Here is a 144,179-nt window from a genome sequence, read left to right as displayed (position 1 = left end):
GAAGTCCAAAACTGCTGAATTTAATCCCTTTCACTTACGCTAGTTTGTCAACACTTCAGCCAAGGTCACTCACTCAGTACCTCACTGTTAGTCGTTAAGTATTTGTCTGCTTTAGAAATTTATGACACCTGGGCTTATAGAAGATTTTATGACAGGAAATATTCCATTATGCTTTCATTGCAATATGTTTATTGTAATCATACTGTTTGCGTAGTTGGCGTAGTGTTTGCAGTTGGTGCTCATCAGATTAAAATTTTCCAAAAGAGGGTTAAAGGCTTAAGAAGTTTTAAATTTAACATCTCAGTTAGGTGAAAGCATGTATGTGTTGAATAAACAGACTTTACTAGTTATAAGAAAAACCACAGCTGCAGGTTTTCAGGACGGCCCCTTTAACTGTGTTACCTTTAAGACATTTCATATATTAATTTTGATTTATGTGGCTGCAAGGTAGCTGTTGAAGCATTTTGCAGCATACTATAAAAAAAAAAAGAGATCAATGCACATCTTAAACACAGTAAGCTGAGATATTACGAATGAAAATTACTTGCTACTTATAGAATTGTTAAAGATCAGCTTACATGTACCTTCTTACTGACAAACAACTTTGAAATGTCATCAGCAGCTTAAGTTTGTTTTCCTTCTTCCATAGCGATTCCCTTTTTCTGAGAAAAGGAAAGTCACAAGAATTCAAAGCTAGATAATTTCCTTTTCTGTCCCAGCGTGTTTTCCACTGTTATTGTTGTTACTATCTCAAAAGAATGGAAACTTGTCTATTTTTAACAATTGCATTGCTATGGACCACCTACATTTTCTTGCCTGTGCAGAAGACTTGCATGTGCAAATGCCATCTCACTTAAACTGTGCATTGGTGTGCCTCCCCAGCTGCAAGTGAGAGTCAACATTCTTAATATCAAATGGGCATCCTGCTTTTCCAAAGCTGACCAGAGATACGAGAGGGAGGACTTTGGCAGCAAGAGCTGAATGTTCTTGGGGAGTAGACTGAGACTCCCACTCTCACTTCGGGATATATTTTGTTTCGTCGGGACTGTGGCAACTTGCTCTCTCCTGGTTCCTCACAATTGGCAGCAATCTTTTAAATTATCCACTTTTTTTCTTATTTTTTTTTTCCCCAGCTAGATGAGTTCACTGATCCCAGTGCAGGCAGTCACGACTGCTTCAGCCAGCACAGCCCAACACAAAAGGAAAATGTCACAGACGCCTTCACCTTCTACTCATAGTCCACGCCTAAAGCAAGTTAAACTGGCCAAATTATGGATAAGCATAAACTAGGAAATGCTCCTGAGTAAATAGCATCCTCATAGCCCCTTCCAGAATGGAGGACCAGAGGACTGACAAGGAGTGGTGGTTTGCAGGCATTTCTGTTAAAAGCAGCACTCTTCTGCAGCAGCAAAGGGGAAGCCTGCACTACTGTTGCTCACTCTGGGGGTGGGGGGGTTGTAATGTCTTTCCACTTCCCCTAAATCCATTTTCATCTAGGAGTTTACCAGCTTTGGACAAGTCTATCCCTAAGTAAAAAATGAGCCAACTTTGTTATTTCCATCACAGATCAGCTGTAACTGAATCAGAGCTCAAATCTACAGAAAAAGTAAGTGAAGAACAAGTGGTTTTGTAGGTGGTCTTAAGTGGTGCTCTACAATTACTCCAGTCTTCAAAGTACTGCAGCTTTGATTTGAATTTCTCTACATCTAGAGGAGCTTTCTATAATACTAATAACTGAGATCTTAAAAATTACTCAGTAGAGCTTTTCATTCCCTCATTTAAATGCAGTCTACTGTAAAAAGCATTAAGAATGAGTTTTGCTTCCCATAAAAAAATTAATATTTTTTGCTGACAGATCTTTGTTCCCATTCTTACAGACCAAGGTGGTAGTTAAACCCCTTTCAATAATACAGCAAAACCAGGTTCCTGTGCTGCTAATAGCATTTTTTCTTCAGAGTGACAGGATATAGGCAGTCCAGGCAGTACTAAGCAAACACATACAACAGCACTATCAATCCCCTTTTCTTCCCTTAAAAAAAAAAAAAGTAAAGCTCTAAATCTGTTAGCTCTGACTACTAACAGCTGCAGGTATAGTATTGTGAAAGGAAATATTAGTTGCATAACTTTAATGATTTATATTTTATAGATGGAGCACTGAGTAGGAAATTATTAGAGACTTTGGCAGTCTCAGTGTATTGCACAGAAGGGCAGTGAGAGGAATTGACACCAGTGATAATGTTTCCCAGTTGAATCTTGAAATACCTATTATTTGAAAAAAAATTGTTGGGGTCCAGTGCCTCTAAAAGGAAAACTTAACTTGGTGTGACATTTTATTAGGTATGAGAACTATTTTTTTAAAATGCAAAAAGGCTTTTAATACTTTGGATTCACATTTTGGTAAATACTGTTTGGTTGCCTATCAAGAACCAAGCTACTGACAGTCTGAATATCTTGGAGAATTTAGTACTTTTAATTAGGGGCAGCTTCATACCTAGGCAAACTCAAAAGTATGGGTGCCTGAATACCCTCAAATTCTGATGAAAGTAGTAAATCTTATGTAAAAAGGGCTATTAGTACCAAATATTTCCCCCCCCCAAGCTCTCTTCCAGTTGACACTAGGACCAGGAGGAATCCTGTTTTAATCCTAATCTCTTTTCCAAGAGCCAGGGTAAAGCAGGGACAACAAGCACTGAACAGCCAGGAAGTATACTCATCATCTAGCAAAGGGGGACAACATATGTGTAATGTATGTTCCCCTTACTGAGAGAAAAGCAAGAAGTTCCAACCCAGGGCTTGATGATGATGTGCATGCTTTGATCCACACATCTGAATGAACATTTTCTTGTGCACAGTGAAGTAAACTTCTTGTCTGCTTTCCCCTATCAGCTCAGTCTCTCCTTTTTCAGGTTTCAAATTCAAGATGCTTGCTTCCTTGTCAAAGCTTAATTATATCCCCTCAGTTGCTGAGGAGCTCAGAAAGTGTAGCAGATACGAACAAGAAATCCCTGGAATACAAGGTATTCCTTGTGAGAAGTCTGTGAATTTTCAGAACAAAACAAATTTCAAATGAACCCACTTAGGGTTAACACTGGCAGTTTGCACTTTTTTTTTTCCCACTCTCAGCTGTACATTCTTTTAAATAGGGCATCTACTGAAATAGCTCAAGACTAAAGTTACCATTGAAACCATGAGGTACTGAGGGAAGCTGGATACTCATGTGTATTTTGGAACATTATCTGACAAGATGATTGCAATTTGTTCAATTCTTCAAATGCAATTTTACTGATGAAGTAGAGAACAAATGCAGAAAAACAGATTAGCACTTCTCATTTCCCAGCCTTGAACAACAAGCGGATCTATTGAAAACACACACTATACTACTCTCTTATCCTTTGTAAGTCACAGCCACAGTTTCAAGCAGCTCATTTTTAACCTACTCAACACAAACACAAAACTGCAGAAAAGGTGCAAAAAAAACAGGCTTCAATGATGCACTAGTTCACTTATACAAAGGAAAGATTTTTTTGTCTTGCCACCACATTCATGGTAAAAGAGGGTCTGAACCAGGGGAAATTATCCTCAGTGCAAATAATGTAAGCACAATCAAGCAGATATTTTCTTTATATGGAGCAAGGCAGTGGTGAAGACATCAGCTTAATTGAAGTGCTCAAGAAAGTTACTTGATTTTTTGCTTCTGTCTGATACTTCCAGGAAATTTTCCAAAGGCCAGCTATATTAAAACCAAGCGTCAGAACAATGTGAGCACAGTGCCATTTGGTTCTTTGCTGTCACCAGAAATCCCCAATTTTCTATTCCATTCTATTCTATTCTATTCTATTCTATTCTATTCTATTCTATTCTATTCTATTCTATTCTATTCTATTCTATTCTATTCTAGTTTATCTAAATTTAATCTTCAGTGCAACAAACTGTAAATTTTTTCTTCTAATATATAGCTAATCCCAGGAGCATATCTTCAAGTAAATATTGATTACATTTCCCCATTAACAAGGTGGGTAAAGGCTATGCAGAATGCCAATATGATCAATCACTTTTAAGAGTATTTTCTCAGTTTAAAAAATAAAGTTGCTTTGGTAAGTGAAGAAAGGAGATCCAGTTATCTTGTTTAATTTTTATGTCGTGGTTTGAATCTTGTTTTCCCCCAGAGGCTAAGAGAAGTGGTAGACCCCAAGGGGTGGAAACCCCTAGAAGTTTTGAAATTCTACCCAATGGGCGCTCCTGCAGAAATGTAAACATATCACGAACTCACCGGAAGAGAAGAGTTGTAGTTTTGGTCGTTGTAGGAGAGGTGGCCATGTTGTAGGGCCACGAGGAAGGGGCTCTAAGCCCCTTGGGCCCTCTGGGGCCTCCCAGCCCCTGCCTGGGGGCTGCAGGGACCTGGAACAGCATAAAGCTGGGCTAGGTGCCTGTAGTTATGCCGGGAGACGTTTTTCTCCATGGGCACAGACAGCAGCCGGGACTGACCAGAGAAACGGTGGCAGAGAGCCAGAGATAAGACCTGAACTGAAGGAGCAACAGAAGCAACATGCAGCACCGGAGAGAAGACTCCTGGAAAGGGAGGAGAAAGAGAGCCAGCAACTGAGAGACAGAGTTTGGGGTAAGAGTGTACCAGACCCCCCAAACTCCTTTGAGACCTCCTGGAAGGAGGAAGATGATGGACTCTTACTTGAAAGAGCCTTAGAGTACAGCAGTACCAGAGAGAGAGGAGCTGAGAAGCTCAGAGACGTCCCGGAGCTGGACCGGGATGGCCAGACGGAATGCAGGGGGGAGTGACCTTGGTTCTCCCCCCCCTTGCACTGCTGCCACGGTGGCAGCCTGAGAGGCAGTGGCACAAAGGCCCTGCAAGAAGGAGCTTGAGTCTCCTGCAAAAGATACCAGACCATCACGGAGACCCCCCTGTGTCTTCGTGATATGACGTGGTGATACGACCTTGTCTGGGGTTACGAAGCCCACGGAAGACCCCTCGGTTGTGAGGCGATGGGGCTGGGGGAGTTTGATACCTCCCTCGTTGAGTGCTGGCAGAAAGCCAGCTATCAGCTGCTGCATGTGGAGAAGACAGAAAGAAACCTGCTGCCTCAGAAGATGCTGCTGCTGCTTAAGGACTGGAAGGGATCTGTCCTTCTTTCCCTCCTGGACTTTTATTTGGAGGGGAGAAGAGACCTGATCCACTGTAAATACTATATGTCATGGTAGAGATAGTTGCAATCGTGTGTATAATGTGATATGGTATTTGTTTGTACAGTCATTGTAATATATTCCCTTTCCCCCACTTTGAGTCTGGTGTGTTTTGTCTGGAAAAGCCCATCTCACATTGGGTTGAGATGTGGGAGGGGGATGGAGCTAGGGAATTGGATTTTGGGACTATCTCAAACCATGACATTTTATCAAATAAGAGATCTCATTCACTACTGCATTTCATAAAAGAAATATTTTTCTTTTTTTACTGCAACTTAAACTTAAGGGCTTCAAATTATGTTTTTATCTACTATTAGAGAACTTGCATAAATTAGGAATGGTCAAAAATGAATTGATGGCTAAGAATGTATCAACCATTGCAAGGCTTAATGTTTTTTGAAGGCTGACAAAAAAAGATGAATAGGGCAACCAATCAATTAGTCAACCAATCAAAACATTTGTTTGAAGGTACTTATTGATGTTATACCATTTTTTATTACCTGTCCCTAAAAGCATTGTCAGTTTTAAAAAAAAATTAACAAAATTTTCTCACCTTTTGTTGGCTTCTTCAAAGGTAGACTTGCTTCTCTTGTTCATTATCTCTTGTTTAAATAGTTATTTTAATATTTTGATGCTTTTATGCTTGCAAGCAATTCTTACCAGCTACAAAGGCAGTTAGTATTTTAAAGTGCCATATAAATAAGCATGTCAGAGAAAAATGTAGAATCACAGAAGTGTAGACACTTCAAGTAACACAAATAATGGCCTGTGTTACTGAACCCTCAACTCCTTCCTAAAGGCTGCTAGCACTCTTCCGATTTTTACTGCATTACCGTCTAAGTACTGCTGGTTGAATCTAATTTCGCTTTTCATTTTCATTCCTCAATCCTACCATGGCACATCAAATAGAAAAATGAGTTCCTATGTGTCTTTTCTCTCAGACTTGACAGTTCAATATATGTGGTTTGCCTAAAGGTAATGTTATAATCACAAGGAGGTTCCTCCTGCTGCCACCACCCCGCACAGCTCCAAACCCATTTAGCACACCCCACCTGCACACCCTTTCTGTGTCCTGTGTTTGGCAATGCCAGAAGAAATTTTTCTTCTTTTAACAGTCCAGCTTTTTGCAACACAACATGCTTACAACAGAAATCACTTGCAGCTCAGTGCAGTCTGGGCAGGGACAGGACCTGGAATGTGAGCACAGAAGGTACAGATGAAGCCACAGCAGTCGCCTCATTTTCTCTCTCAGTTGAAAGATATCCTTCGCTTCAGCAGGACTGTAGATGGACATGGAATTCAAAAAAGTCTTTCTGAAATTTACTCCTCTTAGAACTTTTCAACCTCCTCTCAAATAAATTTGAATATATGGCCACCTCTTCCCTTCATTTCAGTTAGATTAACCAGTTCCCCTCTCTGTTTCGAGGTGCAGTGGTTCCTCAGGTCTTGATTGCACATAATGTTTTCTTAAACGTGCAAAATTGTTTTTATCCTTTGGCAAAGATATATGTAAAGATATTTTCACTAAGGTAGCATAAAAGTCATTAAGAAATCCCAGGTCTCTATTTAAGTTCTGCCTCTCAACCTCCAAGTCAATATTTAAAAGAAGATGAGGTTCATTTCATTGATATTACAGAAGTTATAAATCCATAGTTCAACTATTAAACCAATTCTAATTTGAAATAGTGGAGGGTAATCACCAGAAGTGGCTGCACTAACTTTCAACAACAAGCTGGTTGTATGACAAGAAAAACTAAGTGCTCTGTCTTATTCAGTCTATCCACCATGAGCATTTATAAACACATTAAGCAGTATGCAAGAAATGTGTCTAATTCAAAATACTTAGAGCCTGCTCTGTGCTGCAGACTAAATCCTGGACAATGTTTTGCAATGCTATTGGAAACTCCCAGGGTGAGGATATTACTTGGGTGTTTAACTGAGTGGTCCTTCCATATAATCTTTAACTGTAATATTCAGTATCACGAAGTTCCAAGGCTGTAGTTCTGCTACAGACCAGTGTTTTGATTGACAAGGCTCCATCCTGCCAGTCAATGCTACCCACTGCTTGAGCTGCAGCTCACCTTCAGAAACCTAGGAAACAATGTGCATCCTTCCAACTTGGCACTCTCAACTGCTGGAAACTACTACTGAATGAACCTGTCACAAAAAGGCCTTCCAAGGCTGAGCTAGACTTCCTATGAAAAATACTATCTGTCTTATGTCTATGATGACTTGATGAAACTTTAGTTTCCACCTGTGTTTTCATCATCTGTATTCAAGAGACATCTAGTGAACACAGAATGTCTCACCCTCAGTTCTTCTGCTAATAAAGATGACAATATATTCAGCTAGTTGGAGTAAGGGGTAGTCTGTCATGTGCAGACATTTGTATATAGGGCATTCTCGTATGGTAAGTGCAATATCCAGTGTTTAAATTTAAGCTTTCAGTATGATTTCAGGCTTTGTCAAATACAAGATAGAACCACAAAAGAATGACTGAGTGCTATCCATGTGGTTTTGAAATGGAAATAATATCACAATTGAAAGTGCCAAGCACTGTTTGTCTACAGCCAGCGATACCTCAGCCACAGCTAAGTAGGTCTTGCCAGGGTCCTTGAAAATAGGCCACTTTGGTTCTAACAATCTGAAAGGGAAATCCAGATTAATATAAACCTTTTTATCACTCTGTCTCTGTTCATAGTCAGTATAAATTCACAGTTTTCAGCTTCTGTATTTATAGCACACAGGACTTTAACCACAAGAAGCAACTTCCACTTCTGCAAAGGTGTCTGAACTGTGATGCTTCTGTTATCTTAGCAAGAGTTCCTAACTTTGATAGCCTTTGAATCCTAAAACACCCTCAATATGCTGATCCATTGATTAAAATATAACAGTTATCAGTCTGACATGACAAAGAAATAAAAGTGATAGAGAACAGACCATTCGGCCTAGAAATTCAGTTTGGGTACCATTTTAATATTTTTGATAGTATTTGCAGGTGCTCTTCTTTTTCACCTAGGGACATGAAGGACTCGGAGTACTAAAACACAAGCAGTTATGACAATGGCATGGCAAGTCATCTCTCAAATCCAGCAACACAGATCATATGTTTAAAATGCCCAACTAAGGTGAGATACTGAGGGATGGTCGAGGGCTACATTTTATCCAGTGCCTAATTGTCTTGCAAGTTTTGAGAGCACCAACCAGAGGTGCTGGGTCTTTTCCACCACATAACACAAAGCACATTTTCACTGGCTCTGTTAGAAGCACAGTTCTGAGTTGAGGTGTGCTTCAAGTGGACCTACAGCTCATCCTGAAATAAACTGGCATCTTTTTATTAGTTAATGGTCTGCTTTTCCTGCAGTACAATTAACACACATGCTACCTTTTAGTGGATTTGTAACAATGTCCCCATCACTTCTCCCACGTTTTTGGGTACCAGATTTTGATACATTCCTGACAACCAGCATGAGTATACATAACAGGACATAACACCATCTGTTCAGAACTGATATTTTCTCTGCAGAATCAGTTTATGTTGTGCAGCTGATTCTTGTCATCTGTTATCTCAAAACTTTTAACAAATCACTTCGGCTTTGGCTATGGACACACTTACGAGATGTGCATTTGTGACTGAAGAAGCAGATCAGCAGTAATGACTGGCTGCAGTTCTACATTCAAGAAAAGACAAGTCACTTCCACCTAGCTCAGCCAGTAGTTCTCTGCATCTTTGTCTGTTAGGAGTACTCCAAATCCTATCAAACCTGATAGAAAAATATAATCTAGAAGGTTCTCCTGCATTTCTCTGTTTCATCTCCCCCAAAAAAGAAGTCTGGAAGATCATGATTTTCACTCTTCATAAGAAAATACATGTCAAATATTTAACTACCAGCAGGTACTTCCTAACCCTTACTATACAGGTTAAATAATTTAAGAGTACATGGCACATATTTATTTTGAACCTCTCCCTTTCCTTATGATTTTTAAACATTTTGTGTTTACAGGGACTATAAAGTCAGAACTGTGACTCAGTGTTGGTCTGAAGTCTTTGGGCAACATAAACTCAATAAAGATTTCCTAGCCAGTGTCAGCAATGCATTGGTGCAAGAAAGAACAGTAACCTGTCTGAGTACTGTTGATTATTCAGATAGGCTAGTATAAAACTTTCCCCATATATAGAATACCTCACCAGGCAAATATCTGTGTCTTAGAAAGAGTAAGATTGAAAAAAAAATATTGTGCAGCAAGATTAAGTTGTTAAGTTAGGATAATCATGCTTAAAACAGAGTGTGACTCCTTGCCATAAATAGACTGACGCCATTGGCAGAGCTAGGAGAAAGAGATCCATATTTCCCTAAACAACAGGGACTCTTAATCCCAAATTCTTGTTATTTAGACCTTTGGCTATGATCCACACTGCTTTATTCTTATAGCATCAATCTTACCTGGCTGGCAGAAGTGCTGCTGCTCTACAGGCCAAATTTCAGGGAATTGATAAAAGCAAACAAGCTGTGCCCCCTGCCAATGAGGATTTTTCCTTGTTAGCTGGGTTCCTGCTACAGTCCTAAGACTGTCCCACAGGCTGTGTGCTATGAGCCTGCCTCCTGCCTTTCCCTAGATTTAGGACAGCACTATTCCAACAATTAGTTTCACTGTCATCATGCCTGGCTGGCATGGTCAAGGAACTTGGAGAATGGATTTCATACATTTCTGGTTTAGGCCGTACTGTCAAGACAGAGCAGACAGACACCTACAGCTTCATCGCCAGCCGTGGACTGCTGGGTTGGCATTTACCGATCAAAGGAAACATCGCCTGAGGAATTTCCTCTGTCCAAAAGATAAAAGGAATACAATACTTTCATGGTAAATTTGTCTGAGCGCATTCAGTTACTACTCCTCAGGCATGAAATAAGAAGCTGTTTGTAGAGATCATATTCCCAAACAAAGTACCCTGTGGGAAGAGCCAGATGCTCAAAGGTAGTTAAGTAACACATCTTTATCGTAACTGTCACAACATTCCCAACCAGAATATATTTTCACAGCTCCCTACATGCTGAACTAGCTTCTGCAGCTATTTATCACATATTGGTCAAACACGTGCAGTCCCTCTCCTCGGGTGTGAATATAAAAAGCACACAAATATACAAAAGTAGAGTTTGTTGCCTGTGCAATGTGTTGTTCAGTGGGTCAGCAAGAGACAACTCTCAAGTACTAAAGCTGCAGCTGCTGTGAGGATTAGGAAATCTTAAGCAGAGAGTCAACTTCTGGAGGCAGTGTGAATTTCTGTTACTATATTCCAAAGGCATTTGAAAGCCTAGGGACTAGTAGGACTCATATTAATGGCTTTTATACCAACATTTCAACAAAGGAGGTTTACTTTTGTGTTGAGTATTTGTAAAAGTTTCAGTACAACTGAGGACCATCTTTTGCTTTTCTAGTGCCAGGTCTCTGCTGGGTACTTCTGGCAGTCCCTCTGAAAATCCCATTGGTGAGAAACACAAGGCTCGGGAAGGATTTGGGGGGGAAAGCACCTGTCACTCTGCCTCACTGTTGTGACTCAGGGCTTTGGTCCTCCAGTATTTTCACATAAAACATTAACTCACTCAGGTTCATAGCTTTTGAATCTCAACGATGAGGCCAAATGCTTGAGTCACTTAAGACCCACTGAAGAAAGCAGAAACACAGCCCACCCACTGCCAGCTGGAGACTTACTTAGTTCATTTACACTTGGTTTTAGCACACTACATTTTCAGGTAAGTCACATACAGCAGAGGTGACCGTGTCATCATTTGGTTTTTTCTTTTAGATCCCTTTCATTTTAAGACCTTTTGGTCCCCCAGTTAAATACCTCAAGAACTTGTAAACGGTCAGGAGTACCTGTATTCCAGCCCTGCGTCTCACTAAGAGTTCTTGTTTGATTGTTTGCTTTGATATATCTATGCATGTCAAACAGAAAAATGACTGGTTGTAGCAAGTGAAACCAAGAATAAAACCCAAATGAGAGGCTCAGCTGTTGAAGTGACTACTGCCTAATGCCATAGCAACCTGACATATGCATTTTAAAGCTTTCATGAAGCTCTAAAGAGGAGCTCTTAAGCTTTGAATAGAGCAATGCTAACTTCATTTAGTCACATTTAAACACTTTCCTTATATGTGATCCCTTGCAATATCTGCTCTTATGTTCTCGCTTGAACTTTTTCATGAGATCCAGGAGCAGCTTGCACTTGTGCAGCAAGATAGACACAGCACAGTTAATTTTATAATCTGCCTTTCCTAATTTCCTTGTTTCCAAACTTTCCTAAGTTTTACTCATGTATTTTTCCTTTCATCTTCCTGTGTTCACCTGGGAGATATATGAAACACAAAGACTAACAAAATAGGGATGCAGTCCAAGCCTCGAGCCTGTAGTTGACTAACAGCAAATACTAAGCCTCTACTAAGCCTATCTGGATCAGATAGGATCCAGCTGAGCTCCAGCCTTCCTCAATCTGTACAGACACACTCCCTAATACTTCTCAACTGATTCAGTTGTGCAGGCAGCAAAATGCTTATAAATACCTTGCTGAGATGCAATTGTTCTAATACATTTGACACATCCTTTGGTATAGTTTGCTCACTGGCTTTGGGAAAACAGGAAAAGTCAAAACCCTTGTCATAATCAGAAAGTTCATCATACTACTGTTTAAAATCTCCCAATCACAAAAGCACGTGGTGAGTCTTACCAAACCCAGACCTTTCCGGTATTTTGACCTCAATTTTAGAAAAACAATTCAAGATCTAGAAAGCCTGTCATATTGATGACACCAAATCTTAGCCCTTCTGTGTATATACAGAAAGCAAGTTGTATTGCATCAAGGGAACTTAATCCATCTCAATTGGTACAAGCTTATTCAAATGGATGTAGTTAATATACATTTATCTCCTTCACCTTATCCTATCCCTCCAGAAACTGTGCTTTGCCTCAAAAAAAACACAATACTATTAAAACAAATCCCAAGAGTATAATTTCTAAAATGTGGCTACTGAAGACAAATGACCTTTTTGCTAGGAAAAATAATTAATAGTCCAACCAAATGTTAATAACATTTAGGTCAAACTGAGTACAACTTTTGGTCCTGTAAGCACTAGAATTCCACAGCTGAAAAATCATATTAAGTTTTGTACTGCAATACACAGTGTCTGTTTCAATATTTCCATGAGCTTTTCTCCAATCTGTAGCAATTGCCCAGACTGCAGGTGTTTGCCACAGACCAGCTTTTTCTGTTATTTCTGTTCTAGTCTTGCCACAATTAATTTAATATAACTTAGATAATTACTCCTCCCTCCTCTCTCCCACATGGTACATTACCACCTTTGAGGTCAAACTTGCAGATTTGCCAGCACAGACAGGACCGAAAAGAGTGGGTCCAATGATTCCCACATCACATTTTCTGCACATGAAGAGTACCAAAAATGTGGACACGAGCTGTAGATCTCCATAATCTACTGCTGAATATGTTACCATAAGCAGGTCCTTTCACAGCTGTCTCTGTTTAAGGTCATCACAACATCTAGACTGGAGAATATCTGTGTGTTCTTTAGCATGGACATGTTACCTAACAGTGTGGTTTTTCAGGGCATTTTTGTATATGTATTTGGTGTAAATTACTGTGTTCTTTCACATAGCAGACAGAAGTTGAGAAACCTAGCATATAAGCCTTTACTTCACTCTTTGTATATGCACCTCCATGCTTTGTAGATACTTGGGTACAGTGTTTTTGCAAAATACCCTCTTAAAAGGGTTTTTTTTCCTATTTATGTTATATTTTTCAGCTGAATATTAAATGATTTTCCATCCATAATATTAATATTTTACAAAAAAAAAAAAAGGCTTAAAGTTTAAGGGCAAAAATCTAGATGTCCCTAGTTGATTGCAATTATTGTATCTTCTTTCTTTTTTAGTAACTCAGAGTAAATTTGCCCCAACTCTCAGTATGGGTGATGAAGAGTGAAGGAAGCAATGGAAACTACCATTGCTACCTATGGAGGCTACCATGCTGCCTTACAGGACTCCCAAAGCATGCTTACAGTTTTCGTTGCACCAGACCTGGATTTTGTCAACTACATAAGCACAAAAATTAATTCCATCCAGCACTGATTAACAATAATATTCATTAACAGTTTCTTTACTCTGACTTGGGGTTTGCTAACCAGGAAACTGTGCCATTTCAATATCTCTCACAAAATTTGTCTCTTAACAGGAAGGACAAAGAATATCTTGGTTAAAGCTGACTGCCCCCTTCACTCTTTAGCATTTTGTAATTAGCAGTTTACAAAAATGCAGTTGTGGAAGCAGAGCACTAGTTTTCACCCTTTTCACCATTTTTCCTAATTGCCATGAAACCTGCACAAGTGCTACTCTAGTTCTCAATCATACTAGAGCTTTCTCTCTCAACTGCCTTTCCTCAGTGAGGCAGATTAATAGACTTTTCCAGTACTTTTTAGGGTTTTCCTGTAGAAGACAGCAATTCTTCTTTGCATCTCTCTTTGTGATCAAAATTAAACCTGTCCAAGTCTTAAGACTCAAAATGACTTAATTTTTTAATTAAGACATTACACACGGGAGAGAAAGCTTTCCCTGGAAACTTGGTTCAGTTTTTTACTAGCCCCACAGGGTGCCTGAGAGCTAATGAAGTGAAGGAGGTACTAATTATATAGCCCAGTGACAAAATACCACCCCATTCAGGGCGAAGCAGAGGATTGAAAAGGTTAGGATGACCTTTTATTCCTTCTGCTCTGCCCTGAATGGACCTTTCCTGCACCAGACTTAGATAACCCACAAAAAGGAGAGTTGAAATCTGTATTGCTTCCAAGAGGGACCAAACTGGAGGAAAAGCAGGAACCTTAAATGACCTTCTGTTGAAAAAGAGAAAGGTTATCAAATCAAAAGGTGAGAGGTTATTTACTTTCAGGCTTGAAGCAAAACATGTGTAATTGGTTCAAATGATATTAAGCATCACCTTGTCTCAGCAGCTTACTTAAGACACTTTTGATCAGCATTTAGCTGATCAAAGTATCAACTCGAATATTTAGCTTTGCATTTACAACATAAAATATCTAATTAGTTAAAGAGTTTCTCGATGTATGCAGCTAACATTTCTTTACAAGTCAAATCATTTTAGCACCTAGGGACAGTGTTTGATATAGAGAATATTTTTCATAACATATTTAATTAACACTGAAGTCCTGCCTGCCTTAAGCTTTGGTTGGGGGTAAGATGCAATACAGGATCCTGCCCATTTGGGATGGGAAGTTAGAGAATTTAAGTACAGCTTGGTAAAGAAATAAAAATCAGAAATGTAAAAGAAATTCTTTTTGGTTCCTTTGATATAGAATAGAAATATTCCCTTCCTGTGTCATCTTTTATAGAGAATACAGTTGCATTGACAGAAATTAGCCCAGAAAGAAAATTATCGAGGAGGTGTACAAAGGCAGACAAAAAAGCTTTATTTTTACTACAGAACTTTCAATATAGTAACTTGTGTGACAGCAAGTGACTTCATGCACTATTTAATTTGTGGAGTTCTTCAAAGAAAATAATTAATCCAAATGAACATTTCTGTAACTTGCCTTTTGCCTTTCTTTTGGTTCGTGTACAATTTCAATATGTTCATTTCCATATCTGTTATTATTCTGACATGAGTACATCATTAATTAATGGCAACATGGTTTTCAAATTGCAGACTGAGGATGAGCAGTTACTCAGAATATGTATAAGACATTCCCCTTCATTGAAATGATGCCTAAGGTGTCACATTCAAGAAAGCAAGTGTTGCTTGCTAATTCAGACTTGAGATATCTGTTCATTAACTGCTGTCTGTGTGAGATACAGCAGAAGCTTTACTGGTTTTCTTGTAGCTTAAATTTTCTAATGAGTGTAATTAGGGAATATTTTTTACTAAGTTCTTCATTTATTACATATACCTATTCCTTAGAAATGCCAGGGAAGCTTGTTACATGGATAATAGTCTTTAAGTAATTAAAGTTGATAGGAGCCTATCAGAATTCTTTCTCTAGTCAGATAGTATTTACTCTGGTCCTAAGGGCTTTCTAGTTCATTTTCTGTCTAAGATTTTTGATCTGTGCTCTTATCATTTGGGAACATGCCTGAGCAGTCAGCTAAGAACACCTCTCATCAAAAGACTCGCCTCATGTGGAAGCAGAACTGATTATTTTTTTGCTGCTCTTCTATTGCTCAGAAGAAAATATGATGGATGATGTAAAAGATCCACTTCGCTAAGGTTTAGCAAACAATCTGTGTCATAAGGCTTATTCGTGGCTAAAATTTCCAGTTACTGGTGTCCACCTCTGTTTCTGGATTTTGTTTCACGAACCTACCACCTAAGAATTTGCAGGAGAAAAAGCTATGTCTGTATATGTATTTCTTGATAGACTCTGCCAGCAGAGAGACTTCCTATGGCAAATATTTCTGGAGACAAATAATTTAAACCCCAGCCCTGGGTATATAGACAGAAAGGAGGAGAAAGGGAAAAAATTGAGCTGTGTAACTAAAGGAATATTTCCCCACACAAGCTGAGAACGTCAGCCTGTGGCAGCAGCTTGCAGTGGGACTGGCTGCAACTACCAGCACAGGGAGTGTGAAACAGCCCCTCAGTAAAGTTGCTGACACCTTCCCACAGGTGGGTGCATCAGCAAGCTGTCCTGGGACAGACCCCCATGGCTGGCAAAGAGGCATCAGCAGCCTTGCCCTCACAGCTGGATGTTGTCCAGGGGATCTGCAACCCTGCAAAAACCCGTCTCCCAGAGAACATACGCCTGGCAAGTGCCCAAGGAATATGTTCTTCTGCCGTGCCTCAGGCTAAAATTATGCCCAGGGCAGCATGAGGACCGGGCTGCTGGATCAACTGTGCCCAAGTTAGCTTTGGGAGCTCTGGCAGACCTGATGAAACAATGCCTTCCTGATCAATGTTTCTGTGATTCCAGTCCTGAGCAAATCTGTTGCACTTGTGGGAAATGGAGACGGCAGTGCACGCTCACAGGCTGGCAGGACTGCAGTGTCACTGTCCCTGCTGCTCTGAAAAAAGGCATTTGACTGCCAAACATAGGAGAAGTGATGTCTGCAGTACATAACTGAGCAGAGCTGGGGCCAAGAATTCCATCTTTGCTTGTGAGGCCCTGAGAGACCTCCTATCCTTGCTCATCTCCAGCACTACCAAGAACCTCCATTATGAGAGACTTCAATTAATTTTGTAGAGGGTTGCCAGTGGATTTCTAGTTACCTGACTGAGAATAGAAACTTCACCCCCCTTCTAGCTTCGCTGTAGCCTACTACACTGCAGGTTTGAAATCTACATTTGAAAAGCCCTGGGTTTTGTGTAAACTTCTTCTATCAGTAATTTCTTGCTGCTGAAAAGAAGAATGAACTCTTAATTCAGGTTTTCTTTGGAAAGGCACATACACGCTAATGGCATTTTTGTTTCTCAGTATTATTCGTGCCCAGTCAGACAAAAGGTCATTTTGCTCTCTTAGTTTATTGCATGGATCTAGGGTTGCCTCCTGCAAGCTTCCTCAAGATAAAAATAGGGCATGCCTGGTCCCCATTAGTTTACATAGTGACAGTATCTCATAGTTACCTAGTTGCCTACCAATCCAGAAATTCTACCACTTAAAGCCCCTCCAGCTTGTACAACAGTCATTACAGAAAAAAAAAAAAAAAACAAATCTGAAGCCATAGTTACACAGAAACCTCACAGGTTTCACACACGGCTGAATCACACTAGTGGGAGTACCTGAGAAAAATCCTGCATCACAGGAAATTTACTGTGGCTTCCACGTCTCACAAACAAAGTCTCTTTAACAGTTATTTCTTCTGACAGGAACCAACAAATTACTGAAATCCACATCTAAACAAGGCTACTCCAGGGCACAATTTAGGATAAGAGCAAACTTGGGAACCCTTATATAGACATATATCCACTTCAGAGTAAACATTGAACGCATCACCTTTTAGTCTGTCAATGACTTATGTGAAACTGAAAAAACATACAGTTTTCATGAGCCTGGCCATGGATTTAAAGTCTGTGCCCAGTGATCTACGGAATCCACTAGACTTGAGTCAACAGAGTTAAGTCAAGAGACATAAGACCACGGTCATGATAGTAGTAATTCAGAGAAAGAGCCTGTTTAAGCCAGCATCCAGTCTCTAACAGTGATCATATGTGGATACTAAGTCAATAAAAATAAAAAAGAAGACCAAGAAAAGGGCAAAACCAAGATCATAACTATTTCATATTTCATTTAGTTTGCTTATCAATGAGCAACAGTTGGAAGGAAGCCACTTGAGCAGTTCCTTGCTTTGAATATTCCTGTAACTTCTACCTAGTCCAAAGCTACTAAAGCTGCTAACTGTATATGCTATACAGTTTTATATATTGTACTGGTTTCACTGGGAGATTATGGGACACAAAGTCTCTGAGACATGTGACTGTGCTGCAAGAGGCGAATATTTGGCTTCCACCTGGTGTAATGTTTTCATCAAACTGAATTTCTTTCCTTACTTTATTTTTTTTATCTGTTGAGAAGCATATAATTGAGACATCATTTATTCATTTCACGTTCATGGCAGTAACATCTCCAACATAATACTGGTTTTAGAGGTGAGTGGCCTTTTGATAAGTCACTTTTGTTTGTTTTTCACTGTTTCAGCCTGGATGCAATACCTGGTTTAATCTGAAGAGTGCAAATTTTTGTTATTCAACTAGTGCATACAAATCCTAGCAATTCTTAGACTTTATAAACTTCATCAAAACAGGTTAGATTTTCCTTCCATCGATGTGATTCTTTTTCCAAGTGTTTGCGATGAGTAGTTTTTAAAAAATTACTTTCAAATACTCCAGTTCAAACTTTACTATATTATGTTGCAATTGACAAAGATTTGTTATTGCCGTTGGGAAATTACCCCTTGAAGAATGGTCTGATGTGTTCACTCTCACTTTGTTTTCCTCTGTGCCCTTGCAAAGGAAATTAAATAAAGAATAGGGACAGCTGATTGAAGCACAATGCATTCAAAAATTAGGCATTGTACATAACATGTTTTATCTCAACCTTTTATGCTTATGCTTTTCCGCCACATTATATTTTTATGTTCTTTATTTTCTGCTAAAAGTAATCTTTGTTTTTTACATATATGTATAATTTAATGTGTTTTGTCCAGTTGTAATTTCTTTGGAACTTGAAGACAACAGTTACAATAGTCTCAAGACTTCTTTAACAAAATATTATATTCTCATTCATAGTCATAATTTCAAAATATCTGAATGTTAGACCGAGTTTTGAAACTGCACTCACCCAAAGCTCTGGAGAGGAAAAAGAGTAGTTAATATATTACAAAAGAGTGTGTGATTACAGATTGCTAAGGCTGACTTGAAAGCAACCAGATCAAAATGTCAGAAATAGGGGTGAACATGCATAAATTATTCCCCAGGCAATCCAGCTATATCTCTTTTTTGTTAGTTTGAATTATTTCCTATTTCTTTAATCTAAAAGTTGTCCTTTCTTGCAGTTGTTAGGGTGTTTTCTTTTGCTAATAAAAAGAACTTTGTCAATTAAAAAAAAGGTTGCTTTTTTAACCGGGTAACATTTTAAAATCAGAATTTTCTATCATCCAATATCTCATTAACACATACACAAAAAGCACAGTAGTATAATAGGACAAAATATGAAGAATTTAATTGATGTTTTTCTTCTGTCATTAGCAACTTTCTTGGGACCTACTTTCTTGTAAAACAGTATTATGTTCTCATCAAGGGGTATGATATACTAAGCTCTATGTTGCTACGAAAATTGTCAGATTAAATTGAGACAAGCATATAACACTTAATGTTGAACTGTAGCAAAATAACAGAATAGCAGAATAATTACTAGCCTAGTTATGAGATGTACAGACAACTGTGCAACCCAGCTTATTAACTGGCATAGGGAATATTTTAAAATGCTTCACATGGACAGTGTTTTTCAGAAATCAGAACAGCAGACAAAACTCATGTAGCTTCTTCATTTTCATCATCTAGAGAGTATACTAGTATACATGTTTTAATGTCAATTGCTGATAGTTGGTTTTTCCACTTAACTACATCAATAAATATTCAAGAGTTAATGAAATCATTATTTTTTACTCATGGACCACTGATACTTGAAGTTCTAGAGGCATGAAGCTTTCAAGTCATCGCAGGATAAGAAGATGTTTCCTTGACTCTTGGAGACCTCATGACTAGTTGCCTTTATCAGAAGTCACAGGACACGTGGGTTCACCTGGAAAAATATCACTCCATATCCAGGCATTCAATGCACCCACTCTCACAGCTGGGTGAAAACACTCCTCTGCCCTGTCATTTTCCTCAAAACTCCTGTTTGTCCAGAGACAGCAAATCTAAATGATATGCACTCTGCTGGCTGGGTTACCCCAGGTAATTTGACACCAGGCAAGTTTAAGGCTAGGTTTATTCTAGGAAACAAGGGGCTGAGTTCTTGGCCACAACTTGGAAACATTACAAAAGTGCCTCAAAGTACTTTTTTGCTTAGGGGAAGCCTAAATATACAGCCAACATTAATCTCCAGCTATCGTTTCCATTTGAGACATCCCTTAGCCATGGAAACAAATGACCAACTGAACTACAGTCTGTCTTCAGAGGGCTACTTTTAGAATGGGACCCCAGCTCCAGTTTTACAGCTCCCATTTGTTTGGGGGCTTAGGTTTTCATTGCTATGGAAGCAAACAAATTTTCATGCACTGCTTGGCATTTGTTAGTATGCCAAGGAAATACTCTTAAAAGTTTGTCAGAGACTGACTCCCCTTTCATAGGGAAAGATGCTTGGCATTCTGCTACGTCTTCCCACATTTACCTACTTTTAGGAAGACAGCTGACACTACTACATTGTGACACTACAACACTGCAGTCAGAATTAACAGTTTGCAAGTCGCATGGTACATTTCTCATCTTGCAGCAGATTCAGTTCTTTTGTCTACTAATTTTTACAGAAACAAAACATAACAGTATAATGATGGATAACCAACACTTAATTTTAAAGATTCTTGCACTGTAGTTCTCATTTTTGTCTTTTCTTTTTCAGCCCTGTCTCGTCTCTGTTTTTCTTAAAATTTTTAACTATGTGTTCTTATGGTCTTGGTAATTTTTCTCATTTACTTCTAAGTTACAGTTCTCTGACACCTAATAACTTATTATCTCTGTGAAACCTCGCCTGCTTAATATATTTCTTATCCACCTGAGAGAAAAGCTCAGAGCTCAGGGAAGTGCTGTTCAATTAGCCTGTGCCTGAGATAACAGGGGCCAAAGGTAGTGTGCTTAACTTGTTTTGCAACAGCTTCCTACATGTCCTCAGCTTAAGCTGACCTACCTTGAACTCTTCTCAGCTTCAATCTGAGTTATAAATCAGTGTAATCATATCTAAGAGGAGGTTTTGATTGAAAACCTTCTTTTTTTTTTTTTTGATGGGCAACTGTATTATGTTAAGCCTCCCTGAATTCTGTTTAAATCTTTCAACTAGTAAAGATGAGTCAATTTTTCACAATAAAATTGAAGTCATGTTTTATTAATGGCACGCTTTGGATTGCTTCACTCTTCTTTCAGTCCATTATATCTGTTATAGCTCTTAGGTTTCCAGGTACTCTATTTTAGGTGATTTTAATATATTAGTAAATGGCATTGAAAATCTTGGTACTCTTGTAACATTTAGTGACAGGTATATCAGTTGCATTTTTAAGCTAGAAAGCAAAAGTTTATTAGTTTGTTTGACTGAATAATAGCATCTTTTATGACACTACAGAAACAGTGAGTTTTTAAGGCATTTGAATTAACAATAAATTTTTTCAGTATTACTTAATATTATTACAGATTTTGAACCAAAAGAGAATCTAGGCCCAGTTTATAAAAGGATGTGGGTTTTACTATCTGAAAGCTTGACACAGTCTCCAGAAAGATTTTCTCTTCCTTTCTGGCAGGCTATTAGCCACATAACAAAATCAGAAGGGTTTGGGTATTTTTTTTCTCTCCTTGCCTAGAACACCTCCTTGGTGCTAAAGCACTGCTATAATCTTTCATTATAGGCTGAATTTAACATAGTACAACAAGGTTTTCCTGAAAGTTTACTGGCTTTCTAAAGGGTCACCTTCCTAAAGTCATTCCATGACTCTCTCAAGCGTGAGAAGTACAGAACATAAAGGCTATAATATGAAGGTGATGCTGTAGAGACAAAAGTACAGAATGGTCTTTTAAAGTAGTATGGTTACACGAGAATCACTGAACTAAAGGAAGGCTTTGATTCAGAAATGGACTGATATGAAGATTCTTAACTAAAATCTTGCTATATATTAGCTCTGAGAGAAATTTTCTGTTGCTTATTCTCTAGGAGTTTGAATATCAGTATTTCATTAACCAGCTTTTGTAAGTGGGCACTGCATTCAGATGTTAGTATAATTAAGCTAGTTTAGGGGGAAGCACAAATATGAAATTCAAATGGACTGTACAGTCCTCACTTATTAAGCCTTCCTAAATGGTGTGCTTTACCTCCTAAATGAAGTAATGCACTTACCTTAATATCAAGAAGATAAGATACATTTAGAAAGATCTACCTATTTGCACCAAAATCCACTTACCTATAATTTCTACTTTCCTGAAAGAAGGCATGTCTATGGAGAACACAATGAAAATTAATGCAATAGCAATCTGGTAATGCATTCAGAAGGAAAGATAAAAGAAGAATAATCCAGTGAAACTCTAGGTCTCTAGAGATGTGAGCTGTTTCTTCAAAGTGGGAGTAATACAGCAGCAAATCTAAAATCTTTTTTAGTTCGGATTGCAAAGATACTGATAGATGATGGCAATAAAATAAGTATTTATATGTGTATAGCACTGAGAATTCCAGTTGGAAAAGAGAAATTAATAGAGTAAAGATTTGGCAAGTTGAAACAGTCTGAAGGGATACCCACTTGAGTAAAGCTGGGTAAACAGTTTTTACTCTGAAATTGAGCCAGAAGTTATAGGGAAGTAGGAAAAAAGTGGAATAAAATAACTATGCTTTCAAGTCTGGGTTAGCAGATGACAAACATTTGCTTACTGAAGAGTAAAGCAGAGCTGACACAGCCATGGAACCAACAGACATGGTCAGTGAGCTCGTCTAGAGGTTCTTTGGGAAGGAATTAGAAAAGCAACACAAGATTCTGAATGGGCACACAGGCTGTCTGATTTTATTGGTCTAATGTTTCAATTTTTTAAGAAGATGAATGCACTGGGCAGCCTTGAGGTGGAATGCTAATGCAAAAGTTCAGAAAAAAAAAGTTAATAAGCACAAGCACTAATTCTTCATAAAGCCCTTGTAATCCCTAAACTGCAGATTCAAAAATTCAGCCGCTGTACACTCTTTTGACAATTTATGTGCATTTATTAGAATCTTCACTGGTGATTGCAATTAAAGGAGAGACAGAGCCCCAGAAGTGTGATTTTCCTTTCAGCTTTTTAAAAATGTTCTTTCTGCTGCATTCTTAAATTGATTCCAGTGTCTCCATTTGGTATCTGTCCTCCAAATCAAAACACGCAGGAGTGAAGATTCAACACCTTCTTTTCAAGTGGCATAAACAGGCTTGCATGATGTCCTCAAATGACTCAAAATTGAATGGAAAAGTAGTGGCCTCCACTTCCTTCTGTGGATTGCTGAGGCATGTAACTCCAAGCCTGTGAAAAAGGCAGTGATACAGCTTGTTCAGAACAAGTAGCAAAGAATTTGATTTCTTAGCAGATGCAGGAAAGGCAAAGAACTGCTTAGTAGAATCTATTAAATTTTCCTAACTGGGACAAAGTATGCTTGTTTCCAGTGTCTAAGCAACAGATTACAATAAAAGTGTCTGAAAAGCATGATGCAAAGAACTCAATTTAATCCAAGTGACTGTGTTTATGTATTAAAGAAAAAGACAAGCTAAAGTAACAGCTGAAATTATGTATCAGGTTACTGAATTGCAAACAGTTACAACTTTTTCCTCTCACATCTTGGAAATCTTAGCCAGGCCTGTTCGGTTCTGCCATCACAAACCTTTACGAGGCCGTTGCTTAGAACTATGGAATTGTAAATTGTTCTGGAATGGAAAATGTGCATTAAATTTTACTTTAAGAAGAAAGAAATTATAAAAGTCTGGAGCAGGATATAGGGAAAATCTAATGCAGAAATGAGGTTAATTCAGGGATTTTGACAGGAGGATAGACATTTTTGGAAATTATTTGAATAAAAATTGATTTTTTTAATGCAATTTTTTTGCATGTGGGATAGGAAGAAAATCCTAGAAATGTAGTGTCTCAGGTCTGTCAATTCTGTCTGCACAATCACACAAATCCTTCCCTGATGGTGATATAGATGGACTCCTGCACAGGATGTACCAATATGGAATTTAAAAAAAAAAAAAAATAACCAACCAAACAAAAATCCCGACAAAACCAACCAAAAAGACCACCACACTAGAAGTTCTAGGATAAAATTACTCTAATGTGATATTCCAATTTAAAACTTCCTTTCTAATGGAAAAATACTCTTTGTGGCTTGGAGGAACTGGGTGTGGGAGGAACTTTCAACCTTTCCCTAGCAAGGGTCTGCTTGTTAAATTGAAGTTATGCATATAACCTTAGAAAGCAAAGTGTGCTTTATCTCCTCACTCTTTTTCTCTTACACATGCTTTCAGCTATGGAGAGGGCTCAGGAAAACTGGCCAAACTGGTTGTTTATTTAATGGAACTAACACACTTCTAATTTGGGCAACAGAGCTGAGTCATGGCTCACATAACTGCTTAGCACTATTTCTCTCTTTCTTATTTACAGCTCAGGAAAAAGAAGCCCACGTGATGTTGTTTCACATGATGCTGATACTGAAGATCAGATACCTGATCAGTGGGGCCCCAGCAGCGGAAATATCTTTAGCTGGAAAATTAAACTAAGAGATTATACTGTCACCAAAGCAGGCTCATAAAAGTATTCTTATTAAATCTCTCCACAGGACTAAGGAACTAATAAATTAGCTAGCTCCTTAAATGAAAACTGCTAAGTATCAAACCCAACAATGAATCTCACCAGTAAATTTTGAATTGCAACAAAAATCAAAGATCCTGAATATTTACTTATCTGTCTATTCCTAATTGTCTGTTGATTACAGAATGAAATTTGAGTGTGAAAATGTTACTCTAAAGCTTGTTCAGCCTCAGGCAAGTTATTTGATGTGCTACTGCTCATGCAGCCACTGGGTATTAAAGACAGGGTAAGGTATGTGGAGCCGGAGGAATGCAATATTGCTGTCAGGTGATGCCCAGAAATACCTCCTAGTGTTTTGTTTCAGAATAGCAATGCAGTTAAATATAAAGAAGTCAGGGTAAACCAGCTTGTTACAGAGTTTACATTAAAAATGTGTCTCAAATAAGTTTCAAAAATATTCTAGGTTTGCAGAGCCGTATAAAAGCTGCTGAGGTAAGCAGACTCTGCTCAAACAGTTGAAGCAGTGTCAACTCATTACTTCTCTCTTTCTCTCTGTTCCTTCCCTGAATTCATAAATTCAGGGACAAATAAAATTAAAAAAAAATAAATTAAAAAAAAGAGACAGCATAATATGAAAGAGTTCTGGAAGGGAAAGATTCCTTTGAGGAAGATGATGGGACAGTCAGGGAAAGATTGCATCTAGCTAGTGAGATAGTCTCCTGAGCTGCTTCATGCAGGGAAAAACACATGGGGCAGTGGATAGGTGTCACACTATCTGCTTTTAAAATCTTTCAGGGTTTTCACTGTTGTTGTAATTTTTAATGAGAGTCTTTTGTACTGTGTAAGGGAAGAGGTCTCATGCTGTTCAGGCTGAGCGACAAATGAATCAGTATTGCAAATAAAGCTATATGGCTTAAAGGTTTTTGGTAGAGGTGCCACGTACATCATAGAGGAGTAGCAGATGGGAAGGGACTCTTGGTTATAGTCAGGCTCCTGACAATATCAAACAAGCCATGGCAAGGCTGCTATTGCTGTACTGCACTGCAGCACATATCTGGCTTCACTCCTGGCTTCTGGGACTGAAGCACTGCGGCTCCTTGCTGATAGAACAACTGCATATGCAGAATAACCTCTGTAGAGAAGAGCAAGAATCCCTTTGTGCTGTTATCTGTTGTTTTGCGACTTATGCTGACATTTACACATCTCTAGCATTTTACAGTACTGCCCAGTGTTAAGAGCATTACTAAAGATCCTGCTGCAATCTCTTGAATGTTAGGAGTAAAAGAAGAGGAAAAGACTGCAAGTGATCTTAAAATGAGAATCTCCTGCTGACACGCCAGAGGTGAGTGACTCGAGTGAGGGACTATTCTTCAGTTTCTCCACAGAAAAGCACCATTGTGGGCACATCACAGAGAGCCCTGATGGATAGCTGGGTGTCATGCTTTTCGTTACAGAGGTTATCAGTCCATTAGTTACCTTCACCCAAAGGATATCATTATCAGCCCCCTACAACTAAATCCAGGCTTGTCAGCAAAATGATCCAAGTACAGTGGAAGTATTGCAGTGCCTAAATCAATCAGTGCAGGTATGCTGCAATGCACTGTGGACTGTTACACAAGGGTTGCCAGGAATGTGTAAGGTAGCCAACCCCAAATTAGCTGACTATTCCTCCACAGACCACTGCACACGGTGGAATGGAGTGCTAAATAAAACAGTGGAGATACAAACTTGTCATGCATGCAAAGCATGTGGCCACAGTGACCAAAAGTCAGTCAGGTGTGCCTAAATCCCAGGACTCTGCTCAGAAATCCTGGATGCTCTTCTGACACATGGATTAGCAAACAAAAGGCATCAGAGAAGTCAAAAGTTCAAGTGTGTTTCCACACAGCTCTATATTGTGCTTGACTGTACTTTTAATTGGTTTCGTTCATTACTCCAGCTTTTTTACCAAGAAATTATAAGTTAGTAGTAAAGGTCATAGAAATTATCTTGATCCAAGTTATCCTTTGATGCACTTGTATTCTACAGTGATTACTAACTCCTTTTTTCTCCTTGCTTATTCTAATATGGATGAAAACACTCATATTTTGTTTTTATTCTGACTGGGCTGGACTATCACATCACTGCTAAAGAGAAAAAATACTTTAAACAACACGCAACTTTCAGTTTCACCACCACTATAACAAAAAAAAAAAAGATAGCAATATATCTAATTTTTAAAACAATTCATCATTAAAAGGCATATATGGAGAATGGCCTTTCCTGCATGCATGGTTTAATTTCTTCCTTAAAGACTCGGTAGTATTTTATGTATGTGATTTCTTAAAACTCCATTATTAAGACAATTAAAACATTTGAATGAAGAACTGTGAGACAATATGCTTCTCCAAGTTGTTTCAAGTTCTCCAAGTTACTCTGCCTCTTTTTTTGCTTTACCCAACTGCAAATGCTGCAGATTGAGAAGACTGGAGGGAGGGACAAAAATTATAACTAGCAGTAGATATTGACAAGCATAAACAGAAGATGATTTTAAGGATATTTTCACTAGAAATTTGAGTCCAGCCCATTTTTACCCTGTAAAAGGATAAATAGAGCTGTTGTCAACTCTTTCTTGGTTTCAGTTCTATGCCTGCTCACTTGATCTGGAGTTTTTATATGCTACATTTCACAGACTGAAGCATTTTTTTTCAAATTTTCACATGTACTTTATTTTCTTGCTTCTAATATGTTAACATTTTTATTAATACATTAAATAGGTACAAAATTTTAAATGAAATGTATCAAAATGTCCATTACAAGCTTTCTCATTTTATCCGATAAACCCAGTATAAGTGCAGTTCATATTTCCACAGGCTTTTGTAAGTGGTCAGGGTCAATTGGAAAATCTGTGTAAGTCTCTTCTGCTCTTCTTCTATATGAACACATTTTACTGCAGAATGTTTCTTGGCAGCTGGTGCTGTCTGTATTAGTAGCACAAGCGAACTTGATCTTGCCCTTGGCTTTCTTATATGAGGGCTATTCAGGCCTTTCTAAATCCAATCTACTTGGCTTTGTATAACAAAAATGTTCCTAAAGCTTCTTTATTTAACAAAAATTTACCTATTTATTCTCATTCAGCAACGTGGACATACAATGAAAACAGATGGAACTTATTTCAAACATGTCCAATATCCAGATTGTTTTCAATTAACAAAGTAAGTTTTGTGAAAGTCCAGAGAGGCTATGAACTATCATGGAAGGCTGCCTAGGCTAAAGGTACAACTGGCCAAGCATCCATGGTTGCAGTCAAAGTCACAGCTTTCGAAGTTTTACTTCTATTAACTATCCCCAATTTATATAACAAGTGCTTCATTTTGTATGACCTGCAGTGCTTTCTACGAAAAGTACAGATTATAGGCCTAGTTTAAGCTTTTAAGCTTTTAATTGCCAATAAACAACTCTTGGCTCATTTGACTTTTTGCCACATTAACAGACTTTGCTTTACTTCCAAGTTTCACTTGAACTTACCACTGATTCACAACTGCTGTCAACAGGGTCGTTTTTGATGCAGTGGCTCCAGAGAAATAGCCTAGGGGCTTTACAGGCAAGACTTCTGAACAGCTGATTTGGGATAATTATCCAAAAGGGTTATACTGTTGCTGAGATCCGAAGACCTGAATGAGCTGAGGAGAGGACTTCTGTCCACGGGAGGCAGGTCATCTTTAGATTTATCACAGGAGGTTACCAGAGAACCCGGTGACATCACTCAAGTTCAGCACAGGCAAAAGTTTTGTGTAAATTTTATATTAGAGAAAAATAGCCATGGAAAAAATACCAGTGTCCATCAGACCAGCAAGCAGGGAAAAGGTCAGAAAATTATTCATTTGCTCACTAGACCCAAGGGTGAGTCTCAGGTGATGATTTTACTCACAATAACAGAAGGAAAATATTTTCTAATCTGTGTAATCACGAATCTAATCCTCTCCCTTCACCTGTATAAAATGTAAGGTTTTTCACTGTAACGTTTTGTAAGTGTATAAAACAGACTAAAATAAAACTGACAGGCAGTAAGCATTCTCTGTTTTTCCAACATGCAAACCCTCAAGGACTGGCAACTCCAAACAAATTAGAGGCTTTCAAAGGTTGGTCTTTCTCTCCAGAAAGTGACAAGAATCATTTTGAAATAAAAGCTCATGGGTAACTCTGATCTCCAGCTCAGCCACTTATTTGTAAGTTGAGCAAAATCTCAAAAAGTGAGTGCTACTGTTCCTTTATAAGAAACATATACTTCTCTCTTATTAAGTTTTGCAATATTATTAAAATTTTAATTGTTAAAATAATAACTCTTAAGTTTTGCAGCTCATTTAGGTACTACATAAAGGGCTGTCCATTGGTACTCACACTGAACATGCTTGCTGTATAACTAAGAGCATGGCTAAAAACTCTTACGGTTCTCCTCCCCTTAGGTATCAAGATCATATTTGCTCACACCATCTGATGAAGTTAAATGCTCAAAACCCATTCAGGAAGGCTGTATTTTAGTATTCAGGTTTCGCCTTTCAGATCTCTCTGGACAGTTGTGTGTCCTATATCTTTCTGTTTGGTTGGCTCTTCACTAAAAGCTTAGCATTCATACTGAATGAGGAGGACAGAAGGGGTTACTGAGGTTTGGTAGCATAGCTGCAGGCAGAAATTTCTTCCAAAGCATGGGAGCAGAGGAGCAGATGTATTGAGGAGGAATATGTTCTTATGAACTGCAATGTATTCATGGATGACTTTTTTTGGTGACTCCACCTTATAGTGTCAGAAGCTAATTCTGGTAACATACCTCCCTTCAGTTCTGTGCTAATAAACTCTCCTAGTCCAAGCATGGTTTTGCTAAGGTTGGTGTATGAGCTCTAGTAACTTCCACCAGCTCAACAGAAGATTGAAGCTAGTGAGACAGTGAGGAAGAATTTTCCAGCCATCAGCTTTCTGGGCCACATATTTATTTCTTCTTTGGAGTTCAACCTAAGATACACCTTCAGCACCATAGACCATGCTGGGGGGAGTGCAGACAAAGAAGGACAGTGTTTAGAGTCTGGGTTTTGCTGTTTTGTTTTTTCTTTCTCTTTTGTTTCTTCTTTGAGCATCTGATGGTCAAGGAAAGAAAAACATGAGTCAGGACTGGCTGCTTTTTATGATTTTAAGGAATTGAGGTGTTAATTTATGCTTTTGTCACTACCTGTAAATTTGTCTTCTGTTAATATACACGGCTACAAAAGTCCTTCTTGTGTATACTTCCTACATCAAATTATGAGACTAGCTGTCTTCCTAAAATCCAGTTTCCCACTGGGATCACATTCCTCAGTTAGATGCTACTCATATATCTGCCAACAAGGCCTGCTTTGGGCCTTCAGCTTGTCTCTCTCTCCATCATCCCCTGTGTCTTTGCAGCATAAAGGGATGCCTGGAAAGGCGTGGGGAGCTACTCACTTCCCAGATCCCTAAAACACCTCCTTGTTTTTACCACCAAATTGAAAAATCTGGTCACGAATTTGAACACTTATGCCAGGAAACCTTCAGGCACCCTCTGCTGTGACAAAATCCAAAGATATCCCTCCTCCTCCCCACTCTGAATAGGCAGAACACAAATAAAGAGTGGTGGGCTGCTCCTGACAGATCTGCCCCTGCCCTTCACCAGCCTGCTTCGTAGAAACTGTAAAGTTTATCCTTGGAGTAATTATATGCAGTGGGGCTGGGAAGAAACACGGATGTATTCCTAACACGGATGCAATAAGTAACATCGCCTTTGCCAACCTCATCTGTTTGTATTATATATTTACAGTAAAAGTTCTAAAGAATATCTGAGAAGCTTCCTGTCTCTCTGGCAAGTTGTATTTCATGAAAAAGCATAGGTCTTTCTTCGACTTGACATGCTCTTGGGAAGCAGAGTCACGCCTGAGGCCATCAGCAAGCACCCTGCAGCCTTAAGTGTTTGCATCGGTGAACTTTGAAATAAAGACCATAATAATTCTTATGTCTTTAAAAAGAGACGTAATTTCTGCATCATCTTAAGTCATGCTCATTTCAGCATAGAAATCCTAAATTTGGTGAGTCTTTCTCTGAATTTCCCACCAAGTCTCACAATATTTTTCCAGCCCTCGTATTTCAAGCTGAGTTTTGCTCTGAGGCTTAAGTATTACAAGCACTAAGAAGGCTGGAGTTGGAGCCCTGGTCTACTGAACATGAGCAGAAGTGTTGTAGTATTACCCAAGATACTTTTGTTTTCCTTATGCATTTCAGTTGCAGAAAGAAATTACTAACACCAAAAATTTCCTTTGCCTGAGGCAAATGCTAGGCAATGACATCAACTTACTCTTAAGCCAGCAAGTCAGATGGCTGCACCCTTGGAGATCCCTACAGAATCCCTTTACCATTTCGTTTCAAGTAGTCAATTTTTTTTAAACAGTGACTTTCTAATGAGAAACAGTGTGTGGCATTGTTAAGCTTGATTAGGCAAATTTAATTGTCTATAGTTAATGTATTTGTGCAAAAGACAGATATTCAGCTTAGGCATGGTCCTTAATCTTTCAGTAATTTAGGGTAATTTGACTAACCACAAGGTCTTTAACTTGTAATGGGATGTACTGCAAGTAGCTTCCTCTGTTTTCTTCTGCCCCTTACACATCGTATACTTCTGTTTCTGATAACAGTGATCCTCAGTGTTCATACCTCAGATAGATACAGCCATACCCCTTTCCTATGCCTTGATGGTTTGGGCTCCGTTCCTGTGCACTCTGATATGAAAACCATCTTTTATGACTATCCAGCATTCTCTAGTTTAAAGTTTTACCATTCTGTACTACAGACACCCCAGATGTAATTAGTTTCTCAGCACACCAGCAGTGCTTGCCCTGATATTTATCTCCTTCATCTTTCTGTTCATTAAGCTGCTGCATTCACAAAGCTCCTTCCACCATAGGAGTCTGCAAGAACATGGTAATCAGAAGAATTGAACCTTATACCATAGGGCTGCATCAGTATAACAGATTTGTTTGAGGAGTATTTAACCTTTCCAGTCACTCCCTCCAGGAACTTACCTTCCTTTTTCCTAAATTAGCTCTACTTCTTTCCTAGTTTGGCAATCCTCAGCAGAGAGGAGGCAATACAGCAGGACACTCAACATTTAAATAGTCAGTTAAAAGCATCTACCAAAGAGAAATCCTCCTTAAAAGCAATTGTTTTCTTGCTTGGTATTTTATACTGCCACCCTAGCTGTTATGGCACACCTCAATACATGGCTACTCAATTCTAGTTATTATTTCCCCTCAACAAATAACACTTGTTCTGTTCATGGTCCTCCTAGTTTTAACTTACAGGCTTGTGTTAATTCTCACTTAATTATTAAAAGTGTCTAAATGCTTTCCGATGACTGTAATTTAATTTTCTATTGTATTTTATCAAATGAGCACTTCAATCAATCAAGTTAAAGCCCATATTATTTGAAACATGCAATGTGGATGCTAAAGAATAAACAGCTGACTGAAAAATGGACCCTGCTTCAACATAATCTGTATATTTCAGCCCTAATCATATCCTAATTGAACCCAAATTTAAACCACAGAATTTTGCTTCATTGTTGCTGAATACTATATCCATGCCTATGGCTTTTGAAAGCACATCTCCAGCACTTGTGATTAAACAAGCCAAAGCTGATCATTGTGGGGGGCTGAAGGTTTCACTGGAGATCTCTCCCACCACCCTCAAAATGCACAAACGTGACATCGTGAAAGGGCAAAAGTCCTCTAAATTTCCAGTATTAAAAACAACACAATTTTATACTGACCGTGTGTTTTTTTCTTTTGCAATTAAATAAGGAATAAGCAGTACCAATTGATCAAAGTGACACCCAGGTTATTACATGATCTGCCATTACTGATATGTTTTCTGTGCTCCCATTACTTTCAACTTGCCTCTTGTAAACTCTGGAAAAAATTATGTTCTACATCATGTTCGACATAAAATACCCCTCCAGGCATCAAATTCAGCTTGTGCTATCATCTACACAGTACAGAAAACATCCTATTCTCTCCTCATTTCTATTCCCCTTGTGGTATATTTTTAAATGTACCTGTGCATTAGAGACCTATAATCCTATTATTTCTGCAAGGTTTCATTAGTACATGAAATAAAACTCCCAGGTATTATGCTGGTCATCCCTATCCTTGTGTAAATGAGCAACTTTTTGAAGCAACAGTGCATAAGTTTCTCTAAATGAGGTTGAAGAAGCTTCCTGACTGCAATATACAGTGTTATTATTACTTCAATCTCTGCAAAGAACCACTTGGCAAATTCTGGAATTGTCTATAATAACCTTTGCTACAGCCAAGCTTTTCTCCTTTTATGCCATAATAGACTGAGGCTACCAGCTTATGGTATTGCCTATCACACAAGTACAAGACCTTGCCTTTTGCACTGTAAATTTTATTCCATTTTTGCTCTATCATTTTTTTGCAAAATACTCCACTTCTGTTTTCTATTAAAGATGCCTCCAGGCTTTGTCTTTGTGCATTTTATCACCATATTCATAGTCGCTTTGCCTATCTTATTCAATATATATATTTACTAAGGGTCCCCTGACAGATCTTTGCAAAACTTAATTAGTTAATTCCCTCTGAAATTTCTAACGGTCTGCTTTTTTTTTTTTCATCAGGAAGGATTATCTATATTATACCTCTTCTACTAATTTCTATCCTTGCCAAAACTGCACTATTTTGACTTCACTGGTTTGCCTTCTAGCACACTGACATCTTGCTCTGTACCAGCAATAGCCCATGTTCACTCCTTTGCTTCTGCAGCACAAAAATGGCTTGAAAAAAATTCCTATCAAATGTTCAGCTTCATCACCTAATTTCTTACCCAGCTTGGAAAGACTGTGGGTTGTTTGGCAATGTTTGGGAGGGGTTTAACCTTAACTGTTTTTTTAGAAATAATTGAAGACTTTTCTTTTGATAAGGGCAGTCAAATTCATGGTAGATGTACTTCGTAAAAAAAAAAAAAAAAGATTTATATATTATTTTCCTTTCACACAAAACTTCACAAAAAAATGCTTCATTAATGATCGTTGATGCCTGTTAAGAACAGTCTCTATGCAACTCAGCAACATCAAGGTGCTATAAAAAAAGCAATCCTCTAAGTGAGGATAACACGTTTCCCAAGAGGAATAATGAACATCCAATGATTCATTTTCAAGCAGACCAAGAAACTGTTTTGTGTCCTGTTTAGGGGGTTAATAGGAACTCAATAGGTCAATTTAAAGTTTCTGATGTGGATCACTGTTTCAGTCCTTAACGAAAAGTATTCAGAAAAAAAATTTTATATTCCTGTCTGCTGTCACTGCGTGGTCTATTGCCTGATACTTTAGTGCTTCCCATAGTCTAGGGCTATCAAAGGTTACTGCCAGGCTACTGTTCCATTTGCCTTCTTCTTCATGTCTTTAGTTATGCACTAACTTACAAACCCAAATTTTAAGCTACAAAACCAGTTTAAGTTATGAGGCTGCTGCTTTTTAAAGAACTATTTATTCTGTCAATCCATTACACTTCACACCTTGTCAAAAGCAAGTGATGCTCAGTCAATCATGTTATGTAAGTGTATATGTTGGTATACAGTTTCAAATTCTTCATTACCCTAAAAGACCAATACAAGTTGTTTTCCTGGTATCAAATAGTTGGCTTTTGTGAAGCATTTTTTTCCTGTGTGAAGCATATTTGAGTTTCCTGTTTAACCCCAACCTCCAGCATGTTACCTTGCCTATTTTCTCTAACTGAGGTAAAGTTTTGTGTACAATTGGTTTTCATTATAACATCAGTTCTGGGTATCTCTCATACAAACAGACCTCACCCACATGATGTAGGCACTTGTTAAGCAAAACAGTATGAGGAACAAATTAACTATTGAAGTGTCACACAGAAATCAAATGAGTGAGGAAGAATTGTCACAAGTTTATCAGGATACCACAAATTCTGAAATCATTTTAGAAGCTCATGCTGTGCTTTGAAACCCCCTTTTCAAACTTTCCCTGCTTATCTCTTTGTGGTCTCCAACATAGGAGGAGACAGCCTGCCTTTGAGAAACAAGTTCCCTGTTCTTGACAGGAAATACACCATGTCTGAGTTTTAACTCATTCAATAGAAGTGGATTTTCCATAAATCTACCAGAATTATATATTCAACATTTTATATGAAGGATTAATGTGGAACCACATGTCTGCAACAGAAAGCATGAAACAAAATAAGCAGTTTCCCACTTATTGGTAGCCCTATTTCAATTTTTACTGAATTTCCAAACACTATGTGGTGGAACTAAGTAAGCAGCCCTCATGCAGCCCTGCTACCTTTTCTGTAGGCTTCAACTCCTTCATCTGAGGCTGACAGCAGGTTCAGAACACTGAATGTTGTATGAACTCTTGTTTACTGTTCCAGACAACCAGAACTGGGGTTCTGACATTGACTCCCTTGTACCTGATGACCCCCCAGCAGTAAAGGGTGCACTTTCTCACTCCTCCTAGCACAGCTTGCAGGTGGATCTCCCTTCTGACTCCGGCTTGTCTTCTTGCCCCTTCCTTGTAACCCTGGCTACCACTCTAGGAAAACATTACTGATGTCCTCTGCCAGGTTTCCTCTCCCTGCCTGGCATGCCACATATATCTATGTACTTTGTATACAGATATTATAGTTTATGGGTTAAACATCTCGCTGCATCATGCAGTGTCTGTGTGTGATAAAGACTGAAGGTTTCTATTTTCAGTTCTTTTGTCCTTCCCATTCACAGGACAGCCCTTTTATTTATTGTCACTTTTCTCAGTTTACAATGTTCCCTGGAAAACCTGTTCAGCTAGTTTTTCAGTTTCTTCGATTGATTAACTTTTCTATTACTAAGCCAGGATCAAGCCAGCTTTCTGGCAATGCTATTCTGTCTTTTTGTGCTAAACTTCACCATAGGATTGATTACAGTTGAATAAACTGGAGAACAGTGGTGGGTTTGGTGGTCTGACATCTGACCATTGCTTTTTGCATCAAACTCCCTGCAATTATATAAGTTTGCTTAGAACAATGAATGTAGTATTCAATTTGGAATAAATGGCTACATCTCTTTGCAGAATGTAGTTATTAGTGGAGATCTTAACATATCATCTTGGAACTTGCCTAATTTTCTCTTTTACTATAGCCCACATCTTCATGCCAAGCATTGAATGACAATAATTGGCATATTCTGGAAACCTGAATGATACTGGATCATGCAACAGGTAGCCTGACTCCTTACTTTTCGCATTTTTTTCTGAGCAGGTTTCTAGCCAGGCTGTGTTGCAATCCAAGCCACAGGGGACACATGGGGGGGACTTGGATCCGTGCAGTCACACAGGAGTTCTGCCCAAGCAGCTACCAAGTGACAGGGAAGCCTGCAGCTAAAGTTAGGATACTGGAGCTGCACCAAGGTGCTCCCACTATGCTCAGACTATGAAGATAAGCAATGTGGAGAGCTCTCTGAGCTCCTTTGCCTCTGGATCCTAACAGTCATATTTTCCCAGAAGCCTGGGCTAGTGCTTACTCAGGAGGGCCAACAATTTAAAATCCATCATCTCTTCCGTTTCAATGCTTCTAGACCTCAGTGTTCCCAAAGATGGTCAGCCACCTACTCCATTAGTAGTCAGCCCTCATTAATTTTCCTTATAGATTTCTTATCACCCTCAGAGCCACGTTAAAGAAGTTGTTATTCATATGGAACAATGTTTATAATGAAGGATTTAGTTTTAGTTTTGCTAATGGCATAAAATCCAGAATAATTTTTTTTCCCTTATACAGATTTTAGGGATATCAGTTAGCAGCTTTTGAGTACTCCAGGTATGTATTTTTTGAGAGCTAAAATTTGGCAATTTAACTTTGAAAAATCTCCTCTTTTGTACACTGAAATCTAAAGTGTTTGCCCTCTCCTTCTCAATCTTGCTCTTTAATACACAGTTGACTTGTTTCACTGTTGTGTTACTTACATGCACAAAGCTCTATTCTCAACCTTTCCCAAAATTTGCCTATGCAAACAGTCACATTTAAGTTTCATAGCTCCATGGTATGGGAGGGCAATGTATGTTAAACTTTCAGTTTAACCTCTTTTACAGCATTAGGACACATTTTTCATGACATTTTGTTGGACATTGAAGCATACAATTTTTTCCTCTCACTGCAGCAGCAGCAGTCATTTTTTTGCTCTTATTAAGTAACAGAAAAGCCAGACCATATGGATCTTCTATTACTTTTTGGAGATGCGAGAATACAGGAAAAACAAATCTAATTTTTCATGTCCTTCAGGGAAGGAAAAGGCTATTGTTTTCTGATATTTAATTTGTGGTGAAATTGTTATTTGTAATTGGAATAGTCTCTCAAAGTATGCTGTAAATATTAAGTATAAACAATCTTCAATTCAAAAAAAATCATAATGAACAAAATGATTTCAAGTTTCAGTTTGTTCATGTATGACCAAAATAGGATTTGAATGCTTCTCATTCATTACAGCACAGCACCAGAATTTTTAATAAAATTTGAATATTTACTGACACTTTTGATTAATCTTTAATACAGCACTGTGCTGACTAGACCACAATAAGCCTAACATGTTCATTTCATAGACTTTATCTCTGAAAAGAATTTTTTTCATCATATGCATGCCCATTCTGCTGATATTTTCATACCATTTCTCAGTCCTCCAAAAAATGACACCTCTTTTCCTAATAGACAAAAATATCAATACCTCCTCTCCCACCCCCAACATTGTTTTTGCATTTCTTTAAAGATGAAAATCACTCAAAACCAGCAAGCCATACGTTAAGTATCTTGGCATTCTGTATTGCTCCATCTTTGGTACTGACATAATGACACACTCTATTTGTCTCTGTGACAATACAAACCCAAGGTACTTATTACAGAAATCTGCTTTTTGCATTTGAAATATAGCTAACTAGCTTTAGTATTGAGGGTTTTTTAGGTCATTCTTGCACAAGCTTTCCCCAAGTCCTTCCTCTGTTTTCCAGCAAAATTCTTTCAGTGTTACAGGACTTCTGGAAACCTTCTGGAGTTCAGGTAATGGCTTTACCATCTAATAGCTCTTACCATCCATTTAAGATGCTACAATAGGCACACCAAAGCTTTCTTGGTTACAGACTTGCAACTTACCATATTTACACAATAAGGTAGAACATTTGCATGAGCCTTCAGCAACATTTCAGATCAGAGTGACTCAGAGAGAACTTGTACATTTTAGCTTTGCTAGAGGCCAGTCAGGTTCAATGGCTGCAATGACAGTCATTTTGTATCTTCTTTGCTCCTATGTTGGCAATTCAAAGTCCTCTTCTGTGCACTGTCATCATCCTCATCCCATAAGGTGCTTTGCTTACCTGGAGAGATTTTTCAAATCTGGAAGGAGGCTGCTGTTTAAGGACTAGTGTATGCAGACCAGTAATTTGTGGCTTTTTGCCTGTGCCCCAAGTTTCTTCCTAGGTATCTAGGATTTGAGTCCAAATTTTTCTAGTGTCTGTTTTTCAAGCTTACAGTGCAATGTGAATGCAGAGCTTGGCATCCTCCTTGCCCCTAAGGATGGGAACAATCCCTCAGAGAAAACAGACATCACATACTACGTGAATACAAGGACAGCAGGAAGTCACGAGCACGATGACATGCCCAAAAACTAGAGACAACCTGTCCTAAGGTGGGATTAAAAACCCAAGAACACATCATGCTTGACACTGACAAGTAGAAAACATCAAGGGAAAGAACATAATGAGAGACCAAGCATAATGCAACACTCCCTCTGATAGAAGCCTCCTGAGTTCAGTCCCTAACAGGAAAACTGCAATCAGCAATGGTTCTCAGTTGCACAAGAGTATCCCAAGGCCTGACCTTCTGCTTAGCAGAGTTATCCTTCATGACTTTAGCTATTCTGAGCCCACTTAGATTTTTTTGTTGTTATTGTTTACAGTATCCTGTGCAAATGACTTCCATATACCAGTTGTACTGTGACACAAAGTACTTTCTTCAGATTGCTTTTTAAACACATGGCTTGATGATTTAATTAGACAATCTTTAGTTCTGGTATTTAACAGATAAAAGAGCATCAATTCCCTACTCTTTTTTTGCATCAAGTCTGTAATGTTACAGGTCCAAACTTCTGCAGAGATAGGACAGATACAACTGGTGGAGAATTGCAGAAGAAGAAATCCTGCTTTTCAAGGTTAAATGTGTTGGAATATCATAGTAGTTCTAAAGTTATATTTTTTGTGTCCTGCAGCACCCAGTTTAACAGAGAAATATAAAATATTTTGAATGGTAGTCACGTGCAAAACCAAGTTTTTCCGCAGTATAGCTACTGCAAATATTTATTTGTCCTTTTGGTGTCTTGCAGGCTTTAAACCACTAACCTGATAGCCTTAGTGTGAAAACAAGCTTTGGACACATATTGGAGGGCAAAATATCCTCGAAACTGAAAGCATGTAATTATCTATTTTTCCATGACAAAAGTAATAGTTGCACTGGAAAAAAAAGAAAAGGAAAAAAAACAAAACAAACAAACAAACAAACAAAACCCAAAACAAAACAAAACAAAAAACCACACCAAAAAAACCCAAATACATAAAAACGCAAACAAATAAAAATCAAATCAATTTCTTTTGGGGCTTCCCAGAGAACCAAATTTGTAACAAATGTCTCTAAGCTCATTTATGAACATGAACTACTGGAATTATTAACATTGGCATTTCCTCACAGTGGTAATATGTTTGCAGTTAGATATTTTTCCTTTGTCAGAGTTGCTGGTATGGTAGTTACAGAAATTAAAAGAATTACTTGTCTCTAGAAGCCACCCATGCTGGTTTTGACAGGTTCAGGTGCTTTGACACACAATGCATTCTTCATTTCGAAATTACTTTACTACTAGCAGATGACAGTGCACTATTTCTGAGTTTTCAGCTCCCAAAGACAAGCTGACATTTAAGGGTTGGTGACTCTGTGTGCTGCTTTGTGCCAGCCCTGGAAAGGCCTGTGAGCAAAGGAGATCTAAGTTGCTACCTAACCAATGATCCTTTAACTTACAGCAAAAGTGACTTTCACTGCATGCAGGAAGAGAGTCGTAACTCGTCAAAATTTAGTGGGGCTTACATTTTAATCTGCATGCGTGAAAATAATTTGAGTCTCTGTTTTATGTTGAGATGTAGTGCAACGCACGGTTTTCTATGCTTGTTTTATTGTGTGGATTGGAACAGATCTTAGGCAGCCACTGTCTCTGTCCCCTTTGTGCCTCAGGCTTTATTAATTGTGAACAATAGGTCACTGTCTCTGAGAATGAAGAGAGGCTAATGCTTCCTAAGTACATTATTGCCTATTCATTTGCCCTTAAAATCATTTGGCTGAATTTCATCTGTTCTTCCATCTGTGAAATCATCATTTAGCTGAATGGTGATTATGCAGAGCTGCTTTTCAGTTCTTCATTACTGTTTAATAGCTGTGCTGCCTTTAAAAGATTGCCTTATTTATACTATAGCTCAAGTACTTCAAACAACTGTGGCTTCATGTATGATGAACCCTCTCCTTTTCCCATCGCTGAGTTCACTGGTGGAAGCACTAGAGTAGCTCTAATACTGGAAAGCCCTGGGGATTTTTTTGGTCTCCCTGTATTCAGACTTAAAATGAGCAAGTTTAAGGTTGTTTCTCTACACTGCTATTGATGTTGAACCAGAGGTGACTCTGAACTAGGGTTGAGCAGGGTTGTAAGTAATAACAATTTTACATAATTTTCATGTAATTTACCCATCATTCCATTTCTTCTTTAATCACAGTGACATTCTCTGGCCATAGAAAGTCTTAGATTAAAGGAAATAAACTCCTATTTAGTAGTATGTTTTAATGCTTGCAGAAGTACCAAGACCACATCGTGAAGTTTATTTTTTTACTGCCTGTTTCCAAACCTCATCTCTACTGAATATTTTATTGTGTTCATACTTGTGATGTATCATCATATTACCAGACTTTTGTCTCCTGTTGAAGCTGGTTTAAAATTGCAATATCTTTTTTTTTGCTGAAGCTAGCGAAGAATTACATTCCCCTATTAATAAATCTAATGTATCTTACTGCCAATTTCCTAGCAAGAATAAGATGTAAAAAGCAAGTGAAGGCTGTATTGCCCTGCTAGTCCTAGAACAGGCAGTGTCAGGTTATTAAGTTGTTAACCACAACCACCTTTTGACAGGTACATTGCACTCCAAAGCCACAGCTCAACCTGAGCCAACAATCCCTCCCTCATATTTGACTATCACTTGTCTTGTGGCTCATTTCCATCAGCAGCTTCAGGGTACCCTTTCTGCATAGACAAAGATGAGTACTGTCTTTTGAAGCTCTTGCCACTGGCAGTCAAATCTCTGTTTTACAGAAATATGCTGTTAATAATTAACAAAAAAAAAATAAAAAAATACTTACTTACTTCAAGTTGTATAGACTCTGCATTCTACCTCGTCACAACTTACTCTTACATTTGAGAAGCATGATAGGAAACCAGTTGGTTTCAATGTCTTTCAAACAAATGAGCCACAGTCCTCAATCCCAGAAAAAAAAAAAAGTCTCCATTTGGGGAGGAAGAAAGAGTCACTTTGTTCCCTGCCAGAGGCTTTACTACCCTAATGGAATTTAGATCTACACAGCAAAATCAAACAAAATGTGATTGCAGTAAAATTAGGCACATCTTATGCAACATCAGTAGATGTCTAATGTTAGGTTGAGAGGATCCTGAGAACTTGCTCAGGGGGCAGGTTCTGGCACCTGCATTTCTCAATGAAATTATTGTAGAGCTGACAAATCCAGGTATATCGATGACCACAGTCCCTCTTTCTGCTGTTTAGGGAGATCATTAGAGAGTTTATTCAAGAAGATATAAATACAGGCAGTAACTTCACTGTGGTTTTGTTCAGAGTGAATATAATCTTAGAATATACATATAAAAATTATTCTTAAACTTCATAATTGTAATATTATTAAGCTTTTAGTAGAGAATAATGAGATCCTCTCTTTCAAGTCACTGGTAAATTGTCTCAAAATAATTTTTGGATGTTACACTAATGTAGATATTCCTAAACCAACTTTGAGCTAAGCTATGTTTTGAAATTTGTCCTTGAATTTCTAACATCCATATTAATGGTCATTGATATGGCATTCAAAACTATTTCATATATCTCATATGACAGACTTGAAAAAGAAAATACTTTTTTCCACAGTCCATTGTTAGGCCTGTATAAATTTGTTTCTTTTTGAAATGCAAACAGCCATATTGGTGGGAGTGATCCATGATTACTGATACACAAGACAATTAATTTTAGGGAGATTACAAGCTTACTAATGAAAGCTCATTTGTATTTCTTGCTGATCATACTCCTAGGATGCATACAGATAAATGCAATATGCCCTGTAGCTTATAGCAATATGAGTTTGTATTTTCATGTGCACAGACACTTCGATGCTGACCCCCATTTGGCTCTGACCAAGTCAGGCCTCTAAGCAATTTGTCTTGACAACTCAACAGCAAGAGGCTAAACAGGTTAAGTATACATTTTATCTTCATTGGCTGCTAGGAAAATTAACATCAAATTTTACTTTATGGGATCAAAACTTCTGCCCATGAAGAGGGTAAGGAAAAACTGGAAGTGGTAAAGCTGCATATCTATTAAACAGTCAGAGTAATAGTCAGCAAACACTGGTGAGATCACAGGAGTCCTCTTCGTATTTCCAGTGCTAAATGAATGTAATCAAAGTGTAATCTTAACAGTTCTACTCTATAACACATGCTTCCCTTCCCCTACCTCCAGTAAAAGTAATGATAAGACTTCTCTTGATAATATAACACTATTTGTCTTTACAGATGTAAACTTATATGTTGAAGTTCAAGTTTCCTTAAATTAGCAGAAAAAGGCTCTGTCTTTTATTAAGGCTTGCTGTCTTCATAAAAAAAAAAAAACAAAAAGTGCCAGTATGAACAATTCTATAGGTTCAGTATTATTTTTTTCATTCAATTTGGCTTCATCTTTATGACTCTTAAACATCCAGCTGTTTCTGCTAAGCACGCTTTATTCAAACCCAGCTATCAACATTATGTATATTCCAGATCAACAGCTCAAGCTGAAATGACCATTAGAAACATCCAAATCAATGTCATCATCTTTGCATCAAATATCACTGGGCTAGTTGATAGCTATGCTTATAGCATGGCTCCAGTCTTGTGAAAATAATGCAAGTATTGATAGTCCAGGTCCCACCACTGAGAGACAAGCTTCCCACCTGATACAAAAGAGCAAATGATGACTTTAAGGAGCTTTCCAGGAAGGGCTGTTTAATAGTGAAATTTTTTTTGTAGCGGGCTACAAGATTATTATAAAGTGTTATCAATTAATATTATACAATATTATCAATTCTTCAGTTTATATCATAGTACAGCTCACCAGCAGTACAGTGATTGGTAAGCTAATTATTTAGCAAGCTCTTTCTGCCAGCCAGTGACAATCAGCCTCCCTTCATCCATTCAAACAAGTTTACCAGAACTCCTTGTCCTTTTCAAATAGACATAAAATGTCATTTTGTCCTTGAGACATCTTGCTTAAAACTAAAGCAAGTTGGAAAGCATCTGGTTACCCTTATTGTTCCAGAAAGGGTTTAGCAGGCTGTAGCTAACTTCTCTCTGCAGATGTTTTTTTATCAGTTGTTGTCAGTTTATCTGCAAAGCTGTTGTCTATTACCCATGGATGAATCAAAAGGATGCATTCACTAACACGGACAAAGTCTTCCAGGTGAGCAACGCAAATTGGCATATCCTAATGCCCAGTACCTGACTGACTGCTTTGCCTCCTGATTTTATCTCCTTTGGTGTTTACTCATCATTAGGTCTCATGTCACACAGTAGTGAGAGCTTGAAAGTATCCAATTCTCATGTTTCGGACAAAACCAGTCTTTCACATTCAAGAAGGAAACTGTTATTTCAGAGTTACTGAGATAAGCAATGACTGGAAAATAGCTGAGTCGGTAAAAGTCATGAGAGCAATATGTGACTGTGGAGCATTGTGGAACACATCAGAGAGTTTTAAAGAACTGGTGTTAACAAAACCATAGAAGGGAATCTATTACTAAGAACTTTTTTTCTCTCTTTTTTTCTTGTTAACCTGGACATTTGCAAAAGTCTGCTCATAGTTCACCCTTCTCTTCAATAATCAAGGAACATTTATTACTGAGTATTTATACATTATCGTAAATCTATAGCACATTTTACTTGTAGGAGGCATTGAAACTTGGAGTTTCAAGTAAAAATCTTTAATCTTCAGTTAAATGTCAGTCATTACACCAAGTAAGATAGTCAATTTTCAAATAAAACTAGCATTTTGTCAAGAACAGTGTTGCAATATTTATTTCCAGTCATTTCATGGCAGTCTTGAAGTTTGAGGTACTATATAGGCACTTTTAAAACAACTATCAATTTAATTGCAATAGATATTTCCCTGTCAAAGACAGGAAAAAAACAAGGATTGAAAATACATGCCACCCTTTGGAAAACCATTTTCTGTTCTTATCCCCTCTCTTCCACACTAAGTACAGCTAACTGTGGCTCTGGCTCTGTACCTCTCTTGCCCTTTCATGGAGAGGTGAGATACAACACCAGCTATTGAACTGGAATATACAAAGTTGATTTTACAGTGAAAATGGGCATCACTTCCCTGTTAGCCAAATGAACCTGTGTTACTAGCAAAGTGTTTGTACAGCCAATGTCAGTGTGTGTGAATTATCAGATGAACTCAAGCCATAAGCTTGTTCATGAACAACTGCTTGAAGACTTTAGGAAGCTGGTAGTGCTGGAGCTGCAGTGTTCCTTCTGTTATATCAGCAGAATTCCAAGGAGCACTACATAAGTCTGCACAACAGACTCACATTAAGCACCTAATCCCTCATCCCAAAAGAACAACTGCATGAGTTTATATTTTATTAACATTTGCTTCTATGTAGCAATAAAAATTAACAGATAGCCATTTCTCCTTTTTTTAATAGAAATATTTCACTTTGTTCTTTGCACTACAATGTTGGTATGAGAATAAGAATCTTTGGCTTGCACATTACCCAGGAAAAGGAGAAAATTGTTTGAAAGCATTTGGCATGAGAGGAAAATAATTCGACATCTTTTCATTAGCAAGGCCTGTCACCATGGTCTAGCCTGGCAAAAATCAAGATTTTGGAGGCCAGGTTGCCAAAACTAATCCAGGTCATTTTTCTGGAGGAAGAATGCTAATAAAAGTAAATGAGAAATCCTAAAGCTTAATTCCTAGAAATTAAGTAAAACAAATATGCAAACCCTCCCAGAAGCAAAATAATCTCATCCCAAATCTGTGCACCACAGCTTTAATTTCAACATGAAAGCTTTGAAATTTCTAGCAAGAGGAAACAAAGAAATGTATTCATTTTAAGGAAAAGAACAAGAAGTCATCAGTGTATTTCTGCCTTGCTATATCCAAACATGATTTTTGCACCTGTTCTCACTGAAAAAGAGATGTTCTTTTTGTGTCTGACTTTTAGTGATACAGGTACAGTTTTGCAGAGTGCATGATGGGATACACTTTGTAACTCTAATGTCAGCTGATTTTTAATGAGAATTAGGCAATATTTTTAGAATAAAGTGTGCACATATGCTTTTACTTTCTGACTCGGGAGAAGGAAAATGCTTTTTTTTTTTTTTAATAAACTTCTGTGTCTGAGCAAGCGGCTATATCACCAGAAGGTTAGTTGTTCTTGTGGTAAAATTTACAGTGCACAAGAAAATATTTTAAACATATTAGAAAGAAATTAATTATAATGTCTTTGTGACAGTCTTTGAAATATACACACATGCATGGCCAAACACATGCTTAACTTGGGGCAAAAATCTACACATGTTTCTGATTCTGGTAGCACTGCTGCCTTTTTGAGGATATATTTCACAAACTAGCACATACCTTCCAAACAAACTCAGACTGCAAGCATAGATTCTCATCACAAAATTTCAAAATGTTTACATCTGGGAAGCCAGACTATGGAGCCAACTAATTCACCTCCAGTTTATACTACATGACTGTATGACTAATAAGTGAAGTCAGAAGACTGGGTTGCATTCCTGATTAACGCAGCAATTAGAAATAATTCTGAAAATATAGCATCACTGAATTCTCCCCCAGTGATTTAGGTTTCAGCTGATGTGGTTTTCTAGGGAAAGCAGTGATTTCATGTCTGCTGTCTCCATCAGCCACCTCCAGTGTGTCAGTGCTCAGCCTGGCTGGATGCCCCATGCAGGGTGCTGTGTTTCAGCACCTCAGGAAGCATCTCAGCAAGGGGTGCCAGTGGAGATGTGGAGATGGCACCCCAGCCAGGCAGTGTGTGCTTTTCAGAACTACCCACACTGGTAGCCAGCCACCTTGGCCCCAGCCTCCAGGGGTGGTGGTACAAGAAAGTGCCTCACTGTTTTTTGATATTCTGAATTTTCTCTTTGCTTGTAAATATGAAATGTCAACTTTAACTGAAATAAATTATAAAGGCATTTTTAATAAAGAAAATAGAAATTTATCTAAAATTTTAATAAGCCAACATCTTAGCGATATAATTGGTTTTTCTAATTGTACAAATAACTCTAAGCAATTCCCAGAAGATAGAGCTTCTTTATCCACAGTTATAGGATAATTTATGCATAGTTATATCCACTATAGAGAGAGGGAGAGAGGTGGGAAAATTGTACATCAAACCAACATGGGATTCTGTTTTTCACATTGTAAGCCAGTGGCACTACACCCAGAGATCTTCAGCTGTGGAGAAAAGAGTCATACACAGTTACCTCTCAAAAGCTAGTATATCAGATATCCACTAATGTAATATTTTACCTGTCAAGGTGCCATCCTCCTAATTTTGCTGAACTTAAACAAGTGCCACTAGAGGGGAATGACACCTCAGCACAAGGCCTTTCTTTCCTGGGAGAGAAGCACAGATACTTTCAACCAGTGCACACTACATCCATTGACAGGACTGAACTGACATTGGTAGGAAAGAATTAAGAAGTTGAAAGAGGACTCTTCTATCACAAGGTAATTCAGAATGGGAGGAGAATACCTCATATAGAAAAAACTATAACACTCTTTGATAAAGAAGAGTAGAATATATTCTTTATAGGCAAGTAAAGTCTTTTGGCTACCTTTTTAGTACACGGAAGCATAGCAATGTTGTATTTTGCTTGCCGAAAGACCTTGCCCTACCCTCATGCAAAGCACATTCAAGTTTGCTTTTCCACCTAGTGAGATGTGGAAAGTCCATATTGCACTAGTGAACACAGTCATATGGTTTTAATGTCCCAGACTAACAATATGAAGAACAAATGTATAGAAATGTCCATCCCAAAACAGCAGCAGAGCTTCCCAAATTCACAAGACTTACAGAGATCAAGTAGGCAACCCAAATAGGAAAAAAAATTTAATGTAATTTATGCTGTCAGCAATGTCCAATTCCATTTTGAAAAGACTTTGACATATTAAATGGTTCTGTCAGAATGCATTGACAAGTGAAAATTTTATGTGATTGAATATGTCCATTTGAACTGGAGCTGTTTGCTCTTATCAGGACTGATTTATCAGTTCATATCGGAGAAGTCTCCAGTATTCTTTGAATAAAGTGTTGTCTTGTGTTATCTGCATAAGTACATGTGGTATCTCACAAAACTCAAGATGAGAAAAGTATTTTGCTACTCTACACCACCGATGATCCATCTGTTTTGAGTGACTACTACTCAAAAAAACCCAACTCTTCTAAGACTTCATTTGAAACTTTGTTTAATGAAAAGCATAACCAAACAACTTGTAGACCAGAAAGATGCTTAATACAGTGGTCAGCACCATCACCTGCCACTCGACGAAGCGTATGACAGAGAATGACACTTTTCTCTAAAGGGGATAAAGAAAGAACTCCTTGTGGGATTATTCACAAAGTCTAGGAAGAGGGCTTTTTTTCTGGGAGAAAATATTAATGCAGGCAAAATCTCCATTACTCTTTGCTTCCTTCCTTACGTCTCCCTGAGGTGATCTCCAGAGCCAGTGGAAATATTTGTGATCTTTTGGACTTTTTCTGTCTTATCACTTTTGACTATTTAGAGTCACTTTTTTTTACTGATGACTATGAGAACTTTGGAAAGTTGAGCATCACCGGCTTGAGAACCCGTCAGCTATCCACAGGTTGAAACTTCAAACCTACAATTTAAACTCCTAAGACTCTAGACTGACTTACCAGCACAGTACAGTTATAAATGCACTAAGTTTCACTTTTTTTGTTAACACATTGAAAAAAGTATGCCTTATTTTTATGCAGTCCTATAACTCATCTTCAGCAGAACTACAGCTTCATTTTTGCACATAAATGAATGCCAGGCAGTGGAATTTTTAACATGATTTCTATCTAGTTGTGGTTCTAGCAAGGCTGGTAAATGTGTACGCATTTTACACATAAGCAATGAAACACTGGTGAGAGTTTATGAACACAGTGATGAATTTATAATCTAAAGCCAAGCCATGGTGTACTAGTGTAACAGGAGTTCATAATTCTTTATGCAGGCTAAGGAATGTCAATAGGCTACTTCATAAAATAATGAATGTTTGTAGTAATAATTTCATGAGTTGACTGCAATGTAATAGTCTTTATTTCCAATATAAGTTCAGGAAGGATATCAGTGGTAAACAGGTTCTTATGAAATATGTTCTGTCAGAATTACTATTAAGCTGTTGTTGGTGTACTTGTTGCAGTTTTTACATGCTGTCACTGTTTATGCAATGATTCTGTTTCATAAAAGTTTATGTGCCAGTTAAAAGCTGGACATTTGCAATGGCTTTACTGAATATTCTGATCGATCAGCTACGAGCTGGCCTGACTCTGGGTTGTATTGGTTTTACACTTGTCTAATACAAATTGCTTCTGAGTGGCTTTTGATTTGCACAGCACGAATCCATAGACACTTTGCATCCTTTCCCTCCATCTGCCTGAATTTGTGGTGTCAGAAGGTGTCACATTCACTACACAAGGGATTAATTTTCTCATTATTCAACAGGGACAAAGCAAGAGGCAGCATCCTACACACAGACCTGCCAATGTGCTCAGCCTTGACCTGCCTCTAGGGCAGAGTGAGTAATGCATTCCCTCTGCTCTTGCCTCTTTAATAAGAGCACCGAGAAGAGCAGGAATGAGTGCTATTACCATTCTTCTGCTAAGAAATGGACCTCAGGTCTTTTACTTGTGATTTGAACTAGTGACCTAAACATAAAGACTTTGTATGCTTTTATTGAACCTTGGAGATATCTGGGTTCCACAGTTAAAATACATGCTTATTTTATATTCAGTATGTCCAGGACACAGCAAATTTGCTGCAATATTCATGCATTTTTTATCAGTAGCAGAGCTGGACAGCGCAGTTCTCACTGCCCATTGTCATTCCCTCCCTACACACCACTCTCTATGTTGTGAATCAACAACTGTTTGTGCAGTGAATCAGATTTAAAAATGGAGCACCATGAAAAAATTATACAAGAGAACAAAGTGAGAGCTACATAAGCTAGTGCTGATGCCAAATGAAAAGTATGTGCTACCAATGTCTGTTCATCCTCTACTAGTTCTGATGAAGCTGGCCCTAACTATTTATAAATTAATTACAATGGATAGTACAGAAATTATTTTTACATTCCAGTGCTTGCAGGATAAATCTATATAATGAAATAAAAAATCATTCTACAACTACTGTAAACTTATTCTCTTTATGCCAGCAACAAAAAACCCCAAACAATGAACTATTAAATTGGTAGTGAAGAGGATGCAGCTATGTATGACAATGACAGCAGGAGAGTGACCAGAGTTCTAACTCAACTCTGTGCAAGTCATTTCCAAGTGTTTCATTTTTTCCTTTAAAATGTAAGAAAAAAAAAATCACCTTTCACTGTTAAGAAGCTCTGAGCTCTGGAGGACATGAAAGGAGTTATATAAGTGCAAATTACTGTGCTTACTCATTTATATTAAGAAAATGTCAGTTTTTCATTAAATGTTTTGCTTTGTTCAGAAGAATGAAGTCCATATCTTGATGTAACAAACCTTATTCAGCCCACTCAAATGACCAGACTCTGTGATTCATTCTCTGTGTGCAGCAGCATTAAGCTTTGCAATAGCTTTGTCTTGTGCCCCACGGTGAGATGGGCTATGATCTCAAAGTCTGGCACCCTAGGGCATGATTCAAGCTTAGATAGAAGATCTTTATGAATACACATTATATCCTTTTTTTTGTTTTGTTTCAGCAGGTGTCATATTTCCTTGAGTTCGTATTGAATTAAGACCTCAGTTTGGCATTAGGAAGCAGTGTGCTTTTGGAGGTGTTCTTTATTCAGTAATAAAGTAACACCAGGAACACAGCCGTATGGGCAGGCTTCGTGTTTGCAGTAATGTTATAGCAGGGATACTTCCAGGGCTCAGAACCCTTGTTAGCTGCAAAGCAACATCATATATTTGTTTTCTATTAGAGAAACACCGAATATTACAAGGTCTTATCTTAACTGCTTTATCTTATCTTAATCCTCTTGAGGAAAAGAGGGTTTCTACACCTCCTGGCTGTAAGACTAGCCAGCCTGCTAATTCTCACACAGTGTGCATGGCCAGCCTGTTGCTCAGTGGTTCAGAGGTTGATATCCATTCTCTTCTGGTCTATTCCATTTTTATTGCTGTCTCTCATCTCTATTCCTATCAGCAGACCTTGGATTTGTTCCTCCCTAATGCGCTTTGATGCAAGATCATCCACTAACTGACTCACCAGTTACAAACCATCGTCAGATAAGGTCCTGTTTTCAGGGCAGCTGTTTCCAACTCTCTGTAGTGGGATTATCTGTAGGGTCAGTTCAGAACCATTTATGAACTGTGCATTCCAAGTACTCACACGTTACCTATACATAGCTTATTTTTTAAATTACATTTTATTTTTATTATTACATATTTTAATAATCAGCATCCTCTAATGTGATGACTAGTAATATTGCCAAAAGTAAAAATGAGCTGTACTTACTAGAATGGGGAAAAGAGATTAAAAAATTGAGCAAAGAACTTCTCCAAAGCAGTTACAAAGTGCTAAAGACAGAACAGCAGGGAGAAGAAAATAATCTCAACCTGCTTGAAGTAGGTTTGAACCTACCTTGTGACCCAACCCATCAAGATGTTGATCTCAACTCTAGTGCAGAGGTGCTAACATCAGCTGCTCATAGCTGAAAGGAGTGAATCTACCCTCACTGGAGACAACCTGCTATTTTAAGATATGTCCACTGGGCTGGCAATGAAAAACAATGTAGACAGAGGGGAGTAACTCTGGATAACCTGGAAATTCAGCAGTGGAGGAGGAAGATGAGAGGACAGTCACACCACACAGGGGAGTCAGGAGTAGAAAGTTGTAAAGCAGTCTTTACTTGGCCTACAAACCTCTAATGCAACAAGTATTTCAGAAAAAAAAACATATATATGCAATGTATTGTCAGGTTCCATCTAGTGTTACTTAATTTCTCATTTTTCTGATGTTTATGTTGTAAAAGGTAGTAGATGTGCTCAGTATGCAAAGAGTAATTAATGCCTACTTGTCATTTCCAGCTACTTGCTTTTGGTATTCTAAAGTACATCCTGTTCTATGAGTTCTAGCAAGTGCATGCATTACTAAACACTCCCCTATAGAAACCTTGTTTATAAAGCAAACAACGCTGCATAACATCTGTTGAGTAAGTTGTTGAGCTTGCTAGTTCTTTCATACCAAGCTCAAGAGAGATCTAAAATCCAGCCTAACAAAGGTCAAACACGTGTAAAATGGTCAGTGTGTGTTAAACCAGTGGTGTTGAGGTAGTCTCCTCTGAATCTATTGCTGAGACTTTTGCAAAGACATCAAAAAGATGGCACTCCTCACTTTTCCTTCCTTAGGCTTGCAAAGTATTTATATGGTTGTGGCTGACAGCTTCTTTGAGATGCTTAGATAAAAATTAACAAAACCATCCATGACAGGACTTTCTAAATGCTGCATGGCTACATGTCTCACTTCTGAGGGTGAAGAGGGGATTTATACTTGAGCTTTGAACCCAGGTTCAAATGGGAATTATGTTTGGCTGTGTCAGTGATAATCACAAAGGATTTTGAACATGAATTACCTCAGTGACGAATGCAAACAAATCTTTCAAAGCAGTAAATGGAGATAAATATACAAAGGAATGTTGTCATGCACCTTAGATGCACGGAAATCCAAGTCTGGAGTTACAAATGAAGTTCCGTATCAGTTGCCATCTGAACTATGTTCTGAACTGAATCTAGATCTGACAGAAGGTTTCATCTTGTCCTTCCCCACATTTGCTTTTGTGTCTGAAATTTTGTGAAGTCAAAAAGTAGGACTCAGCATTGTTGAACCCCAGACTATGTCCTGAATAGACTTCAGAGTTGGACTCCTTACCCCAGAACAGCAGATCTATAAAAGCAGACTCTATGTGCCAGAAATACCACCAGGGTTGGGAATAAATGGGGTTGCATCTATCAGGCACAGGGGTCATTTATGGCTGATCATTTAAACTGATTATGACATTACAGAATTTTCCCAGATTTAGTCTTCAGAAGCTGTAAAGTGAAACAATCACATTGCATGAGTCAGGTAATGATTTGAATAGCTAAGCTTTGAACCTAGACTATGTTTTGTTAAGAAGTTAAAAAGTTTCAGTTCAGCAGGGCAAAACAGGTATGAGTAAAAATACATACATTAGACCCTTAAACAATCCTGCCCCAGGGCAGGACCTGTAAGTCTTCACAGGCCAAGTGACCCACCAAGAAAGAAGTCTGAGGATGTCCTACTTATCCCTGAAATTGCTGAAGATGTTGACAGTTGTTAAGCACATCTGCAAGTTGTGAAGCTATAAAGTTGATCCCCTTTGCCAAAACTTTCGGACACATTTTTGGACTAAAAATAGTCATCCTTAGAAGAGAAGCCTGAGGTAACCTGATGTGGTTAAAAATTGGTTTGCAAGCACATGCACAGGTAACTTTGCTGACTTCTCTTTCATTCTTACTGCCAGCAGGAACTTGTCAAATCAATATGATTCAAATGTATCAGGCCATAGACTTGTGGTGTTTGTATTTTTATTAGGAATATATATGTGTGCTCTTCTGTCCTCTCCTTAGCTCATTTTTTGCACAGCAGGAAATCTCTCAGCGTATTTGGTATGGAGGCACATCAGCACAGCACCACCTCCAGTGAGCACCAAGAGGCTTTCTAACTTAAATGTGAGAGAGGAAGCATGATTCAGTTTTCATGTCATTCACTTGGGAGACCATTTCCCAGGCTGCTGTTTCCCAGAGGCTGCTTGCCCCATCTCCCCAGCTGCCAGAGCAGCCATTCCAAGCTGGCTCTGCAGCTCCCACAGCACCAGTCTCCTGTCAGGGTATCACAACGGGCTGTGACAGCAGACCGGGGGTCGGGGGAATTACACATCAGCAGTAAGGGAAATGTCCATGGAGAGACCACTTTGCAGCAGTTCTTTGCCTTGAGGATGTCCTGTAGTAGTCACCACACTGGAAGCCTAATTTATTGCAGCCCTTAGGATTAGTATTTCTACTTTTAAATACTATTATTAAAGTATTTGTACTTGTCCTAATGGTGTTTGCTCCCCTTGGGTCCCAAGAGAAAATGGAGAAGACAGGCACCAGCTTCATCTTTAGTCAGTTCTTTCATGTGTCACCACACTCACTGTGTGTTTCTCTGCTGAATCAGTCCTTGGGCATTTGTGAACATTTCAGTCAGTCACTTCCCCGTGCTTTGCTGGGTGTTTCTGTTTGCACTCAGGTATTGCTGCTTCATTCTCTGTATTGTTTTCTGAAGTGAGTGGAGAAGGCACGTTACCCTGCAAGCTGAAGGCGGTGCAGGCTGTTCTCAATGACATCACTTTAACATAAACCTACACAGGTAAAGATTTTGGTATTTTGTTTTGATCTGCCTGGAACTTTCCTTGTTTTTCCGCTGCTGCTGCAAAGTGTGCAGCTCTCCGAAATGGCTGTCTGCCTGCTAAAGGCTTGCTTTCAGGAGATGGGAACTAGCATTTGTCATTCATTCCAGTACAAGACTTTAAATGAAAAGGTGCTTTTTATACTCATTTTCACACAGAGCATTTTATTTGTTCTCCAAGATTGAAGAAGAGGTTAAAATTAAACAACTGCAAGGCAAACACGCCACTTCACTTCTATGAATGCTGTATTACCATTTCATCACTTACAACAGACATTTTTCTGTTGCCCACCTTGCATGAAGACCTACTAGAAAATAAATGACTGGGTTTTTTGATGGAAATATTTTTTGGGTTTTTTTCCCTCTTTGCTTGTGTTTTCCTCTTATTAGGAAAAGGAAGATTGAAAGAGGGAAATAAAATTGAGTCAGAAAATGATGAATGACTTCTAAATGAGTTCCATGGGAAAGTTAGAAAGTTCCAAAAATAAGGGCACTGAATTAGGATCACATGTGTTGAGAAGTGTAATAGAATTAAAGCAAGATGTAGATTAGAAGTTCATATTTCTGGGGTATAACACAAAGGAAATGATAAGTGAAACAGACAATTGAGGAGGCAGCAAGACATGTTAAAGTTAATATTGTTTGAAGAGAGAGAAAATTAACAACTAGGCTGAGTTTGTTTAGACTGAGGTAAAGAAAGAAAGTAGTTTCTGATTGTGGTATGCCTTCCACAGAAATGGAGACAATTGAGGATCTGAAAAAGCGCTACACTGATGACAAAGCAAGAGGATTAAAAAGAAAATTGCTGTTTTCTGCTTGCCTCTCTTTGCCACTGAGTGTGTAAGCTCTGGCTGATTCCTTGACTGCACAGCTTCAATGTGGCTGTGAAAGGGGCAGGAGGAAAACAAGCCAGGGCTCTGAAAACACATGAACTCCTCAGGGGGAACATGCCAAACAATGAATCAGATCTTTTTTAGGTAAGAAAAGCAACATTGGTGAGGGCAGGGAATGACTTTCATTTATTTCATCTTTGGCTGACAGTTCTGTTTAATCTGTGATCATTGCAAAGCCTTTAGACAGTTGTTTCAATTTTAGGTGCTTAAATTGAGGCTTTTACGTCCTTTTCAGCACAGAAATTAAGGAGGCCTGGTTTTCAAAGTGATGACTTTGGTGGGTTTATTGGTGCTCCGTCAGTTCCCAGCTAGCTGCCAAAATACGGATTTAGGAGCCCAACCATAGTCAGACAAGACGAAAAATCTGGCCACGAAATATGCTCTGAGTGGATGCCTTAAGAGCTCAGAGCGAAACTTTGAAGAAAAACACTATACAGCAATTTTATTTCTTGTTAAACTATCTAGGCTGATTACTAATTGGTACACTTTCATCTGTATGTGGGTGTGGTCCCTCTGACTAGGTGGATTTTCTCTCACCCCCCACAAACTCACCTTAAAACCTTGGCTTGTTAAAAACCCAGGAGGCACCTCTCATGAGAAAAATTAGTCAGTACCATGTGCCAGTCCGACCACCATCAGCTGGACTCAGGGCAGGGGGACCAGTGCACGTTCCTGAGCAATGCCAGATGGCAAAGGCAAGCCTTGGACCGTTGTTCCCCAGTCCAAGGCTCTATCCCAAGCCCAACCTGCTTCTCACACAGCTCTCATTTCCCTCTCCTCATGTAAAGCCTGTTCAGCAGGAAGGACATAGACTTGCCCATAGAATGCAAAGTGCTTTTTCCCCCAAGAGATGATCAAAACAATTTATTGCCCTTTCTTTGTGTGGTGTCCTGAATAGACAGACTGGGATGGGGGAGAGAACAGGCAGGAGGGGTGAAGCAAAGCAGTCTGTAAAGTTGTTACCTGTTTCAAGTTTGTGCTCCTGGGAACACAATGCATGACAAATTCTAGGATTGTATATGTTGCGCTTTTTTAATATATTTCCTTAAATATTCCTATGTTTCTCTACACATAGGTGAGGAAAAAGCTCATGAGGTAAATTAAATGGTTATCTTGTTTCCTGAATTTCCTTTTATTTCCACTGCTCTGTGGAGAACTAAAGTTCCTGTAGGCTTTACTTCTAATCAGAAGGCAAAAGTCTTCTGCAATATGGAATCATTGACAAATTAAGTGAAAATGATTAAAAAAAACACATCAGACAAACAGGATAGAAGAAGTATAATTTAGTTTTCCTGAGACAACAGCCATTAGTTTATCCTACCCCATCACACTTTGGTTTCTTAAAAACCTAGAATGCATCTATTTGTGAGAAAAATTAAACTGTCTCTCTTTGTTGACTCATGAGTTTTTCATGTCACTGGAAGAAGCCCTCAGTTAAAAAAAAACAACCTGTGAAGCTTTTTTTATAGGTATTTCTAAGGCTTACCTGAAAGCAGTGTCCAGGTCAACACTTTTTAATATTGATCTATCTGAAAATCATTGAGGAACACTCAGCTAATTAAAGTCAACAACAGGTAAACTGAGGGATCGAAAAAAATGTTTGGTCCTTGGTAGACAGGGAGCATTGAACACACTCTTATTTTTTGGTAAATTATGAGGTGATTCCCTACTTACAGGCTCCTAACAACATTGTAAAGGACCTCATGGGAGTTATGAAGCCAGCTGCAGAAGTGCCTTATTGAGCATGATGCATTTGATCCATGAAAAGCTGGCAGCAGTCATACTATGGATTACACTGGTATTGCTGCATCTGGGCACATCTTCTGTGATCCTTTAAAGGTCCAGGTTAAAATATTCCTTTTACATATCAGCATTTGAACATGTCTTTATGAAAGGGGCTGGAGACAATGAAGAGCATCAGAAAAAAAGAACAAAGGAGTTTGAAGTGCAGGTATAACTGTCCTGTAAATAGCTGGTAGAGGTTTTTGGTAGAGACATTGTCCACACAAGTGCACTAAAAGCCACACTGAATATCCTTCAGTGTGCAATACAAATTTAAGCACTAGTTGAATAGACAGTCAGGACATGATATCCATGTTCGAATCCCTGGATTAGTCCTGCAGTTTACATAATGCAATCCCTGAGGTCCACTTTGTAACTGTTTCTCATCATCCAGGGATTTCCTTTGGATTAATGAAAAGATTAATGTCTGGAAATCCTTTGAATTTCCTTTCAGTAGCATAAGGAAGCAGTGAAGTTATTTGCCCAATTAAACATCTCTGTTTGACTTCCCACCCTTATTTTAAAAGTGGCAATTTGGCAACACAGATAAATGAATATTAATGACAGTTGTCCACCCTTCCTTGGCTTATCTGTGCTTCATCTTCAGCTGCTGCTAAGATGATTTGCGATTTTATTTGTATTTAAATGTATGTAAATACAGGTGCAAATTGGAATTGCAGTCTATAAAACCCTCATTCCAGAGATGCTTCTTTTTAAATTCACAGATGTGAACAACTTGCATTTCACAAAGTCCTCTCTAGACAGTGAACTGCTGCTCGCCCTCACAGACCACTTTAAAACCCTGCTATTGTCCCTACCTGCTAAAAACAGCTTAACCAACTTTGAACCAAAACCAGTCTTTTCACTGGATTATGCATTGCAAAAGGCTTTGGATTATTTTGTATGACTGGACCCCTTATTTATAACAAGAAGATTATGGTATTAAACAATAAAGAATTTTTAGACTCATGAGGGTTCAGATTTTTTAATTAATTTGCTAAACACTTCATGATAGAAGGCTCTTGGTAATCTTCTAGTGCAATTGATACCATAGCAAGTGGTACATTTATGAACACTTTAAAAAATAGTATGCGCAGTCCCTTTGATACCCTAGGTGGCAAAATAAATCCCACTCACTTATGGTGTGTAGATACTGACTGCAGCACAGAGGCTTGTTAACTTGGCTACTAGATTAAAAAAAAAGAAAACCACTTGTGAACTGATAAATTCTGACACTAGTTATTTTTCTGTTGTTATAACATTTGGCTGGCTGTCTCAAAATCTTTCCATTTATTCGTGGTTATTTACCCATGGGATGGGTAAATCAGATGAAATTTATAGTGGTAGAAGGTCCCCAGTCAGAAATCCATCACATGAGAGGTTCCACAAGCATCAGACTGATGAAACTTCATTTTCTGTGAAGTGTTGTCTTCTAGTTGACCATCTTTGTCTTTTACATTCTGAGCTCGAGGTTAATTTCTGCCATGGACAAACATTTATCACACCCTCTAATGTATGCATTTTCATGTTCATAATAAGATGGAAGCTTAAATGGTAGCATTTACCATAAAAAGGTGCAAAAAACCATTTTGTTCACCTCTGTGACCACTTATTTTCCTTACATTTGTAGGAATTGAACTATCTTTTAAGCCTGTATCACTCTATTACAGATTATTGAAATTAGCCAGCTACTTCGAATCTACTCAAGGAAAGGAAAAATACAGAAGGATTATATTATCCTGTTTCTGTAAGAAACAGAGCTAAAAATTAAGTGGCTTATTTTGTACAGTGGTACAGATGAAGTACGTTCCAGGACCATGACCCTGGTGAGGTGAGGAATAGAAAGTGCCAGAGTCAGACCCTTTGTGAATGGGGGGAGAGGAGGAAATCTGCAGTGGCCCTTACAGACAGGCTCATATCCGCCCACAAGGCTGAGGGGAAGCCCACAGGTCTGTGAGGCTCAAGAGACCTTTGTGAGTCAAAGTTTCTCCTGTCTTTTATGGAGCACAAACTGTCTGAAGAGATATTAGAGGAAGAATTAGTGGAGATCAAACAGGCAAATGAGGAAGTGGTTGGGAGTCCATGGAGTCAAGGATTGCTTATGCTGGTGGTTATATTGGTACCTGCAAAGGGATAAGTACTTGAGCAGTGGCAGACAAGGATTCTTTCTTCAGGTGGAGTAAGTGCAGATGCCCTCTAAGAAAGCCAACTACTTTATTTATACCACTATTAAAATCAGCCATGACCCACTGCCCCATGGGAGTTTTAGTCCAACCTTTGCTTTAATGAATGTAACCCCATAGGACAGTAACCTGGAGAAATGTCTTGCTGCTGTGTATTGCAATCTGCATTGCCTCACAATCTCTTCTCTTACTGTAATAGCCAGCTACCTCAGAATGATTTGAACTGTAAATAACTTCTGGGGCTTATCAGACAAGGAACAATGTGGAGAATGATAAAACTGTTACTGTACATAATGGGCTGAGAACTCCAGGTCAGCCTCACCTCCAGTGAGGCAACTACCTACCTGCTCATGAAAAATGACAGCAGCTCCCTTCCCGGAGACAAGGATCCATGCTTTGAGAACAGATGGTGCTACTTTTTATGCCAAGCATTCTGCACTTCACTACTTATTAAATTGGCCAGAGAAGACTGTAAGACCAGCTCTCAAACAACACACGTGAGCCGCGATGTATGCACAGTGCCTGCTGAACACCCATTTACTCTGAGGACCTTTCACACTGTTAAGACATGGAATATGCACATGACTGTAAATCAGGCCCTCTGTGACTTTTCCTCCAGCTGATTTGTTTTTAATCCTGTTTCTATTTTATTCCTTGATTTTATTTTTTTTTTCATTCAAATCATTTCTTGAAGATCGTGGCAACTGCTTTATTATGCCCCCAGTATAATGGTGGAGAGGAAGCACTACTGCTTTGACTTCATGTCTTTCTGCCTCCCCTTTGAATCCCTCCTGTGACTTAGGTATAGAGTTCTTCGTGACTGCTCTATGTCCTAAAATAAGTGCCAAAACTCCTATGTCTTCAACACTTGCATGCCCATAGTTTCCAGCAGAGCAGAAAGCAAACCTCCTAGCTTTCCCTTGGCTCATCTCCCTAATAGTGACCCAGTACACTGAAGTCCGGGACGCCCACATGGGTTACAGATATTTGCTGTTCTAAAAGCAGTAATTGAGACATTTATATTGTTGGTATTTCTCAGGATTCAGTCTGGTTGTTACCATATTCATCTTCTCAATTTCAGTCGCGTTTTCAGCACTGTAACGTACCACAGTATTATGATCCAAACAAAAAAAGATGCCAAACCGAGTTAATCTCTGTGAAGCAGCAGTTTCTGGAAAGAACAATTCCTGTTATTGATTTTGGCTATTTGATATTTTTGTGTTTTTAGAGATTGCTCTGAAAGGAAAGTACGACCCTGAAGTAGAAGTTTATAGCACTTCACAACAGCCTCAAGTACTTGACAAATGCAGTTATGCATAACCTGTAATCATCATCTACAGGAGGGCCTACTCTGCCCTCAGCTCTGAAAAATCACACACAGTTTCTTTACGAATGCCTGCAGTCACAGTGGTAAGGCTCCTGAGAGAGGCAATATGAGCTACAGGCTCTGGAGTTTCAGCCTGTGCATGTTGACTGCCGAAAGATGAAAAGTGTTTAACAGAGCCTATGCCCCCTGACCACTTCTACATTCCCTGCCTAGCTTTCCCCTCCTTTTCCTTTTTTGCCTTTTTTTTTTTCCTTCCCTTTCTTTTCCTTTTTTTTAAATAATAAAAAAAAAAAAATCTGCCTTGTAGTGCATTAAATATCATGTCCATGTTTTCAGTTTGAGGACTGAAAATGGATCTCATTATAAATAGACGTATGGTTTTGGACAACCTATCTCAAAGGGATCCCAAGTCTACGAAGATCAAAATGGCTGAGAAAATGTTAAGTTGGGAAGGTTGTTTAGTGGTCAAAGTCTTAGATTTACAAGCCAATAATCCTGCACAGTCAAATCAGGTCTCTTACAGTTGGTTCCAAAGTCACATCAGCAGGCGGGTTGGAGGACCTGCAGGACGGGTTTATCGAAACTCCACAGCCTCTGGAAAGAGGAAGCAGCAGTGGGAGGGGAGGGAGAAGGGAACCAGCCAAGCCAGTGGGGAAGCAGTAAAGAAACTCTGACCTAAGATCTCTCGTTTTCCTTTCCATGTGGCTGGAAGCCGTGCTTTTTTAAGGTTCATTACTCCTCACTGTCCAGAAGACATCAGGAAATCAGCTTTTTTCTTCTTTAGTTGGACCCTGACTAATGCACAAACAGAGCTTTGGTCAGTGTGCTTGTTAAAATGAAAAGTTATGTACTAGGATGGTGGCATAGGGTTGGCCTTGCATGGGGAATCAAATCTTTGAAGCAGGACAAGCTGTCACTGCCCAGCGACTGTTTCAAGGGTCCTTGCAGTGGCATCTTCTGTTGGATCAGGAGAGACTCCTAAACCCACAGTTTTACTCAGTTCTTATAACCCAGCAGGCCACAGTCCTACATGATCAGCACAGTACATGCATGTCATTGCTACTCATATGTCCTACACAGAAAACATATCTTAAATGTCCTCACTACAGACATAAAACTACTCCACATGGGCATTTCTGGAGGAATGGTTTCTATTTTCTGTTTGCAAATGTTTTATCTGTGTACAATCCAACCACTTCTGCAGCAAGGACACATTCATGCACTCAACCCAGGATGTCAATAAACATGTTTAGGCATAGAAATTAGACTAGGCATTAGCAGGAGTTTCATCAGGGGCAATTTCTACATCAGTCCAAAATTCCCACCAGATGGGCTCCTGTAACAGTCAACTCCTGTACTATGAAGATCCAGACCAAGTTTCAAGTTGGTCCATTGTCTCAAGCTTGCCCATTATCCTATCCATGATGAGATGGTTGGGATATTCCTGAGCCATTCAAGGAATTCATGATTTGGTGTGCACACAGGCAGAGCCCTGCTACCCAGCTGCACCACAATTATAACTAGAGAGCAAGCTTGATTTTCCCACTTACAACTCACAACTTAAGCCTCATAGCTCTTGTCACACCTGGTTGTCCTGGATGTGTGAGGGAGATGTGGAATAGTTTTCCTGCTCTTGATGATAAATACTTGTCTGCATTAGAATATCTCATTTTCAAAGAATTTTTTCAGCCAAAGCTGAGGATGATCACTCAGACATTGTTCTGTCATCCTTCTGGGTAGTTGTGGGAATTCAACTCTGAGCTGCAAGTTGGAATGTGGTTTCTGATTTCCGTATTTTGAAGGGAAGACAGCAGTTTTATCACACCTGTTATTTCCTCTGCTTCAGGGGGAGAAAAATAATTGAGAGCATGATCTGGACTTAGACTAGGCTGCTTTAATTAAAAACTTACTGAATCTTTCAATTCTCAGCAAGTCTGAAAGAAAACTTAAATTCAGTCTGATGATTTTTCTACTGGAGATATAATTTAATAGTATGAAGTTAACTTCTTCATATTTGAGAATTACAGTACCTTATGAAGTCTATTGCTCTTGATACTCATATCCTATAAAGGGTACATTTCTAAAAAGAGTCATCCAGAAAATGGTCTGAGGAGATGAGGAAGGGAAGGGAAGGTATTTTCTATATATTTCAATATAGTATCACTTATTCCAGCAAAACTACCCCGTTTTATACTGAATGAGAATCTAAATTCAGGTGACTAAATCAGTACATAAACTCCTGACTCAACTAAAAACAAAAAAGACTGAGCACCTACTGATCCTGGTACTTTCTCTTTTGATATGCATTTATGTAAAACAATCATTAAAGGTTTTTATGGTAATGCAGTTATTTCTTTCTCTCCAAATAATGACATTCCCATGGTAATCTTTCTTATCTTCAAAGCTTTTATCCTAGCTTTAGAGGATTTTGACTGTACAACAGCAGTGTTCACTGAAAGCTATCAGTAGTGATATAACTCATCAGTAAATATTCCAGTAAATGTTCTTTGGGACAACCATCACCTGACTGAGAGGAAAGATGTAGTAAGCAGGAAAATAATATGAACCTCTTCCCTTGGATCCAGATCCTGCAAACACTAAACACCCTCAATATTAACCAATTGACACACGAATGTACAATACTCAGTTCCTCAGTGGAAATGATCTGCAGCTTACAGAAACAAATACCTTCTTTTAATGTTTAAGTGGCTCAAATAATGCACATCTAGACAAAAAATATTCACTGCTTCAAAGTTATATGATTGATTTGTATCAAAGCAATAAAGTCTTAACCACAGGTATTCAGACAGCTGTGTCTTTTTACGTGAATATAAATGTTCACCCAATATCTTCCCTGAAAGATTAGTGATATTTTACTCTGAGGTTAGCTAATAAAGTATTAAAATAATTTGCTGCATGCTAAGTAAAGCAAGAATAATTGTCATGGGGAACTAGATAAAAAGATTCTTGGGGAATAACTCCATTCCTTCCTCCTCCAGCAATCACCTTCTGAACAGTCCAGTAGTTTGCATACAGTGTTACATGTGATTTCACAGAACATGACATCAGCTTCTTTTTTCCACTAATTGCCAGCACCATATGATGGGACCCATGCATTTACTTAATGCAAACCTGCTGGAAGTGATTTGCATCTCAACCTAACTATCAAAAACATACTCACACAAGAAGAAGTCAGTTGAAGCTATATATTTTGCTTTCTACGTGTCTGCATTTGTCCAGCCATAAAGAAATTATTTTCAGCATTTATTAAATCAGTTCAGGTAACCAGATGAAGTTTGCTGGAATGAACAAATATGATATCAGTAAAACACAGAAGATTTTAATGTGTATCTAATAACATGCTTTTATTATTTTAATGTTTGTATTCTATGAATAAAAGTATTTTCTCATTATATGTTTTATGCTCACAATTGATCAGAGTCCTAGCTAGCTAGTTGTCTTAACTAAAATTCTTTCACCAAGTTTTTGCTTTCTGCTTTTCTGTCCTTGTTACAACAAAGATCTTCCTATTTGAAGTAACAAAATGCCGTGCATTCCCATGGACAAAACCAGAGCTTAAAAAAAGTTCAGGAAAGATTTTGCACAGTTCACATGTCAAACTTATACAGGCTCAAATTGCAACAGAAGACAAAGATCAGAGATTCCTTTGCAGTCTGTACATACACATTCAGTGAAGTTGTCTGTAATTCTCGAGTGGTATTGGTACAAAGTTGTGCAGCCACAGAGGAAGCCATGAGCAGTTTATAAAAATCTCCTTTACCAGGAGTCTGAAGGGGACAAAAGCAAGAAAAGACAATGAGAAGCCTGCATGCAGATTCCAAAGCTATTTCAGTCATGGGAATGCAAACATGGGTCAGTCTTGGTTTTCAGTAAAATGTAATGAAGTGACTCATAATACAGAGACCAAGTACAAATTAGCATGGTATTACAATGGGGTGGACACTGAAAATGTGACAATTACATACAAACATTACTGGGCGAAAGAGAAATCTCAAATTACATCAACATTATCTGCATAAACAAATGTGAGTATGTGCACCACGTGCAGCTTCCCTCCCCCTGACTTCTAGCACAGAAAACCTTAAACAGAGATTTTTTTTCTTACACTCTTATACTTTCTCTTATGCTGGGTCACTTTTTTCTCCCTTCAACTCAGATTCCCACAAAAGGGTTGAAAAGGAGCTTCCATAAGAAAAATCCAGTCACATTACTCTGAAAGGTGAACAGAAGTGATTTCCATCTAGCAAATCATTTCCCTGAGAGGTTTACTTTCTGTAGGCACCATTCTGCAACAAACATCGTTCAAATGATAATGATAAAGTGTGGGGGCACTGTCTTTTCTATGACTACATTAACTTGTAGGAGTGCTTCAAAAATATGGTCCATTATAGGGCTGAGGTCCTGGAGGCTGAGGTCCTGGATTTTAATGCTTTGCTTAGATACCAAATTTATGGCTCCTAGAAGAATTTCAAACGATGGACACAAGCTTTGTCTCTGTGCTGGCCCTTGGGTGTAGGGCATCCCCTCCTTCTCACCAGCACCACTGGGTGAGGTGATCTGCCATGAATTCCCATGGTTCCATGCCACAGGAAATGCTGCAAATATTATTGCTGTTGCACACTGCACAAGCTGCTTTGTGCATCTCCAGGGTCTCGATGAATGGCAAGATAATAAAGTGTTTTTCTATAGAATGCTTGAGTCTGCACTTATTTTCTAAACTTATTCTGAAGTCCTGGACACAACCGTGGTATAATTGATAGTGATGACTATGGAAATTACTGTCTGGATAGAACTTATTAAATAAATCTAATGAAAGTCTAATGACTGCAATGGCTTTTTAGCAGAAGAATTGCAAAGAGAACATAAACTGCATTCTTGAACTGCACTTCTTTCTGTCGTACATATGAACATTAAGCAGGACTAGACACTGAATTTCATTTTCAAACTGATCATTTTGTAATTTTGCCACACATTACTTCATCACAAGGAACATAAATTAAACTCATAGTTTTTACACAGATATTCACCATAATATTTATAACTAGAGCATTTCTTGTTTTCATTTACCATCCCTGTGGGAAAGATTACAGTTCTGTACCATCAATACTCTGAAGAGTAAGAAACCATTTTTTAAAAAGTGTTTTTATTTAAAATGAATATCACTTAGACAATAAAGATTTTAGCTGCTATGTGTGAGAAGTAATGACCCAAATGGAAATAATGAATATAAGCATCTGGAGTGATGCACATAACAGAATGATTTTAATGCACCTTGTCAGGATACTGCTTTAGCATGAATTCTGTGGAGACTATGGCATCTACTTAAATATCAGTATTCTCTATTTATTTGTTCTTCAAGGTCTATTTTTTAGGCTCCTGAGTAAGCAGTGACACAAATAGCAACAGGATAAAATATTTTAGAGCATATTTAAGCAATATTAAGATTTTCAACCAAGATATTTTTCTGAGACAATATTTAATTAACTATTTAACATGGCAAAAGGAGATCTTCTCTACTTAACTTGCTAGGTTTTCCAGACAAGCTTATCCAATGATCACTAATGATCAGAAAAGTACCTAATGAATCAGTTAACAAGCTCTGGTCAAATCATATTTTAGAAAAATATGTTTCCATTAGGTCCTCTCAAATTTTCTACAGGGTTTTTAATTCTCACTCTTTTAGAATATCTCAGCCATGCCACCCCTTCCAAACACCCTTGCCTTAACTCATCTGTGTTGATGTCATAACTTAAAAGAAGACTGCTGAGCACCCAGACACCTGTGAAATGTCACCATGTTTGACTGTAATTTGGTAAAGTTTTTTAACTGTTATTTTGCTTTCAGTTTGGCAGGTAGTTTTCCTTCTTCAACAGCAAATGTCTGCACTCTATCAAAACGTCAAGACGTATCACTGGCCGTCTCAATATTAATCTTAATTATGGTAAAATAGTGAAAATATTCCCTTTTTGTCAAATACATAAAAGATGTTAAAACAGTCTGTGGAGTCAGTTGATACTGAATCACCACTGTTTGATATGGGTAAGAAATTTTCATAATAACCTGACAAGTGTTGCATGGCTCAGGTTCAGAAGGTACAACTCAACGCCATGCCACAAGTTTTAGTGTATTGCACTAAGCTGGAAAAGACATCAGCAGGAGGTCAATAAAAAATTACTGTGATTGTATGTCAGTGTGCATAGGTCTCCAAAATGCTAATCTCTTCCTAACTTCATCCTTCAGTGGAACTAAAGGGTTTGTCATGTGGATTAAAAACATAGGGGTATGTTTTGCAAATTACTTCCCTAGTGGGGTGCCAGAAAACAGAGAAAACACCATCCAGATTTCACATTTGAGATGGATGCCTCTGAAGGGAGAAGCCCTAGAGCAGAAAATGGGTTTGTAGCACCATTTTAATAATTAGTCAAGGGTAAGTCTCAGAAAAGAGTGATTTTAGAGATGAACTCATGCACGTGTATGCTTATGTCCTCATACACATGGAGAGAACAGTAACAGCACACACCATTATACCAATATCCAAACAAGCCTCTGTGCTTTTTAGAGCCTGACACCTGAAGGTGTGTTATTTTAAAAGAGGCATATACAAAAGCTGCATATGCATAGTTATGCTTGGGATTCATGTCAGAGAAAACCTCAGTATAGAAAGAAGACTGATGGTTATTAGAGCAACCAAGGTTTCAACAGCAGGCTGTTAGTCACTTCTTGTGTAGTCCATGAAACTATTGCTCTCAATAGCTTCCCTGTATGCTATATGTTTATGTTCTAGCAGGACAACAAAATAAGAAAAAAACTTGAGAGGAATCTAACTTCAGATAAATGGAAATAAGTAAGAAAATTCAGGACTTCTAAAAGGTAGAGCTACTGCATTTCTTGTGCACATGAGAAAACAGAAGTTGCTTCTAGCAATTAGTGCAGCTGGTACTCCACTACAGAGTTGCTCAAAGATTCAGCATTGGGAAACAGATGGCAAGAAATCCTGTACCTTCCTTTCTGCAGCTGTTCTGAGTCTGGGTTGGTTACATGTGTGGTGGCTACAACTGGCATTACAGCACAGTCAACAACACATATGGCCAGCACTGACCAAAGAGTCCAGAGCACGCAGCATCTCTTCCCTTTGTCTTGCAAGCTATAGCCCCAGTTTTCAGTTAAAGTATGCTCACACACTTTCATTTTCATACCTGTACAGAGGGCACTGAGGTTGTCTTCAGCCACATGAAGTCTGCTCAGTTGCATACTTTGTTCATTAGAAAAAGATATAAATTTCCTATGTAAATGACTTGCACAAATTGTGATGAGCCTCAGCCCAAAATATATATCAGGATTGGACTTCCCTTTCCCTAATTTATATGTCTACAATGTCAATGCTTACACCTGAGCTAGTTAGTTCAGGTTTTCTAGTTGTCCAAAGTGAGAAGCAGACACTTTCAAAGGTATTTCTTCTACTCTATTTTTGTTGCCCACTTTAGGATGAGATGAACTGTACCACACAAATGCATTTTCCTCTCTGCTGTCTGCAAGAGAAACCCAGAATGGCAATAACAAATTTACTTTTTATCAGATTAATCCCTCTATGCTTTTTAAATCAAAGAACATCTTGAAAAAGGCACTCTCTCTAGGTGCTCATGGTGTCTTACTGGGCCTTGGAGACAATCCATGTGACAGTTTAATGACCTTAGTTGAGTTTTTCCTGTCCTGTTGTGAAATTTTTATCCTAGAGGGTTATGTTGAGGGAAGGGGGGCACTCCTTGTTAAACTACTAAACTTTTTAAGAAGCTATCAACTGTTACATGACTTCCATGACGACATAATATACTTCCAAGGGTGGTTGCCATAACTTTCCAAAAGGCATCTGGTCATAAACTGTGGCCGCATCACCAAGCACCTTTGCAACGTTTCTTCGTGGCAGCTGGATATGCCATAAGGCCTTCAGCTGACTTTGGAAATGGTCTGGAATCAAAAGAAGGAGAGCAGCACAAACCTCTCTCATTTGCAAAAGTCTGAAGCTAGTCAGTAGAAGGTGCTACATTTTACAACACACGAATTTGTCATCTTCACCTACAGCGCAAATCCTGTGAATTATAGTAACTCTAAATGGAGGTGAACAGTGCAGAAATAATTTTTCTCTTTTTTTTTTTCTAATTAGTCTCATGAATTTTACTCATATAAAATATCAGAAAGTTATGCATTTGCACCTACATGGGTATTCTAATATCATTAGTTATCTACTCTGAAAGAATCTGATTAACTACCGGCTGAATTTTACATAGAGAGCAACAAAGTTCTTTTTGTTAGCAGGAGAGCTGGTTTTGAATGTTCACATTCCTGTTTGGAGTGATCTGTGGGTAGTCTGGAATCCTATAACAGGGAGGATTTTGTAGAAAATAGCTGGCTGCCTGATAGAGTCAAAAAGTAGCTGCTGCAGCAGTAAACCTCTGCCATAGTTTGCAAAAAGGCATATCTAAATAGGGAAACAAGGCCTTACATTTTAGAAACACATATGAGAAATAAGTGTCATAGGTGACAAAAAATGCCTATTTCACCTGGGAAGGGATGCATATAAAATCAAAACATGCCATAAAATTGGATTCTATGATACATTTCGAAATGATGCAAAAACCAGCAGATTAACGTTGTTTATATATTTTCAGCAGTCCTGCAGTCACCTTGTACTTAGCATTAGCCATGAAATGATGGCAGAATCAAACTCAGTAAATATTTATTTAGCTCTAAGGTATTAAGACTAATCCCTTCAGTTTTCCTCTCTGTTTTCCTTTCGCACAAATGTGAAAAAGTTGGCGCATGAAAACTTCAGTTCACTACTGGTAACCCAAAGGGATAAAGAGCCATTTTAACTTACAGAGGTACTTGCATATGCAGTTACAAAATCATTAGAGTGTTGCGGTAACATAGGAGAAAAGGTTTAAACTTTGTAGAGCGGTGGTTCTTAACTGACTGATGGATCAGAGGTCTTCTGTACAAAGGCCTGAACTCCATCATTTCCTGAGGAGAATTTTGTACTGATGATTTCTGTGCTGCAACCAGGAGCTGACAGATGCTTGGTGGGGTTTCACTGGATCAGCTTTACATCAGTTCAGAAAAGAATAAGTGAAAGAACAAGGTCCAAATACTTTTTTTTTCTTTTGCATCAGCACAACTTCTTTAATAGTTAACACTTGTACATCTGGGAACTGTGCCATGTATCTTAACTCTTCTCTGCCCATTTTATGAGCCATGCGTGTTCCACTTCCATGCCAAAGCTCTGAAGTGGGGCTCTAATGTGTTCCGAACATGTCTTCCAAATATCCTCCTCTGAGTGTAACAAGCTTTCTGCTCCTGTAGCTGTTCCATTCTGCTTCTTCAGCAGATCTCCAAGACCTCAGGAATTAAAGCAAGCCCGTGCCTTCCCTTGTATCTGTCTGCATAGAATGGCCTTAAGCTAATTTTTCAGTGAACTCTGTGATGTCTTGATGAGGTTCTTACCATGAAAGTTTTTTGCTGCAAAGCTGCCTGATCATACCCTGTACATCTTTCAAAGGAGAGTTTGAATTAAGCCAGGCCTCTTTGGAGTCCTGGCCTCATTTCGTTCGCCAACATACTTCAGTTCTAAGGACCTAGTTAGGCTTCTCATGCATCCACACATGATGTAGCCACCTTTATTTCATTGTGTTACCTGTGAACATTGAAAAACCAAATTAATTGCATTGCCACATATTTATGAGGTGGTTTTTATTTCCAAAACGTAATTGGATTTAAATTGATACACATGCACTGGGTTATTGACACCTGCAGTCATTACTAACACAGCAGAGCAAATTATGATTCTTTTTAGTTAAATAATTAAAATAAAAAATAAGGAAAAATTCTTCTGCTGTATTGAAATAGAAATGGACTTTTTCTGAGTATTTTTCATTGAAATGCTGTGTTTTGTTCTCAGATTATGTCCGTCTAATTATTTTGCCTTTAAAAAATATAGACCAGTTGCCAAGAAAAAAACACTTGAAAGAAAAAACCCAAAATGATTCATTATAAAATGTCAAAATAAGCAGTTGGTGTTTCTGAAATGAAACATTTCAGATCTTTTTATACTGCTTCCATATTTTTTCAGTTGTAATTATTTGCCAAATTACAATCATTGGTGTGAACTGTACTTTCAGCGACTTTTACAGTAATTGAGAAAAAAATTACCTATCCCTGCTGTTATAACAATAAAGGATGTAAAAATATTCACTTTAAAATGGAGCAGGAACAATAGACACAGTCATAACAGCTGAATAAGAAACAATACTTCTGTTTCACAAAAGTAATCCAGTAGGCATTTCCCAAGCTGTATACACTTAACAGTTGTGAGTAGTCTATAACTATACCTAAAAGCAAACCTTCCAGCACCTCATGTAAAACGTTCCTACATCTCCCAGGCTGAGGTTTCTCTCTTGCCTGAGTCAGAGTCTACATTTGAGCCTTCAATATACATCCTTTCACCAATACTTTAGTGACTTCTTTCTTTATGAGGGCCCATTCCATCTTCTCTGTTTACTGAAGACATTTAATGTAATAAACATGATTCAGTAAACAAGATTTAACATGTTTCAGATAGTTTTTAGTCTTGGAGATTCTCACTTGCACCACAAATTCCAGCAATTTTGAAAATGGTGTATATTCTCTTGTGAGAAAGTCTGATTTAAATTCACCTGTATTTTCTAATTATAGAAAGTAGTTTTGGTGTAATTTCCCAACTCAGTGTAATCAAGTCAGATCAGGGCTTCAATATTGCTAAGTTTAACACACAGACTGAACTCTGCATGTGCCAGTAACATGGTTTTGGTCATACCAGCCATGTAAAATAAAGTGTAATTGTAAGTCTTTGCAGGATCAGGTTACTCAGAAGACAAGTTGCATCTGATATTCCTATCTAGGTAAATATCTCCATACACAGGTAGATAAATGTAACATATGAGAATGATGACTGGACTGCAACCATAATTCTATTTTGCTCGGAACACAGGAAATGTTCCTCTGGTAAACTGTAACTAGAAAATCATAAATTACTGTCTGCCTTCTACTTCTGTGCCCTTAACTCTTAAAAGGCATACTTATGTATTACTGTTCAGAGACATATAAATACTCAATGACATAAAACTCTGCTCATAATATACCAAAATTAAGGACTATAGCTTTTTTTCCTCCTGGAAAGGAGTTTCAGAGTACGTATTTTCTCATGGGTTCCTTATGGGTACAAGTTACTCCTGGGGACATTCTGATTAGGCACAAAAGGAAAATTTTTCAGAAGGAGAATAATCAGTCATTGGAATAATCTCCCCAGGGAAGTGGTGGATTCCCCAACACTGGACACTTAAAATTCAGTTGGGCCACCTTTTCTAGACTGTTCTCTTGCCAGGAAAGGTTGGGACCAGATGATCCTTTATGTCCCTTCCAACCTGGGATTCTATGATTCTATGAATCTCATTTCTAAGATTATTAATAAGAATATTGTCAATCATAATACAACTTATTCTGATTTTGGAGAAGCTTTTTTATTCATTTGTCTTTCTGAGAGCTTATGACCTTGATGGAGGCTTCTCATGAGAAACTGAAGTGATACAACCAACAAACAATGCAGCTAAAAATGGCAGTCAGGGTTTGGACTGAGTATTTTAGACCAGTGTCAGCCAAGGATTCTTGGAAAATTTGATTACAACTGGCTTTAAATTTTGTATCAAAATGTGAAAAATTTCTGTCCTGGAGAAAATGTGCTTGGTTTGTCATTGAATTTCTGCATGTTTTTGGGGCTATTTTTTATTTTGGCATTTATGCTTAACACCCGCTCTCCCCAACAAGATCTGTTAGAATCACTATTTTACCAATATAACAACAACTATTTATACAGGTTATTTAAACCCTGTGCTAATAAAAGCATTGCACCATTTTATACAGCTCATGAAAAACCATCTGTTTCTGAAACATTCAAAAGAGTCAGTCTTGGGGTGGCAGAGGTTAAGGATGACCAAGACTATCTGATACTTCTCTGTATTTCCTATTTTATTTATTGTGAGTTTAATTCAGTTGGTTGCAAGTAGAGGAAGAGGATAACTGACTAAAAATAAAGAACCTCTAGAAATAACATAAAATGGCAATTTCAGTTTGAAATGGATGAGTTAAATATCCAGCCCACTCAATGCTAATGGCAGTAGTCTATAGTGGGAACATGGAGTCTTCTCTGAAAATGCAGCTCATGAACTGGATGCTGCCCTTCCCGAACCATGTTACACATCCAAATTGTAAATATTAACAAGATTTTGTGTTCATATAACCATAAACAGGTAAGAAATAAAGAGACTAACAGAAAAGGAAAAAAAAAAACCGACACGATATTCCATGCTTCCACGCCCTGCAAAACCACGAGATAATGGCTTTTCTCAGATTCGTCATTTTAGGTGTCTTTGCCCATGGCAGGGGTATTGGAACTAGGTGATCTATAAGATCTCTTACAACCCAAACTTTTCTGTGATTCTATGATTCCACGATAACAGGGCTGAGAGGCCTCATGGCCCCAAAAGTGAATACAGCCACGATCGTGGTGTTTTGTGACCGAGTAACTTTGGGAGAAAAATCTGAAAAACGGGATTTGTCAGGTTGGCATCCTTCTTCATGCTCATCAAACTGTTTAGAGAGCTTAGCTGAAGTAAAAAGTGAAACAGGATAGCAGCTGGTGCAAAAAGATCCTTAAACAACATTTGATAGACGGCGTACAAGAGAGAAAGCATTGCTCTGGCTGAGAGAGGGAGAACTGCAACAAAGACCTCAACTTATTTTTGCCATTCTAGGATTACAGCAGAAAACAAAGAAATAATGGCGCTGTTCCTTTCAAGTGCAAAGCGTGACTGACTGCATTTCATTCTGCTCCATTCCCTCTGTGGATTAAAGCCCAAGAGTTACAACTACGTTTTCACACCAAAATATAGATACATGAATAAATCAGTAAACAAAAATGATCATCTGCTGCAGGACAGATGTTAACAAAACACTTGTGGTACAGAAGTGAAATTGATATCAAAAACATTTGCAAACAGCTCGAGGATTGGCAAGCGTCAAAAGCCAAGAGATTCGTATTTAATGCTGGTACTTTTCTCTAATTCAGATGTATTAAAAAAAGAGACACCATATGCTCAGGGGTGGGAACAGGGTGGATATACCGAAGTAACATTATATAGAAACTATAATAAAATCACTGTTGAAGAATTGATCCCATATGACATGCTGTTGAATGTGCTTGGAAGTAAATGAACTGACAAAAAGTAGATAATTAAATATATAATTAAGCCTCGAAACTTGCTGTGGAAGGATAGTATTGAGGATCCAACAAATTTTACAAGGCATTAGCAGGTGTGAGTTTGTATTCCTCAAGGTATTTACATGTACATGCCACTTAAAGCATGTTTTCCTTCTTTTAATTGTGTTTCTCTCATACTTTAAGTTACATATGTGTGTGTTTTACCAGTCAAGCCTGTGTTCCTCCTTGACTGTGTCTGCTAAAGGATGACATTAGAAGAATGTCAGGTGTTTCAGTACTGTGCACCTCACATAAAATATTCTTTTAAAATTATTTATTTCATGTAAGTTGAAAAGAGGACTCTTGTATTTCTGTTACAGGGTGGCCTGATTTGGATAACTTAATCCTTTCTGAGTGGATTACTATAAATTAAGGGAAAAAAATTCTCAGGCCTTGTGAGCTCTCAAATAAGGTGTAGGTGTACCCTTGCTCCACACCCCCCACCCCCACCAATTAAAATACTAGAGATCCAAACCCATTTTTGCAGAATCTGAAAACATTCATGAATTTGGGATAGTTTCCAGAAAATTGCAGAATGTCTCAATGTGGAAGCCTGAAACAAGGAAACAGTAAATATTTCTGAAATGAAACACTGATACTTCACGTCTAAATGATGCTTTTGTTTAGAAACTGACCTAATTTGAAGGGGTCAGAAATGTGTATAAAAGCCAAAATATTGAGCCATTTTTTTTTGGCACAATTGAAATTACATTTTTCCTTGGACAACCAAAGGAAAAAATCCACTATTACATGCCCTTAATCTACACAGATTTTGTCCTTGTTATGTAACAATTTTGATCATGAGGTGATTTTTAGGTAAAAGAGTTATGTAATTGCAATTTAGATGTAGCTATTATCAATAAAGGCACTCTTTTTCCTTACAGGAATAAGGTTTTTCTGCTTCTTTATAAATGCAGCTTTCTCTTGTATATGGGAATAATTGAAGCGGTGCAAGATATTTACGTAGATGAAATCTTCAGCCTCATTGATGCTTTCCATGTGTACAGTGTTACTTCTCTTGGTGTAAAGACACACTCTGGGACAGACCACAGGTTAAAGCAGAGCTTTAGAGGTTTTCAGTATGCTTCAAACAGCATCTATTAAAAATCTATATAGAAATGAAGCATTCTTTGTGCACAGAGACATGTTTTTAAAGTTTAATAATGTTCTTCAGCTCACAAATTTTTTCTCAAGGGATCAAAAGGCATGTAGGTGCATTCTTGGTTACCTTTTAAGGCTGAAAGTAGAAGGGGAAATTTGGAATTCAATGGCACATGTAAAAAGGTAAAAACAGGTGTCTAAAATTAATATGCATTCCTCTTTGTTGCACAAAGTTTTAAAATATTTGATCTGTAAGTGAGCTAAAATGCGCTCAGAAGTCATTCAGACTGAAACCTTCATTTAGTTTCAGGCCAACACTAATTTTTACAGATATTAAAAAATGGCAGAATAGAAATTGCAATGTACACAGGCTTCATACAGCAAAAACCTACATGTATAACAAGGTGACTTTTGCTTAGTGAACCATGGTATGTTTCAATCTCATGCTGATTTTGAATTTGCAGAAGTTAAAATGGTTTCAAGTACAAAACATGGATGTAAGCAGCAGAAATATAGCATAGAATCACAGAATCACAGAATAAATTAGGTTGGAAAAGACCTCTGAGATCATCGAGTCCAACCTATGACCGAACACCACCTTGTCAACTAGACCATAGCACTGTGCCACATCCATCTTTCCTTAAACACCTCCAGGGATGGTAACTCCACTACCTCCCTGGGCAGCCCATTCCAATGGTCAAACACCCATTCTGTGAAGAACTTCTTCCTCATCTTCAACCTAAAACTCCCCTGGTGCAGCTTATGACTGTGCCCTCTTGTCCTACTGTTGGTTGCCTGGGAGAAGAGACCGAGGCCTACCTGGCTACAACCTCCTTTCAGGTAGTTGTAGAGAGTGATGAGGTCTACCCCAAGCCTCCTCTTCTCCAGGCTAAACAACCCCAGCTCACCCAGATGCTCCAGACCCTTCACCAGCCTTGTTGTCCTTCTCTGGACACACATGTGCATATCACTGCAGCTACCTTGTGACTTTACCTTGATGCATCTTTCATATATTACATATCCAAGCTGTATCCCTAGGGCACAGGCAAGCATAACCTTTGGGTTCATGTACTCCACTCATCATACTGTGGAAAACCTGCTGTGTTTAACAGCCAATCCACGGAGGAAAAGACGGGGGGAAAGAATTAAACAGAGTAATAAGTTTACACCATTTTTAGTAGCTAAAATCTTGCCAAGATGTGCTCGTTTCTAATGATAAGAATAAGCACTCTCAAGGAAAATGAAAAGACTAAGGGAGGAGCAGTTGAGAAGATGAAGAGAGTAAGTCTGAGAAGAAAAAAGAGCGAGTTCCTCCGGGGAATTCTAAACCTGCTTCTTCTCCCATAATTAAGTGAAGCTAGTGTAACAGTGCAGATACTAAAAATGAGTAAAGGTTCACATTAAAATGAATGTTAGAACTCCTTTTTCCTATTCCTTGAATCAGGAACTAACCCCCTGCTGGGGCTGGGATCATGTCAGTGAATTGGCACAATTAAAACATCATTGCGAAATGTAGGTATGCGCTACAAAATTGTGACCTCATTGGGATATAATTCTTTTTTAAAATCATCTTTCTCCTTCTTGATACTGACAAAAGAAGATTTATTTTGGTTTTCTTTAGCTGTGAGAGAACCATCTACAAGGACACCAAGAATCATCTTACAGAGCTGGACCAGGACCATGTTGGATAATTATCCATCCTCCACCAGGCCGGATAAAGCAATAGGTCAGTATCTCTCTCTTGCGCAGGGAAGTCAGCCAGACTGTGGAGGTGTGCCTGGAGGCATCTGTTTGGCCACTGGAGAGACCAGTGCCAAGAACAGGGAAGTGGGACTGCAGTACAGGGATGTCCAACTGGCACCCAAGCAGACTGGCAACCCCCTCAGCTTCTGGCTAATAGTTTTGGCTAAGGATCAGCCCCAGGGGGAGTGACACAACTTGACATCCTCCCTCTGCTGCCCCAGCTACCCCCAGCTATAGCCCAGGGTACACTCCTTTGGGTTTCTTCCCTTTTCTAACTGTGCTCCTGCTTTTAAAACATCACAGTATCAGCCCTCACTTACTCGTTCTCTCTTTTTCCTCTCTTCTCTACCTGTTCCCTTCACATTTCTCTTTCTGTTCATCTTGAGTATCTAATGCTTGTACCTAGAAAGAAAAGCTGTAGTTTTAGAATGAAGTATGCAAGTTGTGCATCTGTCCATACAGACACTTATGAATCAAGGGGGTTTTGTATTTATTAGTATAAAATATCACACCTCAGTATAAGCACGCATAAATTGTTGAGGAGGAAGAGAGAGGCAAGAAAATACCCATCCAGAAGGAGAGGAAGAGACTGCAGTAAAGGGAAGCAGTGCAGAAAGAAAACAGAGGAAGCATTGTCTTGCAAATTTACTTCTGAGAGGAATCCTTAAGCTTTCTGTTCTCTTTGTCACTGAGGTAAGTGGTAACCAGAGAGATGTAGGTGGAAAGTCTACCATTTCCTTACCTATTTTTTTTCTGTCAGAAATGCATGAGGAATTCACTTAGTTGTCTGTGAGTTTTAAACCTCTCAGCTGAGACAATGGGAATCTCAGATGTACTGCAGACTGGATGATATGTACTTCTGACAATGGGTATGAAACATAATGCTGGAGAGTGGTTATTGTCAATAACTGCATTACTCTTCTGTGAAAAAAAGCATGAGCTTTGGGACTTTTCTGAGACACATAACAGTTCTCGCACAAATATGTGAGAGCAGGGCCACTCTGTGAGCAAGATAACCAGTTTTCTAATTGTACTTTGCAATGAAGAATGAGTCAGACACTCAGATTTCTCCTTAAAGGGATCTCCTTAAAGGGCCTTTGATTGAAACAAGATTTAAGTATGTCATCTTTAATAAGATGGGCAAATAGATTTTAAAAATATCATATGTCATGCGACTGTATGTATGTTATTCTTGGCTAAGCTTGTTTATGATTTATATCAAAATATTATGATAGATTTTTTATGAGATGACAATCCAGATAATTTTGCATTATACTGTATGCAAAGAGCTGGGAAACATGAGAGTAATCAAACTTTACAATATATTCCTAATCTTAGTAATTTCTTGATAATAGTCAAGGTTATAGAGCATCCTTTCCCCAAAAATTCCTAAGTGTATCCAACACTATTAAAAACATAGTTCACCTGTGATAGGCCAAACTGTGGATTGTGGGGTGTTGTCTGAGCCCTTCCCAAACACATCCATGGATGATCAGCCAAGTCCACCACTGGGTCAGAAGATACATGCACATAAATATGCAGCCCACGTCCATTGGTCTTGCTCGAAGCGCTGTCAGTCACGCCTGCTGCACAGCCTACAGAGATCCTTCTCCATGGCTTTCTAGACAAGGAACCGGACAGGCACCTTTCTCCATACAGTACAGAAAACAGTCACTTTGGCAGCAGTTTTGCTGAGGTGCACCCAGAGACAGAATTATTCTGACTGAAGGAACGATGCAGAAGGACAACCACCTATTAGCAAATGGCAGAAACCCTGTGCAATAACAAGCTAAATATCTCATCCAGCTGGAAGTGCGTGGAAAAAAAAAAAAAGTAAAAAGAAAAAAAGAAAAAGAAAAAGGCAGGTTTTGTTTGGGATTGGTTTGGTGTGGTTTTATTTTAAAGGGTCATAACGGGTGGTGGTGTGCAACCATCGCCAGGGAGGCCCCGTCCCATCCATTGGAATGGAAGCGAGAGTTTTCAGAAAAGCACATTGTTCTGCGACAAATCTATTTGACGATTCCCACTGAAGTGAATAGCCCTTCATTCCAGCGGGAATTTGTGCCGTCACTTCAAATGATATGCATATAAGTTAATTTCACACTGCTTCAGGACTTTGTTTTCAAACTACCAAAAGGGTTAAGAACGGAGAAGGAAACACTTGCCAAACTCCCCAGTCTAAACTAAGGGTAAGGGACTTTTTTTTTTCATGGAAGGGGGAAGGGCAGGTGGGTGGACAATGGCGAGAGAGAGGGAAATAGGGACTGGAAATAAAGTACAGTCTTTTGTAATTCTACAGTTCAAAGATGCTTTTGAAGAGAACTGCTGCCAACTGCACAAAACCATCTTTTTACGGAAAAAATATGCCAGTAACAACGGATTTACAAGAACTGAGCTAGTGTGTCCTATACGCATTTATTCCATATTATGCAAGATTAATTGTTTGGAGCATCATGCCTTCAGGAGTGTTCTAAGCATGGGGGAGCCAAATTTAGCCTTGATATCATGAAGTCAAATTTCCTTTTGTATCACAAAGTCCCCAGGATGCCTGGTTACAACAGTGCTGAATCTGGCACTGGAAGATGTTACCTACAGACTGGGCACAGTTTTGTTTAAATATGACAAATTGCATTTGCTTCCTTAGCCTGCATGAATTGATGTACATATTTTGGTGCTAGACCTTCAAACCATTTTATTTTAAACAGGCTTAATGCCTTTTGTTGTTTTGGAGTGAGAAAGAATAAAAATATTATAGCAGATGGCAATTTGATTATGGTTGTCAGAAATAGGATTTTAAGGTTGCACTCTCAATTACACTATGGCCCCATTATATTTCCTACCCATCCTAAGAGTGCCTTAAACTTGGTGTAAATGTAATTATGCAATGTAATTTGCTTCGACTGTTAACTATAAAATGGGATTTATCTATATAGGACTCGTCTATACAGGGAAATGGAATAATTACACCCAATTAAAACATCTACCTGGGAAGTTACATCAGCACAGCCATACCAGTATAAATTATTCTGCTACAATTATGCTCATCAGTTTTCCCATGTAAAAAGGCTCTTATCATAAATAAAAACGGGGCTCTAATGATTAATTCAGTATTATATTTATCCAGGTTTATTGGCATGGTGGAATATATTGGTTACCATGGAATCAAAACGGCAGAGTCTAACAACAGAGTAAAGGACCAGGCTTCAAAAGTATCAGCAGAGCGAGAAAAGCTCTTTTAAACAAACTGCTGAACAAACCTGTCTATGAACCTTTGGACAGCATCCTCGGTACCATACGAGCAGTCCCGTGTCCCTGTCGCAGAGCAAATTGGCATGAGAACAGCTTTGTGCTAGCTGAGGATTAGACTTACTAAATTACATTGATTTCGAAAAACTTTAGGAGTCCTCTCAGTTATGTTGGTTTTTCAGAGCAAAATGTTGATGAATGTCCAACGTCCATCACGGCCAGCAGTTTGCCTGTAGTAATTCTTCGCCTGAATTCTGTTTTGTTTCAGAGTTACAAATTAATGAGGCCAGTTAATTGGCAAACATTCAGTGTGGCTGAAGACTGGATGAACATACTATTGTGAGCATCTGATAAACTTAGCCATGCGTAGCTTTGAGAGAAGCTGCTCTTCATGCCCACTGTTGAAGGAAATCATCAAATATTACACTGTTTGTGGAAAATGTGGGGCTTACGTAGAACCTGTTCCCAGTAGATGTCTCAGTAGCAGGTATGGTGTATATACAGCTATTCAGTATTTTCCATGAGGTTTTGCAAGGATAGTGCATCTGAAACTAGAATGCACACCTAGATTGTAAAGAAGCAAGACTCTCAAGCCAATTCTTTCAAGCTTCTGTATTTTGCTGTTGAAAATCTAATTTGGGGATACATCCATTGGCACTGTACCCACAAAACTGATGATCAGCGCAAAGACGCAGCAAAGAAACTGCATTTCTTAGAAAAGTCACCTTTAATTTTATGACCTGGTTACAGAATGCTCTAATTCTGAGACAGCCCTTAGCTGGACTCCTGGGACCTTGGGCAAAGGCATGAATTCCCTCTTCGCCTCGCGAGTGGCCACTCTGCCCTGGCTATACTTACAGCACTCCTCTCCGCCCGTGGCTGGGGCATCATCGCTCCCTGCGGAGCAGCTCTGCCCTCGTCGATGACAGCCTTTCCCGAGCACAGCTATGTGCTGTGCCACGGCCAAAAATCTCTACAGGCACGAGCGTGACAGAAACCCTGCCTGCTGCCCCCGGACCCCTGCAGGCCCCTCTGCGAGGGCTGCACAGGGTCGTATTTGGTATTCCTCGGTGATTTCTGCACAGGGCTCACTCTGCTCCCAGATGATTTCAGACCGCTTAGCTCTGCCAGAGTCCGCCTTTGGATTCCGCCATCTGTTGCGGGCTGGGGATGGCTCCGCATCGCCCCGCACCCGAGCGCTCGATGTTCCCCTCGTGCGGCCGGGATGCTGCCCCAGCCACGCCGGAGGTGCAGAGGGAACGGGGCACCCCTCGTCGGTGCCCGGGCAGCGCACCCTGCGCGCCCCGCACGGGGATGTGCCGCGGGCAGCGCGACCCACGAGGGGACAACGCCGGGAAAGTTTATTGTTGGCAAAAACCACGGCGCCGACGCTGCGGCCCGGGCGCGGGGCTCCGGCGCAGCGGGCAGGCGCCCCCGCCGAGGAGGAACCGGCCCGTCCACCCGCGGGACACCGGGAGCGGCCCCGGCCGGATCCCCCCGCGCCTGGGAACGCCCGCGCCCGGAGGAGCGGGATGCGGCCGGTCCCCCACCGCCTCCTGGGGCGCCCCGCCCGGGGTGAGCGCTGCTGGCCCGTCCCCAGCCCAGGGGCAGGGGCCGCCCGGGCCGGCCCGGCGCAGGGGCGGGGGGGATGCCGAGGGGGCGGGAGCCCGGGAAGGGCGGAGGGTCCAGGCGGGCGCCCCCGGCCGCGCTCGGGGCGGGGGCGGGAGCGACGGGGCGGGGCGGGACGTACCAACAGCCCCTCGGGGGAGGACACCGTGGCACCCCCTCCCACCCGCCGCCCGCGATACCTACGGGAACCCCCCCCGTGCGCGGTGCGCGTCTGCGAGTCCCACACAGCGGGGCAGGGAAGGCGGGGACGAGGCGACTCGCCCCGGGGCGGGGGGGAGGTGGCGGGGGTCGCGGTGGAGGCGCACGGCACACGCCTCCCACCCTCCCTCGGCCCCCCCTCCCTGCGGCGGGTGGTGCGGCCCGCTCTGAGGAGGGCGGGAGCGGCGCGCCCCGCCCCGCTCAGTGACACACGCTCCGTGTGGGGAGGCGTCGCCGGCGCGGGCAGCGGGACCGGGCGGGACCGGCCGGGCGGCGTAGCGGCGGCGACTGCGAGCCGAGCCCGGAGCATGGCAGGGGCCGGAGCCGCTGCGGAGGCTGCCGCTGGTTTTCCCCCTTCGTCGGCTCCTGCCGCTCGCCGGGAACTTTTCCTAGCGGCTGGTGGCGGTGCCTCCCCCCGGTGGCGGCAGCGGCGGCGGCGGCTGCGCTCGGCGGTGCCTCCCGGGCCGGGGCTGGGGCTGCTGGGGTTGGTTTTCTCTCGCTTCTGCTGCAGTAAGTGGAACTTTTCCCCTTGGCGGACGGGCGAGGGGGTGGGTGGAGGAAGAGGAGGAGAGAAACCCGAGCCCCGGGAGCGCCGGGGGACGCGGCCGAGTTGAGGGAAAGTTTGTGTGGCGGCCGGCGGGGCGGGGTGGGGGGGCTGCCGGGGGCTGCCCGCCGCCCTGCACGGGGGGAGCCGGGCGGGACGCGGCCGGGATCGTGCAGGAGGGAGCGATGCGGGGCAGGGTCGGAGCCAGAGCCTGCACCGCGCCGGGCGGACCCGCGGGCGCTTCCCCCCGGGAACCGCCGGCACTGCCGCCGGGAGGGCGGGTGGGTGTCCCGGGAGGCCGAGCTTCCCCGGCGGTCGGGCTCGGGTGGCCGCGGCCCGGGCGGGGCAGCAGGGGAAGTTTATCCGCCGGCGGCGGGGCTGGGGCTTCCCCCGGCGGGCGGCAGGTTATCCGCTGAAATTCCCTTCCTCAACGGCGGGATTTTGCTTGTTTGCGGGAATTCACGGGTGCTTCCCCCCCTGCACTTCCCCTTTCCCTGCCTGTGGGAAGGACAGAAGGGTCTTGGCGTTCTGCGGGTGCTCTTGGGGGCCGGGATAGTACGCGCTTTGCTGCCGGCGCTGTTGGCCCGTGTGGTTGTTCCCCGTCGCCGGGGCTGAAATCCGTGCTGGTGGCGGGGTGAGGTCGCTGCCGGTGCGGTGGCTTTGTGCGCTTCTCATCACCCGCATCCTGAGCAGCTGCTGCCGGGGGCACTGCGGTGCCGGGCCCCGCGGGGCTTTGGCGTGACCGCTCGGGGGAAAGTGCCATCACCAGCCCCCCCTTCCCGTGCATCTTCCTGTGGGAAACAAACAAGCGACGTAGCAGCTGGAAACTGAGCAGGAATTTATTTATTTATTTATTTATTTACTACTGCGTGCGGTGTGGTGTGCGTGGTGTCTTTTTTTTTTTTTTACAGCAGTGGAAGATGAGAGAGGGGATAAAAGTGAGAGCAAATCGAAAACCGTCATCCTGCCGTTGTATTCCCAATGCAGCAATGAGTAGTTGGCAAGGATATTTTATTATAGGAGACACTGTGTCCCTTCCCTCTTTAATGAAGGAGGAACAAGTTAGAGGAGGTAGTCTCTGGAGATTGATGTGATAAAAATACCCAGGAACTTGCAAGCCGTAAAGCAGTTGTGTAGTATCTGAGAAATGCTTTTTCAGGGAGGGAGCTGAGGCGCTGCTGCTGTAGGACTGTGCTCGTGTATGTAATAGTCTCCCCCCTCTGGCAATGATGTAGCTTTCAAAAAAGATCATTGTTCCTAACTTTGTAAATATTGAGAAGGCATCACATTTCAAAACTTTAAGGCTTGAAGGTTAATTTCCATAGGGTCGGCAAACTTTTTTGCTCTAGCGCTTCTCTCCCTTTTTTTCGGGGTTATTTCTGCTCTTTTGCAATTAAAAACGTGAAGCTTCAGACTTGACATAACCTTGACAAGCTATTTTTATATCTAAATGTGAAGATAATAGTAACAATGAAGTTAAGAGCATCCGTGCCCCGTGTCACGCAGTGACTTACCGGTTTAGTCTTGATGAGTGTCATTCGGATGTCAGTCTTCCCAGTCTTCTTTTTGGCATATGTGAACTTGACTGATAACACTTCAGAACATCTGCCAGAAGCGGCAATGTTGTGTGGGAATAAGCACAGAGTTTAGAAGTATAATCTTTGGATGAAAGAGGAAACTTAAAAAAACTACTAGTGACTTTTGGACTGCGGGATAAGCAGCAGGGGAAGATTGATTTTTTTTTTTTTGTCAATATCTCGGATTTTAGTTTGTTTTTTTTCCCACTTGAAATTTCCCACAATTGTTTTCATTATCATTGTAACTGTAACACATGAGTATGAAGGAAAACTATTGTTATGACTGGCTTTTGAGAGTGCTCCTGTATACATTTTGAGCATGATTACGTGCTGATGGAATTCAAAACTGCTGATTACATTTGGTCACCTTTCCTACTATTAGTCGGCCAATTCTGATTATGATAGCAAAAGGAAGATTTGAAAATGGTACCACAAAAAAATACAAACCCTAGTAGAATAATGCCACTATTTTTATACAATCATTTGGGCTGGCAATTAGAAATGACGATTTATTTGATCTGTAATTCCTCAGAGAAATATTGCCAAAAACCCCTCAACACTCCCACCAAAAAACTGAAGGGGGGCACAAAGAGAGAAAATATATCAGCCATCTGAAATAACAGCAACTTCTGGATTTTTGAATAAAAATAAACCTGCTTTAGTAAATACTGCTCTTCTTAGGAAAGCAAGACTGTTTGGTTCAGGTAACATGCACAAGTAATTGTTCCACTTCTCAGTCAGACAGTGCATGATTCAGTGAAGTAGGTACTGAACTTGTATGATCAAATCAGTATAGCTTTGAATTTGGGGAGATGTATGGCATCCAAAAGAAACATCATCATAACCTTAAATCTATAAAGTAACTTACTCTGCATTGTGACAAATATTTTTCAGCTATGTTGTATTTACTAAATAAATTCCTCATAATTTCAGTGCCTCGTTAGTTTGTACACAGCAAAAAGATTTTTGCAGAGTTTTTTGGAATATAAGTACAAATTAAAAATTAGCAAAATCATACAGTGAGGTGAATAGAAAGATATTCAAGATGCATTTTTTTCATTGAGGAAATGATTATTTATTTTCAACTTGAATTATTGGTTAAGTTTCTTAGTAAGGCTAGAAAAAGTGTGTGAGGCATATATCTTTTTAAGTTTTGTTGTTTGTTTTTTTTTTTTCAAAGCAGCTTGGAGTACAGGCTCCAGAATGGTAGTGGAGCTGGAAGGATTGGATTATAAAGATGTGGATGGTATAAGTATACAGTATACAATATATTAAAAAAAAAAAAAATTAAAAAAAGAAGAAATTTCCCAAGTAACTATGGACCAAAACAGTGTGTTTGAGTATAAACTTTTTCACTGATTTTTCAGGTTAAGTCATGGCAAAAACGGGAGGTCAGGCAAACCAGGTTACTGCCTTGGAAATGGGGAAGCATGGTAGAGTGTTCAAAAAGACAACAGAATGTATTTTCTTCGTCACTGTGTGTCAAAGTCAATGATAATAGTTTAGAAATTCATGTCTGAATATGCATTTATTTTTTGAAAATGGTATGGAGAAAAATGCAGTTTTAAAAAGACATTAGATGAGCCAATATGACAATAGTGAGAGAAGGAATAGAAAAACTATAGAAGGTATTTGAGAAGTTGGAAAGAATGAAGTGGTGGTGAACTATGTAGTAGGCTGGGCAGTGTGTGAAACTGCTGTGTGAAGAAACAGAGCAAATTCAGTGGTAGAAAGGAGAGTAACTTCAAATAGGAGAGTTTAAATCTGGATTGTTTGATAATTTAAAAAAAAAAAAAAAAGCTGCCAGAAGTTTGTCCAGCCTGTACTTCAGGATAACTAGTTAGATTATGGGGGGTGCTGCTATGGAATGGTTCTTAGCTCTGTTTCGTTTTGGTAGGTCTGTCATGTTCAAGATTACTGTTACACTGTGATGCTTCTGCTGTGCAAGAGCTCCCATATATATGGAAATGAAGTACAATGTTATTTAAGATCTGAACACTTGGAGTATCATGAAAGAATTGCAATGGTTTTTTATCCACTTGTGCTACGTAAAGATTGAACAGTTACTTGATTTAAATGATGTGTTTCTCTTGCCTCCTTAAATAACTTAATTTTACGTCATGGAATATGGATACTGTTTAATACTGAACAAAAGGCAGTTCTAGCAGGATTTATTGCTTGTGAGATTAGAGTCAGGTATTCTGTTTAGAAATATGGTCAAATCTAGGCTGTTTTCTTTCCCATCCCTTTTATGTAGTATTGCTGCCAGGGTGATATTGAGAAACAAAGGGCTGTTCTGTAGCAGAAGCAGCAAAAATATGTTGGCTTTACAGAGCACCTGTACCAGCTGATTACCTTTCAGGTGCTGGTAGTAGAGCTTTTAAGGTATGCAAAGTCACAGCTGGAAATTGCATCTGATGTGAAAAGGGAATAGGAGTTGGGGGTGTGTTGCTTCAGTAATCAGTGTGTGGGGCTAATAAGCGGAGCATTTGTGGAGCTCAAAGGAAAAAATAAGTAAGAAACTCTAGAGTCAGGTGTCTAAATCTCAATTTGTAGAAACAAAATTAGTAGTGAATGAAAGTAGGGTAAGAGAAATAGAAAACCTGTTATACGGACTGTTAAAAGATAATCTTACTGAGTGCCAGCTACGTGGAGTGCTGTTAGTAAATGTTGTCCTTTTTTTAGTGTTGACGTGGTTATCTGTTGGAAGAGCAATAAACTTTTAAGAGTATGACTTTCCACCCGGTCTTACACCAGAGCACTGCTGTGGGGGTGGCCTGAGCTGCTGTTCTGGGGTTGAACGGGGCTTTGTCCAAAACAAAGTTCTTTATCTGAAGGTGCAGCTACAGCCTGGTTAGATAAGTGTGCACAGTGAGAGTGCTGAGATTGTCTGTCTGCTTGCTCTGGACCCCTTCTACCTTTCCACTTAAAGGTGGGCTTTGTGATGACAGATTACTTTGCTCTAGCACAGTTTGTGTTTGTACTTGGACTTTTGTTTCCAGCTTTGAATTAATGTGTTGTATTGAATCAGGATTACTTGAAGGTTTTTTTTTTCTTTTCCCCTGATGACTGTTGTACTGATTGGTATGTGCATAGTAATGCAGAAGTTCCTGTGAGGAATTTTCTAAGGGACCTGATAGTTGGATATGATCTAAGTGGCCAGATTTTCTTAGTGAAGAATAGGTATAGCTGCAATTATTTAATAATTAATAATTTGTTATACCACGTGGTGTTTGATTTTGCTCTTGTTTGAAGAGGAGGAGGTGTATATGATCTTTAAAGGTGCCTTCTTAACTAAGCAATTCTATGGTTCCGTGTATCTATGGGGTTATTTTGTTAGGATTAGCCTGTCTAAAACAAGATTTTAGAGAAGTACTTACTGGAAGGGCAGTTGTATTCAGTGCCTCAGAGATCATAGCCCTCTGAAGTACAGTAATGTATTTTTATTGAGAGGATGGAGAAGATGATGAATTACTTCATTAGGCATGAAATAAGTTGATCAGGCTTTCTCATTAGAGGTAAAGGGGTCATTAGCATTATTCTTTATTCCTGGTTAGAAAGCAGATGGGTTGCTTAGAAAAGAGTATCGTGTTAGTGTGGGAAGAAATCACAAGATGAGCTAAGAAAGAAAAGATGGGAATAGCTGAATGTGGATAAAATGCAAGGAAATATATGAGAAGCTATTAAAGAGTGAAATGTGCAGTAAAGACCTTGCTGGGGAAAATAATTATTGTATTTGAATCTATAAAGTGGGGAGAGATAAAAAAGCTGTTAGATGAAAGCTTGTCTTACTCCCCTGGATGTGAAGATAGTGGGTTAAAATGAAGTGTAGGTACATATGAGTAAGACTTGAGGGGGCTCATGGCCAACATTTACATTGGTTCTGGAAAAGCTGGGCCAGTGGCTGCTTATTACACAACTTAGTACACAGTCTAGTGATGAAGAGCTTTAAGACAAAGCACAACTTCCAAGTCAGGGTAAAATCACAGAACTAACTTTTTTGTATTATCCAATTCATGAACGCTTCAGGAGTTATTTTTCTCCTCATTCTTTCAGGTAATTAACTTTTAGAGTTGGAAATGTTTCAAATGTGAACTCAAAAATTGATCTTTCTGTCCATGACTTAGCAATAGAAGAAAATTAACAACAAGAATAAAAAAAAAAATTAAAAGTACTGAAACTTCTGTCTCTGTCCTTTACCCTTGCTTTTTCCAAGTGTTGGAAAAGGTAGGTCAAATTTATTGAGAAGGTCACTTTTAGTTCAAGTAGTGAAAAGTAGTAACAACCTTCCAGACAATCCTATTTTATCACTACTGCATTCTTCTGTTTAATATTTTTACTGCTTTTCAGTTGTTTATCGAGTAGTGTACAGAAGTAAAAACATTTTTAGTTTTGCAATAACTCAGAATAGCATGTTTCCTTATTCTTAGGCTACACTTGACCAGCCTTCATTCTGTCTGGAGTTGACTGTTGTACCAGGATTATTTACAGCAGTAGAGGCTCTTGCCAATTTTTCCTCCCACCCCCCCATGTCAGACTTTCATTATCTGACATTTAAGATAACTTTATATGTCTACAGGGATTCATTGTTTTCTCCTTTTCTATTAGTCAAGGCTGGTATAACATGATAGCTTTTAAACTAGTCCTGGGATTAGTTTGTACAGAACAGAATGTTTTCTTAAGTGACTTTTTTAAATACTTAGCAGGTGCTAGTGCTGTCCCTGGAGTGCAGTGGCATGTACAAAATTTGGAGGCATTGAAATGGCAATCTTCTGCTGAAGGTGAGTAAAGACTAGTCAAACAGGTCTCCATAGTTGATGTGTGTAAAGAGGAGTGGAAAAAAACCACCTGAGCTACCTTGATGAATTTATTAGTTACTTTTGGATTTGTTACTTTCATTAGCCCTTAAGTTAGAAGATTACAAGTGAGTGTTAGACTTACATTTTTCTTAATCCTGTTTTGTGTGGGCATTCTTTGCCCACTTCTGTTGCTTTTTTTTACTTGAAATAGCACCCATGGTGCAGGTGGTTAAGCTGAAAACTAATTATTGCTGGGACAAGCACACTGGAAAACAGCCTTAAAAACAGGATGAGTGGATGCTGGAGAAAGAATATGGACAAGCTGAGATCATGTTCAAGTTGGATAACTGGCTTTACTTAATTTCAGTGCACATAATTTGGTAGAAGAATAATCACTTGAGTCAAGCATAAGTTAAATTACATCAAATGCAAGTAACTGACAGGGCAAGACTTCTGATTTGGGGTGATTTTTTTCCCCAAGTTCCTTTAATTTCTCCAGCATCATCTGTTGGCCCTTGCCACTACAAAACAATTACTTAGCTCTGGTAAAAATCATTACTAGAGGTTGCAGAAGCGATGTCAAGAGCTGTTAAGCTTAATACATTTTTGAATATATTTGTAAAGATTGATAATTGCATTATAAAAACCCACTTCTCAGCCCTTCACTGGTGATGCTATTTCTGTGTTTTAAACACTTCAATGCACTTTTGACTTCAAAAGGTAAACTTTCTTGAAACAGAAGTAATGTTGTTATGACTTCATTAAGGTACTTTAACATTTAAAGAGACTCTATAGTTCTAAAGAAGTCAACCATGAGAATGTGATGGTTGTGACCATGCCATTAATGACTTGGGAAATTTAAATGCATCCTGTTGAAGGTTTCAATGTAGCTGAGGTAGCATAAAATAGTCTACCTCTGGTAACTAGCAAGTGCAATATTCCCATTTATCCAGGATATCCTGTATAGGAAGAAGCATACTAAGTTCTGTGTAGCTGTATTTCATCAGTTTGTGGTATCAGAAGTAGTTCAGGCTTCTGCACGCTGCTTATATGGCAGGACACTGGAACAAGACAAGCTTTAAGGTCCCTTCCAACCCAAACCATTCTATGATTCTATGTGTATAACACAACTGTTAGGTTCAGTGGCTGTAAAATAGTAAGGCTTTTTACTATAACCAGATTATTACAGGTGATGCATCAGTGCTGTCACATGAACATTTAATAACTTATGTTACCTTTTGACAAATCAGAATGTGATCTCTTGTTGAGAAACAGTTTTGTGTAAGCTTCATTTAATGTCTTTGAAAGATTCTGCAGAGTGTTCTGCCTTACAGAAAGAGGCGAGGTCTGTGGGACTCTGTGGAACTGTTAGTGAAAATTCTTTTGGTAATGGATTTCCAGAGCTGCTCTGCAGCTGTGTTATTTGAGACTCAAGAGGCATGGCTTAGGTTTGATAAATTGATGTGGCTACAAACAAGGTGAAAACTGAAGTGAAGTGAGGAAAAGCAGTTACGGTGATGTCTCCACAACTTGAGACTGCTGTGAAAAGAGGTCCTGAATTTATTGCTCTAAGTAGCTGGGACAAGACTATGGACAAAGGAAGAACAGCGAGTGTTATTAGCCTTAATAAGCTTATAATAAGACTTCCTAAAATGTGCTTGTGGCCGAACTGGTGAGATATGGTTTGGGAAGTGGATTATTCAGTGGGTGAAAAGTTGTGTGTAGTGCTGAACTTGAAAGGTTCTGATCAGCTGAAGTCCACCTGGAGGCTTGTTACTGGTGGCATCAGTGCAGGGGCAGTTTGTCTACATTCCAGCCACTCTTCCAGGTCACTGATGTACTTAGAGCAAATCTGTGGATGCTGCCAGACTGTGAGGGTCAATTGACTTGCTGGAGGCTAGGGCTAATTGAGTGGGATGTTTGCAGGTTGGAGAAATACCTGTCGGAAACTTTATGAAGTTGAAAAGCAAATGCCAAGCCAAATCTCTTTGGGGCAGAATGACCCCATGCAGCAGCATAAATGTGGTGCCAACTGGTGAAAAGTACCTTTAACAGTAAAGAACATAAGGGTCCTTGTGGGTCAGTGTGTGCCTTTGTGGTGCAAAAGGTGAAGAGCACACAGGGCGTGGTCAGCCAGTTGAAAGAAGCAATTATTCTCCACTACTTGGAGCTTGTGAGACTGCATCAGAAGCACCATGGACAGTTTTGTATTCCCAAATACAAGAAAGATGCTGAGGTGCCTGTGAAAGGCCACTAAGATAAGGAGTCAGCAGCACATGATGTATGAAGAGGGCTTGAGGAGTGAGTTTGTTCAGCTTTGAGAAAGATCTGGAGTGGGGGATCCTAATTGCTGGCTCTGACTGTTTAATAGGTAGTGAGGAGGAAAATGAAGACAGACTCTCCTTAGCTATGCTAAGGATAAGAGGGAAAGGATAAGAGGCAGCAGACACAAGCTACAGCAAGGCAGATCTTTATAATGTGTTAGCAGTATGATTTCCCACACAGAGAATGAAGCACTGAAACAGGTTGTGGGATCTCTGTCTCTGAAAATATTCAGAACCTGACTATGGTATGACCCTGAGCAACTTGATCTGACTTCAAAGTTGGCCCTGCTTTCAGTTGGGGGTTGGATTGGATAACCTCCAGAAGTCCCTTTCAGTCTAAATGAGCCTCATATTGTGCATGGGTAAGCAGGAGCTAGTATACTATAGTTAGTCCTGGAAGAAAAGTAGTAATTGGAAATCTATCCAGATTAAAATGTCCAAGTCAAGTCTGAAACAAGTTTTTCATATAAAGCAATTTGGTTGCTAAAAGCTTACTTTAAAATTGGATCCCATTTTTAACTCCTAATGGAAGTCATAACTGTTAGAGGATTTGTTAAAGATCTGCCTACATTTCTTCTGTTACTTCAATAAGGAGCCAGTAAGACCAGTCTCTTACAGCACAGAGCTGGCTGACAGTGTGACACATATAGAAAATATAGTTTGGCAGTGAATCCAGCAGCTATTAAAGAGCATTCCCTAAGCTTAGTGTCATGATGCAGTTCCTGGACAAAAAAGGGTTAACTTTCTGAAGTAGCTTGCAGTGGAGGGCGGCCTTAAGAGCTAAAAAAAAGTCGGCAGTGTCAGCAGTGCAGGGGGCAGCAGGCATCCACATAACTTTGTAATGTAACTGTTAACTCATCAGATCTTCTCATGGACAGCTGAGATTTGCTGGTCCTGACAAAATGTGTTTATTTTATATGTCATTGTGTGGCTGCAGTTGTTCAATATTGGCAGATAACATTCAAACTTTATAGGTAATTGAAAATGTGAAGTTAATGTTTAGCTGTCTTTCTGAACTTATTCGAGACTTTGCTACTTAGTGCAAAGTACAACCTTCCTTCTCCTCCCCCAGACCTCAGTCCTCTGGAGAGTAGGTGGTATGTGGAATGACAGCATAGAAAAAGGGAAGGAATGGTCTGCTTAAGGGAGTCGGGACTTTCCTACGGATTAAAGGTCTTGTTCCTTCATCTAGAAGGACATCACACACATCAGTGCTCCTGACCACTTTTTAATGACTTTCTAGTTTCAGTATAGGAGGTAGAGTGCTGGGGGCAGGGAATGCTGAATGCTTACAACTGTTGCTGTACACTTAGCAGAATTCCAGGTCCTTCCTTATTAATTTCACAGAAAAACCAAAGCAAAAATCAAACTCCCCAGAGCCCCCAAAATCCTGATAACTTGGTATTTATGTCAGGCAATTGCTTGTACAGAATTTCTTGGTAGCTTGTCCTTGAGCTTTCTGTAAGGACTGTGTGTGCTCACACGACTGAATGCAGTGGGCAGTCTCTCTCATTATGCCGTGTTCCATTTCCACATTACTTGAATTTTTGCTTTATTGTTCCTGTGTAAAAGTAATATCCTACCAAAGACACAGGTGTTAACACAACAGTATTTTTTTATTTACATTGTTCTCCCCAAAATGGCTAAAGTGCACTACATAGTTGGAGTTTTTTAAGTTATTTGTACTTAAAACTTCATTCTTGGTTAAGTTAGGAATTTCGTAGCCCTGCTGGAGTGTGGGAAATCCTGAACCAATGTAAGGAAGAAATACTTCTCTCTGAGGGAGCACGTGCCAAAGTGATTGAGGAATAAATATTGTTCTATGGTGATATTGAAGACTCAGCTGGATGAGTCTCCAAGCAGTCTGATAAAGCTGGACCTACTTTAAGCAGGACTAAGTAGCCTCTAGAGGTCCCTTGCCTCTTACCTATGTGAAATCATTATTCTCTACATCAGTATTAGAGCTTGTTTGTCTTTGCCACTGATAAGTGTGTTATGAAGAGACTTGTACCTAGGACTTCACTTGTGTTTGTGGTAATTACTAGGTGGAAATGATCACTACAGCTTTTATGTCTGTAGGACATGACTTGTTGAGCACTTTAGAGATGTCACAGGCTTTCTGTGAAAGCTGCCTTTTTTTGGTTGTTTTTTTTTTTTTTTCCCCCCTCTGCAAAGTGGTACTGATGAATAGTGATTCCTGGGACTTGAGTCTGAATATTTCAGTCTGACAAATGAAGTCAGTGTGATTAAGTCAAGAATGTCTTGCTGCTCATAACTTAGACTGTGGGATAGACTTGAGCTTTCCGGGTAATTAGCAAGATGCACGTTGTAGTTACCCTCATGGTTGGGATGGAAGTGTATGTATTGATTGTGTATTAGAAAAGTGAGTTGTTACTTTTATAATGAAAGAGAACAAACAGCAATGACAAAAAATCCTATACTGACACTTTGTGTCTGTATTTTTTGATTCTGGTTGCAGTTGCCTTGTTTTATTTCTGTTAGTGTGTGTAATGGCAAGTTTATTATATGGTAGTGTTGAAACAACAACCGTATAACTTGGAAGGGAAGTTGTTTGTTGGACTTTTGTGACATCTGGAATAGCAACCCATGTTTTTGCAAGTTTGTGGCTAGGTGGAGGAGACTATGCTTCTGTGTCATTGGTAACTTCCAGGTTTTGAAATGAAGCAGAAGTGATGGGAAGTAACTCCTCAGACTTCTGTGATACCTAGTGCCCAGTCCCTCATCCCCAATTTTTGTCTTCCTCTCAAAGAATAAGAAAGTGGATATTGTGATAGCATTCAATAGCATTAAATTGCTTTTCCAAATTCGAGTGGAGAGGTCTGGAGCCTGGAAGGAAGTGGGAGGGTATTTATCTGACCAGATCTTCAGCTAGCAGTCTCTGTGGTCTTCCTAGGACCTTTTTCTGGAGAGAATTCTTATGGTGGAATCTATAGTTAGTTATAGGTGATGCTGGAGGATAGTAGGATCTTGTCTATTCCGTTGTCTGGAGTATGAGGTGCCCTAATTATGCATAAATACTAATTGATAAGAAGTTGGAGTAAAGGTGAGTTACACAGGGCTTTGGAGGACCTTGTAAAACTGAGTGATTGAACAGTTAAAGAAGCTGAAGTGTAGGTGGATGTTCAGTGATGCTCCTGAAGTGTCCTTTGTGGAGGAGAGTATTAAACTTCATATGTATTATTTATAATATATTTATAATATTTCTATAATTGGAAATGTGGCCTTGGGTTTGTGATGGTCAGCTCTGTGAACTTTGCCAAAGGTCTTGCTTGCAGGCAGCTACCTGTACAAGGTATGAACTATGTAATGCACTGTTTTGAAGCATGTTCTCTGTAATGATATGTTGACAGCTACTTTCAACTTGAATTGGAATTTCTAGAGTTAGCTCTGAAGAGTGTACTAGGTTTGAAACCTCTTCAGAATAAATTGGTGTCTAGAAAGCGTTGATTTTTATGTAACATGTGTAGTTGCCTGTATTAATGAAAGGCAGTTGGTAGAAGGTGATGGAGCTGACTTAAAGGCCAGTGAAGTTCTGTGTACTTGATTAATAGAAGTCAGAAAAGCTGAAGCACTAGCTGACTAAAACTGTATATCTTCTGAATGGAATTTGTCATCACCTTGAACTTCCAGCCCTGCAAATAAATGAAGAAATTGAGCTTTTAAAATAAATTTTAAGCAAGCAAGACTGAAGTTATGTCTAAACATCAGGTTATAACACAGCTTCTTATTGAACGAGTTACTTTGCTCAAAGCTGAAGGCTGTCATTTCTCCCAAGTCTTATTTTTTGCTGAGAATGAGAAGACTGGTCTCTAAGGAATGATTTGAGTGTGCCCTGGTGTCTCAGTTGAGGACAGACTGATGCTGATAGAGATTCTATGTGTGTTCATATATACAACTTTGAAGAGCTAAAAGCTTTTTACAAATCACATGACAAAAGATGAATATCTGCTTATGGATCAGAATACGAAAAATGAGTGATAGAGAAGACTGGTCGCCTGCTGTGAGCTGGCTGTCCCCCTGATGAAGAGGAGAACCTTTAGTGAAAAGAGTAACTGTAAAGAATGCAAATAGATGCAAATAAAAGGAGATGAGGAACACATTTGGTAAGGAAGTATCTGCTTGAACAGGTTGTAATATTCATGTTAAACCCAAAAGCAGTAAGACCTGAGGATGAAAAAAGTAACTGAAAGTGCTCTGTCTTAAGTAAATATGTGTTAGCTGAAAGCAGTGGTGTTCTTGAGCACAGAACTCCTGGGCTTTGTTGGTTTTCTTTGTGGTTTTGTGTGTTTGTTTTTTGCAAGTTTTTTGTGGGTTTTTGTTTGGTTTGTTTGTTTGTTTGTTTGTTTGGTGTTGGTTTTTGCTTTGGTTTATCTCCTTCCTAACCTTGGCAGGCATACTTGGTATTGCAGTCATTCTCTTTTTGCAGTGTAAGTACTTCAGGACCTTTATTGGGTTACCTTCTTGGAGAATAACAGTCAGTTATTCCATCCTTTCTTGTAGGTCATGTTTTCTAGGCTTTTGAGCACACATTGCTTTCAGACTCTGGATGGCTGATATATAAGATGTTCAAGCTGAACAACTCCAGATGGAGCCTCAGTGCTGCTGGCTGGAGAAGAGAGTTTACTCCTATATTAGCATACTCTAGAGTGTCACTTCCAAGCATAATCACCATATACTTGCTGTAGCTTTCAGGACAGTCTTTGCTCTCTAACCAGTTACTTATCATTCTGCCTGTGTTACTTACACTTGTTTATGTTGACTGCTCTTCTAATTTGGACCCACTACAACTTGAAAGGTTTTTTCCTGCCTGCCTGGAAAAGGTTTGTGTGTCTTACTTCATTTTGTTTTCTGTATACAATGCAGTTACTTGGCAGCACCACCAAGACTCAGAAGTACAATGCTTCTTTTGACCTTCTGCCATATCTGTTAGATGTTTTGGTGATGTGCTTTAACATTTTGCACCACATCAGTTTGTCAGAACTATTAACTCATCTTTTGTCTTTCAAAAGATTAAGATCATCTGGAACTCTTTAACAAACTTTCCAATCAGAGGTTTCAGTTACATTAAGGACTGCTTGTTTCAGTCTCTTCTTTTAGCATATTTATACCTATTGCTCTGATACTCAGGGATTTGAATTTATTTAAATGTGGATGTGAAGCATTTTGTGTTGGTTAGGAAGAGTATTGTGTTGGTTAGTGGTGTGTAATTTTATGGATAACTTTGGAACTCCTTGTTTACTCTTACTACTAGTTTTTTAAGGAAGTGGGACTAAGAGTGAGTTGTTCTCCTCCAGTCCTGCTTTTGTGCCTGGCCTGTTGGAAAAAGAGTACCTCGTTGTCTTGCTTATTTCCTTTTAAAGGAGGTGGGATTGGAAGATTTGGTTGAACAGAGTTGGAAATATTCATTGCGGAAGAACGTCCAGCTGCCTCATAGCATGCCTCACTTATTAGTTCAGCATGTCTTTGTAAACATCTGAAAGCTTAGTATCAGGATAAACATGAATGTCTTAATTCACTATGTGTTAATATATATATATAAGTTTATAATGTAAGAACATGTAAAATGGACATTGATGTTAATATGGTTTAAATTGAAATGCCAAATGAAGTTTTAAAGTTCATAGAACTTTGTAAACATTCTTGATGAATAGTTAGATTTAAAACTTTAACCTTATAAAATTGGTTTTCTAAGAGCGTCCCTCCCAACTGAATTTGAAAAATGAGCTTAATATTCTTTTTAAAATTCCTCTTGTGCCTTAGATTGTGTTTCGTTTCCTGCTGCTTGATACTAAAGGTCTGTGCAGCATGGTAGGAAGCAGAGTATGCAGGGGCACAGTCACTGTCTTCTGTGGAGTTACTGAAACTAGAACAGAAGCATCAGTTAACATGTGAAAATGACATTGTGAAATAAGAATAGTGGGTAACAGCCAGCCTGACTTCAAAGGCAAGGCTGCTTCAAAGCTCCAGCTCATGAGTTGGGCCCAAGCTGTGTTAGTGTTAAACCCCGAGTTGTAACTACTTGTTACAACTTTGTGTTGCACTGGAGTAAAATACCCTTTTTACATCTATTTTGTTGTTTTACATGCTGAAAATGTGAGTCTTGCTGATAATTGTTTATTGTGGTGCTGTAGAGGTTTGCATACTTTGTCATCTTGACTGATTTGTGTTAGGATGAGAGTTCTTTGTCCAGTGTTGCCTTGTGTTGCCTTCTAACAGGCAGTGTGAATCCTCTCTGTGGGCTCTGGATGATGTCTTATGAATGGCAGCTGTAGCCTTCCTCACAAATATTACTATTGCTTGGTGTCTCTCTGTAGATTAATATGTTGATTCAACAACTGGAAGATAACTGACCATCCCTTCCATCAGCTGTGGGGAATGAAGGAGCAGAGTAACACAAGCCTCTTGTTAGAATGGTGTGATAGGTCATCACCTGTACCCTTAGGAGCAGCAGGTGGAGGTTCAGAGTACTTAAAAATTGTGCAGAACATCCCGTGACAGCACTTAACTGAGAATTTGTCTGTCTTGAGCTTGGTGTTTTGAGTAAAACCCCTGCTTCAGCAACAGTTAACTTTTGATTGAGAGAAAGCCCGAGGATTTCAATAGTCTCGGCTTCAGACTATTGAATTGCTACGCCTCATTTCACCAAAACTTTTTGCATTCTGGCAGGCTTTTGCATGCCTGTTATATTACTATGATAAACACTGAATAAGGTTTTAAGAATTGCTCTCTGAGATGAAAATAATATACCTCCAGTTTTCTTCTTTAAAAAAATAATGCAAGTACTGTACAAAAAAAGGAACTTGAGCTGAGTACTGTACATTTAATGCTTATAGAAGCTCACTTTCCCCCAAAAAATTGATTGATGAACTAGAACTCCAAGTAAGGATTGTGATAAAGCAGATCCTTAGGCAGGAGGAACATTAGGTTATAATACTATCTTTTTGATGTAAGTGCAGTTTTTTTCTTAAGTACTTGCTTAACAGTACTAATTGAAAGCTAGTGTTGAGGCATTTTGTACTACTTAATCTTGAATTTCTTCTATTCCTTGGTTCTGATCTTTTTTTGACACAGGAATTTGACCATGCCCTGGTACTCAAAAGACACACACACTGACTTCTTCCCAGTCATTTAACCATATGTTTTTATAAAGCCTCAAGTTGAGGCTTGTTTTCTGCAGTGTCCTTAAGTGCTTTGCTTTTCCAGCTAAATACATCTGAAAATACCACTGGACTGTGTGACTGTGCTCGTTGCCTCTGTTGCATTGCTGCTTGTGATCGACAGAGCTCATTCAGAAGGTTAAATGGGGGAGAGAACAAGTGAGTTTTTGTAGGTTGGGGTCTCTTGGGTGCCTTGTGAGTGCTGACACAGGAGGAGTAGGACTGGAAGAATAAGTCTAAGCTTTCTGATGTAATTTGAAATTAGACTGACCTAACAGTAATGCTTAGCCTGACCTTAAGGGTTTTTCATGGGAAGTTCTGCTGACATAGCAACTTGCTGTCACCAAAATGGGATGTTCTTGTTGTTCTGCTCCATTCTTGGTTGGAACTCTTCTTAGTTCCCTGCCATTAGTGTGTGCTAAGGCCAGATGTGAACTGAATAACTTGCTGATAGAGGGAAAAACTTCAGTTTTCTGCTCTTCTGCAGTTTGGCTTTATCGTCTTGTGGAAATAGCCTGTGGGAAGTCAGTGGATAGAAAGCATCAGTGTGGTCTCCCTAAAACTTGAAGCATTTTGGAGTCTATGTACTGTTATATACACTATATGTAAGTTCAGTTTAAATGATTTGCATAGATAAGTTTGATTTTTATTTTTTGGGTCTTCAGAGTCTGAACATCTGTCAGAAGATAAATGCATAAAATTTGGAGTAGTGATCTATTGGCTTTACTTCCTTTGCTGTTGAAGGTGAATGAAAAAGATGTAACTGATCTACATTCTATAGCTGCAAGTGTGTTTATGTATATAAATGTGTATTTATGTTGCTCGTTTCAATCTGTAAATCTTGAAAGTAGGAGCAGCAACAAAAAAGTTTGACTTCTGAAAATATTCATGCAATTTGTGTGAGAATACAATGTTCTCATAGCACAAACGAGCTGTTAGAAGAATTCCTTGGTGGAAAAATTGTTGAGTATTGACTTTTTAAATGTACCCTGGTCATCTTTATGTAGCTAAAGCCTCCAATTACTGTGAGTAGAATTGTCCAAAAAAAAAAAAGGAAACAAAAGAGCTTGTGTGGTCAACTAACTGGGATGTTTTTCCAGTTGCTTTGTTACCTTCCCAGAAGTCTGAGCAGTTTTTGTAAATCCACTTGTAGGGCTTTTCTGTGCTAAGTTTGTTGGAGTTACATACAACTGATCGTTATGCTGAAGTTCAGTACAGGTTAAGATTGACTAGATTTAAATATTGCAAAATGCTGATTTCTGAACGCAAGTGTGTTTTTCTTTACATAAATGACATGACAGAATAGATATATCATGTACATTCTGGAATACATTGCTGAAATGTAACTTGTGAGCCTTATAAATAATGTAGAAAACAATAGTCAAATATTTTTTGAGAACCACTTCACCCTATGCTTAACTGTAGCAGTGGCAAGTGGAGACAAAATTTGGGCAGATTTCTGTGCATTTCAGTTAGTGTGCAAATGGTTGCCCTCTCTTCAGTGTCTGACACAACAATGTTAGTTAAGAGGCATGAGAAGACTAGACAAAATATGCTTGCATTACTTGTGAATTAGTCATGGCAGATACTCTCTGTGTGAAATGCATTCAGATTTTTTTTTTTGAATTTTCAGGCTAATTTTTCAGTCTTACTGACTGGCATATCAACAATCTTGGTCTAAGGTTTTGGCTTAGTTTTTTATTTGTGCAGATTAAGGTGTTCATCCTGTTGATGTTAGTCAGTAGTTTTATACTGAAGGAATTCTTAGCGGACCCTTGAAGTCACTTTTTTTGGGTGTCTTCGTGGACTCAGTTATGGTTTGATCAATGAAAAATCAATTGATGGGAAATGGAAATCTTTTAACAATGGACTCCTACATAAAGGCACATAGAGACTTCTGTCCTGAACACATGGCTTGTCTTTTGTGTGAACTTGGTGGGTGAAAAGGTGGTTCATATCTCAGGTTGAATGACCCCTTCATGCCTATGAAAATGGGACTACTAAAATTTAGACTTGAATCATGTTCCATGGGCAAACATCCTGGAGTACTGATTCAGTAACTGGAGAGAGAATTGGAGCATCTGCAATGGCTCTATTAAAACTTAAGCACAGGAAAAAGAAGTAGTGTGGACCAAGACTTTGGTTCTTTTTCATCATGTTAGTTTGCTTCAAGAGAACCAGGGTGAAGTTTCTGGAGCATCTGTTTGGCAAAAGAAATTGCGAACCAGTGACTGATTGAACTGTTTTGTCCTGATGGATTTCCCTTTTTGAAAGGAGCGTGGTGTAAAGTGCTGAGCTCAGAACATAGTTGCTTCTGTGGAAGGTATTTTAGGTATTAAGTGGAAATGCATTGAATCTCACGCAAACACTTGACTGTGCCCATTCTTGCGTATTTGCTGTGTGAGGGAAGATCTAGTGTGAAGGCACCACACTGCAGGATAGCAGAAAGATTGCATGTGTGTGATGGTACATGTCTTTGTTAGGAAGTAGGATAGGGAAGTTAAAACTGAGTTCTTAGATTGGTGATCACGTGGAGTAGTTTGTGGGGGTTTGACAGGGGTTCTCTTGTTTGGTTTTTAATTGTAGTTACTGGTATGGTAAGTGGTAGAAGTTACACTCATGCATTTTTCTTGAATTAATCTTTATTAAGAGTTCTATCTTTCGAAAACAGAAACAAGTGCAGTCATTTAACTTCAGTTTTTACCTGATGCTCTGGATCAGTAAGCAGACTGCTACAGTACCATTGTCTGGTTATTGCTTTTTTCAGTAAGTCTGAATACACACAATGCTCATATCTAGTTAAATTTCCACAAGACTGTTACACCAGTTACACAATTGTCAGGTTGTTTTTATAGGAAGTTGTGTATTGGTGATAGTATTCTCTAGTATTCTCTAAAAAATGGTCAGTCTATGCCTAGCTTTGATGTTTTTGCTTGAAGCACGCTTCTGTGGTGTTTCTACACTGCTGTGAATCAGTTATTCAGAAGAAAGTGGGAATTGTCTTTTAAAAAGCCAAGCTAATTACTAAAGGAAGCTTAATGTGAAGACTCGGAGACATAATCTTGTGTCCCAACTAATGATTGCTTTGTTTTTAGGTGCCTTAGCTGGACCAGTTGTTGATCCACATGTGACAGCAGTTTGGGGGAAGAAGGTTGCACTGAAATGCATAATTGATGTAAATGAAACAATAACACAAGTTTCTTGGGAGAAGATATATGGTAAAACTTCACAGACTATTGCTGTTCATCATCCTGAATATGGAATATCTGTTCAAGGAGAATACCAAGGAAGAGTGACATTTAAAAACAACTCGCTTACTGATGCAACAATCATTTTAAAAAATGTAAGCTTTTCTGATGAAGGAGAATATATTTGCAAAGCAGTTACATTCCCACTTGGAAATACACAGTCATCCACAACTGTAACAGTACTGGGTAAGTCAACTTCTTTATGAAAGAAGGTGAAGTTCTGCAGACTTACTAATAAGTTGTATTTTACCTTTTAACACAAAGAATATGCAAAAAATGTATTTTCTGGTCTTCTATTACAGGTATCTTCTTGTTCTTACTAATGTCATTGAGAAGCCTTTTTTTTAGGTCTTGCTTGTTTAGAACTTGCTCGTTGATTGTCTAGATATTAAAAATAAAATAACCAGTTCCTATTTAAATGTTGTGCCAATACAAACATTTAATGGCTTTACAACTTTGACTGGGCAGTCCTGATACCATGGGCTTGTGTGTGTGTGTGCTGAGAAGCTGCTGAATGCTGCTTCAGCTACCACGGTGGGTAAATTCCCTCATAAATTCCCTCAGATAGTGCTGTGAGTAGTCACCAGTTTTCAGGAAAAAAAAGGTATTGTTTAAAACCTGCTGATGACCAATTGTCTCAGTGAAATAATCCATCGTCTGTAATGAGGTCAGTGTTCTAAGAGAGGTGGCAGATGCTCCATGCCTGGAAACATTCAAGGTTGAGTTGGATGTGACTCTTAGCAACCTGATATAAGTGAAGGGGGATTGGACTAGATGGCCTTTAAAAGGTCCCCTCCAACTCAAATTATTCTATAAATGTGTTGCTAACATGGTAACTTAATGTAGCTGTTTGGGGCTGGTGATGTAAACTGTTCTTTGCATAGTATAAACGTAAAGCAAAACTGTCTAGTTGACTGCTGGGAGCTGTGGGATGAAAGAGGCAACTTAAGCTCTTGACTGGTTGTGGGTGGTCATAATGCAAAGCTTTCATAAACTTGGGTTTTCACTTATGCTAATTTAGTCCCTCTTGTTGAGGGTTGAGTAACGCTGTCATAAGGAATTACTACTGAAGCACAGGTAGACTTAGGTGGTAGTGCAGTGTGAGGTAAAATGATTACCCTGAAACTTGAAAACCTATTATTGACTTGCCCTCTCCTTATAGTAGTATTCCTTCCTGTAGTAAAGGTACTTCTGTATCTACTGCAAGTGGTACTTTCTACAGCTGAGGTGGTCCTCAATGACTGGTTTTGTAAACAGATAGTAGAGTACTCAATGAGATTAATCAGATGGCTGTTGCACAGTATGTAAACTGGTTTTCACCACAAGGTGGGGCAAAATAAACACATCAAAGCAACTGGCTTAACCCAATTTGAAGCAAGTAACTTGACCAAAATTCTATGTGATGTACAAAGCATGTAGTTTTATGGCTCTCTTTTCCATGTACTGCAAGTGGCCGTGGCTGTGGTTATTGTAGCAGTCCTTTGACTTCAGGTTTCAGCTATTGTACTTTACCAATATGCATGGGAGGTTCTTACTGTTCTGCCTAATCTTTTCTAGTCAGTTCCCAAGATCTTTTTTTTCAGATCACATTACTAGTTGTGTCCATTTTGTCCTTGAAATTTCAGGTTTATGGAGAACCTGAGGACGCACTTGGAAAGCAAACGTATGTCCTATGTATTTATTATTCTGCATTTGAAAATGTGGAAGGACCACAATTTGCTTGATTAGATATATATTATAAAAAATGCAGTTGTGATGGAGTAGGAAAAGTATTTGTCAGGCATACAGTGCTTCTGATCATAGGTTGTTTTCCATAGTTGATGCAGATGGTTACCATTGCTGTTAAGGCTCTCAGTGACTCAATATCAACCTCTGAATTGCAAAACCCAGCTATTATTTGCAAAGATGCCTTTCCATCCTAGTTAGCAGCAGCTTGGTTTGCATGTACAGCTTGGTAGCCCACCCTTGGTTGGGCTTACACTGGCCACAGAACTTACGTATTTTCTGTCCTTCTGGAAACCTTTTACTACACTGAAATGTAGACTTCAAGAGTAAGAATACTGGGGAAGTAATGATTTTTAGAATATGCATGTAAATTAATAAGTTGTGAGCTTTGCTGGCCTGAGCTCGGCAATTCCAAGCTCAGCAGTCGTAAGGCATGGAATAGCTGTAATCGAAATTTAAAAGTTGGTGTAACTTTAAAATCCAGCTTTAGTCTGACTGCATTTTCCCACTGGTCTAAAAAACTCTCCCTTAAGTGAGGAGAGAAAAGTTCCTGTCCTAGGGCCGAAACTGTTTCCAATCCAAGCAACACTGCCTTTTTTCCTAGTCCCTAATCTGTTCCTCTTTAGCAAAGAATTAGTTTCCTTCCCATATGTAGTGGACATAGTTCATTATGTAGTAGGTGCTTCTACACTGTAAGACAGAGACACTGAAGACAAACGGAAGAAAAAAATGACTACAAGATAAAATGCCCTTTGTTTTGCCACAGTGTACTGATCACCATATTTAGAACTTCTCTTATGCTTCTTAAGCGTAACAAACTTTCCACGTTTGGTGACTTTGCTTGCACCCAGTTTTCTTTGTTTAGTGCCCCATGCTGTCTTAAAGAAAATGCATTTTAAAACAAGAGGTTAAGACAGTAAAAATATGAAAATGCTCTTAGGGTCAAACAGGTATATTGAACTTGTCTACAGTGTTGTTTCTTCAAACTTAACTGCGTTAAACTAGAGCAAAAAATCACAAATAGGTTTGTGGCATGCTGTTTTTTAAAAGACACTGACCAAATGGGCCAAACTGGTGTCTTGAGGCAGAAGAGATTGATTGTGACAGGTCAGCTTGCACAGCTGACATAATTTTTATGTTGCCAACTTGAGTGCTGTACATGACTGTTTTAAACACTTGGTTTGGCTTGACTCTGCTGTCTTGCCAAGTTAGATTTCTCAGCATGGATATCAATAAAGGAGGTCTTGTTCTTCTGCAGCCTGGCTCTTACCAATGCTGCAAGTGAACAATGAGCTGTGCAGGTGAGTGTCAAAGGTGTAAGTCTGTCACCATGAATAGATCCCAGACACTCTCACGTAGAAATTCTTACAATTAGCAATCAGAAGAAGGTGCTTGTCAGACAGGATAGAAACTGGGTCCTCTCAGACCATTCTAATAAAGTAATGGTGTTTAAAAAGTGCCTGTGAGATATACACATTAATTACCACACAATATTCTGGGTCAAGAAAAAATAGCAAGTGGATAACAAAGTTATCTGGTCTGACTGGTTTTAAAATGAACAAACAAAAAAAACCCAAAACCACAAAAACAAAACAACCTAAAAGTCAATAATTAAGGATTAATTATCCAATAGGATAAGGTACACAGAAATATAAAGCTGCTAGTTTTGAGGGGAGAGAAAATAAAGGCTAGAAATACTGTTTTGGAAAGAAGTTATTCAAGTAAATGTCAGTTGCAATGAAGAAGGAACATTCCCAGTGTCGTGCTGTTGCCAAGGAATTAGTGAATTTAATGGCAAGAGGAAATAATCTTGTTTGTGTTGTAATCATTCCAATTTTGTCCAGACCTCCTGTGCACAGTGGCAGAAGAAAAGTTTTAAAACTAACAGAAACAGCTGAAAAAGGCTTATGAAATATTTAAAATCAAGAAGAAACTTTGAGGCCTGGAAACTTAATGCAATAGGATTTAAGGCTCTTTCTCGTTTGAATGCTTTATTGTCTTGGTTTTCTATGAAGTGTAAGGACTTGAGCAGTGAGAGGTCCATGTTGAACATAAGATGAAGGTAGAGTAAGTACAGTTGAATCAGGTAAATGGTCATGAGTCAGTATATGCAATTTAGGTGAGACTTTAAATATCTTTATAGCACAAATGTAATTCATGCCATAATGTTGCTTTAGATTTGTGTGACCATTCTTCTAATTTACATGAATGAAATGATCAGTGGGCAGTGACCTCTGTCCATTCACTCAGTTAATGATTTAAAGGCAGGGAGGAAACCACCACTGCCCTTGAACTCTTACAGTGTGGAAGCAGGACTCTTCTGATTTTGGATCTCTGTGGGATTGGTGGCTTCCTTTCCCAAACAAAGCATTTCACCATCTTTTTCATTTGACCTGAATAGAGCATAATGTTTCTACTGAAGGGGTGAAGCAGCTTCTCTAATGCTCTCCCAGCTGCCTTCTTGTGTCCACCACCACCACCACTGTGAGCAATGAAAGTCTGTAGGACATGTTTCAGTATGATTCAGGTGGCACTCTGAATGCTCCTGGGATAAAAGGGGACTGCTGCAAGAGTTGGTGCATGTAGAAGTTACACTTTCCAAAAAAAAGGTAAGAAAAAGACTACCACAAAAAACCCTTCCAACCCCCTTCTTTTGGGTAATCCTTTATCCAAATGGAAAGTTGTATAACTGTTTCCCATTGAGAGAGGTGAGGTGCCAATGACCCCTTGTCATTATGGATTCATTTGCCAGATACTTCTCTAAATCCATGAATGAAACATCTAGAGAGGCTGTAGAATACATATATATATGAGATATGTATACATGTAGAATATATGTATCGTGTAAAATAACTAGCTGGGTTTCTGCTGGTTTTGCTTCAGTTGCTGGGACAAATGATAATTCTGAATGATAAACTATAGAAATAAGAATCCTGACTGCAGTTGCTTTCTGCTTTTTAGTATGTGGCTATTTAGTTATCTTGTAGTTAGTGTGTAGTCCAAGAATCATAATTTATGGGACAGTAGAAGGCTTAAACATTTGTGAAATATAGAAAAAAACTAAAGCACTGGAACACATTGGTTTGGGAATAAGTATTTTACAGAGTTGAGTAGTTTTGAATAGTTCAGCTTTGTGTCTTGTTGACAAGTGTAAAACTAAGTATTACACAATGAACACAAACTGGCTTATGTCACAAATTTCTGGTACCACTTGAGAAAATAGTCTTTTTTCCTAATAATGATAATCTTAGCAGAAAGTGGGCTTTTTTAATTAGTGTATCCTGCTCTCTGGCTACTGTCACTTAATACTTGTAGACTTCTTTTTCTAAAAGAAGAGAACTGACTAGTCTGCTTTAAATCTGGGGATCTCTGCTACCTTAGTTAAGAGTTCTTGTTTACTTATATGTCCCTTTACAGAGAGGTGGAAGAAAAATTCTGCAGCTAGGTACTTTTTTTTTTTTTAGTCACAAGAATAGAATATATGAAACTTTATTTCCAGCTGAAATTCTTTGACTCTATATTGCTGGCATGAAACGCTACTGATAGTTGCTTATTTAATTGATTTCACTGTACAGAGATCTCAGGCAGGGAGTGATACAGCAAAAATTAAAATCTTTATGCTTATAAAATTCTAAATGTAAATTTGAGTGTTTACATCTGCCTTTATTAATACTACAGAAGCTACTGAAAAAGTTACAGCTAGTGATTTGGGGAGAACAAGCATGGAAACCAAACTGTGGGTGAAATAACAAAGCTGTGTAGTGTCAGGTCCTCCATATTAGGTTTTAAAGGCTTTTTTTTTTTTTTCCAGATGATAGAATGCTCCAGGCTTATTGCAGAAAGCTCTAGTTATTGCTAGTGTTGGAGAGCAGGGAATCAGATTTGAAAGAAGCTCCATTAGAGATGCTTCAGATATAGGAGAGTGAGTGTAGAACTTGGCATAAAACCCCTGCTGCTGGTTTATTTACAGTAAGGTCACTAACAAATCACAGAGGGTAAGCATTCAGAGAAACAAAGTAGAAAATAATTTGCTCTCAGTATTGGCCCAAAAAACCTTCAATTTCACGGTGATTTATATTCTTTAAGCTCTTCCAATCATAGAACAGAAAAGACATTTTTATAAGGTTATCCGTTTAGTAGCTGCCTTTCCCTTTAGCGTAATTGAGCAAATAATAAACTACTTTCTTCAGACATGAGCAGTGTTAGATTGAGCAGAAAACAGTCACAGACTGATCCTGGCACTGAATTCACTCCAGCTGAAAGAAAATATTTGATACCCAGTTATCTTTGGAAGGTATAGGTAGTTGGAGGAGTATCTTGCAGATATGGTGATCTCTGCTCTATTTCATTTCAAGTTGTGTGTGTGGCTCAGCTTCAACTTCTGGGAAAGAAATTCCATTAACTAAATTTTTCCTTCTTGTCCTGAAAGGCATAGAAGTTGCAAGACTTGTCTTTGCTTTGTGATTAGTGAGTGCTGGTCCACTGAGGTGGATTCTGAAGAATTATGGTGTGTAGGGATGACCTGCCCTAGAGGACTCCCAGCAGCCTGATAAGAGCAAGAGACGAGCATTATGTAATAGGCTGCTACTCTACTGCAAAACCTGTATCTTACAATATTGGTGACACAAATGGGCTGTTCTAAAAAAGCACAACCTTGGTTTGTGTCTGAAGGACCAGATAGTATTTCTGCCTTAGACTGCAACTGGTGGATGGCTTGTACAGGGCTGAAAAAAAACCCTGTTAAACGAAAAAGGAGATTTTTCAAAGCTTTTCAGTCTGTGGCCCTCAGCAGTAGACTTGTACATAAGGAACTAAACTTCCTGTTATAGTGAAGTGTGTTGCCTAAATCTGCAAAATTTTGGGGTGGGCAGTGGTTTTACAAGGAGGTCACATCCTCCCATGTGTCTTAGGTGTAGTACTGAGTTCAAATTTTTTACTTTTATAGAGATTCATTCACAAAAATATATTTATAGGCAGAATTTTATCAATAATTAAAAACAATTTATTTGTGTATCAAAACCATATAAATTTTATATAAAATTACATGTATTTGTGCATGCACATTAGATTCTATATTCAGTGTGTGGTGTGTGTATACAGAACAATGCTTTTTTGGAGGCTGAATGTCCTTTGCAGCATGGAAGTCATTTATATTGTCCTGATGAACAAAAGCTTAAACTCTTAATGTTGGGTGTTAAAACACTGAGGTAGCTTTGAAATGACATAAACTGGCAGTGTAGATTAATACTTGAATGCTTGAAAAGGCAGCAGAATCTAAACTTTTTGAAAAAAAAAATGCACTGTAGTTTCAACTTAATATTTTAAGCTGTCTGTTGTCAGACACTACAACTGGAGCACTGTAGTTGGCGTTTTGGACCTATCCACACTGGAATTCCCTGTCAGTGCATTAAATGTAGTGAATGAACAGCTCCGAACTTGGATGAACGGACAAAGGTGAATAGTGTCAGCAGGCAAAATCTTCATGAAGCTGTCACCCATGAGCTTGTTTCTGGGATATCTGATTAGCCTAGGCTTTTGCAAATGGATTAGATTTTGTTTGACTCTTACACAGTGACAGTTTCAAAGATGTGGAGTCTTTCTTGTCTAAATTTACTTTTTCTCCCCTCCCTAGTTGAACCTGTTGTGAGCTTAACGAAAGGACCAAACCCTCTGATAGATGGTGCAAACTGGACATTAGCAGCCACTTGTACAGCAGCCACTGGAAAACCTGCTGCACAGATTGACTGGGAAGGAGACCTTGGTAAAAACGAAACCACCCCTATTACTCCGTTTCCAAATGAAACAGTGACAGTTGTAAGCCGGTACGTGATTAAGCCCACGCGGTTTGCGAGAGGAAGACACATAACTTGTGTTGTGAGGCACCCTGCTTTGGAAAAGGAGATCCGGTACCCTTATGTGTTGGACATCCAGTGTAAGTATTCTGCAAGGTAGATGCTGCTTGGTATATCTCTTACAACCACCCTCTTAATCGGTGTATACCTTCCACAGGAAGGAGATGAGCACTTTCTGCTTCAGGAAAATGAAGGAAATGAAAACTCTACAGAAATCTAAGCTGTGATTGAGGCAGGTCAGGCAGGAGTAGAAACCTGGGGTCTCTGTTTTGCCAATAAGGTCATGAAGCTAAAACACTGTTATGTTTGTTTCTGTTGTTTGTTTTGGATATTGAATCACGGGTCAACATTATTATTCATGTTTAAAAATAAAATTCAAAAATTACTGACAAAGTAACAAACTCAGTTGATCTGTAAGCTCTTTATAGTGTCTTAATTTCAGCAATAGTAAAGAGAATTGTAATAAAGATTCATGTTTGAGATGACAAGTTGAAAGTAGGCCTTATGGTCAGTAAGTTATTTTCAGATTAATCACTAAGCTTTGTCCACTCTAATTAGCATAAGGAAACAAGAACATAATACATACATTCTTAACATTTGATATTCAGCTTCAAGTTGCTCATATAATTCAAGTGTGTACCAGGCTTGTTTAACAAATGTGTGGCTTTAAAATGCATGAAAATATGTGGTGAGATGACTTACAATGCTGCTTACCTAAAACCAGTTAAGATGAACTTTAGTCATGTGACCTTTTTTTTTTTTGGTTAGACAATGCATATGTGACCAAACCCAACTATTTTCAAGTTGTTCCTTTATTATCCTGTTTCAGCTGTGTGCTGCTTTAAAGTTCCTGAATCACAGAAGTCTGTCAGTTCAATTAGAAGAAATGTAGTGGCTGGAAAAAGTAGACTTGCTATTTTGGTTTGGCTAGAATCTAATTTGGGTTTGTTTTTATTCCGTTTGGTAAAGAATCACTTATTTTGACATAAAATAGTGATTAGTGTTGCTTTATTTTACCAGTCTTGAAGTTTTAGATTGAAGGGCCATTGATACAGAAATAGAACTAAAGGTGATTTTTTTTCCCATCATTGTCTCAAACAGTGAAGAAGAGAATAAAGTTTCATATTTAAAGTGAAATGAGGATGCAAATTGATCTTAAATATTTTTATCTGAAATTAGTGTTATGGCATGTTTAAGAATTTCTAACAAAATTGTATAGTAACACAGCAGCAAGTGAGCAGCAGTGTGTGTTCCTCAGTCTTCCCTGACATTGCCACTGCTCCTCCCTCACTGCTGTAGGAGTTTATACTAAATCATACTGTCTGTTCTGTGGCTTCTGAATATTTCAGCTGGGTGTCTCTGGCTTATCTGACATCACCTCCTTGCTTTTTAGAGCCTTAAAAACATAATTCTACGTATTGGTGCCAGTGGATAACTTAATCTTTATAGCTGGCATCTGTGAACTTTTTGGTGATTTCCTAATTACCTGGTTTTTCCAAAGGCTGTTTCTGACCCTTTGCTGTATCTTTTTAGTGAGAAGTAGCTCTAAATTACCGTTCCTCACTTCCCAAAAAAATGAAATAGATTCTTTTCTTCTGAAGTCCTCTCACTTCCCCAAGGTGTTGTACGGCTGCTGAAAACACGGGGAAAGTTGCACTGATTAAAACAACTTGTTCATTGCTACATATTATGCTGTAGCTTGGAACTGCATTGTGTTCTCTGTATTTTGGTGGTGCTGGTGGTCTTTAAATTAAAAACAGACAAACAACAATGAAAGCACACATCCCACTTCTTCCCTCCCCTCCAAAAAAAGAAAAAACAAAACAAAACAAAACAAACAAAAAAAGCCCCCTTCTGCTCCACTGATCTGACCATTAGACACAATTCACTCTTAACAAAAAAATTGTGATTGATAGATGGAATCTTTTTTTGTCAGATGCCCCAGAAGTTTCGGTAACTGGCTATGATGGAAACTGGTTCATTGGAAGAGGGAACGTTCAGCTCAAATGTAATGCTGATGCAAATCCATTACCTATGGAATTTATGTGGACCAGGTAAATATTTATATAAAGGGACTTGCCACATGATTCAAGTGGTATAATTGCTTAGCTTACAGTAAATGCATGTTTTGAAAACAAAGAGTATATGACTTATATTGGGTTGTAATGATTTTATCCTGCCATTTAAAAGGAGAATACAAGATATGTGTATGTATGAATATGGGTGGGTGGATATCTTGTAAATTTATATGCCTGAACAGTTTGTCATTACTCTCAGGGTAAAGTCTCTTTAGTTACTCAAAGTAGACTAAACTGTGTATGCTGCAGCACGTAGAACAAAGGCCAGTAAGTCTAGTAGGGATCCAACTATTTTTTTATTAGTTCTGTTTTATCATCACTGAGAGTAGATTGTAAACACTGGAACAGACTTTTCTGTATCTGCATTTTAAAATCTGAAAATTACGGCTGAGATGGTTTACTGAATTACAGAATTTGTCATGTTTTTCAAAGTGCTCAAGTAGTTGCCAAGTCAGATGAATCCATCGTGATGGAGACTGGGTCTTGAACAGGTGTCTAGTAAAATAAAAAACTGAACATAGCAGCCACACTTCATGAATATATGAATTAGGTGGGCCCTACTCTGAAGTGTACTGCTTGGCTTTTGCAGCCATGGCTGTACTTTGTGCAAGAGACAAAGGAGGACAATAAAAGCAAGCACAGATAAGTCTTTCCTGTGGAAAAAAAAAAAAATAAACTCAGCCCTTTTAGATTTACTTGCTGCCTGTAGAAAAGGAAATAACTTTCCCAAGGATAGTGTGAATTTATCTGTAACTGTTATAGTGGCTTCTCTTGGTAAATATTTGGGAATATATACTTATTGGAAGCTGTTATCAATTTCCCTACCTTCTCAATGGTGGGTATAACTTAATGTAGAGGAAGAGTAGTCATGACATGGATTGAAAGTGTTGCATTGATAAGTTTGGAGTTGCTTGATGGCAGTATTGCAGGAAAACAAAACATTACTGTAACTGACTCAATCTTAAAACCAGACACTGAAATTTTCAGAGTGGCATGGCTATGCTAAACTAACTTTAGTAAAATGTGTACTTTACCTACTGCTACAGTAGACTGCCATCCCCATCCCAGGCTTAGCTCAAAATCAGCGTGATGAGAAATTTCAACACATAAAAACTCCTATGTTCAGAAAAGCTTGCCAGGCTTGCAGCTAAACAGCAGTACCACTTGTTTCTTCAGATGCACTGGGTTCTCAGTTCTCTCATTTGAATTTGAGACATATGTAAAAACTAATCAATACTACCTCTGTCTGAAATTCCAGAAGAAATAAACATATTTAAATACATTTAAAGCACTTCAAACTTCAGAGGTGACTTTTATATCTCCTAAGGTTAAAATGGAACCAACTCTTACAAAAAAGCTGATTTTTCTGGAGCAAAACTAGGGTACCTTTTTGAGCAGAAACAAAACCTATCAAAGAAGCTGCAATACTGGTGCATGAGGAGCTTCAAGTGTGTGTGTGGGGGGGGAATCCATGTAAGAAAAGGGTAGCTTGAGTATTTAAGGAACCAAAAAGTAGCTGTGTTCAAGTGTGTGCTGTCTTACTGGTGTCAAATTATAGTAGCTTCTAGAACTACCATACCAAAAAATGGTATCTCTTGGAATCAAAGATGACACTGTACTTGCTGGCATAGTGATATTTTCATGGTCAGTAATTTTAAAATGTTGAATGTATGAGAATTTTATTAGCATGGACCTGGCAAACAAATTGGCTGTTTGATAATGTTTCTGGAAATAAATACTTCTGGTACTAATGAATTATGGAGTATGTACTTGATCACTTTTATCAGCTTTATTATGGCTGAGGCAGTTCTGGGCAATAATCACAGCAAAGTAGTAGGAATGTTGTCTTCAACCTACATATGTTGGAGATCATTTTTGCTGTTAACTGTGGGGTGTTTGGTTTTTTTAATTGAGTACTTATTTTAAGGTGTTGGGTGGCTTTTTTTCAATGCTGTTTGAAAGCATTTAGAAAGTGTGCTTTTATAAAGTTCTGTGATCTGGTGAGCACATGCTTGCATATTGATTTAGGCCTGGTTAGCTGTTAATAGATACTTAGATAAAACATGGGATGCAACAGCATGAAATTATACACAGGTGTTTAATGGGCAGTTGGCAGCTCTGTTAAAATAGTTTCAGTGCTTTTGCCCTTTCCCCTTTCTCATCGTGTTTACCCAGTTGTTACTGCAATCTCAGGCAGAGTGGTACAGGGAAATGATAGAGTTGGAAAAGCCAGTTGACCAGAAACAATTTTTTTTTTTTAACCAGTTGTTTCTCCAAATGTTCTCCACATTCTGTTTCAGTGCTGTAATTTGGATGGAAAAGTGATGGGGGATGAGAAAAAGCAGGTCAAGAGAGGGGGAAACTGCTTGAACTCTTGCTCAGAAATTCTAGTCAAAATGCCCTGTAAATTAAGCATGTATGGACAGAAATATTTATTGTGATAGCTCAGCTGGATGCAAAAGAACAGGGAGATAATCCTGACAGCAGTATAAGTGCTTCTTAGTTAAACTGTTAGTTTTTAGAGCTTGAGTTGGCTTGTTACTTCAAGTTCTTTTGAGATAATGTTTTTTAGCTGTAGTAGTCTTCATTTGTAGACAGCTTGCTAGTGCCAGCAGACTTGACATTTAAAGGTTTTGGCACAGAAATTAAAAACTAAATAAATGTTCAGGTGTACACTGAGAACATCCAAGAAAAGCCCACTGACAATGTCAGAGCACAGTGAAAAGTTCACTTTACCGACTATTACAAATATTATTTTAAAGTGTTCTATTTAAACTAGTTGTAAGATTCACATTTGAAATATAACTGTTTTTCTAGGTTGGATGGACAGTGGCCTGAAGGATTGCTGTCTGTCAACAATACTCTGCAGTTCAGCAGCCCATTGACTTATAACTACACTGGGACTTACATCTGTAAGGTGACTAATTCACTTGGTCAGAGGAGTGATCAGAAGACTGTCTACATATTAGGTAAGTCATCTCAGCAAAGACAGTGTGTTAACTGTGTTTTGGTCAGTGATGGAATTAACAAACTGAAGAGCCAGTTGATGCATGAAATATTTACACATTTTGTGTGAAAACCTATTTGAAGTATGGATTTAAGAGCTATAATACAATTTGGGATAATTAATAATTAAAAACATGTAGTAGGAATTCTTAAAGTTGAGGTGCTTCTGAAATCATTACTTTCTCTTGGTAGGTGAACTGAGAATTTGTTTCTTACAGTGTTAACCTGTGTTTGACAAGATATATTGACGGCAATAAACAGCACCTTGTCTGTAATAAATTGAAAAAACAGGTGTTGTTGGGAGGTGATGAACTACATTTAGGAAAGCCAATGGTGCTCTTCTTTAAGGAAGTTAGGGTTATGTTCTGAGTGTGTTTGACATCAGTTACTCATCTCATTTTCTCAGGATGCAGATATCCAGTAATCATGAAGTATCTCATGCAGAACTTGCTGATCTACTTAGTGTAATATAGCAGAGGTGTGTGACTGTATAGCATCACTGCTGTTGGAGCCCACAACCTTGTATCTGTTAACACAGTGTAATTAATGTTTTACTGTGACACCTTCTTTGTGGAAAAAACAGCATGACTTATGGTGTATGTGAATGGTGCCCTACAAGTGTGAAAAAGCTCTCCAGGTTTCCATAACGGATTAGGAAAATTAGCTAATACGTAGCTTGATCAATAAATGTTAATGTCACTTTTATAAGGAAGATAATACAAACATGAAAATTAAAATCTTTTCAATAAGTTATTGACATTTGCTGTTTCGATAAGGGAATTAAGTGTCAGAGTGCATGCTGGCATGGATACAAACATAGATGACTCCTTAGTAAGAACTTAAAACTCAATATGAACACTTAAGAGTGGAGATGAGAATGAGAACTTGAAACTAAAACTGAAGGTCCAGGATGTTTGAAGCCACATCTGTCAGAATTCATTTTTGATAGTTGTCTGCACCTTTAAAACAAATGATGGAGTTGCAGTCACACTGACATACTAGCTTCCACAATGGCCTACATTGTAGTTAAGTTCTAATTAACTGCCTAGTTAATGACCTAGTTAACGGGAAACTTCTAAGTAGTTTGAGACAGTGGAATTATTTGTAAACAACTTAATAGCTAGAATTTTATACCCCTTTTATATATACCTTTTTTATATAAGTTAAAAGATTTCAAGTTAGGAAAGTTACTTTGATGAGAAGTTACTTTTGGATGCTTGGTTCTAATTCTGCTTCTATGAAGAAGAATTCATTGCTACATAGAAGTCTCATAACAGTAACAAAGACTGTCATGTTTTAAGAAGTATCAAGTAAAAAAATTCAAATATCATCATTAAATAGGGTGAAATATTTGCCTGGATTGTAACATTGAAATACACTTACACAGAAAATAACAGTACAGTTCATAGCTGTTTTCAGCCCTATTCTAATTCTCAGGAATGGGGCAAGTTTTTTCAAGTGCACCACTTTTCAAGTTGTCAGTTCTGTGAATATCATCTGCTGTAAGTAGAACTCATGCTTTTTACCATGATTGTCATGCATGAAGATATAAGGCCATCATTCAAATTATGTTTGCAATTAACAGACCAAAATAGGCCAACCAGGAAGTCATGTATGGCGTTTCCTAAAATGAATCAAGTTTTTGAAAAGCAGAAGAAGCGTACAGGCCAGTTGGGCTGTGGTGACAGCTTGTGTTCTAGCCCATGGCAAATGTAACAGAGCTTAATAAGCTTGCTGCAGAGATAGGTAAGCTGCAGCAGTTGATCTGTGATGTGAACTGATGGATACTGTTTACCATGAGCGCAGCTTTTCAGCTTTGTTCAGCAACTTTGTTTTGCTGCAGTGATTTACTTGCAATTAGCAAACCTTAGCTGGTTTTAGGGAGCACCAAAACTGAACCTCAGCTAGCTAGAAATCGTGCAGTCGTGGTTCTCCTGGTTAAGTGCATCAGTAACAACAAATACTTCAGTTGACATTAAATTAATTTCAGTTTTTTAAAACCTCATGTTGATCATGCTACCAAACTGATTAAAACCACTGTGTATTAACTTTGCATATATAGAGAGTTGATAAAAATGAGAGGTGGGGCAATTGTAAGTGTAACACCTGTGTTGTTTTCAGAAAGTAATATAAAGCACATTTTATTGTAACTCTTAAGAATAACTTTTCATTGTGATTGGCTCTTTAAATAACTGAAATGCCCTTAATGGTGCAGGATGGACAAGTAACTATGAAATAATCTTAACACCTTTAATATTTGACTTAACTGATGAGGTATCTAGTAATGGCAAACATGGCACTGCTGCACTATGAAGCAATCAGCAATAACATGAAATAAGCAATTAGCTTATTTTTCTATCTTTGCTTTTATCCAATGTATGAAACTTGGTATAAAACAAAGGGAAAGCTTGAAGCTAGTGGACAAAGCTGTATCATCACACCATCTTTGAAATTTTAATTGTAAAGCTGTCAAAAAGGATTTATGATGTTAATGCTTCTGAACAGTCACGATGCTGGTAGTTAAGTTTTTTTTTAACTGCTGGCAAAAAAATATCTCAAGTTGAAATGTGTTCCAGGATTATAATGTAAGCTGAGCAAAAAAGTTGCCTTTGGTCCTGATATTCATTGTTAAAAAAATAAAGCTGTATTTTTAATAAGTTTTGTTGTGCTCCTAGACTTTGTTAGTATTCTTAAAGTGGAATAGGGAAATAAAAGAGAAGTTGATACCAACTAAATGGTAAAACCACCAGTTTTTATTTACAGGAGATAATATATCTTTATAGGGATAGAGAAATACTCAAATGTTATTTGAAGACAGACTTTTTTTATATTGCTTTTAAGGCACTGATATCTTTGCTATTTTTTACTCATTCAGTGATGTAAAGTTAAACTTCTTGTGTAGTTTTTCAAGCAAAAGCAAGTCATGCTTCTCATGGGGTTCAAGTGTTGAAGTTCTGGATGTAGTCCTGTAGTGCCAGGTTTTTTAAAACAAGCCATCAGCTTGATATGTAAAGCACTTCCTCTTGCAATATTGATTTATTCAGTTTTCTTATGCAAGGAATTGAATTTTGTTTTCTTGGCTCTGTGTTCTTTCACCTTCATACTGTTTACTGAGGCCTTTCCTTTCTCCACTTGCAAGGGAGAAGTGACCTGTGAGGCTTGCATTCAGATAGGAACCTGCTTACTTCCTCTGTCATGACTGCCTTTGAGAGACACTACTTTTGTTAAAAGTAAAGCCAGCCTTTGTTAGCCGGCAATCCTGGGAAGGTGTGATTTGTAAGTACAGGGTCACCCTCTTGTAGAGTGGGCATTGTCAGGATTAACATAGGAGAGGCTGATCCTCGGTTTTACTTTTGTTTCTTCATAAGTAAATCTCTGTTCTGAGAGAGCATTGTGAATTCAGGCACTCGTTTATTTTCTAATGTACAAACTGCCTTTTTTTTTTTTTCTGTTGTGTAGCAAAGGACTTCCCAGGATATTCTGACTGTTAACTTTCTTGCTCTCTGGTATGGCATAGCTTTGAAACTTTAATGGTCTTCCTGAATGTTCCTTTGTGCTCAAGCTTATGTTAATGATAAGTTTCTCCTGTATCCCAAAGAAATACCAAAGTCTTCTATTTGGTGTGTGGAAATCCCAGCTAGAAACTACAAAAGTACTCTGAACTTTGAAAGTGGACGATTGACTCTGATGAAAGAAATTGATGGTACCTGTCTGCATATCATGCTGCCAAAATAGACATGGGGGCACATACACTGAAAAATAATCTAAAGGGAAATGTTCTACTCCAGTGTGGAGCCTTCATAGACAAGAAACTGTGGGGAGAGGGTTACACAGTGTCCTCATCTATTTCTTGACTTTTAGAGTCGCAGTGGTTGGAGAAAGAATGATGTTTCCACATCCGTTCTTCTCGGACATTTCTGAAAGCCTCCTTTGATGGAAAGGCAGCTTTCCCTGCTGTTACAGAGGAGTTGCTATGTAAGCTTTTCAGCAGTTGAGAGAAAGGGTTGTTTTTATAACACCCAGCTACACTGAATTATTATTCAGTTTTTAAGTACTTGCCATGTAAGTGAAATTTAACAACAACAGCAGGTTAAGAAGCAAACATACATGTAATACAGGTACAGACAGATACTTATCACTTAGGAAAATGACAAGTTCAAAGAGATCTTGTAATTTGTGCAAAGCCAACTCAGTTTTGGATTATAAGTAATAGATAGCAGGTCCTTGGCAAAGAAAGGGATGTTTGCACCTTGAATCATGTGGGGTTTGTGGTTTGTTTTTGGTTTTTTTTCAAATAAGGAGAACTACTTTCAGCCACTTTATTGTGACTTTTGGAACTAGGCAAACTTTGTCTATATTAATTTACAACTATCCAAGAAACCTTTCCTTCCAAAACTACTTCTGTAATGCTTAACTGACATTTTAACCAAAGGAGATGTGTGCCAGTATTGAATTATCTTACCTATTATAGAGCTGGTCACCTTACCTCTGAATTATTTCATAGTGGGCTAAATCCAAAATTATTTATAGTTTAAAAATACTGTGTTATCTAGTTGATTTTCTTAAAATGATGTGCTTGTTGATATTGATACCAAGACAGGACTTAACCTAGGATTTTTAAGCTAATGATCTGGTTCAAAGGATGCTCCATCCATTTCTTTTCACATTCATCTTTCTGACACTTGGCTTGTTGTTGGCTTTGACTTACCACAGAAGCAAAGGTGGGTCCTCATTGTTCAAGTGTCTGGGTACTTCAGGGGGATTGAAGTGGGAAGATGTGGTGTTTGGGCCATGACACATGTCATATTAATCGGATGTCTTTACTAAAATTAATTGTAGAAACTCACCTTCCCAGGCCAAGTTGTTTGTATTGTAAGAGTTGAGAAAATGATCAAGAATAGTCATTTAAGGAAAAAATAAAATTATCAGACTCATGCTGTTGAAAGTTGGTACTATCTTTTATTGGAAACATCTGGAAAAATAATTAATAGAGGAAAAACTAAGCAGTATACAAGGACCATGGTGCTTTAGTTTGAGGTGGTATTAGAGTTTCATTTGAAGTGAACAGCAAGTCTTGCTTTACTTGGCAGAAATCTGTGTCAAAGGCTTTGAAGCAAAAACTTCTTTATGTGCATGGAGTGAGTTGATTGACTTAGTATATTGATACTAGAAAACTGGTTTTTGCTTTCCTCGATTGTGTCTCTTGTTTTAATGGGGATGATAGCTATGGAAAAGGAGAAGAAATTTTGTGGGGGTCTTTGCTGGTCCTCATTACTGCAGGGCACATGTAATAAGGATGTGAACAGAGCTCAGAACAATAAGAAACAAAAACTGAAATCAGGATGCATTTAACTTAAGCCCAAATATTTTTCAGAAATTATGCCACTTTTAGCTCCCTGACCTGCATGGACATTTTAGTATGTTGTTGTAGTTTGTCCAGCAGCACAAGCCTGCATCAGTGAAAGCTGTTAAACATTGGGTCCTAAGTAAAATGTGGGAAATTGTTGCTTTTGAATCAAGTGCCATACGAAACAATTAAAATGAAAATTTTGTGCTCAATGTTATGTAAAAAGCATTCAGAATTCAAACATGTATTGGTGATTATGTGAAGTATTATAATTAAACAGCTTTCTGATATGATAGAGTATTGTCTTTCATACCAAAGGACAAGAGTGGCATTTTCTTGATTAGGAGATAGCATTTGAGATATGATTTGCAAGCAAAATTTTATGTAGTAGACATAAAAACTTTGTCATTGCTGATCTTAGTGTTGTTCTCTGTTTGGGAAATCTGCTTGGTACAGGAAGTGGAAAAAAAAAACGACTTAAGTTTTACATTTAAAAAGCTTTGGGTGGCATCAGAAAACTTCACTTGTTCTTAGTTGTAACTGGCCTTTTAAAGAAGAAGGGACAACTTTATTTTGTCATTCTTCAGACAGTAAGAGGTATGGACACAGGCAGTACAGGTGTCATGGTTATATATTCTAGGAATACATAAAAACAAATGCTTAATTTAGCATACATTTGCAATTAATTTAAGATTATTGTGCTAATTAGTTCTTTTAGATAATGCAGCTGGACAACCTGAAAACTGGTGGATGAATCAGAAGTTAAGGAAAAGCTTTTGTAAAACACTGTTTGTTTGTTGCGGGTTTTTTTTAGTATATTCAGTGTAATTACCACTGTGCTTACTTCAGGTATGTGATGATTAAATTTGCCAGGATGCAAGTACTACATACTTGTGCATGTGGAAGATGGGACTTAAAACCTCACTATCAGAGGGAAATAAATGAGCAATTGCAAAACCAATTAAAAAAAAAAAAGGCATAAATAGAGCTGAAAAATCTTGTATCTAAAGCAAATACCTTTTCAAGGAAGTGGAGTTTGAGCTTATCTTCTGGATTTATGGATGTGTGGAACATGGAAGCCTGGTAAACTTGGATTCCTTAATCTCTACTTCTTTGTTAAATTATCAATCTTACTTTAAATCAGTTTTTACTAAAATCATAATCTGAATTCCTCTGGTTCATTTTGATAGTGCATCCTTCTTGTTCGGTTTTCTGTCTTCTGTCAAATTAATTTCATTTACGTATAGCTCCCTAACAAATCATCACTTTTACATAGCAAGTAATATAATTATGCATTTTGAAAACCTGTATAAAACTTTACTTATTGTGTGAAGCTTAAAATATTGCATTAAGCAGTGAGCTGCAGTCTGAAGATGTGTGGTGATCATTGCAAATGTGACGATTCTGTCTGCTATGAGAGAATTGTATGTCTGTCTCTGAGTAGTAAGATGAAAAATCATATTTATGGCTATTTGTGATTTGTCAAATAATTGGAAGCCTGACAGACCTCTAGTTCTATCTGTTTTACTTCTTGTGGTGTTAAATCTAAGGTACCTCTAATATGGTGGTGGTAGTAGTAGTTCCATGAATCTTGCTTATGGGCATTTAAATAAATAACATGGTATAATGAGCTACTTGGCTGTCCATGTAATATTCTCTCTAAAAGGTTCAAGCTATAATAACATGTTTAGTGTTGCTTTATTGATTTTTTTAAAATAATTAGCTTGCATTGGGCAAGGCAGAAAGTAGGTTTTTTTCAGTGTGGCACAGAAATAAGAACTGGAGTTGCATAAAACATTGTGATTGACTGGTATAATCTCAGGAGGCTTTCTTGGTGTCATCAGCCCATCACTTGGAACCTTGTCAGCAATACAGATCTGTAAATACAGATGCATACATCTCCAGTAGACCTAAAGAACAAAGGAAAAAGCCACGTGCTGGACAAGTGTGGTAGCTGGCAGTCTCTTGTTTACATACATAACCTGACATGAAATCAATTGGTATTTTATATTGAGGAATGAATATGGAAATTTCTTTGTGTATGAGGCATCAAATTGCTTTCAAGAGGAATGCATAGAAATAATTTTTACTTGAAATGTTCTGGTTTTTTATTGTTATTTTTAAAAACCTCAAGGCTCCTTGCTCAACATAAGTGTTACTTTGAGATTAATACGTGCCATTTTTAACTATGCTTCTTTCACTAATCCCAAGGTGAGGCTGAGTAAGTTGTATTAATGAAATAAATGTTTTTGGAGAGATTAGCTTAAAATCAGTAGTTCATGCGTTGCTGACTGAACACACAACTCATAGTTTTTCATTCTTATACTTAATGCCCTGAACAATTTCTGAAGTGGGAATTTAATGTGGAATAATTGACTCTGTGGCATAATCAGTTAATTTGATCCAGTATTCCTAACTGCTGGATGGCAAGTTAGAGGACTGCTTGGGTTTTTCCTCCATGAAGGAGGTAAATAACGAATGAACAGTCAACATCTGAGCAGAAAACCTGCATCTCCTTACTCTGAGGAGGGCAAAGTGTCTGCTTGAAGATGATTTTTATTTTGTTTACTCCCTGTACTTTCTATCCTTCTGCAGCATAGCTCAAAACCGCATTTAATGAAGCTAGTTCAAAGCCTGTGGAAAATGTTAGACTTTTTGTAGTGCCATGAACTTGAGAATGAAAAACTATTCTTGTAGAACATACCCATCAACTTTGCTTTCTTATAAACCCTTAACTGATTTAGCTTGCATTGACATTCTGTGCCTTTTCTGTGTCTTGTCTACTTCTTTGCTCTTTCCATTAGATCCTCCTACTACTACCACTCGGCTGCCCACGGTTCCCTGGCATCCTTCGACTGATGGCATCACAGGTTTAGCAACACAGCCTAGAATAATAGATTTCCCAACATCAACCTTGCCAACAATGCAGGACGACTCTTGGGGTACCATCATCGGTTCTGTGGTGGGTGGGCTTCTTTTACTCTCACTTCTCAGTATTGTGGGTGGAATTCTCTGCTGTAGGAGAAGAAAGACGTTCCGTGGTGACTACTTTGCTAAGAGCTACATTCCACCGTCAGATATGCAAAAAGAGTCTCAAATAGATGTTCTTCAGTCAGATGATGTGGATTCTTACCCTGACAGTATAAAAAAAGAAATAAATCATCCAATGAACATAATATCTAAAGATTATTTAGAAGACCCTGAAAAACCTGAGTTGAACAATATAGACAATACTAACAGGTACCAGGAACGTTATGAAAGACGAATGGATTACTATGAAGGTGGAACATATGGATTGAATTTTATGGCTGGTGAATTATACGATGATGAGGACTTTGTTTCTCACTTAGATGGCGCGGTAATATCTCGGAGGGAGTGGTATGTGTAGTAACCACTGAAAACTAAAGGTGTATCTGCAGTTCATTTCATTGGCTGGTCACTTTCAGATTGTTTATACTTACACAAGAGAGGAGGAATAAACTTTTTGAAACTGATTTTTTTTTTTTTTTTGGAAGGTTTTTATATTGTAACTTGACACAATGAAATACTGAATCTGGGGAAAATGTATTTGAGCTGCTTTTTTTCCCAATGCTGTACTACTGTTTAAAATTGGAGTTTTAATGCAGAGTGCTTATATTGCTCTATGTCAGAGGTAAAAAAAAAAGGCTAAATTAAAGTTCCCATTCAATATTGTTTAAGAATAAAAAGTAGCTGTCTTGGTTCTCTGATTTAAAAAGAAGTTTACCTAAGTCAATGATCAAATATAATCTTTTGGGGCTTTGAATTATTCCAGTGTAGGTACTATCCATGGTAAACTTAATGCTTCTATATAGCAAATACTTTACCAATTAAAATAAGTTACAGCAGAATTAAAGCTTTATTTTTTAGGGTTTTTTTCTGAATAAAAACGAATACCTCTTAGCATTTCAATGAGCCTTCTTGTAACTATATACTTAAAAGTTAAGTCGTTGCACTGAAACTAACTTATGAACAAAATTTTGAGGAGTAACTGTAAACAGGTCAAAGGCTTGTATTTGAATAAGATGAAAAGTTATTTTTTTATAGTCATTGATTTCTAAAGCTTATTCTAGTGTCTGTATATACATACAGTAAGGTATTTTGTTAGGCCTGTAATTGGCAGGATGTCAAAACTCATTAACGCATACAAGGTGCTCTTTGCAAGTACACAGGGTGCAATTTTTGAGACCTGTTTCGGAGGCTATGTGGGAATCTTACTGTTGAATTTGAAAGCTGGAGAATTGGACACAACTAAGGAGAATAATAGAGATTCCAAAGCTGGAGGCTAATGTGAATTTTCTTATTTTCCCAGGTGCCAAAAAAGTTAAGAGTTTTTATGACCAGAGGTTAAAACAGCGGTTTTACGCTGCTTTCGAATAAGTTACAATGCTTGCTTTGAAGAGGGTAGTTTCAGATTATTAGTAGGGAAGTGGACACTTGCACTGCTACTTCATTTGTTGAAAACACACTCTCCAGTGATGCAACTACAGAATCTATGAAACAGGAATTCTGATGACTTGTGCAGTCTCTGTACTGCAGTGGATTTGTTTTCCCTGCAAATAATCAATACTGATTTAACAACATGTTCTTGTTCTTTCCAATGACATTGTATCCATTATATGTAGGACATCTTGTTTGACATCTGAAATAGTTCTACTTTGTCTTGAGCAGATTCACCAGACTAAATCTGCTGATTATTTAGGGAGGAATGAAAAAACTTTAGAGGAATTACAGAACAATGATAAATTCATACTTAGAATAGTAGATCTTTTGAAGTGCCATTTTTAAGTGTTTAGCTTAAGGAAATTGAAACTGATAAGGCTATTAGTATTTGGAACCTGAAAAGGGAAAAGTCTCTGCTACCTTTGAGGTGAAATAGGCTGCATTATTACAGCTGCTTCATGAGCATTCATGTTGGAAGTTCTTTTCTAGCCTCACGATGTTTGGTAGCTTTACAGCATTTAGAGCTTCATGAACATAGTTGTATTGAGCGTTGTAGACAATACACTGTGATTGCATATGACTGCATGTCTTCAAAAAAGATTGAGACAACAGCTTTATTTGAAATTCCAATGGAAAAGCATCCCTAAACAACTTAAGTTTGTGTTTGGATTAATGGAGTACTAATACACGATTGACCAAAGTCTCAAGAACGATAGCAAGTGGTTATCTGTAGTTTGAGTGCAAACACAAGGAAAGGAGTTAAATTTCTAGCAGAAGGTTCTGATCCAAATTATTTCTGGAATAAAGAGATTATACCTCTCTTCAAATAAAAAGACTTGATATATCATCTTTAAAAGATGGTGTTACTTTGAAATAAACATAACCATAAACCAGTTTTCCACATGGGATATCTTGCTTTTGTCTCTGTGGATTTTTTTTTGCTTTGACTTTTAAAATATATATATATGTTTAATTCCTATGGGTTAAGAAGTTGAAATGTTCTGGAATTGAAGTTGATAATACAGGTAGGGCTTACGCGTGTTGCAATGTTTTGTACATTATGTCTGCTGTAAAAAGAATTGATTGTAAGTACAAATGGCTGTTGTGTGAATAAACTTTTTGTTACATTCTGGAACATAGGTAGTGTTCAAAAATGTTTCAAAGGTATGTTCTTAAAAATTAAAGACAGAAAAGCATCCCAGAAGCTGGATAGAATGAACTGAAGTGTTTAAACTGTTTAAGATGGGCTTTTTAGCACTTACCCTTGTAGACCCTAAGCTTATAAAACAAGTGTCTTCAGGAACTATTTTAAGAAGATAAGAGAGTGATAAATGGGGATAGTTACTGCCAAACAATTTCACTTAAAGCATAGCTGATCCACTATCTAGGAATTGCCTGCTTTAAAAAAAAAAAAAAAACAAAACAACATTTTTTTCATTCTTTTGTTTTTGGTTGCTGTAGCTCTGCTTTAACTGTATTTCTTGGAGTGAATCAATTCCCATCTATTTCTGACCAACTGGTAGTTAAAATGCTGCACCATGGATCTTAGGTGCTCTCTAGCTTCTTCCCCTTGGCATGGTAGTCTGGGTTTCTGATCGTTTTCCTGGTTGGGCTGATGAAATTTTTGTGCCTCCGTTTTTGCCAAAGCAAAATAAGAAAGTAAATTCAGTGTGCCTTGTGGTAATTACACTTCAGTTCCTGTGTGTTGTTACTCTTGCTGTGGGATATCACTATTTTTACTGGTGTTCAGAAGCAAATGGGTGGTTGTTGTCTCACGCAAAATGAGGTTCGATTTCTGGAGTTTGATTGAAAGTATAATGCTCTATGGTGTTTCAACATTAGAACAGAATTTACCAGAGGAAAAGGCACTGTGAAGTTAGTATGAAACAGTCAAGAAACTCTTCTGGTGTAATCACAAGACCAAAGCCTCTTCGTGAATTCTGGACCTAACAGCGTATATCAGTTACTTGTGATTTTTCTCACTTAAAGAAGTGGGTACCCAGTATAAACTAAACCTAAGCCAATTAAAAGGCAGTGCTTAGGTGGGTCTTCCACTAATTCATATGCCCATTCTTCAGAAGAAACTAGGATTTATGTTTCTGTTGTGGTTTAAACCCAGCTGGCAACTAAGCACCACACCAGTGCTCACTCACCTCCCCTCTTTCCCGACCACCCTGGTCAAATGGAGAGAAGAATCAAAAGTAGAATTTATATGTTGAGATAAGAACAATTTGCTATTTGAAAACAAGGTAGAATATTAAAATTATAATAGGAAATAATTATGATAATCAAAAAGGGGAAAGAAACCCAAACAAACAAGTGGTGAGCAATACTGTTGCTCCCCACCTGCTGACCAATGCCAGATCCCCTCCCTGAACCCAGAGTGGTCTCCCTTCACTTGTTTACATACTGGGCATGATATTCTGTGGTTTGGAGTATTCTTTTGGCCAGTTTGGGTCACTGGTCCTAGCTATGCTCCCTCCCAGTTTTCTTTTGTGTACCTCCTCTGAAACACACACACACACACACACACAAAAAGTCCAGCACAAACCAAAACATGAGTGTGTTATCAACATTATTGTCATGCTGAATCCAAAACACAGCACTGTACCAGCTGCTGAGAAGAAATTGAGTCTCTCCCAGCAAAACCAGGACGGTTTCATGGTGTTCAGCCTGGTATCTGACACAAATGGAGCTTATGCCAAGAAAGCCATTATGTAAACTAGAACAATGATCACTGAAGGCAGTATATTAATTAATCTTGTGGAGTGAATTAGTTCTGCAAGTTGTTACTCCATGACTTTATTCCGTAACTTAAGGAAGTCACAAAAAAAATCTGAGTTTTATTCAAGCTTAATAAATACTCAAACATACCTTTGTGAGTGTGATCCCAGAGTAGTATTCTTATCACATCTGTCATATGCAGTGAGAGGACAGGAATCTCTTTTTTAGATTCCAAGTTAAATGTTTTGGGTTTTGTTTTTTTAATGAGAGATTATTCTGTCCAGCTTTTCAGCGTACAGGCAGAACAACATTAGAATTTTGAGTTATTGATAGAACATATTGAATATTTCAAGGGGTGTTTTTACCTGGGAATAGAACATACAGCTGAAGAGGCTCTCAAAATTTCCTCTGGTAAGAGATTAAATAGAGGATGGTCATATCTTGTTTGGAAAATAGCTGAAGTAAATTGCTTTAGAAATATGTTGAGGTATAGAACTGTGTTAATTTTCAAATTATTTGCTGCTACCCTTTCTGATTCAGTATTCAATGTAGATCAGAGCATTATTTAATGTATGCTACCTATATTTTACAGGTAAGAGTTTTAGTGCATCTAATATGAGCTATTCCAGTTGTGCAACTTTTTGATGAGCCTGTTGATCCAAGTTTGAAATAACTGGGCTTGATGATTTTAAATGAAAGTGCTAGCGGGTTTTTCAGTTTTGAGACTTAAAACATTCAATTCCAAGCATAGTGAAAGGAGTGACCTTTAAAGACTGACAAGTGTGTTAATTCAGTATGAGAGTTGTTAAACGTCGGATCTGACAATGCTAAGGTCAAACAAAAATGCTTTAGAAGGAAAAAGACACTTTTTTTCCTTCCCTCCTTATTAAAATTTATTTATGAAAATTACTTTCTTGTAGCTTGAAGTGTGAAGTCCTAGAGATGATAGGTGGTCTTAGTGGTTGGTTTTATAAGTACAAGCCAAGTAGTTAGTAAGTTTGCATGTTCATTGCTCCTAGTAATATATCTTTTTTTCTCCTGATTTTATGTTTTCCTTTTTGCTTTCTGCAGACTTCGATGTCTTTAAAGAAAGATTCCCGATAAAGCTATAGTTGTCTAGGTTTTTGAATTAAAACCTTGTTAGCTCATGCAAGTGCAAAGCATGTGTTCTGTAACATCATCTTGGAAAATAAAAGCATGCAGCTACTATTTATTAAAAGTAGTCAATGACACTTTCGAAATCAGGTTATGATTTCATTAACTGTCTTAATTCAACCAGTTTTTTAACTTAGTGAGTGGAGCCAGAACTGCAAGAGTGCCAGTGCAGGACAAGGCTTTCTGTTTGGTGGTAGAAGGAAGAAACATTTCTCAGAACAACTGAACAAGCTGAAGTAGCTTATCTGAGTATTGAAAGTTTGTGAACTTCTTAAAGGTGTAATCTGTGCTATCACATTGCAGATGTGCCATTTAAGCAGACATCTTCTGTTGCTGTAGCAGGGGCTGTGATTGGGGCAGTCCTTGCTCTTTTTATCATTACCATCTTTGTGACAGTGCTGCTGACCCCGAGGAAAAAAAGGCCATCCTATCTTGACAAAGTGTGAGTATGTGTTGGAATTTTTTTTTTGTTCAATGGAAAGTAATGCATAGAAAGCATTTGTTCTATATAGGAATGTAAACGTCTGAGTTTACTTAATAGCTATCCAGCTGTCATGATTTCAGGGCTGTATTTTCAGAGTAGAAAATATGAAGGGTTTTTTTTGAAAGAAAATTTATAGATTTAACTTAAGGGCAGGGGAGAGTTCCCTCTTGACTGACGCCACAGACTACTAGTTTGCTGTACCTGTGGGTCTAATTTGAAAGCAGATTGACCATGCTTTGCAGAAGTGAAGGCCTGCTAAGATTTATTCTAATATATGTGTAAACTTAAGCAAGCACCCACAGACATGTACTTAGAAATAAGTGACTTAATGTGCTTTCTAGTTGTTTCTTCAAGTCTCTGATGCAGACAGGTGATTTACTTTTTTGGGCATCCAAATGGTCAAACAAAAAAGAAGCAAACAAAAAAAAAGTCTGAAAAGATTTTATCGGTTAAAGAGGATGATGTTTAGACCCTGTTTAGAACATGCATAAAAAGTGAGGGTGGCTTTAAATATCTTTAAATATCTTTAAATACAAGTATTTTTGCACATGCAATATACAATGAACACTTAACGAGAAATGAAAATGTCTGTCATGTCTGTATATATACTTAATGGGGAATAGAATTAAATAACTTAGAGCCTTTAGCATAAAATAAGTTTCCTTGTTTGCACTGATGAGTCAAGTGTTTACTTCTGAGTAATTTCTAACATGGTTAGAAAATCTGTTTTCTTGTTTGTTTGTCTTAGATTCTGTAGCTGAAACGTATTTATATGAACAGTCTTAAACATTTAAATTCTTTTAGAATCATTTGCTTTCGCTGAGAAGGTTACAATGGAAAAAGTCTTACATGCAATAATGGATAGTAAGGCTTTCTCAAAGGCTTTTTAAAGAAAGGCTGTAGTTAAAAATGTTGCTCAAGCTGTATCTCATAACCTAGAAAACATGATAGATAACAGTAGTTCCTAACCCTACTTAGTTGGAATGTATGGGGAGAGGTTCAGTCTACTTAACCTCTTATAGGGTAAAGAGTGAATTATAGGTTGTGCTTTTCTACAGAAAGTGTGTGGCTGAATGATTGCCAGTGGTGGATGTGTTACATTACAATATTTCACGTGTGTCATTGGTGACTGAAAGGTGTGTGTCCCTGAATACTGAGTGCTGGGTGATTTGCCAGTTAAATAATATCTGACCATTCAATTGGACTTCACAAACATGACGTGTCATATTTGATTTCTTTACTACAGGATCGATCTCCCACCCACTCACAAACCATCTTCATGTGAGGAGCGAGCATTCTCAGCCCCACAGAAAGAAGCTATGCTTCAGGTGAGTAAGTGGTTATATACAGCTTAAACTGAGGTAGGGAAAGTGTTAACTTTGTTTTATTATGTTTAATTTAATCTGAATCTGCTTTCTGGGTAATGTATGGATCCTTTTAGTTGTTTTGCAGGCAAGCTGTTTCTCCACATGTATGATATCTGAATCTCTTATTCTTGGTGTCAAAGTCATCCTTAAATGTCAGGAAGCAAGTAGACAGATCATTTTTGTATCCCTAACAACATTTGACAGACACATCTCCTTTTGAAGTAGAAAAATCTATAGTTGAAATTCCGTGGTGATTAAGAGAATATACATAGAATATAAAACAGTGTTCATGGGGGGGGGGAATATATTTGGTAAACTTAAAAAGTGACTTCATCATCACCTTCCTTGCTTGTAACAACTGACATTCTTTCAAGCTGTTAATATTTGAGTGGTAGGGGTATATTGGAATTTGGGCTTTGGCATAGCTAATTTACCAAAGTATGGGTTTGATTCCCGGTGAAGATCACTAAATCACTTTGAAATGCTTGCAATTATGTAAATTCTATTTTTATCCTTTTTTTTTTCTTGCATTTATCAGCAGCAAAAGATCCTGTACTAAATCTGAGACAAGTACTTGAATTTTTAATATGCTTTCAGGGATATTTTCGTGTCATCTAAAGTAACGCTGTCCAAGCAAGACAGCAATAGGCAAAAAAGTTCCTTACCAATGTCTTGTGTTTGTGTGGGTGTAGTCTGATCAAACAGGATCATAGAGGTGATACACTGGAAAGCTAATTCTAACATATGAGACAGTTAAACTAAGTGGGGGACAAGGAGGGATAGGACTGCCCTTCTTTGTTCCAAGCATGGCTTTGAGCTGGACTGGACTGTGAAGCTCCAGGTGAATGTGGAAGGCATTTCTTGCACTAGGCAGCATAGAAGAGATCTGTTCATGGGAGATGGCTTCAGCTAACATCATTGATTATTATATTTCATAAAATAAATCAGTCTATTCACGAAAACTCGTGAATCCTGACCACAGCCTCTAAAGTCTCTCTCTCTCTCTCTTTCTCTCTCTCTAAATCAGTCAATCTGATTTTTTAGATTTCTGCTTACACTGAAGAAAACTTCCATCACCTATTAGTACCTGTAAGAAATAAATTGTAATTGTTTTTAGTGCGATTTTTGTTCCATCCTCAGTACATTGCATAAATAACGTAATTCCAGCCACTGTTGTGCTGAATTATAAGACTGAGGTAGTTCAGACAATCATTTGTTTATAACAAATACCATTTTTCCAATACTCTGGTGTAGCTTTGCAGTTGTAAGGACCCATAGAAGTCTTTTTTGATAGAAGGAAAAAATCATCCCCTACCTTCAAGAAGGATTTGATGGCATTCTTAATGTTGAAAATATTCCTGCAGATTTTCTTTGTGTGATTGATGGTTACTAAAGCTCACAAATATCAGTTGCTGATAAAAGACTTCCTCTTTCTCATGAAAGGAATGCATGAAATCAATACCATGTGTTGCAAATATTACAGTGGGTAATACTTATGTATATTATTGCTGAGTGAAGCAAGAAACTCTTCTAAGGTCCATTGCTACTTTTAGTAGCAGCCCAATGATTATAACATTATGAAGGTAGAAAACATTTTGTTGCCATAAAGTGTCATAGGTTTTTGTCGTCTTGCTTAGAAGGTGGTACAACACCTAAGATGACACAAGAGAACCAGTGCTTTTCTGTGCTCAGGTTGGGCATCTTGTGCTAACTATGTAGTAGCTATTTCTTCTGTCACTGCAGTATGCAACAAATGCAATTTTTGATGAATCGTGCCTCTGCTAATACAATCCTATGCTTTAAGTATTTGTAAAAGATTGTCTTATAGAATGAAAAGATATGGACTGTTGTGTTATTTGTGCATCAGTAGTGCTGCTAGATGGGAAAATGACAACAAAATGCAATTATTTATCCTTCACAGAGCTACTCATAAAGTCTGTACTTTATTGTTTTCCTCTTTGGAACTCTGCAGCCTTTGAATTCTTTCTTGGTTGTGCTTACTGTAGCTTCTGTAAGTGAATACTTAAAAACTAAGAAATAGTAAAATGTTTTATGTAACTGTATTTTGTAAATAGAGGAAAAAAATCCTAAACAGACTGAATTGAATATTCATTTTCCTCAAGCTATAAATAAATACAGTTTTAAGTTGTTTTGGGAGAGGAAGAAGAAAGATCTAGTTCTTCAGGCCAGATGTTAACTATGCTTTATTTAAAAATAATGGATGTTGGCATAACATTGTTAGTGTACCTTTCTTTCTCTCTCTGTGGAACTCCAAAACTGAAAAGAACTGGAGCTGAAGATTGGGTCTTCCCAGCTGATACTACCTATGATCACATGTACTCTGTTAGCTTGAAGCAAAAGCTTCTGCTTTATCTAACAGAAATGAATGTTAAAATACTGGCTTTAGCTAAGAAGTGATTGGTTGCCTTGTTTTGGTGTACCAAGCCAACACTTGGATAGCTGTAAAGAGGTACAAGAAACAAATTAATTAGCAGCCTGTCTTGTCCTGTGTGATTGAATGTATGTACTAACCACAGAACTCATGTTCCAAATGCTGCTGAAACTGTGTTATCTACCATATATGAGAAGCATTCTGGTGAACCTCTCACTGGGGAGTTCAGGTGTAAGCTTCTGGTTACACTGAAAACATCTGTAGGGAGGGTGTCACTGCGTTGTCGGCAGCAATAGATGATGGGTTCAGTCTGAGTAGAAATAATAGGCTGCACAAAGGTGCAAAAGTACTGTGAAACTGAGTACTCATAGTTTCTCTGGTATTTGCAAGTACCAATTCATATGTTCGTGTGAATCACTTCAGAACTAAGAAGAACTGGTTCACTGAGGCTATAAAAGAGTGAGGCAAAAGTCCAAAACAGAGGAATATTAAGTAGAACACAGAAAAAATAGCATTATAGTTTAATTTACTGTGAAGACTGTTGGTTCATCTTTTATCACCTCTTTTAGCAACAAAGCTACTGCTTTTGTCTGGGTGTTCTTTTAATAATCATTGTCATGGAAATGCCACTCTGTTACTCAGAACCATTTATTGCATGTAATGTGAAAGAGTAGTGAGCAGCCTGAAGGTTACGTCCTTAGTGAGAGAGGAATCTCTGCTTGGCAACCGAATTTTTGAGGCAAATCAAGAAGTTGAGCAATGGAAGAATTCCAGTGGCTTAAAGAGGATTTTTTTCTGTTGCGTAATATTTAAAAAAGCAGTGGGAGAGAGTGTACTAATTCAGGCAGTCCTTGGAATCATTAGATTCACTGTTTCAAAGGATATATTGCTAAGAAGCAAAACTTCTTTGCTTGCCTTGAAACGTGACTGAGATGGGTAGTCTTTGACAATGGGAAAGAACTGAAGCTATTACTAGCTTGACAGGTGCTTCTGAAGGAAAAAGGAAAAAAACATTGTTTTGCATAATACAATGCAACATTCAGAGTTCTTGAAGGATTCAGAATTTAACAGGGCTCTTCTGTAGCAACAGAAAATAAGAGTGGATGAAGGGAAGTACAGCCCAGTAGGTAGTGCTGGCCATGAGAAGACTGATTTTAGACTTGCAGCTCGGAAGTATGCCTCACTTATTTAACCACACAAACAAGTCAAATGCTAAAGCTCTTTAACAGTAGTATTTCTGTTCCTATTCAAAACAGGAAAGAAAATGGTGAAATTGTCTTAGCATAGTTAAAAGCATATAACACCATTTACCAAATGACAATATTTCTGAATCAGATTGGAAAACATCATCCGCAGTACTCTTAAACCTAGCATAATATTGATTCATTTATAGGTTGTGGTTCCCTTTCACTCTTCTAGTTCTTTTCCTAATGCTCTTCATGCAGATGAAAATACCTCTTCCTTGATGAAAACAGAAACAAGATGGAATTGTTGGTGAGGTAATTGGTTTAGGGTTTTGAAGGACTGTTTGAGAAGGAGCATGCTTAGAGTAAAACAGTGTTTTTATGAAACTCTGCAAAATGTAAAGGTAAGGCAATGCAAACTACTGTTAAGTATCAGCACAGAACCCCAGATACACTATCTCTCCCTACATAGAAAGAGTGTAGCTCAACACCAGTTTTATTTGACAGAACCTGATGATTTTGGTTTTATCACTTGCTTCATGGCTGTAAAATGTGCAACTTTATTCTCTAGCAAAGGTGTTGTCTTTTCATGCCATGTGAGATGATTTCCTTTGTCTCTAGTTTTAATTGAATAAATGAACTAACTGGAATTTGCTCTTCTGCTTTCCAGTGTTTGTCTTAATCATGTCTAAGTCCACTGTTGGTAGAATGTCTCGAGCAGGAAGATTTTTTTTCTCACAGAACATTAGCCTTTGGTGAAGATGGGGGTGGTTCTTGTTCCCCATGTGTGTTTTGCCTTCTTGTGTGGTAAATTCATGCTCTTAGCTCAGATATGAAAGACCAGTAAGAGGATTTACCAATCCTGTTAAGTGGTAAATCACATATTCTCAGAATTGGTCTGCAGATTGCATTTCAAGACTTGAGAAGCAAAAGCAGCGTGACTTTGAAATGGAATTACAAGACAAGAAGTTTGACAAACAAAATTTGGAATAATAAACCTGTGAAGATGGTGAAAAATAACTTTTGGAGAAGTGGAGAAGATAGAAAATATTAGATGATTTTTAAAGTAATTTTACAATGCATTTTGGGGGTCATATTAAAAGTTAAATAACTCAAAGCTGCTTCAAAACTTGAACTAAACAAATGTGGAAAGGTAGAAGGCTATGGGAAAGGAGGAGAAAAGAAGGAGAAACATTACTGAGATTGGGTTCTTTTCAAAATAATTTTTTCAGGTGAGAGCCCCTGCAAATATTACCTACCTGTATGAATACTTGTTGCATAGGGATTCTGCCATAAGACCAGCAACTTAGCTACTTTGTGTTGTTGCTACCACTGTGGGACTGTTGGGAAAAGAAGGAATTACAAAACAAAAATTATAAAATTGTGCAAAAGTTGTCACTTGATCCTGTTGTGCCCCTTTACTAACTGTGGCATAAGGGGAAGAACTTAATTAGGAGTGATGATACCGTAGTATAAAATGTATCCTAAATCATAATTCTCAGTTAACATTGCTTGTTGTGATTAAGATTGGCCAGTTTCTCAGACAGTTGGTGATTATCTGGATATTTGGAAATAAGCCATTTCACTCATAAAGTTGCTCCTTCATAATGGTGAAAAAAAAAATGAAAGAAGGGAGATTTTGAGTCATCTGCATTAAGGAACTTCTCATCCACCAGTATCCCCAAGTCCTCCTCAGGGCTGCTCTCAATCCATTCTCCACCCAGCCCGTATTTGTGCTCAGGTGCAGGACCTTGCACTTGGCCTTGTTGAACTTAATGAGGTTCGAGCAGTCCCACCTCTCAAACCTGCCAAGGTCCCTCTGGATGGCATCTCTTTCCCCCAGTATGTCAACCACACCACACAGCTTGATGCCATCAGCAAACTTGGTGAGGCTGCACTCAATCCCAGTGTCCATGTTGCCAGCAAAGATGTTAAACTGCGCCAGACCTGATGTCAAGCGCTGGGGAAAGACACTTATCACTGGTTCCCACTTGGACATTGAGCCCTTAACCACAATTCTTTGAGTGTGACCATCCAGCCAATTTTTTATCCACCACATGGTCCATCCATCACATCCATGGCTCTCCGGTTTAGAGACAGGGATGTCACGCAAGACGGCATCAAATGCTTTGCACGTGTCCAGGTAGATGACATCAGTTGCTCTTCCTTCATCCACCAACACTATAACCCTGTCAGAGACAGCCACCAAATTTGTCAGGCACAGTGTGCCCTTCGTGAAGCCATGTTGGCTGTTGCCAATCACCTCCTTATTTTCCACGTGCCTTAGCATAGTTTCCAGGAGAATCTGCTCCTTCGTCTTACTGGGCACTGAAGTGTGACTGACTGGCCTGTAGTTCCCCAGATCATCTTTGTTTCCCTTTTTAAAAATTGAGGGTTTATTTCCTCTTTCCAAGTCAGTGGAACTTCACTGGACTGCCATGACTTCTCGAATATCATGGATAATGGTTTAGTCACTTCCTGCACCAGTTTCCTCAGAACCTGCAGATGTATCTCATCAGATCCCATGAACTTGTGCACCTCCAGATTCCTTACGTGGTCTTGAACCTCATCTCCTACAGTGGGTGGTTTGGCTGGGGAGGAGTTGATTTTCTTTGCAGTAGCTGGTTTGGGGCTGTTTTGGATTTGTGGAAATAACGGTGTTGGTGAGTCAGGGATGTTTGTTGCTGCTGAGCAGTGCTCACACACCATCAGGGGCTTTTTTGCTTCTTGTACTGCTCTACCAGCGAGTGGATTGGGGGTGTGCACAGGAGGTTGGGAGGGGGACAAGAAATTGGGAGAGGAGACACAGGTGGAACAGGTGACCCTGACTGACCCTGATCTTCTTTTCCACCAGCCACTGGTTTATAAAAAGGATTCTAAATGGTTGTCAGTTAAGACACTTCCCAAGGCAGATTGTATTTTGTGTTGACTAGTATTTTTGTATAAACCAAACCTCTTCTGCAGTGTTGAATCTTGACTTGTTTCCACTGTAACTTTTCTTCTTTCAGAAAGAACATTTTGCTTTGCAAAGCCAGTACAGAGAGAAAGATGCTGGAAACTTGCAGCACATGGTAAATAATAAAATGGCTTGAATTTCTAAATGAAGCTTTGATTTCATTTTGTTCCTTAAAATAAGCTTATAAAGATGTTTTTCATTAGCAAAAAAATATTTGTCCATCCTGGTCAATAACTGTTCAAGGTGTGGGTTTGCTGTTCATGAAGTGAAAACTGACGATACCATTTTAATACCCTGTAGTAGTTTCACTGACTAATTTAAATATTTAAACACTACAGCTTTGATTTTTTTGTTGAGTAACATAACAAAGCACAGGAGTTGCTAACAGACATTTTCATAACTGGTGATTTGCTCATTAGATTCATTGAGCTTTAAATTCTAACTTCCCTTGAAACAAAAGGTTCAGCTTAACTCTGAATAGTTACTAATGCTTCTTTCATGTCTGTTAGTGATTAGAATTTTTAAGTTCATGTTTCTTTATTCATAGGACTGTTTTGGAGATCATGCATCTTTTATTTTGCTTAAAGTTTTAACAAGAAAAGGAATTGCAGGTTCTATACATGAAGTATGAAACTCATTGATTCTTATGTGTATTTAGAAAGCTGTGAATGGAAGGCAACTTACTTACGAGGCTGAAGAGCCAGAGGAACAAGAAGGTCTTCAGCCTATGTATCCTGTTTATCAGCAAACTTACTACAAAAACTGGAGCAGCAGATACCCACAGAACTCAGGACCTGGAAGAGTCTACATCAATCCAAGGGAGCATTATGTATGATTCTGTACCCAGACATCTTTAACAAGGCTTTTATTACCTGTTGACTTGATGACCCATATGTCTCGTTGGCTTTCGTCTCTAAAATAATTGGTGTTTTTTCCGGTGGGAAGAGATTGCATGGAGAATTTCATATAGGTAAACCACAAGGAGTTTGAGACCTAACCTGCTTCTAGTCTTGGGCATGTATTTGGTTTTTTAGTTATATCAACCTGCCAAAAGAGGAGAGCCTTTTAGCTTTAGTCGTAAGATGCATAAACTAGATTAATTGGTTGACACATGCCAAAATGTAGCTAAGCTTTTTCCCTGGCTATTTCTTGGACCATTCTCTCCTTGGATGGATATTTTTACAGTAACGTGACCTGTATAAAAGTGACTAATATGAGCAAGACAGCTGAATCCCTTGTGACATTAATAGTCTCGGGCTGAGAGTCATTTTTTCACAGCTTAGAAAACCTGGGAATCATTTTGACTGGCCTTAGCTATTGATTTCTCAACTAGCTCTACCTCTCCCAGTCAAATGAACAACTAGACTACCTCTCAAATACTGACTGGCTGTTTCATAAAGTATGCTGTGTGTCTTCCCATCTTGTTAAAAATGAAGCAATTGCCTTACATCAAAAACTTTTTATTTTCTGTTGATTCTGCCTGTTGATGTGCATGCTGGTTTTGGTTTTACAGTTAGGTCTATATGAAACTTGGTTGGAGGAAGTAGATGACTAGACAAGACAGAACTTTCTGTAAGTGTCTTATGTGAAGCTACATCATACCTATCAGTTGCTATTTAACCATTTTTCCAAATGGTTATTTGGAAAAATATTTTAAAGAGTTTATCTTGCTTGGTAATAAATACATTCCTTGCTTTCTTCTCAGTTTGCAGTAAAACTGCCTGGGATGTGTTCTTATGTCTTAGCAAGAAAACAAAGACTTCAGTCAACTTCAAGGACTTTTCAGCACTGCCCTTTAACCTTAACCAGTAGTGTGAAGTAAGTGGAGAATATCCTGATGTTACCAGTGCTAACATTATCCCACATGAAATCTTGTGAGTGTGGGGTAATGGTTAAAAAAATGTGCTCAGGATCTTTCCGGAAAAATAAGTTTTCCTGCGGACTAAAACATAAATATTTAGGAAGTAAAAAAAATGTATATAATGTATTAGTGCTGAAATGAGCTCACAGGGCAATCCTGAAATATTTTAAGACAGCAGAAAATAGGTTGGGGTCTAAAATGTACATGTACACGTAAGTACAGAATAATGATTTTCATTAGATGACCTGAAGACAAAACGTTGAGAAGAATGGGTATGTCATACTGAACATGACTTCCGTGGTGTTAGTGTGTTCCTCTGCAGATGTTTGGATTTTTTAGAGGCAAGAGTCAAAGCTGTAGAAGCAGCAGAATTGAAAGCTAGCATAGTGAAGTGTGCCGCAGGCAGGAGGTCGTTGTTAAACCTGTATTCAACCTGCATTTGTCTCCATCGTAGTAAAAGTTAATGAGATACCTATCCACAATAGGGTGAGGTAAATTAAATGTTTCTAGCTCGTTACAGGTAGCAGCTAGAAGATTATGGCTTAGATGCCTGTGTTCTGGATGCTGTAGAAGCAGATATTAGCTGTTCTCTTGCTAAGCAGCTTTCTGTTATATGATGTGGTTGAAGTTGGCAACTGAAGGAATGGCAAGGAAAAAGGTTGGAGAGAACCTGTTTCTTGGGAGTTATCTTTGCACCACTGTCACCTTGCTTTTCTTTTAGGAACTGAGCACATTCATGTTTTAAACTGAGGATCTGTTTTAAACTTTAAAGCTACCTGCTGTATTTGAGACCTAAAGTAGGGCTTATGTCCCCCAAAAATGTGTTTCCACAATGTCAGTTTAATCAGCTACCTCTTTCCATGAGCGTTGCCTCACCTTATCCTTACGTTACTGCAGCTCCAAAAAACCTCATCTCTCAAAATATGAAAAGAAAACAGTGTCTTGGCCAAACATTAAAACACGTGGAATGACAGACGATTCCATGAATGAACTGTACCTCTTGAGGTAATTTGATCAATATTGCTGAGGAAAATTTCATACCAAAAATATGAGGATATACATTATAGAGTGGTTCAAAACTATTGTGACAGTGCTTCCTCTGCATTCATTAGTACAAGGTGGTGTTGAGGAGGTGGTCATTTTAGTCCCTGTTATTTTGGCAGATGATGTAAAAAACAATTATTTTGGGTTCAGACCTTTTCTATGGCTTTTTATTCTTATTTGCAGATACATTTTTGTGTGAAGAGTTAAAACTTTGGGGGAAGGAGGGAGGAAGGAAGAATGCTATCAGCAAAGCTATAATTGTTTTTTTGAATTTGTAAAAATAACTTAAAAATGTAGTCCAACTCTGTTACCCAAGTTATATATCAACAAACTACAGAAAGCTTGAATTGCAAACTACCCATCAGGATGTAATTTGCCCTAAAGTCATTAGCAAAATATATTATCACCTACAGGTTTATTACCTGTAAGAAATGGTTTTTCTCTAATCTGTTCAGGGACATTAACAATGTGTTAGCTTTTTGAATTGTTGCTTGTAGTCTTCAATGTGGCTGGATTTTGAGAGAGGGAATTTGGCATAGAATGCTCAGAAGAGAACAGAAAAAAGTCTGCTGATTAGGACTTCCCACAGAAAGAATTGTACATATAGAAGTAGGTTTGATCTGCTTTTTCAAGATGTAGAAAATGTCCTTTTTTATTTTTGTACATTTTCAAATGCTTGTATTTGTATTTTGATTGGAATAAAAACATTCAAAATATAAAATTTTTGTATATTGTTTAGATTTCAGATTGCTTAAGGTATGGAAAAATGGATCCACTTTTTTGGTGATAAGTTTCTTCCTCTGTGGTTGCATATGCAGAGCATGTGTTTTTTCCTAACAGTGCCACTTTTGAATGTCTGTGGTGTTGCCTGCTGAAATCCTTTCAATATTTATTTTACATAACAGGAAGCACATAGTACTTTGTGAAAATCTAGCACTTAGGTGAACTGAACACCCAAAATCACTGGTGAGGGAGGTAGGAAAGGAGGGGAAGATTAGTAATTCACATCTCTGGCTTTGATAAACGTAAGCTGTCCTCTGCTCAAGTATCTTTAAATTCTACAGGTTAGTCCAATTATGGAAAGTATGAGATTTAATGTTTGGAGTATCCAAAATGTTTGTGAATACAATACAAACGAAAACTAAGAAAATGTACTACTAAAAGATGGGAAACACTAAGCAAGATAAAGGAGTACTGCTGTTCAGTCACAGAATTATCTAATGTATTGGGTATCCAGCTCAAGGAAAGCCCAATAAAAAGGTATTATAATTCATGAAGAGTGGAGGCAAGGTTTTTACCTTCAGAGTTCTTAAGTTTAGCTTCTTTCTGGTAGTGTCGCTGCTGTTTCCATCTCTGAGTGACACAAATTCAGGTGCGGAAAACTGTACTGTTGTATAGATAAGTGATTAAGATGTATCATAGTAACATTTTGGATGCCACAGGCCTGAAATTGTTCTCTCTGAACCACTGTGTTGTCTGAAGGCTCTGCATGTGAGTGCTGTAGTAACAGGTAGCAGCAGAGCAGTCAAAATTGTTTTGACAACTCAGGTCACTTCACTGTGGGAGGTAGCCTGGGGTTTTCTGTCTGCCTGTGGTACATGCCCAGAGTACTGGAAGACTAGGTTTAGCTTTTGGAAATGCATTTATTCCCAACAGCAAAGCTAATGCTTCATTGCAGTTTACACACATAACGTATCTTACCAGTGCCATTAAAATATGAGGCTTGAAATTAATCAAGGTGGCCTGAGTTTTCAGTGGTGTTCCAAAGCTGGTTTGGATGGGTTTGTGCAATTGGTGGCATAGATCTCTGCAGTACTGTGGAAACTTAGAAGCACTTGCTTGGCCCATTTTTCTGAAGGTGTTTAAAGATAGTTATGTTCTAACAATGTGCTAAAAAGATATGTCAAAGTTACAGTAAACTGTGACAACTAGTAAAAAACAAAGGCAGAAGAATGGTTGAATATCTCAGCAGGGTAACACATAATAAAATTTTTGGTGTATTTGGTAGATTGCTTAGAAAATTCAATGGCATTAAAACCTGCCAGTGTTCATTCATTTTTTTGTTGTCTGTGTGTGTCGTGATGTGTAACTGAGATGATATACTTTGAAAATATTTGTAAGCAATGAAGAACTGCTAGGTGGGAGTGTCTTTGCTAATAAACCAGTGTGTGAAAGGACCTGATTGTGGGGAGAGCTTTCTGAAAGAACTTTGACTTTTGAAGTTTAGGCAGCTTCTAGATATTACTGTTCAGCACTCTGCTTCTGATATGACTTTGAGAAGTAGAGGCCTATGATTTCATCCTTAGTCAAAAACTGTACTTGTAAAAGAGCCTACCTGGCAAAAGTAATGGTTCAAATTTCTAACAACCTCAGAGTTCCTTTCTGACAGAAAGTAAAGATTTGATGTTCCTGCCTTTAGTCAAAGGTGTGGCATTGTTCTTGGTCATTAGCTTAGTACCTTTAGCTGAATTATACTGAATGAAAATGTCCAAAAAATAGGTTGCAAGTCTTAGTAATAATTATTCAAATAATGTGAAACCCAAGTAGAGATGTGTTAAGCATTTTAATCAGCACTGACAACCCCTCAGTGAAACTTTTTCTAGTCTTGTTTTGTGATCTTGACTTAATTTTATGCTGTATCCAAATCTAGATCCTTCAATTGTCAGTAGAAAATGAATTCTATTTGGGAGCCTACAAGGCAAGCTGTGACTCTTTTACCCTTTGTATGACTAGTAATCAAGACTGTAAATTGGAATTTACCTCACAGTTTTGGGACCAAGTTGGAAACCAAGTAGACTCCAGCTTCCTCAACAGCTGAGAAGAATTTGAACTTCTGTGCAGGGCTACACACAGAATGCATAGAGTATGTGAAATATATTAAAAAGTCATTTCTATTTGACTGAGGCTAGACACAGATTTATTATATTCCAACTTGAAATGTACTCTTCCACTAGGTTAAATTAGAATTATAATCCAACAGAGATTTACAGGAAATAACTTTTTTGATACTGATTGCCAGAGGAAGAAGTTTGAATGTTTGCTATTGCACCACACTTGAATTTGTTCCTGTTCTGGTAAAACTTTAGTGGGTTCTGAGTTTTTATGATGCCTGGGACCATATATCAGGTACTGCTCTTAGTGTAACTTGGTAAATTAGATGTCTTTGACTAAATCCTTGTCTACCAACTTTTGCCTCTGGTTCCACTCCAGTGCCATGTGACTTCAGTCTAAATACTGGAAAGTAACTTCATTTTTGCATCTGTGTGAAAATAGTGGTCTGGCTGTATTGGTTAAGGATTGCAAGTGAAGTATTTAAGACGTTATAAAAGATTCCACTGCGTGGTTTTTTTCCCTTTGTCCTTTTCCCAATGTTCAATTTTACTTGTTTATTATTGTCTTGGGTCTCTGAATTCTTGCTCCTGGTGGTCTTGCTGCATTAGATCCTGTCCCTGGGGACATGTGCCTGCAGTTTCAGTCTCCCTAATACTTCATCTTGCCTGTCCAATTAAGAAGTGTGTTATAGTCCTCTGTATGACTTCAGATATTCTGTGCTTGAACAGCTCCTTTTCTTGACAGCAAAATATTTTGTGCCAATATTTGTTTACACAATTCAGCTTGTAGCAAACTCCAGAAAATTAAGTTTTTCCTGCTGATTTATGGCTGTATGCAGTATTAGGTCATGTGCAGTGCAGCAGTGGACCTGCTAAAGATGCTTCAGACCTTCAGACCTACATGCTGGCTGGTCAGGGGAGAGACAGACACCTGTCTAAGCATGGTCTCTGCTGCCACCATAGTGTGTTGTACTCGCAAGAAAAAGGGCCCACAGATCTCTAACTTTTCTGAATTGCTCTAGTAATTTGAGAATAATTACTTTCAAGCACTATTTGTGGCAAAAGCTGAACTCCTTGTCAAGTATGGTAGGTAAAACATAGAGCAGTTGTATTTCTGTCTTTTGACTAAACTGGCTCTTTTAAGACCAGACTTCATCTACTGATGTGACTGCTCTTTTTAAGTATAAAAACTGAAGCAGCCTGACTTTAATCCCACAACTAACAAAGTCCTTTCCTTCTTTGACATGAATTGAGAGGAAAGAGAGAAATGGCTATGGGCAAATAAAATGCCTTTGTATTAGGTTTAAAATCCAGAGTGATGGATAGCATCAGTTGGAGATTGGTTTACCCAGGTAGGCTAAGCAAATGAACAAAAGGCTTAAGGTGGCTGGAGGAAGACACACGCTGTTTCAGAGTACACTACTTTCTTACTAATGCTTGTGATGACTCGATGTGATGCCTACTGTCAGCTGGATCTGTCTCCCATCACCAGGAATATTGCTAGGAGCCCTGGATTAGTAACTAAACACCAACTGTGGGTTAAGGCAAAAAGTCTCACCTGTTCAGATGTATTTTGTGTTGGCTCTTCAAGCGGTTTTAAAATTGGCTACTAAAAAATTGGTTTAGCAGTCTCTTCCCTAGGATTTCCATTCTTTTTATGTTCTTGGCCAATTTATTTCTCACTAATAAATCCTCATTAGGGCTTTATTGACGAGAAAATACCTAATGCCCTTGTAAGATGGAGAATAGATTCTATTTTGTTCCATATTTGTCTCTCTCTGCTCTGGCTTCTCAGGGCAGTGTTAATTAATTTTCGATTCAATATGGAAATGTTTGAGATACAGTGTTGCATTTTTTTTTTTCTCCGCTTTCATGTTGTGTAAAGGCATGAGGGCTGTGGAGTGTGCATGTATGTTTAACTGAGAAATTTTCCAAGTGGAAAACGGGTAACTTATCAACGTCAGCTATCCTTCTTATAGCTGGAAAAATTACGATGATGCAGCATTGCAAATGGTTAAATCACCTTACTTTCAAGTGATACATGACACAGAGTAAGCAAGAAAAAAGGCAAACGCGGAATGGTGCTTGGAGGAAATGGTCCTGCTTATACCAGAAGGCAATACTTGCCTATTGCCTTCAGATATGTCCTAATAGCAGGAAGAATCCGGTCAATTTGGTTGTCGATGCTACTTAGCTGGTTGTGGTAAGTTGGAGTAGGTTATCCCAAAGCCGGTTTCCAGACGAAGTGAGAGATTTAGACTTGTCACTTTCAAATGTGTTACTATGAAATCACATCCAAGTTTCACCATCTGCTTAACATTGGATCTAAATAGCTTTATTAAATTAAATAGCTGCATAGCTGCACCCTAGTCCATCAAAAGATTCATCTAGAAAGCCAAATATAATTGAATTTCTAGTGTCACTGATCAGGCTCGAGTGCATGATTTGCACAGCAAGTGTAATTGACCCCATGGATATCTATGTGAAATAAAATGCCCAGCGGATACTTGTGTCTAAAAGCATTGATTATATAGTAAGTACTTTGAGTTACTGTATTGGGAAATAATTCAGTCATTTTGAATTAACTAAGAGAATCTGTTCTTTTTAAGAGAACTGAGGGAGGGGGTGGAAGAAGCTGCTGTCAAGACACAAATTGGCAGCTTAAAGTAGAAAACAACTTCGACTACAGTTGAATAGCCACAGCAAGTAGTGACTTTGTCTCCTTTTGTAATGGAAGCTTCAGCTTTCAGCTAAGTCTTTCTCTTGCAAGAATGTAAACGAGCTTACCTGAAGACGATTCGGAACTTTTCAAGCCTTTGCTTGAAACAGCTATCAGCCTTTTGTGTCGAAGGACAAAGCCGGGGAGATGCACGATGGAGATGACTGAATGCTGCAGATGCTCGCTGCACCTTTGACTTTGTGCCCTTACCGAGCTGTCCCTCTCTGCTAGGCTGCCTCAGCAGGAGGGCTTCTGCTGCAATTCGGCTTGTCTCGACATCGGCAGTTTGAGCCGGTACCAAATTTAACTCTGGATTTCTTTCTGCCTGTCCCCTCGCCCCTTTCCCCACCCCATTCCCTCTGCCGAGGTTTTAGCAGAGGAAATTTTGGGAAAATTTTTTTAATTTGGGAAAATTTTGGGAAATTTTTTTAATTGGTAATGTTCTGGAGTTAAAGGACCCGATGTCAGTGCACTTCTGAAATGTTGATTTAAAGAACCTGTGGCAGATCACAGGATGCTTATCTACCAGCAGGGTAATGGATGCCCTGAAAGTGTTTG

The 144,179-nt window shown here is 38.6% G+C and overlaps 1 protein-coding gene and 1 long non-coding RNA gene across 8 annotated transcripts; both read left to right on the top strand.

The window, feature by feature from the left end:
* Positions 1-13,940: 13,940 nt before the first annotated feature.
* LOC135406641 (uncharacterized) lies at positions 13,941-24,363 on the top strand. The gene is made up of 2 exons (XR_010426394.1): positions 13,941-14,125; positions 24,075-24,363. It is a non-coding gene; the product is annotated as an uncharacterized LOC135406641 (long non-coding RNA).
* A 56,093-nt stretch (positions 24,364-80,456) lies between these two features.
* On the top strand, positions 80,457-140,126 carry NECTIN3 (nectin cell adhesion molecule 3). 7 transcript variants are annotated; one of them, XM_064644125.1, is made up of 10 exons: positions 80,457-81,275; positions 87,590-87,667; positions 100,283-100,621; positions 107,793-108,092; positions 109,949-110,066; positions 112,908-113,059; positions 127,087-127,225; positions 128,514-128,595; positions 135,219-135,281; positions 135,825-140,126. In XM_064644125.1, exons 1-10 carry the CDS (start codon positions 80,471-80,473, stop codon positions 135,999-136,001), a joined length of 2,253 nt encoding a protein of 750 aa, XP_064500195.1. In that variant the 5' UTR covers positions 80,457-80,470; the 3' UTR covers positions 136,002-140,126. The 7 variants fall into 7 exon arrangements, with proteins under 7 accessions (XP_064500195.1, XP_064500197.1, XP_064500196.1 ...); XM_064644127.1 differs by lacking the exon at positions 127,087-127,225 and having other exon boundaries at positions 135,825-135,941; XM_064644126.1 differs by lacking the exons at positions 135,219-135,281; positions 135,825-140,126 and adding an exon at positions 129,662-135,212.
* The last annotated feature ends 4,053 nt before the right edge of the window (positions 140,127-144,179 follow it).

This window comes from Pseudopipra pipra, chromosome 2 (genome assembly GCF_036250125.1).
Source record: "Pseudopipra pipra isolate bDixPip1 chromosome 2, bDixPip1.hap1, whole genome shotgun sequence".
Taxonomy (NCBI): domain Eukaryota; kingdom Metazoa; phylum Chordata; class Aves; order Passeriformes; family Pipridae; genus Pseudopipra; species Pseudopipra pipra.
This window is presented reverse-complemented; position numbering and strand designations above follow the sequence as displayed.

Excerpts from the sequence above, each read along its gene's own strand:
- NECTIN3 (XM_064644121.1), top strand. The coding sequence starts at position 80,471 with ATGCGGCCGGTCCCCCACCGCCTCCTGGGGCGCCCCGCCCGGGGTGAG. Across the intron at positions 108,093-109,948 it reads TTATGTGTTGGACATCCAGT|ATGCCCCAGAAGTTTCGGTA; the intron begins GTAAGTATTCTG and ends TTTTTTTGTCAG. Across the intron at positions 110,067-112,907 it reads ATGGAATTTATGTGGACCAG|GTTGGATGGACAGTGGCCTG; the intron begins GTAAATATTTAT and ends CTGTTTTTCTAG.